General features: G+C 40.4%; 2 protein-coding genes and 2 long non-coding RNA genes across 4 annotated transcripts; 1 reads left to right on the plus strand and 3 right to left on the minus strand.

The window, feature by feature from the left end:
- Positions 1–29,996: 29,996 nt before the first annotated feature.
- On the plus strand, positions 29,997–86,346 carry LOC135206340 (protein YIPF6-like). The gene is made up of 6 exons (XM_064237761.1): positions 29,997–30,123; positions 51,027–51,105; positions 55,567–55,609; positions 79,992–80,117; positions 80,243–80,400; positions 82,825–86,346. Exons 1-6 carry the CDS (start codon positions 30,046–30,048, stop codon positions 82,941–82,943), a joined length of 603 nt encoding a protein of 200 aa, XP_064093831.1. The 5' UTR covers positions 29,997–30,045; the 3' UTR covers positions 82,944–86,346.
- An 11,186-nt stretch (positions 86,347–97,532) lies between these two features.
- Positions 97,533–102,351, minus strand: LOC135206349 (vacuolar protein sorting-associated protein 29). Its single transcript, XM_064237772.1, has 4 exons — positions 102,217–102,351; positions 99,042–99,233; positions 98,389–98,621; positions 97,533–97,937 (listed from the first exon to the last, which is right to left on the minus strand). Exons 1-4 carry the CDS (start codon positions 102,217–102,219, stop codon positions 97,817–97,819), a joined length of 549 nt encoding a protein of 182 aa, XP_064093842.1. The 5' UTR covers positions 102,220–102,351; the 3' UTR covers positions 97,533–97,816.
- A 12,256-nt stretch (positions 102,352–114,607) lies between these two features.
- LOC135206359 (uncharacterized) lies at positions 114,608–115,008 on the minus strand. Its single transcript, XR_010312733.1, has 2 exons — positions 114,878–115,008; positions 114,608–114,840 (listed from the first exon to the last, which is right to left on the minus strand). It is a non-coding gene; the product is annotated as an uncharacterized LOC135206359 (long non-coding RNA).
- A 3,063-nt stretch (positions 115,009–118,071) lies between these two features.
- On the minus strand, positions 118,072–122,967 carry LOC135206788 (uncharacterized). The gene is made up of 2 exons (XR_010312834.1): positions 122,898–122,967; positions 118,072–118,380 (listed from the first exon to the last, which is right to left on the minus strand). It is a non-coding gene; the product is annotated as an uncharacterized LOC135206788 (long non-coding RNA).
- Between the last annotated feature and the right edge of the window lie 18,267 nt (positions 122,968–141,234).

The raw sequence follows: 141,234 nt of genomic DNA on the forward strand, positions 1-141,234 counted from the left end.
GGCAAAAAATGAGAACCCTTCGAAACCATGGCCAAGGAGTTTTGAGGTGAAAAAGTCTTCAAAACTTAATGGGAGACGAAATTGAAAGAACTTTATGCCCGGTTAGAGCTCTTAGGTTCTATCTTAAAAAGAAAGAAGAGTTGAAGGCATGTAAACAAAGTCTATGGTGCGCAGTTCGGGACACGAAAAGACCAATGTCCAAGAATGCGCTAGCGTATTTTATTAGAAGTGTGATTATGGAAGCTCATAGCGATTGTGCAGAGGATTCCTTTAAATTATTACGAGTTAAAGCTCATGAGGTAAGAGCAGTGGCAACATCATTATCATTCCAAAAGAATATGTCCATGAAGGACATTATTAATGCGACCTATTGGAGATGCAACTCGGTATTTGCATCCCACTATCTTAGAGATGTTAAAATTACCTACGACAAGTGCTTCTCTCTAGGTCCTTTTGTGTCTGCGGATACAGTGCTGGGACTGAGGACACATACCGATCCTTAACTTTTATGAAAAGTCTAATACTTCCATACCATACTGGTGGGATGGGCTCTAACTTTCTTACCTGACGGCTAGTTGTTGCACAGGCGGCCATGGCCTTGTTTAGGTAAGGAACTTTGAGTTTGTCTCACAGGATAGGCCTTGGATGGAAAAAACGGTGTCTTTGATTACGGAGATCTCCACTATTTGAGGCAGTTTTTGTGTTACTATTGGTAAAAGTGCTTGGTGTCGCACAGGCGGCCATAGCCCTTGCTAGTGAGGAACTAGAAATGTGCCTTTTAAATGGAGTAGGATTAAAGGCATTGTCTAAATTCGTACATGGACCTCTCCTTTTAAGACAGTATCAGGATTTTCTGCTGACAAGAGTGCTTGGGCTAGCACAGGCGGCTTTTGGTGCTTTTGACAGTATGAGAATGTGCATAGGTCCTTACAAGCGAGTAGTACAAATTGAAATTATATTTGTTTATTTTTATTTTTATTTATTTTTCATAAAGAATTAGGTGTAAATATTGTGATTGAGTTTTTTTGGTTGTTTGCAAGGAGTCCGGGGATGACTTCTTGCAATCTTAGATACAACATTTGGTTAGGTTAAGGTGATCAGTATCGGGATTGTGCTCCTTAGGAAAAAGGTTCTTGTCATATAAGTGGATTGAAACCCTTTGACATAGCCCTTATAGGATCGGCCAAGTAAGTGGATAAGACCCCTTTGGCAGACCTACAAGAACTCTTAGCAATAGATCAATATCTCGCTGAGGCTCTTGAGACTAAGCAGACTCCTGGGCATTAACCATGAAGTCTTCAGTCTAAACAGGTAGGAACCAAGGTTTTATGTTATTAATACCTACAACGATTGTTGTGTTTTCCTGTTAAATCAGTTATTAGCTGTCTTTACCCTCCTCCAATGGTGTGAATCAGCTATGTATATATCTGACAGGTAAGTTGAATGTATAAAAATGATATTGTTATGATACAATAAAGTTTTATACATACTTACCTGGCAGATATATACATAGCTATTGACTCCGTCGCGCCGACAGAATTTCGAATTTCGCGCACACGCTACAGGTAGGTCAGGTGATCCACCGCGCCGCCGCTGGGTGGCGGGAATAGGAACCCATTCCCGTTTTCCATCAGATTTTTTCTACACCATCTGTCTCCTGAGGGGAGGCTGGGTGGGTAGTTTAATTGTATATATCTGCCAGGTAAGTATGTATAAAACTTTATTGTATCATAACAATATCATGTTTACATTTATTTCAGGCATAGGTACAATGATTAAAATTTTAAACATTGTACCTAGTAATATACACTTAAATCAATGAAAAGTGCAATAAAAAAAAATTATCAAATAATTCACTGATCTATTGTCTGCTCACCAGTGCTTTAGGCAGCCAGATGCACAGGGTGTCCAAAAAGTCCCAATATCATTACAAGTTTTGTTCATGAAACTTACCTGTCAGATATATATATAGCTGTATTTTCTGAAGTCCGACAGAATTTTAAAAACTTCCGACACACGCAGTGGTCGGCCAGGTGGTTAGTACCCATTCCCGCCGCTGGGAGGCGGGTATCAGGAACCATTCCCATTTTCTATTCATAATTTTTCTGTCGCTGGTGCTGAAAACACCTGTTTTCAGTACCTCCGTCTTAGGATTTTGGAAACTTCATTGCCGCTAAGTATCCTAATTGTCTTTTGATTTATTTACTTGGATTTGTGGGATTTGTGGCTAGGCATACGCTATCTTAAATTGATTTGAATTTGATTCATTTTTGCATAAAATATCTGAATCTAGTTAGGCTAGTTTCAGACGGGGTTGTCTGCAAAGATAGGGTGTGGCTACCGAAAGCTTCGGTAGATCCGCACTTGGTATGTACGAGGGGTATGGGTCTTGCTTCTTTGTTGAGATTTGTCATGTAAGGAGTGTGAGACTTTGTCTATTCCGTAAGGAAGACGTATGATTTGTATGTACGCAATTAATCAGTAAACATGTCTAATTCCGTAAGGAAGACGTATGATTCGTATGTACGCAATTAATCAGTAACAAAAGTCAGGGTAGTGAACCTGCTAACCTTCCTGTAGACTTTATTTTGCCTAACCCTGTAGTATGGCCTACGGGCTATGAATATGTCTACGAGAGGTGCTCGCTCTCCTTCATTGCTGTGAAGTGCTACTTCTGTAATTGTTACTCCTAACCCTGCAGTGTTGCCTTCGGGCCCTAAGCAGTGTCTGTAGAGGAATTGCCCTTTCTCTGATACTCTTTCGATTCGTATCTTAGAATCGAAAGTGCTTGCTTTAGAGAGTAAAAGTGAAGTGCAGAAGTGCAGTGATACCCCTTGTGTAGTGGAGGGTGCGTCAGATCGGCCTCGTTTCGCCTCTAGGCCGGGACCTCTGCTTGACTCCCAGGACCCGGGGAGGGAGCATGTCGAAAGCCTAAGGAGGGTTACAAGGAACCCCCACCGATCTGGCGTGCCTTCGGCAGTTTTCTGATGAAAATCCCCAGACTGCCAAAGTGCGTGCGCGTGCACGAATCCTGAAAGATTGCTTCTCGTCCTCCGAAGCGTCCTCCCCATGCAGGGGTTGGAGCTTTCGGAAGGACTCGCGCCCTCTAAATAGAAGCTTTATAGAAGAGGACGCTTCACGTCCTCTCTCTCTCTCGTTATGCGTTTCAGTGAGAAGTAAGAAGGCGAACGTCGCCTGAACTCGTGTCCGTCTTTCCACCGAGAAATACGTAAGAGAAGTCATAGTAGCAGGAAGCTTTTGAGAGCGGACGCCCGGGACGCTCGGATGGACTCCAGGCGCGCGCGCGGGTGCACGCCAAGTCCGCGCCAGTGGACGCCAAGTGCGCGCCAGTGGACGCCGAGCGCGCGCCAGTGGACGCCGAGCGCGCTCCAGTGGACGCCGAGCGTGCACCAGCGCACGCCAGGTGTGTCACCTGGCTGAACGTTTCTGTTGAACTCTTCAAGCTCTTGTTTCAGATATGGGCCTAAAGAATGTTTATCTCTACCTCCGGTGATACCTTCTACCTCACCTGCAAAGAATGTGAAGTAGGCAGTGCTTCGGAGGAAGTTTAAAGTGAACAGACAACTTCTTCGAAACCCAGCAAGACATCGGGTTTCGTGAATTCAAGAGGTCTCTGTCAATTAATATTGCTTTTCGCATAGGTGGATGGAGTTAAGGAAAGCTCAAGGGAAGATCTCGTTTGCTCTACCGCAACCTTTGCCATTCTGCCAATAAATTTAAGTTGCCACTACCGCAGTCAAGACTTTGCGATAAGGCAGTTACGGGTTATGTAAGGCTCGATGTCCTGCACTCAGACTCTTCGGCAACGTTCAGTGGGATTCTTGCAAAGGCACTCATCAAAAGGACGCTCTTCAGGAAAGCGCAAGACAGGACTTCCTTTGCCATACTGCCAATAAATTTTAAGCTTTAGCAGGCATTAGTTGTGATACGGGAGAGGAAGCTGGTTGGAGAGTTTCTTCCTCTTCCCAGGATAATTTTGCAAGCTTTTTAGCCCATCTGAAGGGTTTTCAGATGATAGATTTTGTTAGTTTCTAGTCGGGACTACGCTGCCGAATTGAACATCGTCGTTCTACCTGCCGTAAGCCCAGTCTCTTAACAGGATTCTTGCCCCTTCCTCGTTTGAGACGGGAATCGGAAAAAATTAAATGCTTGACTCCCTGGATTACGTTTTGTCAATTCAGTGACTTTCCCCCATTGACAATATACTTTCGTTTTGTCAAGTAAGTGGGTATCCCCTCATTGACAAAATATCTCTTGTCCCGTAAATGGGTTAGTTCTCATTGACAAACATCTCATTAACTTGATATTGCGTAAGCGAATAAGCTCTTATTGACAAGATTCGGAAGAGCTCTCATTCGTCATTCTCAGACTCGTACAAGAAATAGACTTGTAGACTACGTCAATGAACGCTTATGTCCAGTAACATAAGAAGCTTGAGCTGACTGCTTCGATTCTCTTAAGTTTTGTTCATGAAACTTGCCTGTCAGATATGTATGTAGCTGTATTTCCGAATTCAGCTATATATATGTCTGCCAGGTAAGTATGAACAAACTTTATTGTGATATAATTTCATATTTGTTCATGAAACTTACCTGACAGATATATATATAGCTGTATTCTCCGAAGTCCGACAGAATTTCAAAATTCGCGGCACACGCAGTGGGCGGCCAGGTGGTGGTACCCATTCCCGCCGCTGGGAGGCGGATATCAGGAACTATTCCCATTTTCTATTCATATTTTTTCTGTCGCCGGTCGGTAAACAACTGTTTACAGACCTCCGCCTAGGATTTTGAAACTTCATTAGCCGCTTAAGTATCCTAATTATTCTTACGATTATTGACTTGGATTTGTGGCTAGGCATACGCTATCGTAAATTTTTCATTGCATTTGATGTCTGAGGCTAGTTAGCCTAGTTTCAGACTTTGTTGTCTGCACGGGGGATGGTGAAGCTACCGGAACTTTCGGTAGACACTCGCTTAGTGTATATGGCGTTTACATGTTTTCTTTGCATAAGTTCAATGTAATTAGTGTAATGTGTGACTGATTACGGAAGAAGTAGGATTCCATGTACGCATTTTGTTTTGAGCGTGTTAGAATCAGGAGTTTTCCTCCACAGTAAACAGAAGCTAGAAATAATGAACCTTCTAACCTCCTGTAGATTTTATTTTGCCTAACCCTGTGGTATGGCTTACGGGCCTAGAAGAAGTGTCTGCTAGAGGATTACATCAAGTAATCTTAGACTAAAGTGCTCGTTCTCCAATTAGTGTTGTGTTAGTGTAGTGCCCCTTGTGTTGTGGAGGGGGCGTCAGATCGGCCCCATAATGCCTCTAGGCCTGGACCTCTGTCGGACTCCACCCAGGAACTCAGGGAGAGGGCATGTCGAAAGCCGCAAGAGGGTTACGGGGGCTCCCCACCGATCTGGCGTCCCTTCGGCAGAACCTGTTGACGCTTCCCAGGCTGCTAAAGATCGTGCACGCGCACGAATCTTGAAGGATTGCTTCTCGTCCTCCGAGGCGGTCCTCCCCGCGCAAGGGTTGGAGCTCTAGGAAGGACTCGCGCCTCTAAGAAGCTTTAGAGAAGAGGACGCTTCACGTCCTCTCTCTCGTTAGGAGGGAACGTCAGATCGGCCCCATACGCCTCTAGGCCTAGACCTCTGTCGGACTCCCAGAAACCAGGGAGAGGGCATGTCAAAAGCCGAAGGAGGGTTACGGGCTTTTCATGCTGATCTGGCTTCCTTTCGGCAGGTCCTGTTGTAGCTTCCCAGGCTGCCGAAGATCGAGCACGTGCACGAAGCTTCAAGGGTTGTTTCTCGGCCTCCGAGGCATCCTCCCCACACAGGGGGTTGGGGCTCTCGGAAGGACTCGCGCCCCTAAAGAAGCTTTAGAGAAGAGGACGCTTCACGTCCTCTCTCTCGTCACGAGAGGATGAGGAGGAAAGAGACCACATTTACCCTTTTAGAAGAATGCACTGGCTCTTTTTCTAAGGGACATTTAAGGAGGCTCATTCATCTTGCCAGAAGAGTGATTTGAGCCTCCTGCGAGTGAACGCTCATGTATATCATTTATACATTATTAAGGAGGCTCATTCATCTTTCCAGAAGAGTGATTTTGAGCCTCCTGCGAGTGACCGCTCATGTATACTTCATTTATACATTATTAAGGAGGCTCATTCATCTTGCCAGAAGAGTGATTTGAGCCCCCTGAGAGTGAACGCTCATGTATACATCATTTATACATTATTAAAGAGGCATCATTATCTTGCCAGAAGAGTGATTTGAGCCTCCTGCGAGTTGAACGCTCATGTATATGAACGCTCATGTATATATCACTTGTACATTATTAAGGAGGTCATTCATCTTGCCAGAAGAGTGATTTGAGCCCTCCTGCGAGTGAACGCTCATGAAGTTAGAGCTGTTTCAACCTCGCTAGCATTCCAAAAGAATTTGGTAATCAAGGACATTCTTGATTCCACCTTTTGGAGGAGCAACTCAGTATTTCGTCTTTCTCTCCTCATGGCGCTCCGTATACGTTATGTAACGTTCGCTTTACTTCGAAAAGCAAGCTGATAAGTTTGACGGCCGGCAAGCTGCTTTTGCACAGTCAAACAACTTATGTCTCTGGTCGGCATAGAAGGGCAATTTAGAAGTGAGGAAGCTTTTGGAGGTGCTCGACGTCCTATAAGTAGAGACATTCTCCAGGACGCTTCGGCAAGCACCTTACGGAAGACGAAAGCCATACGTCTTCCTTTAGTGTTCACACTCTTCAGGAGCAGCGTGCGGCTCTCCATGGAGACTCGCATGAGGACGTCCCTTAAAAATATTCAACGTCATACGCAAAACGCGGTTCGTCATAACATTGAGATGTTGGCAAGGTCGCTCGCCAGGACGCCTCTTGGCGGGCCTTGCATGCATCAAGGCGCTCAACGAGTTCCTCTCTGAAACGTCGTTCAGAAGACTTGGTGTTCTCTGCTCAGACACGCTCGTAGCTAAGCACGCTCAGCAGTTGAGGACGCTCAGCAGGACGCTTTCCAGGACGCTTTTGTGCATATTCGCCAGGACGCTTCGGTGGAAGCTCGGCAGGACGCTTTGCGAGAGAAAAGACTTGTAGAAGGCGTTTTATTTGCTGTTCAGGACGTTTCTTAGGACGCTTGACGCTTTATAACGCTCGTCAAAGAGGAGTTTTTGCAGGACTCTCCACAGGACATTCCTTTACAGAAATTTTTAAAATGGATTCGGAGTTAGCGGAGAGACATACCCGAATTTTTTCTTCGATCCCTCTTTCCTCTTCATCGATTTCTCTGAGAATCGGGAAGATTATATACTCGGATTCCTGGGTGACTGTCGGTCATGTAAAGGGTTTTCCCCTATTAGCAAAGTGCTAATAGTTTTGTCTAGTAAGGACTTGTTTCCCATTGTCAAGATACTAAACGTTTTGTCATTTAAGTGGGTGGACCCCTCATAAATGGGGTAGTTCTCATTGACATAAATTTAACGTTTTTATCGTTTTAAGCGGATAACTCATTAACAAATTTCGAAGAGCTCTCATTCATTTTCAGAGGCTCATCCGGGGAGTAAGAAAAAGACTTGTAGACTAGATCCAGGAAGTCTTATGTCCAATATCATAAGAACATTGAACGGTCCTTTTCGATCCTCGGTTCTCTCTTGATGATCTCTATTCGAATATTACTCCCTTTTCTTGGCAAAGAGTCAAGGAGTTTCTTTTAAAAGTCTCATTCATTAGAACGTGGACAGTCGTTTTCCTTTCTTTCTCTCTTCCTCGTCGAGGAAAGATGTAGTAGAGAATTCGATGTTCAAATTACTACAATACTTACGTAGTTTATCTTTGCGTCATTTTGCTAACGCATGGGTCAAGTCATATACGCATATAGTATTTAACCTCTGCGGATAGAAGCCGAAAGAACTGTTGTTCTAATGTATTTATTTGACACTCCCTTCAACCTTCCAAGAGTTTTCGGAGTAAGAATAACTATTCAGGTATTGTTTACGACAACACCAACTCAGATTCTGTATTTAGCGAATTTTGTTTCGTTTAAATATGCCTGCTGGAGAGTTTTCCTTTTGCTCGATAATTTCATACCTATCCCTTCGTAAAAGGAGTAAGCTGGCAACTCAGGCAGATAGTGCGAGACGATGAACAAGGCTGCTGTTACTGTGATGTGATCTACGCAGTACCGGCTAGCTCGGTGTCATGCGCGTTGGTTGCGTCTCTCTGCCCTACAATCATGGATTTTAGCCTCGGGTTGAGGAAATTTCTAGTAATCATGAATGAACATGCCTTCCGTTTACTTAGAAAATTTCAACAAGATATTTCTTATACTTGTTCGGTGCGGGTTTACCGCACGGTAACAGAACTCTGTACGAATCTACCGCGGCATAGCACTATAATAATGCTCTCCTGCTTATGCAAAGTGCAGCCTTATTTAGGGAATGGAAGCAGGCTGAGTGAGGGAATGGATGAGTTTGCTGGGGACCATTTCCTCGCTGGAGAAGCTTGTTTTCCCTGAATAAACAGCAATTCAGACCTCTACAATTTTTCCTCGCGAAGAAATTGGAATAACATCAAAGATCTTGTAATAATTCTAATTTTCTCTCAACGGCTTGAGGATCACCTCGGGTGATAGCGAGAGGGTGCCAGACATCCGAAACAGAGGAACAGATGTTCTGGCACATTGTCTGAAAGAATTGGAAGCCAAATTGGTCGGTCTCTCCAGTTCCTCGAAGGGTGAGTTTGGATCGAGTGGCCCAAATCATCTCGGATAATTTCTCAGCTCTTTCATAGCTCAAGAACAGAGAATTGGTTTATGGGCTTAGGCACGGAACGTCAACGGTCCTCAAGAGGTTCGTTAAACTAGTACACGTCCGCGGGTCTTCTCGATCGAAGGCAACAACTACTGACGTCTGAGTAATCCTCACTTAGAAGTATTTCGAAAGTGAGGAGAGACTGAGGGCGTCCTTTCGTTAAGTTTTTCGTAATTTTGAAGACGAAGGAGCTTCCTCTTAAGTTGTTCCCTTATTCATGATCCTAGAGGATAAGCTTTAGTCGCCACATGTTGGCCTCTAAGAGGTGGGATTCACAGAGGTTCAGGTAATTCAGAGAATTGTCCAAAGACCCTTCCCGAGAGAATCGGTGTAATCTAACTTCGTCACTTAGTGAAGTATCTAATATCTCTCCTCTCTGAGTCTGAAGGCGTTCAGACTATCGAGAAGCGATAAGATCTTCAAGATTTAATGGCAGTCTCTTGGCCAAGGCAAAGCAGTGCTGCCTATTTTCAGTGTTCAATTGGAGTGGGCCGTTTTCTGGATAGTGAAGGGAAATGACTGTTCCTCCAACTCGACTCTGTGAATTTCTTTATGGTTCTATCTTTCCGTATGAAGTACGAGATAAGATAGAAGTCCTAACTATTATAGAATATGCAAATAGGTTTGTTGACGGCCTCTAGGCTCAGAGATTCGGTTCTGTCAAACACAAAGCTTCACGATCTTTGAGGTCTGGGGAGATCTTGAAATTCTCTGGATCGCAGGTTCCGGCATGGAACTTAGACGTAGTCTGAGTTTCTGATGCCAAAAGCATTTCGAACCTATCCTTTCTGCGAACTTAATACACGTGACCAGAAAGGCTAACATTCTAACCGCTCTAGCCACGGCAAAGAGGGTTAGTGAGCTTTTAGCTATCATCAGAGGTTTTAGCTTTAAAGGACATAATGCGGTCTGTCCTCTAAGCCTTCCGTTCTTGATAAGAACGAAAACCTGTCTAACCCTTGACCCGAAGGTTTGGAGACCAAGGGTATGGCACAAATTATTGGGCAAAGGCATTAGAGGAGTCCTGTGCCCTGTCGGGTCTCTCAAGTTTTATCTTAATAAACTATAGTAAGTCGAGGTCCAACGACAATCTGCGGTGTTCCGTAAAAGACCAGACTGGTTCATGTCCAAGAACACCCTGGCATTATAGTCAAGGAGTTCTTTTAAGAAGTCTCATTCATTATGTTTGCATAAAGATTTGAGATTTTTTCTTAATATGAATGCTCAAGAGGTGAGGGCGCGGCCTCGGAAGCATTTCAACAGAGCATGACACTCAGTAACATCCTGAGTGCCACGCTTTAGCGAAGCAACTCTGTGTTCGCTTCACACTCCCGACGGGATGTGAAGACGACATTTGAGATCTGTAAGTCGCTAGGACCATACATATCCGTAGATATATTATTTGGGGGCAGCAAGCAACACGAATCCTATCCTATAGAAAAGGGATAGGTGTGCTTTTAACTTTGAAGGGTTGGTCGCTTGAGGCGCGTTCCTTTTCTTTAGCCTAGAAGTTATGGAACTAACTTTAATAGGTTAGGTCAGGTGGTGGTTTTAGCTTCGTTGCCCTCAGAAGTATGGTCATATGGTCTAGTCACATTGTGGTCACGCCCCCGTTGACAGATCATCTAGAGCGCACCAGCATTACAGGTCTCTACCTCGCTGGCAACTCTAGTAACGCAGAAGCAGACTTTAGTGACAGTAATCACGAAGTCGGCTATGCTAACAGGTGAGGAACCAAGATGTATATCATCAACTTAATTTAGTTTCCCAAAAAAATCCTATTCTGTCTCTTTCCCACATCCGAAGGTGGGATTCAGCTATATATATATCTGTCAGGTAAGTTTCATGAACAAAATGTTTATTGTTATAATACAATTAAGTTTGTTCATACTTACCTGGCAGATATATATAATTAAGTGCCCACCCACCTCCCCTCAGGAGACAGTGGCACTGATAAAAATATGAATAGAAAATGGGAATAGTTCCTGATATCCGCCTCCCAGCGGCGGGAATGGGTACCACCACCTGGCCGCCCACTGCGTGGTGCCGCGAATTTTGAAATTCTGTCGGACTTCGGAGAATACAGCTATATATATATCTGCCAGGTAAGTATGAACAAACTTAATTGTATTATAACAATAACATTTTGCCTTGCGTTATTTTACTTCTGGTTGGTTCAAGTCATATACGCTTGCTGTAGTTTACCTCTTCGGATGGCAACCGAGAAGGTCTATTGTCTATTTTAAGGACATTTAATCGTTACTCCCTGCAGCCTTTCAGGAGTTTCCGATTTATCTTTTACCGTTGTATGGTAGTGTTCTGACGACACAAACGCATCTATATATTTAGCGTTTTCTGTTTCGCTTAAATATACCAGCTTGAGAGTCTTTCTGCTCAAGAAATAACGGACCTATTTCTTCGTAGAATAGGTAGCTGGCAACCCAGACATAAAGTTAAGAGACGACGTTCGTAAGCTGCTGGCTGCTGCTGTCACGCTGTGTCTGTCCTCCAGTCCAAACCGAGCCAGTAACAGATCGGGCGCTGTCATGCGCGGTAGGTTACGCTCTCTCTCCTGCGGGATTGACTGACTAACCGTATCTCTGTGCTGGGCGGTTACGTCTCTCCTGCGGGATTGACTGACTAACTGTATCTCTGCCCTACAATCACGGACTTTAGCCTAAGATTGAGGGGATTTCTTACGTGAATGAATAAACGTTGCATTCTTTGTTTTTGCCTTACTATGTTCAACAGAGTTTTATCTCTTAATCCTTTCGGTGCTCGTTACCGCACGGTATAGAACTACGAGGTCTACCGCAACATTGCACTTTTATATGCTCTCCTGCTTAGGCAAAGCGCAGCCTTATTAGGGAAGTAAGCATACTCGGGGAGGGAATGGATGAGCTTGCTGGGGACCATTTCCTTCCTGAAGAAGTTTGTTTGTTTCCCCCCGAATAGACTGCAATTCAGACCACAGTTTTTTCCTACCGGGAAACTGAAATATTATTCAAGATCTAGGAATGATTCTGAACATCTCTCAGTGCGTTTATCACCTGAGGTGATAGAAGAAGGTGCCGGACATCTGGATAGGGTTTTCAGATGTCCTGATCTTAATCTGAAAGAAGTAAAAGCGATTCGGTAGTCCCTCCAGTCCTCGTAACGAGTTTTGGGAACCAGTGGTCCAGATCAACTCTGATATTCCACAGCTCTCTCATATCTTAAGAAGTATCTTCTCTCGGTCCCTGTTCTAGTTTACGAAGAAAAGCCTATTATAACAACAGGCGTAGAATGTAACGATCCTCTAGAGGTTCGTTACAGGATTGCAAAAGTCCGTACGAATCGTCTAGATCGACGGCAGCAACTATTGACTTCCGAGTGGAATCTTTCTTTAGAAGTAAGTTGAGAGTTGTGGAGACTTTAGGGACGCCCTTTCATTCTTCTCTTCGATATGTTGAGACGAAGAGGCTTCTTCTTTTCTGCTCCCTTATTCTCGATCCGGGATCGGTACCATTTAAACGCCATCCTATGATATTTGACGGGGATGGATATTTAGTCTCTTTTCCCCTTTTTTCAGTCGCTTAGGAAATGTAATAAGAGGATTTATGACGTCACAGGGAGCGACAATGACGCTGATCGCCCATGTTGGCCTTCAGGATCCTGGATTCACAGAGGTCACCATACTTCCTAGTTCACTTTCCAAGGACCTTTTCCGAGAGAGTCGGTCTACTCTAACTCGAAAGGTACCTATAACTACCTATATACATCTCCGCTCTGAGTTCTGACTACGTTCAGGCTATCGAGAATGTTGACAGGAATAAGATTACCGTCTTCCATTTCCGTCTGAAGTAATGGGATAAGCTGGCAGTCACAACTATTAAAGAATACGCAAATATGTTTGTTGACGGCATTTGGGCTCAGAGATTTGCGTCTGTCAAACAACAAAGCCCTTCACGATCTTTGAGTTCTGTGGAATCTCGAACCTCGCTCATCATCTACTTTTTGTCTCACCTGTTTTCTCGGAGTCAGACACTCGTGCGAGATCAGGCGACATATAGTAGCCCCTGAGTTTCTTGTTGACGAAGTCGGTTGCGTTTATACACCCCCGATGATCGTGTAACATGAGACCAGGTTGGACTGTCAGGCATTCTTCCTTCGGGACTGAATCGCCTTTTTGCTCCTCGCTCCTTTCTCCTGGCACCAGAAGCTCGAGTCAGAGTTGATTCGCTGACGACGTTGGGTTGCGTTGATACACCCCCAAGGTTTGCTTAGATTGAATCGCCCAGGCAGTCCAGACACTCATCCTTCAGCGAAGAATAGTGCCTTATGGTCTTCAGGGTACAGCCTTGCTGTCCTTGATTCGTCTGACTGGTCAACTGGTCGGTCACCTGACTTTAGTACAGACGGACTGACTGTGCATGTCCAGATCGAAGCTTTCAATATGGAACTTAGACGTAGTCTGAAGTTCTTGATGTCAAAGCATTCGAACCTCTCCTACCTGTTAACTTCTTGCATGTGATCAGGAAGGCCTTCTTCTAACCACCCTAGATACGACAAAGAGGGTTAGTGAGATTTTAAGCCATCGTCACAAGTTTTGGCTTTAGACACAAGGCGGGGTGCTCTCTAACCCTTCCGTTGTGGCCTAAGAATGGTAACCCGTTTTGTCCTTGGGCCAGGAGCTTGAAGCAAGGATGGCACAAGTTAGTGGGCAGGAGCCAGAGAGAGTCCTGTGCCCTGTCGGGTCTCTCAAGTTTTATCTACATAAAACTCAAGAAAGTCGAAGTCATTCGGGCAATCTGCAGTGTTCCGAAAAAGACCAGACTTGCCCATATCGAAGAACAGCCTGGTCTTTAGTGTTAAGGAGTTCTTTCAAAAATGCTCCTTCATTGTGTTTGCACAAAGATTTGAAATCTTTTTATCTGAATGCTTCACGAGGTGAGGGCGCGGCCTCGGAAGCATTTCAACAGAGCATGGCACTCAGCAACATCCTGAGGTACCATGTTTTAGCGAAGCAACTCTGTGTTCACTTCACACTCCTGCGAGATGTGAAGATGGCATATGAGATCTGCTGCTCGCTAGGGCCATACGTGTCTGCAGACACAATCTTGGGGGCAAGAAATACCACTCATCCTATCCTGTAGAAAATGGTAGGAAGAGCTCTTAATTTAGTTGTTGAGTCGCCGACAACGGCGACTTCTTTAACTCTTAAGCCTTAGTTAACACACCTTAACTTTGGCTAGGTTGGTCAGGTGGTGATATATATATATATATATATATTTATTTTACTTCTTAGCCCTCATGGTATGGTCAATATGGTCTAGTCACGTCGTGGTCTCGCCCCTGTTGACAGATCATCTGGAGTGCACCAGCTATATAGGTCTCTACCTCGCTGGCAACTCTAGTAGCACAAGCAGACTTACGTGGCAGTAACCACGAAGCCAGCTATGCTAACAGGTGGAACCAAGATGTAAATCATCTGCATGCATTTGTTTCCCAAATCCTTCTATTCTGTCCCTTCCCCCACCTCCAAAGGTGGGATTCAGCTATATATATCTGACAAGGTAAGTTTCATGAACAAAATGATATTGTTATGATACAATAAAGTTTGTTCATACTTACCTGGCAGATATATATAATCAAGTACCCCACCCACCTCCCACTCAGGGACAGTGGAAATAAAAATTATGAATAGAAAATGGGAATGGTTCCTGATACCCGCCTCCCAGCGGCGGGAATGGGTACTAACCACCTGGCCGACCACTGCGTGTGTCGGAAGTTTTTAAAATTCTGTCGGACTTCAGAAAATACAGCTATATATATATCTGCCAGGTAAGTATGAACAAACTTTATTGTATCATAACAATATCATATTTATTTCTCAGAAACCATATATATAACACAGAGTAAAGCAGCTTTTTGTAGAATGTTCTACATTCAAATTTACATTCAGACCACTTCATTCTACAAAAAACTGCATTACTCTATGTTATATTGTTCCTGCCATGGCTTCGCTGTGAACAAACTTACGTAAGAATTTCAAGTGTATTTTGGAGTGAATTAAGAACAAAATGTGTATCTGTAATTACAATCAAATAAGCACTGTGGAGTTTCAGTTGTGATGGCAGTAAGGGTAAAACCACCAATCACAAGGTAAAAATGCATTCCAGTTAAAACCATGACCCTGGGAATAAAACGTCTCTTACTTTTACTAATATAGGCAACAAAATGTTGTTTTATTGTGCTGATTACAACTGCAATCTTGAGTAAAAGCAATAAACATTACCTATATATGCTAATATTGTTCAAATAAGCACTGGGAAGGATGTGGTCTCGATACCTGACATGAAAGGGACCGAATGCGAGTAGATGTCGCATATTGGATTTAAAAATTGCCTTCAAAACATTTTATGAAGACCTTACATGCTTATTTTAGTTCTTATGGCGCTTTCACATATCACATTATGTTGACGAAACTAAAATCTTTTGAATGCTATGCTTAAAGATGTAATTGTATTGTTGTTTCCCCAATTGAATATCAAGTGAAAAAGGGTCTTCAACGCGAGTAAGATGGATTCAATGCGATTGTTTACCCTAAAGTGCCTCATGTTCGGTTAGGTCTACGGGAGAAGCCTGCTCCCAAGTCATGATTATAGGTTTAAAAGTAACGAGTACTGCCATTAGACTAGCCCAATTTTAGGGCACTGTGACGTAATTCTAGTAGTATTCACCTTTACAGAAACCCTATAGTTCTTGTCAAGTATTAAGCCTACCTATAGGTAATAATTAAGCCTAGTCCACTCTAAATGCTAAATCAAATAATCTATTCTCTTGTAAAGCCTAGCGTATACAGTATTTTGTAGGTTACATACCTATTGCTGACTTTTATGACGGAAACCTATCACTGGCATTCTTATAAAAACAGCTTGCCGAGATTAAACAACTGTATCAGATCAGCCTAATTGTTTTACCTTGTGTAATTTTGTAGTTCATGAGAGATTGACTATCCAGTTGATAACATTAGAATTTTAATAGGCTAGACTATTAAGACAAAATACTCCATCATGAATTAATAAATTCACTTGAGTTCTTTCATCTTGATGCAGGATGGTATGATAAAGATTGGCAACCAACAAATTGTCCACACAAAGCTGCATTCGCCAACAGCCTTGAATGACTTAAAGTTAAAACTACTGCACACCCCAACCCCCATTACCTTCTTGTTGCTTAATGATACTGCTTGCCATAAGATTGAATTTCAAGGAAAATAGTTTAAGCATCAATACTGTAATTACTATTTTTATTTATAAAATTTCTGCACAACCTACACACAGTTGTATTAGTGGAATATAAATGATCATATACCTTACACAGTGGTACCTCAAGATACGAAAGGCTCAACTTACGAAAAACTCGAGATACGAAAGCAAATACGAAGATTTTTGTGGCTCTGCATACGAAAATTGTTGAAGATACGAAAGGTGGTTGCTGTAAAGTCCGAGATTCGCCCGGACCACCGATAATTTTAAAACTCGCGCGCCGCCAACTGAGTGCTAGACTCGCCACCATCCTCCCGCTCTCCCATTGGTTCCTGATGCTAGTCACCGCCATAAGATCCTGCTCTCCTATTGGTCAGCATCTCTCCCATGATCCCATCATGCGTCTACATAGCGATGTGCTTTTTCGGCCACTTCGCGGCTTCATCGGTATCGTAAGCACTCTGAATTCATCCGTTCTATACGATTTCATTTATTAAAGTAAATTCTTTAGTGATTTCGTTGTAGTACTACTTTATTGTGTTGTGTGAGAACTTTACTTCATACATATACGTACTACATAACTTAATTACGTACAGTATATACGTAGTCATGGGTCCCATGAAAGTTGAAGTAGGAAAGAAGAGGATGTTTTCTTTGGAGACGAAGATGGAGATCATTAAAAAATATGAAGCTGGTATGCGATTGAGTGTGATCGCCAAGGAATACGGCCGAAATCCGTCGACAATAGGCACCATCCTTAAGCAGAAGGATGTCATCAAAGCAGCTACACCTTCCAAGGGCGTGACTATTTTGTCCAGCAAGAAGAGCCACGTGCACGATGAGATGGAAAGGCTGCTTCTTGTCTGGATAAAAGACAAAGAAATCGGTGGCAATACAATAATGGAGACGGCATTCTGCCACAAGGCCAGCACTATTTTCGGCGATTTGATTGCCCTGGCCAAAGACGACGGAGGAGAAGGGACATCGACGCCAACCCCAGAGTTCAAGGCTTCTCATGGGTGGTTCGAAAAATTCCGTAAACGGACTGGCATCCATTCGGTGGTGCGGCATGGGGAGGCGGCCAGCTCGGACACGAAAGCGGCCGAAGCCTTTATGAAGACGTTCGACGAGATGACGCTCAACGAAGGCTACAGTTCTCAGCAAGTCTTCAACTGTGATGAGACTGGCCTTTTTTGGCAACCAAAAAAAAAAAAAATGCCCTCGTCGGTAACGTACATGCACGCATGGAAGGAGCAAGCAGCCCCCACCCGGGCATAAGCCTATGAAAGACAGGCTTACACTCGCACTTTGTTCGAACGCCAGTGGGGATTGCAAGGTGAAGTCCCTACTTGTGTATCATTCGGAGACTCCTCGAGCCTTCAAGGCCCACAAAGTGCTTAAGGAGAAGCTTCCAGTGATGTGGAGGGCTAATGCGAAAGCCTGGGTAACGAGACTTTTGTTCACCGAGTGGGTAAATCCGTGTTCCGGCCCGACAGTGAAGAAATTCTTGGAAGAGAAGCGCATCCCTCTAAAATGTCTGCTGGTGTTAGAACAATGGACCCCATGCCTCAACCCTCCCCCCTGGCCTTGAGGAAGATATCCTAGTGGAGTATTCGTTTATCAAGGTTCTTTAACTTCCGCCTAACACCACCCCTCTCCTCCAGCCCATGGACCAGCAAGTGATATCGAACTGCAAGAAGCTGTATACAAAACATCTTTTCAAGAGACGTTTTGACATCACCGATACCACAAACTCACCTTGCGTGAATTTTGGAAGGAGCATTTCGATGTGATATGCATCCGACTCATCGACCAAGCTTGGCAGGAGGTTTCAAGGCAAACCTTGAATTCTTCGTGGAGGAAACTGGCCCGATGCCGTATCCGCCCGAGACTTCGAGGGATTCGACGCGGGCGAAGCTGGTGCTGCAGATTCAGGAACAGTTGACGATCCTGAAACTGTTTCGCAACCAGATCTTGACGAGATCGTTGCACTCGGCAAGTCCATGGGGCTGGTCATCGACGAGGACAACATCAATGACCTCGAGGAGCACCAAGAGGAGCTTACGACGGATGACCTGAAGGAGTTGGAGGCCATGCAACATAACGTTGTTCAAGAAGAGTTCTCTAGCAACGGCGAGGAGGAGGACGACAACGCTATGGCAACGGCAGAAATTAAGGATGCTCTAGCTGCTTTTCATAAGATGTAATCATTCGTAGAAAAGAGACACCCCGAAAAGGCTTACACAGGTCGTATGCTTGCACAGTTCGATGACGTTTGCCTAAGTCGTTTCAGGAACATTGTTAAAAGCAGGCAGAAGCAATCTTCCTTGGATAGTTATTTTTTAAAGAGGCCTTTAGTAGGGGTAAGCAAAAAGGAAGAACGAAGTGATACTACGAAAAAACAAAGTTGAAAGTGGTGAAGAAATTGAAATTTTGTAAAAAGCGAAGTATAAAAAAGTAAAAAAAAAATGTAAAAATAAAAAAAAAAGTTTCATACATTCAACTTACCTGTCAGATATATACATAGCTATCGACTCCGTCGTCCCCGACAGAAATTCGAATTTCGCGGCACACGCTACAGGTAGGTCAGGTGATCTACCTGCCTGCCGCTGGGTGGCAGGACTAGGAACTATCCCCGTTTTCTAATCAGATTCTCTCTGTCGCTGGAAGGTAAACATATGTTTACGTTCCCTCCCGATTTGATTTTCGTGTTTCATCGCCATCGATCTTCTGGGCCGACTTTTACAAGGGAAGTACTGGATCGGTGGTGGTTTGGGCATACGTTTTTAATAACTCTTTAATAACTTTTAATGAATTAAATTAGAAGTTTTCAAAGAATAGAAATATGTAACTATCAAAGTTGTCGGTAGACAATTACATAGTTTGTAAGAAAGGGAAATATACTTATTTATTTCATTGATAAAGTGTAATAAATGTTAGAATTTGTTTGAGGAAAATAAGGTAACTTCCTATTTGAGGAAGTCAGCAAAACATAGAACTAGATATGCTTTCTTTAGAAGCTTTAATAGCCCTCGTTCTGACAAGCAGTTAGAACTATTAACAGTACTAGTAGGGTTGTTTCCTCATCACCTTCTTTCCTCACAGAAAACTACAAATTCATTTGCAATTTGAAGATGAAGGAATGTAGCTCAAGATACGAGCTATTATAAGGTAAGAAGTGATTATAGTGTTCCCCATTGCAATAGAGGGTGCGTCTGATCGGCTCTGTCTCGCTCCCAGGCCTAGACCTCTTCCAAGCTCACAGGCCCAGAGGAGAAGGAATGTCGAAAGCCGTACGGAGGTTATGGAGAATCCCCACCGATCAGGCGTCCCCTCGGCAGGTTCTGTAGAACGTCCCAGACTGCCAGGGATAGCCATTGGAAGGCATCCTAATTCAATGTGTTCCCCTTATTATTATCGTCTTAACGAATAAGGAGAAGAAACATTCAACGGCGTAGGTTAAATGAAAATGCAAGATAATCTCGTCTGGCTATCGGAACCTCAGAAGAGATGGAGAAAAGAAGACATCATTCGATAACAGTTGCGGTAGAGGCATTGCCCTATCCGGGTTCGTCCCCCCGTACGGTTGGACGGGGGGGGGGGACTCTATCCCATGGGGGTTTGAAATAGTTATTTCAATAAATTCCTCATCGGTACATGTATATGAAAATATATCTATTCTGAGAAGAATGAATTAGATTTTAAAGAATATTTGTCAATCGAATGAATTATATGGATCTCGTTTAGTGAGTACACATATATATATAACTTTTAAGCTTCTAGCTCCTTAGAACATGAAGCTCCGGTAACGAGGCTCAATGCACCTAAAGCGTCTGAAACAAGGCGCAAAGCGCCTGAAACGAGGCGCAAAGCACCTGAATGTCCGGAATATAGGCGCAAAGCGCCTGAAGCACTATGAACCAGGATCTTCATCGGGAATGGAAGTCCTTCTCATTCAGAAGAAAGGGAGGGCTATGTCGAAAATGGAAGTATTGTTCGAATTCTAAGCAAGGACAAATGTACAAGAGATCGGAACCTTCTGCACACGAACCTTCCTCACAAGCGGAACCTTCCAGAAGGCGGAAGATTCCAGCTTCAAATAAACCTTCCAGGCGTTAACAGAACTTTCCAGGCGAGGATCGCCTTTCAGATGCTCGGGGCGCCAGGAGTATTCGGAAACGGGATACTCCTGCCAGGCGCCAGGAGTATTCCGAGGACGAGGAGTATTCCGGTCGCGATACTCCTCCCAGGCGCCAGGAGTATTCTAGGCAAGATACTCCTGCTTAGTGCCAGGCACTTTCTCCTACAAGAAGAGCCTGATAACCGCCTAGAATCCTCCAGACGAGAGGTGAAAGACATTCGAGGCTTCTCCTGATAGGGACGGGAGTTGTCGCTCAGGCGGCCGTTGCCCTTGTCAGGATCGTCTTAATGCAATAAAGGCAAAAAAAAAGAGCAAGTTCGGCTTTTTCCAGGCAGGGACTCAAGATGTAGCACAGGCTGCCGTAGCTCTTGTCAGGTTAGAGTCGCTACTACTTAAAGCCCTTCACTTTCGAAAGGAAGCGCTCTCCTCCGGTTGCTCAATCTTGTCCCAACTTAAGGAATGGAAGATAGAGCAGAATTGTGAGAATTAGTTCAGTATTAGTAAGAGGATATTAAAATCATCCTCCTTCTTAAAAATAAGGCAACCAACCATTTACAGGAAGAGGGGCAATCGTTTGAAATTGAACAAGATTCGTACGAGCTCTCATTCGTTGATTAGAGGCTCTTCCAGATAAGAAAGCGTAAAATGCGGACTTATCCTCCAAGATAATAAAAGCTGGAGAGATTCTCTTCGATCCTCGGGTGTCATTTACGATCTCTTTCGACTAATACTCATTCAGGATTATTGACGAAATGAACGAAGAGAGTAAGATGTCCATTCTTTCTCTGCAGGTCGGAAAGGAAAGAGTGTCGTAGTAGGCTTGCTGTATACGACTACTGAATGACAAGTCATATACGCATAACATAGTTGCCTTTCTGGTTCGCTACGGAATTATCTATATCCTTACAGGATTTTCCTAGTAAGGATTTCGCTTATAAGGTTGGTTACGACAATACCTACTCAGCTTCGGTATTTAAACAAAATTTGCCTCATTGAGAGTGTTCTTAGACTCGAGAATAATTTTATTATATCCATTCATTGAAGGGAATAACTGGCAACTCAGAATGAATGCAGCCAGACAGTGAACGAGTCGGCTGTATTGTGGGCCAATCTAGTACCATCCGGTTCTCGGTCTTGAATGGTTTGGGTTACATCTTTCTCTTCCTAAGGATCGAATGCTTCACCGTATATTCCCCCATACAATTAGAGACTCAACTACGAATTGAGCGATTTTTTTAGCAAACATGAATACATCGTATTCGGTTTGCTAAGGATATCTCTCTGCCTCGGCGAGGAAAGAAGGTAGTAGGAAATTCACCTTAAGATACCGATACGGTTAAGCCTTATGCATACACCGTGGTTAATTACAGCGTTCCTACTATCCTTACAAGAGTTGCCTAGATGAATGCTGTTTACCACAATGTGACCGGATTATAAAGGATTTTAATTCGGCAGAGCACGATTTAACATTTATTGGAAAAAGTTTCTCAGACCCTGCGGAAATTATTCACAGATCTCTTCGCAAAGCAGAAGATGAACGAGCTTCGATAGTTGGCTTCCTTTTCCTCGAAAACCAAGAGAAGTAGCAAGATACGTCATCTTTATTGAATAGGGGAATAAACTTTAGTCTTTTTTCCCCTAGTTATATATATTCTTAACACATATTAAAATAAATGGGCGTCAAAGGAAGAAGATGAATGCATCATTTTGGCAATAAAAGGTTGGATTCACAGAAGTCACGTTCTTCTTTCAGCATGTGTCGGAAGGTTTTTCTAAGAGAGTAGAGATTTGATCGGAATCTATTATAAATATTGGACCTGAAAAAACCTATTCACTCTGAGTCTGGCGGCGTGCAGACTGAACAGAAGTAAATATGAATGAGAGGAATTTTCAAGGGAAGCTTGATAATTCCTTTAAATATGTTAAAGACATAGATTTGCTGCAGATCGTGCTGGATAGAAAGGGGAAACTGTCCTCTTCCGATACCTCTGTGAACCACATAATGGTTTTCTTCCCTTTCAGAGGGAAGAATCACCTTGGTAATTTATGCTATCAATGAAGACATTGAAAAGAGATACTCTGTCTAGACAAAGAATATTAGAGATAGTAGAAAATTAAGATCTTCGGGATCTTATACAATACCTCTATACGATAAGAGTAAGAGATCTTATACTTAGAATGGGATCCTAATTTGGGCCTCAGATTCCGTGTTCCGACAAGATGGAACTGCTCCTAATTAAACGTTTCTCTTGGTCCTAAATGATCAAAAGGACAAGTAAAATTTTGGGCTTTAGAATCTGGAATCAAATTCTATGACGACTCGGCAATGGGTTCTGGCCAGCATAGTATGTTTGGCAAGAGAACTAAAGCCTTTTATTCCTGGATCAACGCTTTCAGATACAGGTTTCGTTGTCCGGGTAATGTAGTGACATGGTCATCTACAGAAGAAAAGGTTTTAACGTTTACTGACAGAGTCTTTGGAACGCCAGAAGGGCTCAAACTACTTCCCAAAAGGTTCAGAGAGATACATTCAAGAACTAGAAATCAACCAATTTCAGCTTAGAATCTCTTTAAAAAATTCCAAGCTCCTTCCCTTCCTTCGGGCAAGGATAGGGAAACTTCTGCGACGAGAAAACTCATCAACATGTAGGAGGAGAACTCGTTAGCAACGGAAGTAGGCAATAAGGATCCTCCTCGGAGGAAGACTTGTCTCTTGGACTTTGGAGATTTCCTATGGTCTACTGGATGGAGCTGACTAAATTTTGATGAATGTGCAGGAGCAATTAGCGTATTTGGTAGGAGTACTGTCCTAAAGAGCCGACTCGTAAAAAGGATGACAGACTTCCGATTAAGAGATCCAAATACCGATCTCCTGTCGGGCGCGACGAACCCTACAGGGGAGTTGTCGCACAAGCGGCCATCTCTGGGGGGAGCGATGCGCTAGACAGGCGAGACGTGGGAAGGAAGTAACTCCTGCCAAGCGTCTGGCGCCAACTAGGAGCCAGGCGCCAAGTAGGCGCAAAGAGCCTGACTTTACTGTAGATCGTGCTAAGCCAAGATCTTCATACAAGCAACAGAGCCAAATGGAGAAGAGAGAACTTCTGATAGGAGTATAGCGGCCGCTGAGCGAATATACTTGCCATTCGAAAGGCGCATTCCATGAGCGATACTCCTACCATGCCACAGGAGTATTCGGAACTAGATGCGCCTTCCATAGGTCAGGAGTATTCGGGAAGAGATACTCCTGCCAGGCGCCAGGAGTATTCCGAGGACGAGGATATTCCGGTCGCGATACTCCTCCCAGGCGCCAGGAGTATTCTAGGCAAGATACTCCTGCTTAGTGCCAGGCACTTTCTCCTACAAGAAGAGCCTGATAACCGCCTAGAATCCTCCAGACGAGAGGTGAAAGACATTCGAGGCTTCTCCTGATAGGGCGGGAGATTGTCGCCACCCAGGCGGCCGTTGCCCTTGTCAGGATCGTCTTAATGCAATAAAGGCAAGAGCAAGTTCGGCTTTTTCCAGGCAGGGACTCAAGATGTAGCACAGGCTGCCGTAGCTCTTGTCAGTTAGAGTCGCTACTACTAAAAGCCCTTCACCTTTCGAAAGGAAGCGCTCTCCTCCGGTTGCTCAATCTTGTCCCAACTTAAGGAATGGAAGATAGAGCAGAATTGTGAGAATTAGTTCAGTATTAGTAAGAGGATATTAAAATCATCCTCCTTCTTAAAAAATAAGGCAACCAACCATTTACAGGAAGAGGGGCAATCGTTTGGAAATTGAACAAGATTCGTACGAGCTCTCATTCGTTGATTAGAGGCTCTTCCAGATAAGAAAGGCGTAAAATGCGGACTTATCTCCAAGATAATAAAAGCTGGAGAGATTCTCTTCGATCCTCGGGTGTCATTTACGATCTCTTTCGACTAATACTCATTCAGGATTATTGACGAAATGAAACGAAGAGAGTAAGATGTCCATTCTTTCTCTGCAGGTCGGAAAGGAAAGAGTGTCGTAGTAGGCTTGCTGTATACGACTACTGAATGACAAGTCATATACGCATAACATAGTTGCCTTTCTGGTTCGCTACGGAATTATCTATATCCTTACAGGATTTTCCTAGTAAGGATTTCGCTTATAAGGTTTGTTACGACAATACCTACTCAGAGCTTCGGTATTTAAACAAAATTTGCCTCATTGAGAGTGTTCTTAGACTCGAGAATAATTTTATATCCATTCATTGAAGGGAATAACTGGCAACTCAGAATGAATGCAGCCAGACAGTGAACGAGTCGGCTGTATTGTGGCCAATCTAGTACCATCCGGTTCTCGGTCTTGAATGGTTGGTTACATCTTTCTCTCCTAAGGGGATCGAATGCTTCACCGTATATTCCCCATACAATTAGAGACTCAACTACGAATTGAGCGGATTTTTTAGGCAAACATGAATAACATCGTATTCGGTTTGCTAAGGATATCTCTCTGCCTCGGCGAGGAAAGAAGGTAGTAGGAAATTCACCTTAAGATACCGATACGGTTAAGCCTTATGCATACACCGGGGTAGGGTTAATTACAGCGTTCCTACTATCCTTACAAGAGTTGCCTAGATGAATGCTGTTTACCACAATGTGACCGGATTATAAAGGATTTTAATTCGGCAGAGCACGATTTAACATTTATTGGAAAAAGTTCTCAGACCCTGCGGAAATTATTCACAGATCTCTTCGCAAAGCAGAAGATGAACGAGCTTCTGATAGTTGGCTTCCTTTTCCTCGAAACAAGAGAAAGTAGCAAGATACGTCATCTTTAATTTGAATAGGGGAATAAACTTTAGTCTTTTTTCCCCTAGTTATATATATTCTTAACACATATTAAAATAAATGGGCGTCAAAGGAAGAAGATGAATGCATCATTTTGGCAATAAAAGGCTTGGATTCACAGAAGTCACGTTCTTCTTTCAGCATGTGTCGGAAGGTTTTTCTAAGAGAGTAGAGATTTGATCGGAATCTATTATAAATATTGGACCTGACCTATTCACTCTGAGTCTGGCGGCGTGCAGACTGAACAGAAGTAAATATGAATGAGAGGATTTTTCAAGGGAAGCTTGATAATTCCTTTAAATATGTTAAAGACATAGATTTGCTGCAGATCGTGCTGGATAGAAAGGGGAAACTGTCCTCTTCCGATACCTCTGTGAACCACATAATGGTTTTCTTCCCTTTCAGAGGGAAGAATCACCTTGGTAATTTATGCTATCAATGAAGACATTGAAAAGAGATACTCGGTCTAGACAAAGAATATTAGAGATAGTAGAAAATTAAGATCTTCGGGATCTTATACAATACCTCTATACGATAAGAGTAAAGATCTTATACTTAGAATGGGATCCTAATTTGGGCCTCAGATTCCGTGTTCCGACAAGATGGAACTGCTCCTAATTAAATGTTTCTCTTGGTCCTAAATGATCAAAAGGACAAGTAAAATTTGGGCTTTTAGAATCTGGAATCAAATTCTATGACGACTCGGCAATGGGTTCTGGCCAGCATAGTATGTTTGGCAAGAGAACTAAAGCCTTTTATTCCTGGATCAACGCTTTCAGATACAGGTTTCGTTGTCCGGGTAATGTAGTGACATGGTCATCTACAGAAGAATAGGTTTTAACGTTTACTGACAGAGTCTTTGGAACGCCAGAAGGGCTCAAACTACTTCCCAAAAGGTTCAGAGAGATACATTCAAGAACTAGAAATCAACCAATTTCAGCTTAGAATCTCTTTAAAAAAATTCCAAGCTCCTTCCCTTCCTTCGGGCAAGGATAGGGAAACTTCTGCGACGAGAAAACTCATCAACATGTAGGAGGAGAACTCGTTAGCAACGGAAGTAGGCAATAAGGATCCTCCTCGGAGGAAGACTTGTCTCTTGGACTTTGGAGATTTCCTATGGTCTACTGGATGGAGCTGACTAAATTTTGATGAATGTGCAGGAGCAATTAGCGTATTTGGTAGGAGTACTGTCTAAAGAGCCGACTCGTAAAAAGGATGACAGACTTCCGATTAAGAGATCCAAATACCGATCTCCTGTCGGGCGCGACGAACCTACAGGGGAGTTGTCGCACAAGCGGCCATCTCTGGGGAGCGATGCGCTAGACAGGCGAGACGTGGGAAAAGGAAGTAACTCCTGCCAAGCGTCTGGCGCCAACTAGGAGCCAGGCGCCAAGTAGGCGCAAAGAGCCTGACTTTACTGTAGATCGTGCTAAGCCAAGATCTTCATACAAGCAACAAGAGCCAAATGGAGAAGAGAGAACTTCTGATAGGAGTATAGCGCCCGCTGAGCGCAATATACTTGCCATTCGAAAGGCGCATTCCATGAGCGATACTCCTACCATGCCACAGGAGTATTCGGAACTAGATTGGCACCTTTCCATAGGTCAGGAGTATTCGGGAAGAGATACTCCTGCCAGGCGCCTTGAGTACTCTGAACTCGATACTCCTCCCAGGAGCCAGGAGTATTCTAGACTTTTTACTCCTACCAGGCGCCAGGGGTATTCGAAGCGTGATGTGCCTACCAAGAGCCAGGAGTATTCTGAGCTTAATACTCCTAACAGGCGCCAGGAGTATTCGGAACGCGATACTCCGGCCAAGCACCAGGAGTATTCCGATGAGCACGATACTCCTCCCAGGCGCCAGGGGTATTCGGAACGTGATACTCCTACCAGGCGCCAGGAGTAACCAGGCGCCAGGAGTATTCCGAGCACGATACTCCTCCCAGGCGCCAGGAGTATTCGGAGAGCGATACTCCTGCCAGGCGTCAGGAGTATTCCGAGAACGAGGAGTATTCCGATCGCGATACTCCTCCCAGGCGCCAGGAGTATTCGGAGCGCGATACTCCTGCCAGGCGCCAGGAGTATTCTGAGCTTAATACTCCTAACAGGCGCCAGGAGTATTTGGAGCGAGATGCGCCTTCCAGACGGCAGGAGTATTCGAAGAGTTTTACGACTGTCAGGCACCAGGAGTATTCTAAACAGAATACTCCTCGCGCCAGCCAGGCGCAAGCCAGGCGCTAGGCTTCATCCAGATGAGATCCAGTTCAAAGAAAGTCCTAGTCTTCTTTGAAACAATGGTGATCTCTAAAGCACTTCATAAGTGACTTGATGATACCTTCAAACAGCTGAGAATTTAAAAAGCTCTTGAAGTGCGAGCTTTTGCAAATTCTTATTCTTTTCGTAACAATATGTCAGGAAGACATATTAGCTTTAACATATGAGAGATGCAACTATGTGTTGACTGATCATTACACGAAGGACTTCAAGTTAACTTACGAGAGATTCTTCTCTCTTGGTTTATACGTATCAGCGGATACGTTGCTGGGATAAGGAGCCGACACTGATCCTTTATTAATAAGTTGAATTTATTTTAACTCAATGTTTTTTGTTGGAGGTTTGAAAGGAGTTTTGGGGGATAATCTCTTTCAATTTAGCGCGAACCCTCATGTTAGGAACAGGTGATCGGGATCGGTGTTGCGCTCCTTAGTTATGCCAATAGGCATAGGCATGTTGTCATATAAGCGGATTAGCACCCATTGACAAATGCCAATTAGGCTCGACCGAGTAAGTGGATAAGACCCCATCGGTAGACCCACAAGAACTCTTGGCCACAGATCACTATCTTGCTAAGGCTCTTGAGACGAAGCAGACTCCTATGCAATAGCTAGGAAGTCAACCCTTCGTCTAGAAACACAGAGGAACTAAGGTCTATAAATACCTACAACATATGTTGTTTACCTGTCTAGTCAGTAATTAGCTGTCTCTTGCCCTCCACCAAAGGGTGTCAATCAGCTATGTATATATCTGACAGGTAAGTTGAATGTATGAAAATGACATTGTTATGATACAATAAAGTTTCATACATACTTACCTGGCAGATATATACAATTGAAGACCCACCCAGCCTCCCCGCAGGAGACAGGTGGAAGAGAGAATCTGATTAGAAAACGGGGATAGTTCCTAGTCCTGCCACCCAGCGGCAGGCAGGTAGATCACCTGACCTACCTGTAGCGTGTGCCGCGAAATTCGAATTTCTGTCGGGGACGACGGAGTCGATAGCTATGTATATATCTGCCAGGTAAGTATGTATGAAACTTTATTGTATCATAACAATGTCATACTTAAATTTTTTTTATTTTAAGTCTTTTGTAAAGTTAAGTGTTACAGTTTTGTTAATGTGTTTCGTAAAGTTTAGTTTATGTTTTCCTGACATTTTTTTATGTGTTTTGTAAAGTTAAGTGTACGTACTATAAGAAGTTTTCTGCTGTTTGTCCTCCTCCTCTGTCGCCAGTTTCGGAGATAGCCTCACTCAAAAGGTAAGCTTCCACATTTTACTACATACGTACGTATGTTCGTACAGTATTTCTTGTATACCATGTACACTAATACACTTTATTTACAGGTAAATACATATTAGTACTACTAGTACGTATTAAGTTAGGTATTGAATGGTCCAAATTGTTGTTGTATTTTATTGTATATAGGTCAATTTAGCTTTATTATGAAATTTACTGGGGTGTTTTTGGAGGGCTTGGAACGGATTAGCCATTTTACATGCAAAATGCTGTTCAAGATACGAAAAACTCATGATACGAAGGCCACCTCGGAACGGATTAATTTCCTATCTCGAGGTACCACTGTATATGTAAATGCCAAAAGTCGATCTCAGCAAAGAAAAAGATAACAAGGTGACATGATTGGTGTTAAAATCAAATTAAGGCCAATTTTTATGTTTCTTCAGACAAGCTTTAAAATGTACTTTAATTATAATGTATCAGACTTTTGTAGTTTAGAAATTTGGTCCATGAGTCCTCGTGGCATTATGTATTGTATGAAAATGAGTGAGTGCGCTAGGGTAGTTTGCCTTGGAGTGAACTTGCCCCCAGGTTAATTGTTTATAATTTTGCATCAATGTGCCTAACAATGGATATTTTCTTATTTTATTTTTCCCAGTCCTAGATAAAAAGAGAGGGTTAGAGTCAAAAAAGGTACCCCTAGAATCTTTACCAAAACAAATTATGAAATTAATTGTTCAATAGGCTGATTAAAAACAGCAACCCTGATAAGGAATTAAGCTTAGTAGTCTTTTGTAGTTCAGAGACATATTCACATCCCTCTATAGGCACTACCTAATTTGTTGATGATGAAATTATAAAATAAATAATTTGCATGAAAGCTAGATTTTCGTAGCCCCATATCATGAATGTTTTGTTTGAGAATGAATTGAATCAGCAGTAAAAAGAATTAAGATAATTTAATTGTCAAATCCATCAGCTATCTATCAGGGTGCACAATCCTCATGTTACAATATAAATGAAGGATTCAGTCTATGGCAGCAAACACTTTTGAGTATTAATATGAATTAGATAGTACAGTAGATTGCAGGCAGTCCTCATTTATCGGCAGCGTCAGTTAACTGTGTTCTGGTTTTAGAATGCTTGGCTAACAACGTCATTAACCAGATTTTCGACATTGGTAAGCAGTTTGTTGGTGTCAGTAAGTGCTTTAACAGCACCAATAAGCAATTAATGGCACCAGTAAGTGGTTTATTGATGCTTACAACATTGTAAAGGCTATTCATTTCCATAATTATTGGCGATTTTTGGTTAGCGCCACTCGCCCGGGAACCGAACCCTCGCCAATAGCTGGGGACTGCCTGAGGAGGAATTCTGTACATTTGTTATAGTTTATGATTCATTTGTTGCATTATCAAGTTAACATAAAAAATTTTCCCCAGATTCCTGACTTTGTGGATCCTGGGGGCTATGGGGAGGTTTCAGGAGAGATGGCAGTCCCAGGGACTGTTGGGAAGAGCCAAGCTGATGAATACAACACACTAGATGAGCCTGTCAGAGAAACAATAGTAAGTTTGTTCCAGATGAGTTCGGAAATTTCTTGTAAGTCTGATGTGACAACATTTATCTTTGTTCAGAAGTTTTGAGATTATTTTATGGAACTACTAACTGATACATTATGTTCTCTGATATTGCTGCTGTAATAAAGTTAATTGTGAGTTTTATTAAGGTAACTTACCAAGTAGTTACATAGCTAGTTTCTACATTAATGGTTACTTTAAATTCAAAATTCTCAGTAGCGCTCTATTGTTTTTTGGTGCAAGTGCCCTGCCTACTTCTTGGGAAGAAAAGGTACAACGTAGGTAATGAGCCTAGTTCATTTCTGCCGCCCAACGACCACAGTTGTTTAGGCAGCTTTGTTTGTTGTTAGGCAGGACAGTTCACTGGATGGTTTTGCTGAAAGGATTTGATGAAGTATTCTGTACTATTTGGTAGCCTCAGCCATATTTCTTCTTCAGCTTAGGTAAGCTTAAAGATAATTAACTTTTGGCTTATTGTGTCTGACGCTAGTGTGTCTGGTAGCTGGTATTGCACCAAAGGCTGCTGCAATACCAGATTGATTTCCTCTGAATATGTATGACCTTCATTCAATTTGTTATAATTGCTGAGGGCAAATTTGTTCACCTGACTTGACGTGTATTGAGTGCAAAGACTAGGATGACAGTAAGTAGCAAATTTTAACTCTTTCCTATCCGCATAGTTTTGAGCACTGTCTCTCCCAGAGACCCAAGGTGTCTGGGAGCGCTCGACAGTGCGAAAAAATAATTATTTCGAAAATTCAGCAAAAATATAAATTTTATGCCAATAACATTAATTTTGCTGTCCTTTTTTTTCTAAATGTTAATATTTTATGGTGGAATAGTCAGAATAAGAGTCCCAGCCTTCTAAATATGAAAAATGTGAATTATTAAAAAAAAAAAATCTTTACTTTTTTATTTTTGTACATGCAACTTCCCCGGCAGATATATACTTAGCTATAGTCTCTGACGTCCCGACAGAATTCAAAACTCGCGGCACACGCGACAGGTAGGTCAGGTGACCAGCCCACTCCCGCCGCTGGGTGGCGGGAATAGGAACCATTCCCGTTTTCTAACCAGAATTTTTCTGTCGCCGGTAGCAACAACATCGTTGTTGGTACCTCCTGCATTGGAATTCTTTTCTCGTTGGCCGAGGATTATCTATCTGTCTTTTGGTGATGTACTTTGATCTTTGGTTTTGGCATACGCTTATCGTGGACTGTTTTTTGGATTTGGAATTGGATTCTCTTTAAAAATGTCTGACGTTTGGGCACCTGTATTTAGGGTTTGTTGCGAAAGAGGTATGTAAGGTGAGGCTACCGAAAGCTTCGGTGGATCCTCACACAGTTTGTAAAAAATGTAGGGGGAATGATTGTTCTGAGACTAACACCTGTCTGGAATGTGAGAGCTTAACGGAAGTGGAATGGAAGACCTTGGCTTCTTATGTAAGGAAACTTGAGAAAGATAGGGTTAGGAGGGCTTCCATCAGAAGCTCAAGTAGATCCTGCTCTAATGAACAGGAAGTAGCTCCTAACTTTCATAGTATTTCTCCTGCTCATAGTTTGGCTTCAGCCCTTCCCCCAGTAGCGAACCTGTAGATGCGTCTACGGAAATGGCTTGCAATGAGAGCCTCAATAATCAGCTTGAAAACGCAACTGCAAGCGATGAAGGAGACAGGTAAGCGCAGTGATGTGTGCAGTGATTTGTGCAGTGTCCCCAGTGAAGTGGAGGGGGCGTTCTTGACCGACTCCGCATTTGCGTCCTAGGTCCTAGACCACTTTCAGACTCCCATGACCAAGGGAGGAGGAATGTCGAAAGCCGCAAGGGGGATGTAGAGTATTCCCAACGGTCAGGCGTCCCTTCGGCAGATCCTGTAGCCGCTTCCCAGGCTGCCAAGGATAGCTACTGCAAAAGCGTCCTGAGGAAGTGCTTTTCGGACTCAGACTCTTCGTCTCCCAGAAGGGGATGGAGTTCTTCCGCTAAGTCGCGTCCTCTTAAGAGATCCTGGAAGATGCCAAATAGCGAAGCGTTACGTTCCAGTCCGGAGCCTTTTCCGGATTATTCGCCTGCTCGTAAGAAGAGAGCCATGAGAACTCCTGACTCGTCTCCGGAAGACTTATCACACAAGACAAAGGAAGTCTTGGTAGGACTCCAACAGCAGTTGTCTGCCTTAGTGGGAGTTCTTTCTGAAGGCTCTTCTAGGAAGAAAGACATTTCTCTTCCCATCAAGAGTTCCGTTAGGAGAGATTCAGAGAGTGAAGCGTCCCATGGCGGTTAGCAGACACTCCTCGCCTGAAAGGTTTTCGTCCCCAGCGAGACCTGCTTCAGTCGTATATGACAAAAATCGGAAACGCCCTACGAGCAAGAGTTCTCCCAGGAGTTTGGCTAGAGAAGAGTTTGCCTCCCATAGCAAGCATCAGGAGCCTGATTCGCGAATTTCTCGTGAGAGAATTCGTTCGACTAGAGCTCCGGGAGAGAAGAGAGTCCCTCTCTATTTAGAGCTCCGCTAGAAGAAAGGAGCGCTACGTCGTCCTCGAGACATTTTCCGAAGGACGCAAGAGTTTCGCCGAATAGGCCCCGAAGATTGGACAAGTTTTCTTCTCCTCCTAGGAGGAGTAGGAGAGATTCTAGCTCCTCTCCGGAAAGACGCAAAGGGAAAAGGAGTTATTCGCCTGCTAGACGCAGTCAACAGGACGCAAACGTCTCCCCTCATGGACGACGGGAACAAAGGGTTCTCCTTTCTCCTCGCAGGCGCATTTCGCCTTCTAGGCGTCCTCATCAGGACGCAAATGCCTCTCCTTCTTGGACCAGGCAGCCTCACCAGGACGCAAGCGCCTCGCCTTCTTGGCCTAGGCGCTCTCACCAGGACGCAAACGCGTCTCCTTCTTGGCGCCAGGAACAGGATGTTCTACTTTCGCCTAGCAGGCGTTCTTCGCCTCACAGGCGCCTGATTCAGGACGCAAGCGCCTCTCCTAGCAGACGCAAGGAGCAGATCAGATGCCCGAGTATAGGGAAACTCCAGGACTCGTACAGGAAGGATGATAGGAGTAAGGAAGAAAGGAAAAGACTTCCTTCAAAGGATCGGTCTCCTGTTGAGGAAAAGCCCTCTTCTCCTGCATCACTTTTGGAAGAAGTATCGGGAATTGAAGAGATAGCCAAAGATGCAGGAGTTTCAGACTATAAGAGACTTGCTTCTCTGTTGCTGCAGGTGTTTGGAGACTCACTACGCCAGTCGGATCCCCCTTCGCCAGGATCGTTATTATCCAGTACGAAAATGTCGAAGGCCTCCTCATTCGTTAAGATGACCCCTACTCTTTCTATGAGAAAGTCTCTGAAGAGTCTCGAGAACTGGCTCAGGGCTAAGAAGGAAGCGGGTAAGACAGTATTTTCTTGTCCTCCCTCTAAGTTGACAGGGAAACCAGGGATGTGGTATGATACCAAGGAGCCAATGGGCCTGGGTCTCCCTTCGTCCTCTGATGCGGATTTTTCCGCTCTTGTAGATGCGTCTAGAAGACGCTCTCTACACTCGGCAAAGGCCTCTTGGGGAATGTGTGAGGTGGATCATCTCATCAAGGGCCTCTTCAAGACTCTCGAAGTCTTTAACTTCATGGACTGGGCCTTGGGAGCTTTAGCCAAGAAGTCGCAAGAACCAGACTTCGTTTCCATGGAAGAGTTGGGCAGTGTTTTAACCTGCCTAGACAAGGCGGTTATGGATGGCTCCAATGAAGTGGTTTCATCCCCCCTTTTTGGATCCTGTATTTTGAAGAAGAGGGCAGTGTTTAGCTCCTTCTTAACGAAAATCTGTTTCTCCTCTGCAGAGATCCTCCCTTTTATACGCGCCCCTCTCTAGTCACCTGTTTCCTCAGGACATAGTGCAGGGACATTTCTAAGACGCTTTCAGAAAAGGCCACAAAGGACCTGCTGGCCCAGTCAGCGAAGAGGCTAAAGCCTGCTGTGCCGCTAGCGAAAAAGGAGAAAGTTCCCTTCCAGCAGCCCTTTCGAGGAAGGTCTGCATCAAGAGCTTCTCTTAGAAGTAGACGACCGGAGAAGAGAGGAAGGTCTTCTCGAAGGCCGTTCGTCAAAACCCAGTGAGACGGGGTCCTCCAGATAAAAGTGGGTGCCAGGCTTCTAGATTTTTACGAAAACTTGGGCACAGAAAGGTGCCGATGCCTGGTCCCTATCCATCCTAAAGAAAGGATATTTAATCCCCTTCAGGGAAAAACCTCCCTTAACGACAACTCCAAGGGAGTTAACAGCAAATTACAAGGAATCTGTCAAGAAACAAGCCCTTCTACATCTCGTGGAGCAGATGCTTTACAAGGAAGCCATAGAGGAAGTAAGAGATCTCTCTTCCCAGGGGTTTTACAATCGCCTGTTCTTAGTTCCGAAGAGCTCAGGAGGTTGGAGGCCAGTTCTGGACATGAGCGCCCTGAATGTGTTCGTAGCAAAGAGGAAGTTCACAATGGAGACGACAGCCTCGGTGTTAGCAGCCCTGCGTCCAGGGGACTGGATGGTATCCCTGGACCTGCAGGATGCTTATTTCCACGTACCAATACACCCGTCGTCCAGGAAATACCTCAGATTTATGGCTCAAGGAAGAGTTTTTCAATTTCGGGCCCTATGCTTCGGACTATCAACAGCCCCCAAGTATTCACGGGACTAATGAAAAATGTGGCTCACTGGCTTCACCTCGAAGGGATTCGGATATCCTTGTATCTAGACGACTGGCTGATACGAGCACAGTCGCGAGTCAGATGTCTGGAGGACTTAAAACTGACACTGGAGTTAACACAGTCCTTGGGACTGTTGGTAAACCTCGAGAAATCCCAGATGATTCCCCAGCAGAACATTGTTTATCTGGGATTCGGATGGATTCTCGGGGTTTTCAGGTGTTTCCATCACAGGAAAGACAGAACCGCTGCTTGGAAAAAGTAGCAACCTTCCTAGAGAAAGAACAATGTTCCGCGAGGGAATGGATGAGTCTCTGGGGACCCTTTCCTCGTTGGAACAGTTCATTTCTCTAGGAAGGCTTCACCTAAGGCCGTTACAGTTCTATCTAAGAGAACGTTTGGGATCAGAAATCTCAAAATCTGTCCGATTCCTTCCAGATCACGAAGGAGATAAAGGAGGACCTGCGTTGGTGGATGAATCCGTGCAGGATCAGCGAAGGAGTATCCCTTCACGTTCCGAACCCTCGGCTAGTGTTGTACTCCGACGCCTCAGATGCGGGGTGGGGAGCCACTCTAGGGACGAGAGAAGTGTCAGGCACCTGGAGGGGAGAACAGGTGTCCTGGCACATCAATATGAAAGAATTAGCAGCGATTCACCTGTCCCTCATACACTTCGAGGCTCAGATCGCAGGTTCGGTCCTGCAGATCAATTCGGACAACACAACAGCCCTAGCTTATATCAAGAAGCAAGGAGGGACGCACTCGTTCTCCCTTTACAGGAAAGCAAGGGAACTACTGCTTTGGGCAGAAGAGAGAAGAATCACTCTCCGGACAAGATTCATCCAAGGGGACAAAAATGTACGAGCCGACCTTCTGAGCAGGAGAGACCAAGTACTGCCTACAGAATGGACGTTGCATCAGGAAGTATGCAACAGACTATGGAACCTCTGGGGGAGATCAAATATAGATCTTTTTGCCACCCATTGGAACAACAGGCTGGAAAGTTACTGCTCCCGATCGCCGACCCAAGGGCGATTGCGGTGGACTCCCTTCTCCTCGATTGGCCGGAATAGACGGGTATGCTTTTCCTCCGTTCAAAATATTATCGGAAGTGGTAAGGAAGTTTGCAGCAGCAGAGGGAGCCAAACTGACCCTCATAGCCCCGTTCTGGCCTTCACAAAACTGGTACACAGAGGTACTGGGATGGATGGTAGACTTTCCGAGATCTCTCCCAAACAGGAGCGATCTTCTCAGACAACCCCACTTCGACAGGTATCACAAAAACCTACCCGCTCTCGCTCTGACTGCCTTCAGACTATCGAAGGACTTGTCAGAACGAGAGGCTTTTCTCGAGAAGTTGCGAAAGCTATCGCAAGAGCGAGAAGACCATCTACTATTCGAGTCTACCAGTCGAAGTGGGATGTGTTTCGCAGATGGTGTAGAGCTCAGAAGATATCCTCTTCCAGTACCTCTGTGACAGATATAGCCGATTTCCTCCTGTATTTGAAGGAGAAATGTAATTTAGTAGTCTCTACAATTAAGGGCTATAAGAGTATGCTATCTTCAGTCTTCAGGCATAGAGGCCTTAACATTGGGGAAGACAAAGATTTGCATGACCTGATAAGATCCTTCGAGACGTCAAAGAACAGAGGGATTAGAGCACCTAATTGGAACTTAGATGTGGTCCTAAAGTACTTAATGACCTCAAAATTCGAACCTCCCTGTAAGGCTACGTTCAGAGACCTGACAAGGAAGTCTTTATTCTTGGTCGCGCTGGCTTCAGCGAAAAGAGTAAGCGAGCTACAAGCCTTAGAACATAATGTTGGCCTTAGGAACGACTCGGCGTTCTGTTCCTTCAAACCAATGTTTTTGGCGAAGAATGAGAACCCTTCGAAACCTTGGCCTCGAACATTCGAAGTAAAAGGACTTTCTTCGCTTGTAGGAACAGAGCTAGAAAGGGCTCTGTGGCCCAGTGAGAAGCCTTAAGTTCTACATAGAAAGGAAGAACGAACTACAGGGGAGTAAGGAAAGTTTATGGTGCTCAGTGAGAGATCCCAGAAGGCAGATCTCTAAAAATGCTCAGGCGTGCTTCATCAGAGACGTAATCAAGGAAGCCCATTTACAGTGTAAAGAAGAACAACTGGACCTCCTTAGAGTTAAAGCTACGAGGTAAGAGCAGTCGCTACCTCTTTGGCATTCCACAAGAACTTGTCTATACAGACTCTAGTGGAGTCGACCTTTTGGAGATGCAATTCGGTCTTTGCAGCTCATTACTTGAGAGACATTCAAGTGACGTACGACAAGTGCTTTACTCTAGGAGCGTACGTATCTGCGGATTCGTTGCTGGGACAGGGAGCTGAACCCAATCCTTTTTAGTTTATTAAGTTAGGGTTTTTAATGGTGTTTGGTGCATTTTTTGGTCGATTGAAAGAGGGTGCAGGAGTTGACCCCTTTCAAATCGTAGTGCTAACATGTTAGTGTGGTCAGGTGATCGGGATTGGTCGTTATGCTCCTTGTGTTGTCTTAAATACCTAAAGCTCTATCATGTAAGAGGGTTAGCCCCCGTTGGTATGATACAGGTCAAGGTTCTGCCATGTAAGTGGGTCAGCCCCCATTGGTACGATCCAAGAAAAGGCTCTACCATGTAAGCGGGTAAGCCCCCATTGGTATGATCCGAAAGGGTTATCAGTCGCAGGTCTCATCCTCTCTGTAACTCTGATGGCAAGCAGACTCATAGACAGTATCAATGAAGTCTTCTTCCATATCAGGTAGGAACCAAGGTTGTTTTTTGTTAATATACCTACAACGTATGTTGTTTCCCTGTTTTTATATTCAAAAATAATTAGTATGTAACTGTCTCTTGCCCTCCACCAAGGGTGTCAATCAGCTAAGTATATCTGCCGGGGAAGTTGCATGTACAAAAATGATATTGTTAGTATACAATAAAGTTTTGTACATACTTACCTGGCAGATATATACGATTATTAATGGCCCGCCCAGCCTCCCCTCAGGAGACAGGTGGAAGAGAAAAATTCTGGTTAGAAAACGGGAATGGTTCCCTATTCCCCCACCCAGCGGCGGGAGTGGGCTGGTCACCTGACCTACCTGTCGCGTGTGCCGCGAGTTTTGAATTCTGTCGGGACGTCAGAGACTATAGCTAAGTATATCTGCCGGGTAAGTATGTACAAAACTTTATTGTATACTAACAATATCATATTTTTGTTTTAACCCAAAAACTATGAAAGTCAGGCAAATTAATTATTTTTTATGAGAAAGCCAATAAAATTCTCTAAATATCGACATACAAATCAATGGAAAACGAATAAGTCCAGCCAGTGAAAAAATTTATAGAAAAGAGGGTAAGAAACAGAGCGCTCTGCCCGGAGCATGGTGAGAATTATTGCTAGAAATTTTTATTTTTTGAAGAGCCTTATCTTGGTTATTTTTCATAGAAATTCCTTTGTAAATAAAATGTAGAGGAAACTATGAAGAATAAAAGGAAAGTCAAGAAAAATGGCTTTGGTAATGGCAACTTTTTTATTTTGACGTTATAAGTTGATCGAAATAAAAAGAAATGTAACCGTTGTTAACATCGTTCGTAGCTCAAAAGCGAATGAATTATTTTTTATGAGAAAGCCAACAAAATTCTGTAAATATCGAAAACGAAATGGAAAACGAGTAAGTCCAGCCGGTAACAAAATTGATAGAAAAGAGGGTAAGAAACAGACCGCTCTGTCCGGTGCATGGTGAGAATTATCGCTAGAAAAATGTTTTTTTGAAGAGCCCTATCTCGGTTATTTTTCATAGAAATTCCTTTGAAAATATACGAAAATGTAAAGGAAACATTGAAGAATAAAGGGAAAGTCAAGAAAAATGGCTTTGGATACGGCAACAGTTTCATTTTGACATTATAAGTTGATCGAAACAAAAAAAAATGTTACCGTTGTCAACATTATCGTTCGTAGCTCAAAAGCTATAACAGTTAGGTGAATGAATTATTTGTTATGGGAAAGCCAATAAATTTCTCTCAATATCGACATATAAAACAATGGAAAACAAATATGTCCAGCCGGTGAAAAAATTGATAGAAAAGAGGGTAAGAAACAGAGCGCTCTGCCCGGTGCATGGTGAGAATTATCGCTAGAAAAAATTTTTTTGAAGAGCCCTATCTCGGTTATTTTTTATAGAAATTCCATTGTAAATATACAAAAATGTAGAGGAAACATTGAAGAATAAAGGGAGGGTCAAGAAAAATGGCTTTGGATACGGCAACCGTTTCATCTTGACGTTATAAGTTGATCAAAACGGAAAAAAAGGTTACTTTTGTCAACATTATCGTTCATAGCTCAAAAGCTGTAATAGTTAGGCAAATCTTGGTTATTTTTCATAGAAATTCCTTTGTAAATATACGAAAATGTAGAGGAAACGAAGAATAAGCAGTGTCAAGAAAAATGGCTTTGGATATGGCAACAGTTTCATTTTGACGTTATAAGTTGATCGAAACAAAAAAAAAAGGTTACTTTTGTCAACATTATAGTTCGTAGCTCAAAAGCTATAATAGTTAGGTGAATGAATTATTTTTTATGAGAAAGCCAACAAAATGCTCTAAATATCGACATATAAAACAATGGAAAACGAATAAGTCCAGCCGGTGAAAAAATTGATAGAAAAGAGGGTAAGAAACAGAGCACTCTGCCCGGCGCATGGTGAGAATTATCGCTAGAAAAAATTTTTTTTTGAAGAGCAGTTCCATGGCTTGCTTGGTTGGGGTTAGGTTAATCCTATGAGCCTTCCAAGAAAAGTAATAGTCCATTAGAAGCCTCCTTATCTTGGCATCTTCTGGAGATTCAGAGCCCTGCTGAAACACTAATTGTCTCTTATGGGATGCACTAACGCATTTCCGTTACTTTTACCATAAAAACTTTGCGAATGCATGTTGGAACACTATTGTTCTTGCATGATGTAACCATGTAAACAAACACTTGCATCAACAACAGCACGCACGTGGGTCACTGGGAGGGAAGTGTGGGTGGGATCAGCTGATTTCATTGTGAGAATTTTACTACGCCAGGGATTTGAGCATGCGCAGTATAGGAACTACTTTGCTGACGTATTGATACCTGAGATACACAGTCCAAGGTATCATCTAGCCTATGGAAATCGCTACTTGTCCGAAAAAAAAAAAAAAATGACCCTACCACACGTACGAAAAATTTAGGTAAATTTTACGTATCGCTACGTCAGTCGGATAGGAAGGGGGTAGGGTCATTTTACGTAATACTACGTCAATTGGATATGAAAGAGTTTAATGAACATTGGACAGGTTAGAAAAAGCTAGACATAAAAAGGCGGCTGCTACAGCCGAAGCTAGAGCTTCTAGGTCTTTGACTCCTAAACAACTTCTATGACAGTTTTTTTCTCCTATTCCCAGTTCTCTTATGCTTCTTTCCACATCATTACCTGGCTCCCACCCCCTAAGCCTAGTGCCATTGCAAGTTTGGAAGCTTGCATGGATAAAAACTTTGATGCTTTAGTGGAGACAGTGGCTTAGAAAAGCGTTTCTGTGAAGTTCCTGTTGGACAAAGCTAGCGCTAGTGATTCCAGTGCTTGTGATGTTTTAGTGGAAAGGGTGGCTACTCGTCCCACTGATGCTCCTATACACAGGTCCCTGCTTGACTCCCCAGCACCTGGGAGGAAGCAAACCTCAAGTCCAAAGAAGGTCAGTGGGGTTTACCCACGAGTAGTTGCTCCTTCAGCAGGACCTGTTGCTACATCCCAGGTTACTCTGAATAACTGCTGGAAAGGTGTTCAAGGAGTTTCGTGCTGCTTTTCCTCCAGTGGTTCTGACTCGGACGCGTATCACAGACGCAGCTGGCGCTTCCAAGATGCGGCTAGTCCTTTGAAGAGGCATTTGACAGTTCATTATGTTCCTGGGATCCCTCTTAAATGCCAAAAGGTTCAAGAACCCTCTTGTACCTTCTGGGATCAGATTGCTCTATGGGATCAAAGCTTCCAATGACTGGCAAGTGTCCAAAGAGATCAGTTAGGCCAGTGGATTCTGATCCCACATTGAAGGATAAGCAATTGAATGACGACTTTGTTTTCGGATGGCTCTTCGGGTGAGGGAGAGTACAAGTTGACAGCAGCGCAGCCGGTAGCCCAGGACTCAACTCACACACCCCACTCAACTGCACGGGATCCATCTCTTGTGTTTCAGCGCTTAGACAGCATTATGGAACTTTTAAAGAAACCTTCTCCTGCTCCTGTAGTATCAGAAGATATTCAACCAGCCCCAGCTCTTTCTCCTATTTCTTCAGCTGAGGAAGAAGAATTTGAACCAGAACAACCCTTGTCGGCTTATGCCTCTCTCATGAAGTACTTTCACTTCTGCTACCCTTCATACTTTTTGGTAGCGACACCGCCTTCTCCTGGTTCTGCTTTTATGTTACGTCAACCCTCAGGATCAGTGACGTCAACCCTCAGGATCAGTGAAACATCCGAAGATGGTTCTAAAGATTCTACCAAGAAAGCTTTTTCGGGTATCAGCTCTTGGTTTACCGAGAAGAGAGAATTAAGCAAGGAATTTTTCTGTTCACCACTGTCTCGTCTAAGAGGAGGTATGGTTATTATGCAACTGGAGAAGTGCCTTCCTTGGGAGATTCTGCTTCCTCTCAAGGAGATTTTTCGGTGCTAATTGACCCAGCTCGTAGATCTGCCTTCAACTTGGCTAAAGTATGGTTCTTTTCCACAGAGTTGGACCATTTCTTTAAGGATATTTTCAAAGTTTTGGGAATACAGTACCCAAACTTATGCGATTCGAGTTGCGCGAATTCACGATGTAAACTTTTCATTGGAACCTAACTAATTATCATACGCGAGTTCTTCAAAATAGTGCAAACATTTGGGAATCTTCCAGAAACACTGCAAAACCCTGCAAAAGTGTATGTTTAATTTATTAAACATATTTTTATTAAAAATATATTATTTTTATTTTTGTACATGCATAGATATGATACAAAGGTAATTACAGCACCTACAGTTAGTGCAAATATGTACTTTTACAAGATGCAATACCCATCCCCAAAGTTGCTGTACTTTTCAAAGATGATTGATATCCCTTCAGAAGCTCTAGTTCAATTTAGTATGGAGATTCTGTGTACTATGCTATTTATATTTTTGAAAATATATGCAAAGGCAGTACGTAATTCACAGTGTTTGTCACTATATAAGACATTCATGATCAAAACATAGAGACATAACAGAGTTGTCATTCTGTGAAAATTACTATCTTGACCTGGGAGAAAAGTACTGGTACAATCTGTATGTACTATATTATGTAATTACAGAACATACAGTTGATGTACTTTCAGAAGATGTGATCCCATTCGCACTTTTTAAAGATGATACCCCTCCAGAATTTTACCTCACATGATGTACATTTTGTTCATGAAACTTACCTGTCAGATATATATATAGCTGTATTCTCCGACGTCCGACAGAATTTCAAAACTCCCGGCACACGCAGTGGGCGGCCAGGTGGTTAGTACCCATTCCCGCCGCTGGGAGGCGGATATCAGGAACCATTCCCATTTTCTATTCAGATTTTTCTCTGTCGCCGGTCGGTAAACAACTGTTTACAGACCTCCGCCTAGGATTTTGAAACTTCTTGTGCTAACTTGAGTATTCTGATTGACTTTTGGTTTTGATTTGGCTTGTTGGCTTGGCATACGTGATAGTGGATTTGATTTGGATTTTGGCTTTGACTTTTCTTTGATTACAATGTCTGGATCTAGCTCTGCTAGCTTCAGGGTGTGTAAGGTACAGGAATGTAAGGTGAGGTTGCCGAAAGCTTCGGTAGACCCTCATTCGGTGTGCTCGAAATGTCGAAGTCATGTATGTATGTTGAATGATAGATGCGTCGAGTGTGAGCAATTGACTGAAATTGAATGGAAGGCATATGATTCTTACGTGAGAAAGCTTGAGCGTGATAGAATCAGGAGGTCTTCCTCTAGAAGTGCTTCTGTGAATAGAAGTCAGGGTAGAATTGTATCTCCATTAAATCCTCCTGTAGATGTAATTCAACCTAATCCTGTTGTATTGCCTCCGAACAATCAGGAAGTGTCTGCAGAAGGAAACGTATTATCTACGATTATGGAGTCGATTCGCGCCTTGGAATCGAAAGTGATTGCTCTACAATCAAATGTGAATAATTGCAATAAAAGTGTTAGTGCATCTAGTGTTGTGGAGGGGGCGTCAGATCGGTCCCATAATGCCTCTAGGCCTAGGCCCCTGCCGACTCCCAGGCCTTAGGGAGAGGGCAAGCCGAAAGCCGAAGGAGGGTTACGGGATCTAATGACCGGTCTGACGTCCCTTCGGCAGAAACTGAGGACGAATCTCAGGCTGCCGGTGTTTGTGCACGGGCACGGATACTTAAAGAGTGCTTCTCTTCTTCCGAGACTTCCTCTCCTCGCCGAGGTTGGGACTCTCGGAAGACCTCTCATGGGGAGAGCGGCAGGGGCGCAAGGTGCCGCACAGGCGGCCGTCACCCTTGTCGCCCTCTTAAGAGAGGTTTCAGAGAAGAGGACGCTTCTCGTCCTTCTGATCAGTGCGTAGATTCATCACCTGAAGATTTTGAAGCTTTTCCGTCACAGAAAAGGAACAAGGCTTCATCAGGGGAGGACTCGTTCGAGCATCCAAGTCGCTCTAAGTATGTTCCTGAGTTGAAGGAAAGGGCATCCCCTCGCCCATCTTCCTCGCACAGGATGAGTCCTTCTCCTGATCGAGAACTTTCCCCATCAAGGAAAATGCTTTTGGAAATGCAGAAACAGTTAGCTTCCTATTTTGAGAAAAAGGAGGCAGAACCTAGTCATCGGAGGAAGGATCGGTGACTGCCTGTTAAGAGGACTAGGCAGTCCCCGGCTCCTTCTCCGCGTTTTTCGGCCTTTGAGTCTCCTCCTAGTAGCCGACGCATTAGAGAACGTGATTATGTTCCTCATGAAAGGGCGTCTAGGAGAGACGAATTTGACAGAGACGTGAGTTGCCACACAGGCGGCCGGCATCTTTGTCAAAAGGCCGAGAACGCTCAAGGATCCATGACGGAAGTTCAAGGTTTGCATGATGATAATCAGCTTCAGGACGTTCGGGAAGATTGGTGCCTGGGGGCCTTGGATTTACAATCTAGGAGTCAAGACTTTATTTCGTTGGAAGAGCTTTCAAGTGTACTAGCTTGCATGGATAGAGCAGTAAGGGATGGCTCTGATGAGTTAGCATCTCATTTTGCTACCGGTCTGCTAAAAAAGAGAGCTCTCTATTGCAGTTTTGCGGCGAAAGCAGTTTCTCCCGCTCAGAAGGCGGAATTATTGTTCGCCCCCTTCTCTACTCATCTATTTCCGCAGTCCATGATTAAGGATCTGTCGGTAAACTTGCAAGAGAAAGCAACGAGGGACCTCTTGACTCAATCTTCCAGACGCCCTACTCCTCAGGCTTCTACTTCAACAGCTCCAGCCCCCAAGAAGAAATTTAAGCCCTTTCGTGGAGCGCCTTCCTCTAGAGGTTCTTCGAGAGGAAGGGGGTCCTTTAGAGGCAAGACCTCTTCTATCAAGAAGGGAAAAAATTGACATTTCTGCCCTTCAGGCACCTGTAGGTGCGAGACTCACCTTATTTGCTCAGGCATGGAGGACGATAGGGTCAGACACCTGGTCCCTAGATGTGATCGAGAGAGGATACAAGATCCCTTTCCTCTCTGCGCCTCCTTTGAGCACGAAGCCGATAGACCTGTCGCCCGCATACCAGTCAGAGAAGCAACAGGTTTTACTCGACCTTCTAGACCAAATGTTGGAAAAGAAGGCCGTAGAAGAAGTCCTGATGCTGGATTCCCCAGGCTTCTTCAACAGGTTATTCCTGGTTCCGAAGCAGTCTGGGGGATGGAGACCTGTCCTAGACGTCAGCAGACTGAACCTTTTTGTAAAGAAAGAAAAATTCAGGATGGAAACATCTCAGTCTGTGTTAGGGGCCTTGAGACCAGGGGATTGGATGGTGTCATTGGACCTACAAGACGCTTATTTCCCTGTCCCGATCCATCCTCAATCAAGGAAGTTCCTGAGGTTTGTCTTAAAAGGGCAGGTCTTCCAGTTCAGGGCTCTTTGCTTCGGTCTGAGTACAGCGCCGATGGTTTTTACTTTCCTCATGCGGAAAGTAGCGAAATGGCTTCACCTATCGAAGATAAGAGTCTCGCTTTACCTGGACGACTGGCTAATCAAGTCGTCTTCGGAGTCAAGGTGCCTGGAGGACCTTCAGACGACATTGCAGCTGACGAAGGCCCTGGGCCTTATAGTCAATTACGAGAAGTCCCATCTGATCCCCACGCAGTCCATCGTGTATCTGGGGATTCAGATGGATTCAGCGGCTTTTCAAGCTTTTCCATCAAAGGAACGTCAGCAGAAATGCTTAGAGAAAGTGTCAGCCTTCTTAGGGAAAGAAACATGCTCGGCGAAGGAATGGATGAGTCTGCTGGGAACCATTTCTTCGCTGGAGAAGTTTGTTTCCCTGGGGAGGTTGCACCTCAGGCCACTCCAGTTTTTTATGGCAGAAAACTGCGAAAGAAACAAACAAATTCTAGACTCGACTTTGGTAATCTCAAAAGCGGTCAAGGATCAACTGAAGTGGTGGCAAGATCTGATCAAACTTTCGGAAGGACTGTCCCTCAACCTTTTGAGCCCCGACCTAGTGTTGTTCTCAGACGCCTCCATGGTGGGCTGGGGAGCAACACTAGGCAAGGAGGAAGTGTCAGGCCTCTGGAGAGGGGAACAGAGGTCCTGGCACATAAACTTAAAAGAGTTGGAGGCCATTTGGTTGGCTCTTCAATTCTTCGAAGAACGATTGGTGGGCCGAGTTGTCCAGATCAACTCGGACAACACTACGGCTCTCGCTTACATCAAAAAGCAGGGGGGGACACACACTCGATCACTGTTCATGATAGCAAGAGACATCCTTCTATGGGCGAAAGCTCGAAGCATAGTGATCCTAACAAGGTTCATTTCAGGAATACAAAATGTTCGAGCGGATCTTTTAAGCCGTCAACATCAGATGCTTCCCACAGAATGGACCCTACATCTAGAGGTTTGTCAGGAGCTATGGAAGTTGTGGGGACCCGGCCGCTAGTCGACCTCTTCGCACCTCGAAAACGAAGAGGCTTCCGATTTATTGCTCTCCAGTTCTCGACCCGGAAGCAATAGCGGTAGATGCATCCTATGGGACTGGACGGGGATGGACGTTTACGCCTTTCCCCCGTTCAAAACTCTTAGGAGAGGTAACAAGGAAGTTTGTGGCGTCGCCAGGAGCGAGAATGACTCTGATCGCCCCCTTTTGGCCCTCAAGCGATTGGTTCACGGAGGTCATGTCTCTTTCTGGTAGACTTCCTGAGAACCCTGCCAAGAGAGAGTAGATCTTCTCAAACAGCCCCACTTTGAGAGGTACCACGGAAACCTCTCCGCTCTGAGTCTGACTGCGTTCAGACTATCAAGAAGTTGGCCAGAGCGAGAGGTTTTTCAAGACCAGTGGCAGAGCTATTGCCAATGCGAGAAGAGCTTCCTCTCGAGCAGTTTATCAGTCGAAGTGGGCTGTCTTCAGGAGATGGTGTAGGAAGAAAGGTATTTCCTCCTCCACGACCTCTGTGAACCAAATCGCTGAGTTTCTCCTGCATTTGAGAAATGTGGACAGACTGGCAGTGTCCACAATAAAAAGGATACAAGAGTATGCTGTCAGCTGTCTTCCGTCACAGAGGGTTAGACCTGACAAATGATAAACACCTTCACGATCTTTTGAGATCGTTTGAGACAACTAAAGTACTGCAACTGAAGGTCCCATCATGGAACCTTGATGTAGTTCTAAGGTTCTTGATGTCGGCTCCCTTTGAACCTCTGCATGCTGCCTCGTTGAAAGACACTACTAGAAAGGCGATTTTCCTAACTGCTCTTGCCACGGCAAAAAGGGTTAGTGAAATTCAAGCAATTAGTAAATATGTGGGTTTCAGAGGACACAGTGCAGTGTGCTCCTTGAATCCTAATTTCTTAGCTAAGATGAGAAACCCATCTAACCCCTGGCCCAAAAACCTTTGAAATCAAGGGGTTAGCAGAGTTCATCGGACAAGAGCCAGAGAGAGTCCTGTGCCCTATCAGGGCTCTCAAATTTTATTTGCAAAAGACCAAAGATTGTCGGGGTCCTTCTGAAAATCTATGGTGCTCTGTTAAGAGACCCGACTTTCCTATGTCGAAGAATGCACTGGCATTCTTTTTACGAAGCACCATCAGGGAGGCCCATGCGTCCTGCCCGGATGGTGATCTGAAACTTTTGAAAATAAAAGCCCATGAAGTGAGAGCTGTTGCAACTTCAATGGCATTTCAAAAGAATATGGCACTTAATGATATCATTAGTGCTACTTTTTGGCGAAGCAACTCTGTGTTCGCTTCACATTACTTGCGGGATGTGAAGATGGCATATGAGAACTGCGAGTCGCTAGGACCATACATATCCGCAGAAATGTTGTTGGGGGCAGGGAGCAGCACGAATCCTATCCTATAGAAAAGGGATAGGTGTGCTTTTAATTTTGGTGTTGGTTTATGGTTGAAGGGTTGGTCGCTTGAGGCGCTTTCCCTTTCTTTAGCCTAGAAGTTATGGGACTAACTTCGATAGGTTAGGTCAGGTGGTGGTTTTTAGCTTCGTTGCCCTCACAGTATGGTCAATATGGTCTAGTCACATTGTGGTCACGCTCCCGTTGACAGATCATCTAGAGCGCACCAACTACACAGGTCACTACCGTGTTGGCAACTCTAGTAAAGCAAAAGCAGGCTTCGGTGACAGTAATCAAGAAGTCAGCTATGCTAACAGGTAAGGAACCAAGATGTCAATCATCTGCACTTGAGTTGTTTCCAAAATCCTTCTATTCTGTCCCTTCCCACCTCCAATGGTGGGATTCAGCTATATATATATCTGACAGATAAGTTTCATGAACAAAATGTTATTGTCATGATACAATAAAGTTTGTTCATACTTACCTGGCAGATATATATATATATAGCTGTATTCTCCGACGTCCGACAGAATTTCAAAACTCCCAGCACACGCAGTGGGCGGCCAGGTGGTTAGTACCCATTCCCGCCGCTGGGAGGCAGATATCAGGAACCATTCCCATTTTCTATTCAGATTTTTCATACCACTGTCCCCTGAGGGGAGGTGGGTGGGTACTTTAATTATATATATCTGCCAGGTAAGTATGAACAAACTTTATTGTATCATGACAATAACATATTTCTTTCTCTCTCTCTCTTTCTCATAGTTAGCCCTCACACGAATACATGATTTTAAATTGATTGAATTACATCTTCACCCTCTGCAAACATTATGTATTTACATACATTTTTTCTTTATTTCATTGAATTATGTACCTATCTTCATTATAACAGACTTATGAAGTGTACCTCGTGACGGAAAGAAAACTTCTTTTACTCTGAGGGAAAAAGAAAATGGCATCCCATGAATTAGGAGTAACGTTAGTATACATGCAAAAATGGATACGTATGTACGTAGTAGTTCTGGTAACTGTTTTCACGCCAACCAGTTATTTCTTTTTTAAGGGTAATGTATTAAAGTAACTTTTAAATCAAGTTACAGTAACTTTAATTTCATTTCAAAGTTAGCGTAATACTTGGGGAGCATGATTAGGGTCATATTTAGTGTTCATTTATTAGCATTTTTAGAGACCGTGCCAAACTTACTCGAAACTTTCCCTTACGCAAGGGGGTCTGGAACCTAACCTCGCATAAGATTAGGGTATTACTGTATTTAGTTTCTTGATTGGTCTGTGGGAGCACTTACCAAGAAGATAGAAGACTTTCCCTCACTGCAAGACAAGTTTGCAGCAGAGCAAAAGAGCTAGTAGTGCATTTTTTTACCAGTATTCTCAAAAAGAGAGAGCTGTGGTGTTCGTTCACATCAAAGGGAGTCACATTATCTCAAAGATCATCTCTCCTTTTCTCTACTTTGAATACTAGCAGTCTGTTTCTGCTCACTACTATAGAGAGAGAGTAGCTACAGAGCTTCAAAAGAAAGCAAACCCACACTTTATTAGTCTGACTGGCAAGATATCTGCTTCTTGACCATCATCTGCCAAGTGAGGATCCAGTCCTTTGTATACTTGTAGGCGATTGCACTTTTGGAAAAGATGGAAAGTAAGATCAGTAGAACCATGGGTAAAGACAGTGCTCAGAGAAGGTTATTCAATCCCCTTCAGGAAAAACCCCCCCTTTAACATCTTGTCCAATCGCCTTGAAAGTATATTCAGAAAATTCAGAAAAGTTTTCAGCTCTGTTAAAGGAGGTTTCAGACCTCAAGACACAAGCAATAGTAGTGGTAGAAGACACTTCATCGGTGGGCTTCTACAACAGACTCTTCATCGTTCTCATGTCATCAGGAGGTTGGAGGCCGGTCCTGAACATAAGTGCTCTTAACTTATATGTCCAGACTACGAAGTTCAAGTTGCAGATGAACAAGTCAGCCCTTTCAGCTATTCATCAGGGAGATTGCATGGTAACCATCGATATGAAAAATGCATACTTTCACATTCCAATTCACCCAAAGTCCAGAAAGTACCGGAGATTTGTGTTCCAGGACCAGGTCTTTCAATTTCAGGCACTGTGCTTTGGTCTGAGAACACCCCCCCCCCCCCCCCCCCCCCCCCCCCCCCCCCCCCCCCCCCCCCCCCCCCCAAGTCTCACATGAGTTCTTGCACCTGTATCACAATGGTTTCACTTGATGAGCGTCATGGTATCCTTATGTCTGAACGACTGGCTTCTTGGGTCTCCATCCAAGAAGTGTATGGAGGACATAATGAAAATTCTTCTGTTGGCTCAAGATTTAGGTTTAGTAATAAATACAGGGAGGTCACAATTAGTCCCAACTCTGGGGATGAAGATAGACTCAAGTTTTTTTTGATTTTCCGTCAGACAAGAATTCAGCCCTGCATCCAGAAAGTTCAACATTTCTTTGATCGCCATTTTTGCTCAGCCAATGACTGGATGAGCCTCTTGGCACCCTCTCCTTCATTGAGATGTTCATTCCATTGGGAAGACTATATACAAGACCATTACAGTACTTCCTAAAAGCCAATTAGGACAGAAAGACTCCCAGATTCATATGTTTTCCCATCACTTTGGAGATAAGACAAGACCTTCGATGGTGGTTAGAAGAAGGAAGGTTTCTAGTGCGAAAGACGTTTCTTCAACTGAACCTGAGCCACACATTGTTTTCCGACGCGTCGGATCAGGGTTGGGAGCAAGATTCTGTAAGATTGGGAAGTCATGGGGACTTGGTCCCTAAAAGAGAGGGATCTTCACATAAACGGTCCCTAAAAGAGAGGGATCTTCACATAAACGTCAAGGAGCTAGAAGGCAATTCATTGAGCCCTTTAACACCTTGCACCAGTGACACACAACCTCAGTTGTTGCAGTTCAATCAGACAATGTGTCTGCACTGACCTACATTCACAATCATGGAGGGACTCACTATTTTTCATCTCCTCTGGGCCCAGAGCAACCAGACCCAGATTCTCGTTCGATTTGTTCAGGGCAAGTTGAACATTATAGCCAATGAGTTGAGCCATTACAAACGGGTTCTACCCACGGATTGGTCACTGAATCTACAGGTGTGCACCAACCTGTGGAAATGGTGGGGAAGATTGTTGTTAGACCAGGTTGCAGTCATCGGTGTACTCCTTGACTTCAAAGTTCTCATGTAAGTATGGACAACTCCTGATACTACAGTTGTGTCTACTACAGGTCGAGATAAGCAACGACCGAAGGCAGCATCTTCCTGCTCTAGTGCTCTCGCCAGGTACGGTTACAACAAGCATTCTCAAAATGCTAGCTTTTTGTCTATTTCAATTAATTTTCATTTATAAAGGCTTTGGACTAGTACATGTCCATTAGTCCCACCTCCTGTCAATCTGACAGCATAAACAAACTGAACTCATTAGCTACATTGTACCTATTCTTCCCCGGATGTGGGCATGGCACTTACCTGCACCAAAAAAACAATGGAGTGCTATCACTAATTTTAAATCTAAAGCTGCTGTTAAAGCAGAAATTATAGCTATATAATTACTTGGTAAGTATACATATATAAAATCTAATTTTGTTTATCTACAGGATTTTAATTTTTCTTTATCTGTAGATGAGAGATTTGAGAGCAGTAGGGGCAAAGTTCTACCATGTTTTGTATCCTAAAGAGAAGAAGGCTCTGTTAAAAGAATGTGAGTATTTTATCAGTCACCACTGACTTTTTATGTATTTTGGGCTGGATTACAGGTGGTAGTATAGAAAGGTTGGTCAACAAGATCTGTTCACATTTATATATTAACCCTTAAACGCCTATTGGACGTATTAAATGTCGACGAAAATTGTCTGTTGAGTGCTTAATTGACGTATGATACGTTGACGCAAAAAAGTTTTTTAAAAATTTGCGGAAAAATAGTTATAGTCCTACTTGGCGAAAACTTGTGAATCATGCACCTTGAGGGATGCTTGGAGTTCACGGATCAAGCTGTTGTTTTGTTTACAAGCGTTACCCAGGCGCGCATGTGCGAATTTCTTTCTTCTCGCACTTAAAAGCATCAGCGACACATCTCGGAAATTATTTTGTCACTTTGACGTAATATTTGCACCATTTTACATTAGCTGTTACATAGAGTTTTATATATGAAAATGTGTGCAATTTCAAGTAGAATACAACAAAAAACAACCCATGCTGTAGCTTTTATCAGTTTTGAAATATTTTCATATAAATAATAATAAGTGCCAAAATTTCAACCTGCGGTCAACTTTGACTCGACTGAAATGGTCGAAAAACGCAATTGTAAGCTAAAACTCTTATATTCTAGTTATATTCAATCATTTACCTTCATTTTGCAACAAATTGGAAGTCTCTAGCACAATATTTCAATTTATGGTGAATTTACGAAAAAACTTTTTCCTTCCATCCGTGCGGTAAATCCGAAAAAATCAAAAATTTTTTTATCAGATTGTCGTAATGTTTGCACTATTTTATATTAGCCGTTACATAAAGTTTTGTATTTGAAAATGTGCACAATTTCATGTAGAATACATCAAAAAACAACCCATGGTTGTAGCTTTTATTAGTTTTGAAATATTTTCATATAAATAACGATAAGTACCAAAATATCAACCTTCAGTCAACTTTGACTCGACTGAAATGGTAAAAAAACGCAATTGTAAGCTAAAACTCTTATATTCTAGTAATATTCAATCATTTACCTTCATTTTGCAACAAATTGGAAGTCTCTAGCACAATATTTTGATTTATGGTGAATTTTTTAAATAACTGCCGAAAAAATCAGAAATTCTTTTGTCCGATTGTCGTAATGTTTGCACTGTTTTATATTAGCCGTTACATAAAGTTTTATATATGAAAATGTGCGCAATTTCATGTAGAATACAACCAAAAACAACCCATGTTTGTAGCTTTTATCAGTTTTGAAATATTTTCATGTAAATAACGATAAGTGCCAAAATTTCAACCTTTGGTCAACTTTAACTCTACTGAAATGGTTGAAAAACACAATTGTAAGCTAAAACTCTTACATTCTAGTAATATTCAATCATTTACCTTCATTTTGCAACAAAGTGAAAGTCTATAGCACAATATTTCAATTTATGGTGAATTTTTGAAAAAAAAACTTTTTCCTTACGTCCGCGCGCGCGGTACCTCTGCCGAAAAAATCAGAAATTCTTTCGTCCAATTGTCGTAATTTTTGCACCGTTTTATATTAGCCATTACATAAAGTTTTATATATGAAAATGTTCAAAATTTCATGTAGAATATATCTAAAAACAACCCATGGTTGTAGCTTTTATCAGTTTTGAAATATTTTCATATAAATAACTATAAGTGCCAAAATTTCAACGTTTGGTCAACTTTGACTCGACCGAAATGGTAGAAAAACGCAATTGTAAGCTAAAACTCTTACATTCTAGTAATATTCAATCATTTACCTTTCTTTTGCAACAAATTGGAAGTCTCTAGCACAATATTTTGATTTATGGTGAATTTAAAAAAAAAAACTTTTTCCTTACGTCCTCACGGTAACTCTGCTGAAAAAATCACAAATTCTTTTGTCCGATTGTCGTAATGTTTGCACCGTTTTATATTAGCCGTTACATAAAGTTTTATATAAGAAAATGTGTGCAATTTCATGTAGAATACAACAAAAAATAACTCGTGTTTGTAGCTATTATCAGTTTTGAAATATTTTCATATAGTAAATTAAGATAAATAGAAAAAATTCGACCTTCGGTCAACTTTAACTCGACTGAAATGGTCGAAAACTGTAATTGTAAGCTACAACACTTACAGTCTAGTAATATTCAATCAATTACCTTCATTATGGTGAATTTTTGAAAACAACTTTTTTTACGTTCGCGCGTTACGAATTCATGCATCATGTTGTGATAATATTTTCACTGTGTTGCTTTGATCGTTTTACAGTTTGTTATATACCAAAATCATTGCAATTTAGTGTACAATACAACAAAAAAATAATTAACTCATTAGCTTTAACCGTTATGCTCACAGTGCGATTTGTATACAATTATATATGGATTTTTTTTCTCGCTGTCATATATTCCAATATTTTTATATGATAATGATATTTTTTTTTCATTTCTGATGGTTGCATACTAAACTTCAGGCAATGACAAAAAAAGGAGCCAAAAATTAACTCTTAATCTTGAAAATGAAGCGTGCTGTGATTTAAAAAAAAAAAACTTTTTTTTCTGCTTCGGCGCTCACTCGTGAACGCCGTCGGCATACAGGAGACACTTTCGGAAATACCTGCTCAGCGTTTAAGGGTTAAAAAACCAAAGTGAAGTTAACACAGGCTTAAGTTCTATATACTGCTGACCCTCACTTATTCATGGTTCAGCATTTGTGGCTTCCCCCATTCATGGATTTTTATGTGGAATGTATCTCCAAATTATTTGCAGAAAATTTTTTTGTTTGCGGATTTTTCCTTAGAGCAATAGTATTCACCAATTACTTGTATTTGTTGTGTGAACTATTAAACTATAAATGTTTTTAGAGGGAGTCTCTGGTGTTTTAATTACATATAAAAATAGGCAGTTATAAATGTTTTTAGGTGAGTCTAGTATTTGCGGATTTTAGTTATTCGCTGGCGGTTGTGGTCCCTATCCCCCATGAATAATGCTGGTCGACTGTATGCTCTTCCTCACTTTAATTCTTTTTAAACCTTAATTTAAATACATTATGTACCAGTAAGTGGTATTCTGTACATCACTGGAGGGGAATGACTGGTAGTATATTTATGTGTAAGGCACTGGTTTGCTTTTGTAAAGTAAAATTAATTGTAAGAGATACTGACTTATTATGTTCTATAAACCATTTTCCCTTTAACGGTATGCGGAAAAGCAAATGAAATGATCCCTGTTAGGATAGTACTATTGGGTAACTACTTAATCATGTCCAAGGTAGTCCTGTTACTAACCCTCCTGACTTCATAAGGTCATCCAGTATAAGTTTTAAGTTAAACACTTATCACAGTAGTATCTGACTTTGCATTGTGCAGTTTGCCCAGTTAGCAGGAACCTTTACTCTAGGAGGGCAAGTTGGGTGAGAGTTGATTGAGGGGCTCACCTGGAAGTGCCATTAAGTACATTGAACAATGGTCTGTATTAGGTGAAGTGATGAGTAAGAAATGAAAGTGAATTGACCTTTGGATAGGAAATAAGTTTCCTTATGTCAGTAACTGTAGACTTAGAATGAGAAGCAAGGGAATTGGTTTATTATGCCTGCTGATAATGCAGATCAAGCTTATTACTGCATGATAAGATTTGATGTTATGTACCATGTGGATGATTATGGCATGTAGATGTGGAAGTTTCCAAAAGTGGACTGGTATTCAAAGATTGGGAGGGGAGAGAAGATGCAATCATATAGGTAATTCACCTGCGTGGTGCCCTATTTTTGGGCATAGATAATTAATTACCCAACTATTTTCTCAGCTTTTAACAGTGAGACAAATTGAAAAAGTATTAAGGTACTTGTGAGTTATTAAGTTTTTAACGAGGAACCTTAGCAGCCATTAATTCATATTATCCTGATTTGTTTGGAAGACATACAAAGAATGGCTGTGCTTGTGTCATCTGTTTCCCTGATGGTGCCTTCTCAAGTTGTTCACAAGGGACTTCATGAGGTTGCTGAAAACAATGGTATAGTTGCACTTGGGGGATGTACTTTAGTAGGCATTGATTATCAGACAAAATTCTAAAGTTCTTTCATGTGTGGAGAATTCGTGTATGACTGACTCCACTGGGAAAATATTAGACCAGTGAAGATTATCTTAACAAAAGAACAATGGCCACCCTTGTTTGTATGAAGCATATGTATTGTATTTACAGGATTATAGAAAAGTTTGAATGCAGTAAATGTTCTAAACTCCAACTTCATCCATTTTATAAGTTAAAGTAGTTAATTTAAAAATACCAACACATTTAAGTTCTTTGATGCATGTAAATCTTATATGATTTTGTTTTTACTTTTTTAGATATTGATATTGCAGTCTTTATTCTATTATTTCTGTATGAATCAGTGCAAAGTGGATGATGGTTGATTTAGTTGTCCCCTATGTTGAGTTTTTGTTTCCATAAATTTTACATGTATTTGGTTTTTTTGCTTTCAGGGGACCTGTGGGGACCACTTATATTGTGTACATTTCTTGCTATGTAAGTATGTTTTTTGTCTTAGTTGTTGTTTAGGCGGATTTTTTTTATATTTATATTGTGTACTTTGTAAAATAGGCTTTAGAATAATCAGTAGTGCAGAATTGCTTTGTACTTCAGCTATAAACTGTGTAACATTCATTTTCAAGGAATCTTGATTCATATTAAGAACTGGAGACACGTTGTAATTGTGCAAAACAGATATGTATGTGACTTTTGTAATGTGAATATTTATTTGTTGATACTTCCATTATATTACAGTGGAACCTCGGTTTTCGTACATAAGCCATTCCAGTTCCTTCCACGAAAACCGAAACGTACAAAAACCAAAACAATAAGTCCCATAAGGAATAATATGAATACAATTAATGCATTCCAGATCCCCAAAAATGTTAACAAAAAATACATTTTCATACATTCAACTTCCCTGTCAGATATATACTTAGCTTTAGACTCCGTCGTCCCCGACAGAAATTCAAATTTCGCGGCACACACTACAGGTAGGTCAGGTGATCCCGCCGCCTGCCGCTGGGTGGCAGGAATAGGAAACTATTACCCGTTTTTAAGGCCAGATTTTTTCTCTGTCGCGGTACTAGTAACATCGTTGCTAGTTCCTCCTGACTTGAATTTCGAATTTCAGTACGCCGTTGATCTTTTGGACTGCTATTTGGTGACGTATTGGATCTTTGGTTTGGCATACGCTATTGTGGACTGTTTTTTGGATTTGGCTTTGGAATTTCTCATAATGTCTGACGTGTCGATTTCGTTCAGAGTGTGTGTGAATGAGAATTGTTTTGTGAGACTGCCGAAAGCTTCGGTGGATCCTCACACCACTTGTAAAAATTGTAGAGGGAATGTATGCTCTCAATTGAATACATGTGATGAGTGCAAGAATTTGAATGAGGAGGAATGGAAGTTGCTTAATTCCTACCTAAGAAAGTTGGAGAGAGATAGGGCTAGAAAAGCCTCTTCCAAGAGTGTAAGTAGGTCGGTCTCTAACGAGCCAGTTAGCGGACTATTGCCTATTGATAACCCTATTGTTTCCTCCCATACAGCTTTACCTTCCCGATTATCAGAATCGGCAAGCTCAACATCTGAAATTGCGAGTCTGAAAGCTTCGCTTAAGCATATGGAACAAAAAATTAAAGAACTGGAAGGTAAGTGCAGTGAAAGTGTTCCCAGTGAAGTGGAGGGTGCGTCTGATCGGCTCTGTCTCGCTCCCAGGCCTAGACCTCTTTCAAGCTCCCAAGACCAGTGGAGAAGAAATGTCGAAAGCCGCAGGGAGGTTTCAGAGAATCCCCACCCCACCGGTCAGGCGTCCCCTCGGCAGATCCTGTAGTTACGTCCCGGGCTGCCAAGGATAGTCGTTGGAAAGACGTCCTGAAATAGTGTTTTCATACAATCAACTTACCTGTCAGATATATACATAGCTAAGACTCCGTCGTCCCCGACAGAAATTCAAATTTCGCGCCACTCGCTACAGGTAGGTCAGGTGATCTACCGGCCTGCCCTGGGCGGCAGGACTAGGAACCATCCCCGTTTTCTATCATATTTTCTCTGTCGCCGGTGGTATCAACATTGTTGCTATTACCTCCTGACTTAGATTCATATTTCATCCTTTGATCATCGTTTCTTTCTCGGCTTTTTGGTGACGTATCTGGATCGTGTTTTGGCATTCGCTACTGTGGACTGTTTTTGGAATAACTCTTTTGGATTTTTCTCAGTATGTCTGATTCAAATGTGAGTGTGAGAATGTGTGTGAATGTAGGCTGCAGGGTGAGGATACCGAAAGCTTCGGTTGATCCTCACACTGTATGCCGTAAATGTAGGGGTTTCAGTGTTCTGCTATATACTTGTAAGGAATGCGAGGGATTAAATGCAGAAGAGTGAAGACTTTGACTTCTTATTTGAAGAAGTTAGAGAGGGATAGGGTTAGACGTCTGAAAGGTGTGGAGTTCAAGGCCTATTGAGCCTTTCACACGGGATAATTCTAATCCTACTGATGTGATTCTCCCTATGTATCTCATTCTCAGAGTGCTTTTTCGGATTCGGCCTCAGGAAATCGCCAATCTGAAAGCTACAATTAGAGACATGAAGTCCAAGATGGCTGACTTCAAAGGTTCAAAGGTAAGTGCTCAGTGAAGTGAGTTCTAAACCCAGTGTTCCCCCTGTGTGTGGGAGGGGGCGTTTGATCGTTCCTGCGACGCTCCCAGGCCTAGACCTCTTCCAAGCTCCCATGCCCAGGAGAAGGAAAGTCGAAAGCCTTAAGGAGGTCGTGGGGAATCCCCAACGGTCAGACGTCCCTTCAGCTAGCTCTGCTTCATGGCAGGCGGCTCAAGGGCGCTATAGAAAAAGCGTCCTTCGTGAGTGTTTCTCGTCCTCTCCCTCTCCCTCACCTAAACGAGGGTGGAAAAGGAGTCGAGCTTGTCGAGACCGCTGAAGCGTCATATGAAGGAACTTGATATAGATTCTAGCCCAGAGCGCTTCTCAGATGACGCTCCTTCTTCTATTAAGAAAGCGAAGGTGGCGTCAGCGTCACCTGACGTGTACGCAGAAGTACCCTTTCCTTCTTCTCCCCCGAGTGATGACGAAAGGCGTCATGCACTGGACGTGAAGCGTCAAGGAAGATAATTATGGCAGTTCAAGAGCAACTGTCCTCTCTAGTGGGAGTTTTAGCGCCACGCCGGAAGGACGTGACGCTTCCAATTAAGAAGTCTGTCCTCTCTCACCTGCTCAACGAGAAGCGTCATGCAGACGTTGAAGCTGCTAAAAACGTCTTTCAGAAGCTTCGAGTTCTAGAGCGAGATCGGTGGCTTACGAAAGTTTTGTAACGCCAGAGAGACGTAAGACGTCTTTTGGACGTGAAGCGTCATTGAAATCGGATCATAGACGTGACGCTCCGACCAATATTGTGACGCCAAGTAGGACGCCTTTGGAGAGCGGAGCGTCTTCCAGGCGCGAAGCGTCATCAAGACGTCAGCAAGAGACGTCAACCAGGACACTTGGCGAACGGGAAGCGTCATACAAGCGGGAAGCGTCTTCTAATTTTCAAGAGAAGCCTGAGCTTGTGACGCCTTCCAAGACTATTAAAGCGGGAAAGAGGAAAGATTATCATTCCCTTAGCCCTCTCCTATTAGGAGTTTGTCTCCTCCAGAAGAGGAACGTACGGAAAGGAAGCGGAGACTAATGTAGATCCCGAGTTGGATGAAAACTCGGATGATGAATATCATGGAAGAGAGGGTCTGTCTAACTATAAGGTTTTGACTACCCTGCTTCTTGAGGAGTATGGAGACGAGTTGACTCCTGCCGCTCCTCCTTCTCCGCGCTCGCTCTTTTCTAGTGCTAAGACGAAGAAACCTTCGTCTTTTCTCAAAATGAAGCCCACCATTTCGATGAAGAGGGCCTTACAATCCTTAAACTCATGGATGAAGTCTAAAAAAGACTTAGTGAGAACAGTCTTCTGCATGCCTCCAGCAAGATTAGCTGGGAAAAGAGGCATTTGGTATCAGACGGGAGAGAATATGGGTATTGCTCTCCCTTCTACAACGGAAGCAGATTTTCGACCTTAGTTGACGCTTCACGTCGACAAAGTCTCAATTCGGCACGTATTACGTGGGGAATTTCGGAACTGGATCATCTCCTCAAGGGACTCTTTCATGTATTGGAAGTCTTCAACTTCTTAGATTGGTCCCTTGGGGTGATGTCCAAGAAAGCCCATGATTCGGAAGGAATCGAACCTGAAGCCCTATTATGCATATTGTCTTGTATTGACAAAGCGGTACAAGATGGATCTTTTGAAATCTCCTCATTGTTTGGAGCAGGTCTTCTAAAGAAAAGGATGTATATGGCGCCTTCTTAACAAAGGCAGTCTCTCATGCTCAGAGGGCAGCTCTACTGTATTCGCCTCTATCTGACTTTTTGTTCCCTTCTCAGTTAGTAAAGGACATTGCGCATTCGTTAACTGAGAAGGCGACTCAGGATCTTCTGACGCAGTCAGCAAGAAAGAAGAAACCTGTTTCTGCATCGGACAAGAAAGGAACTAGTACATCTGTGCAGCCCTTTCGAGGTGGTCCGACCTCCAGACCTCCCACAAGAAGGAAGGCTCGGAGAAGAGAGGTAGGTCTGCCTTTCGTCCCTTTAAAAAGGGAAAATGAAGATTCTCTCCTCCAAACACCAGTAGGTGCCAGGCCTCCTGGAATTGTGGAAGCCTGGGACACTGATTAAACGCAGACGCGTCTTCATTGGCGATCTTAAGGAAGGGATATTGTATCCCTTTCCTGAACACTCCTCCCCTAACGTCAATACCAGGGGACTATCAGCCAGTACAAGGATCCTGTGCTGAGGGATACTCTTCGATCGATGGTGGAACATATGTGGGACAAGAGAGCGATAGAACTAGTACGGATCAAAACTCCCCGGGTTTTACAATCGCCTTTTTCTGGTTGCGAAAGCCTCGGGAGGCTGGAGACCAGTACTGGACGTCAGCTCTCTGAACAAATTTGTTCAGAAGGAGAAGTTCTCCATGGAGACTTCTGCTTCAGTCCTAGCATCATTACGACAAGGAGATTGGATGGTGTCTCTAGATCTCCAGGACGCCTACTTTCACGTCCCGATCCACCCTTCATCGAAGAAGTACCTCCGTTTCATGACGGGGGGAAGGATCTTCAGTTCAGAGCCTTGTGTTTCGGCCTGTCCACAGCTCCTCAGGTCTTCACAAGCCTGATGAAGAATGTGGCGAGGTTTCTTCACCTCAAAGGAGTAAAAGTCTCTCTGTATCTGGACGACTGGCTCATCAGGGCCAGATCAGAGAGACAGTGCTTGGAGGACCTAAAGTTAACTCTAGATTTGATCAAAGCGTTGGGATTGCTCGTGAACCTCGAGAAGTCTCAGCTGACCCCCAGACAGGACCTAGTATATCTGGGGATTCGGATGGATTCTCGGGGTTTTCGAGTATTTCCTTCGCAAGAGAGAATCGCAAAAGGTTTGCGGATAGTCTCTCTCTTCTTAGGGAAGCAACATACATCGGCGAGGGAATGGTTGAGCCTTCTAGGGACGCTTTCCTCTCTAGAACAGTTCTTCCCACTAGGAAGACTTCATTTATGTCCGCTTCAATTCTTCCTCAAGAAGTCTTGGAGCTGGAAACCGGACAACTTTCGGACGTTTTTCCCATTCCAGTGGAGATAAAGTCGCACCTAGAGTGGTGGTTGCCCCCTCTGGAAGAGAACAAAGGGATCTCTCTAAAAACACAGAACCCAACCCAGACCTAGTGTTACTACTCCGACGCGTCGGAGAAAGGTTGGGGAGCGACATTAGGCTCAGAAGAGGTGTCAGGCACCTGGGAACCAGCAAGGTGACTTGGCACATAAACTGCAAAGAAACTCTTCGCCGTACATCTGGCTTTGAAGAGCCTAGAACCTCTGGTGTCAAACAAAGTAGTGCAAGTAACGTGGACAACACCACCGCACTTGCCTACATTCGGAAACAGGGAGGGACGCACTCCTCGTTCCTTTACGAACTGACGAGAGACCTATTGCTTTGGACGTCTCACAGGAACATCTCCCTGCTGACAAGGTTCGTACAGGGAGTAAGAATGTGAGGGCGACAGACTCAGCAGGAGGAACCAGGTCCTTCATACAGAATGGACACTACACGAGGAAGTGTGTCTCGATCTCTGGTCTCTGTGGGGGACTCCTCATGTGGATCTCTTCGCAACATTCATTTCCAAAAGGCTCCCAGTTTTTTGCTCGGTCGTGGAAGATCCAAGAGCACTTATGGTAGACGCCTTCCTGCTAAATTGGTCTCGAGTAGACGTATATGCTTTTCCCCCATTCAAAATCCTGGGGTTAGTATTAAAAAAGAAAAAAGTTTGTGGCGTCAAAGGAGACGAGGATGACGTTAATAGCCCCCTTTTGGCCGCCCAGGAATGGTTCACGGAGGTGGTAGAGTGGATCGTAGACTTTCCAAGATCCCTACCAAGAAGGACGGATCTTCTCAGACAACCACACTTCAAGAGGTACCATCAAACCTCCCGCTCTCGCTCTGACTGCCTTTCGTCGACTATCGAAAGACTTGTCAGAGCGAGATGGCTTTTCTCGCGAAGTGGCAAGCGCGATCGCGAGAGCACGCAGAACCTCCACTACGAAAGTATACAATCGAAGTGGGAGGTATTTAGAAGGTGGTGTAGATCCAAGAAGTTGTCCTCCTCCACTACCTCTATAGCGGAAATTGCTGATTTCCTGCTATTCCTGAGTGAAAAATCTCATCTAGCCGTATCCACAATAAAGGGATACAGAAGTATGCTCTCGGCTGTATTCAGGAATAGAGGATTAGATCTGGCAGATAATAAAGATCTCCACGATCTCATAAGGTCTTTTGAGACTTCGAAGTCTAAGGAACCAGTACCTCCGAACTGGAACCTAGACGTAGTCCTCAAGTTTCTGTCATCGGGAAAAGATTCGAACCTCCTCATCTGGCATCGTTTAGAGACATAACCAGAAAATGCCTATTCCTATTATCTTTAGCTACGGCAAAGAGAATTAGTGAATTACATGCTCTGCAGGATAAAGTAGGATTCAAGGGAGACTCGGCTATTTGCTCGTTTAAGACCCTGTTTTTAGCGAAAAAACGAGAATCCCACGAATCCCTGGGCCTAAGTCATTCGAAGTCAAAGGAATGTCGAGTCTCGTAGGCAGAGAAGCAGAGAGGTCTCTATGCCCTGTTAGAGCTCTGAAGTTCTACCTTCAGAGAAAGCATCAGATGGGAGGCTCTAGACAAGGTCTTTGGTGCGCGGTAAAGGACCCCACAAGACTGATGTCCAAGAATGCGCTGGCATTCTTTGTAAGAAACGTCATTACAGACGCTCATAAGGTCTGTCCTGACGAACAGTTACAACTGTTGAGAGTAAAAGCTCATGAAGTAAGAGCTGTAGCGACGTCTCTCTCGTTTCATAAGAATATGTCGCTTAAAAACAAAAACATCATAGATACGACATTTTGGAGATGCAACTCAGTATTTGCATCTCATTACTTGAAAGACGTTCGTGTGACATATGAGAAGTGTTTTTCTCTAGGTCCTTTCGTATCGGCGGATACGATTCTGGGTACGGGAGCCGACACCAATCCTTAATGTATATACTTTTCTTCTTTTTGGATATGGTCTGGAGTCTCTTCGAACAATGGAGGACTTGGTTTAGCACGGGCGGCCGTCTATGTTGTTCAGTAAGAGACTCTTGTCATGTCCAATTAGATGAGTATAATTTTTTTTGAAAATATGTATGTGTGCGTAGTGGTTTTTGAGTTACGGTTTTTGTTTGTGACCAGTTCGGGGATAACTCGGAGCAATCCTTAGTTTCTAACAAAAATATTGTTAGGATCAGGTGGTCGGGATTGGTTTGTGTGCTCCTTCATAAGGTGTATTGTCATATAAGTGGAATCAGCACCCATTGACAAAGTCCTTTTAGGCTCTGCCGAGTAAGCGGATAAGACCCCTTCGGCAGACCCACAAGAACTCTTGGCCATAGATCATATATCTCCGCTAAAGTTTCTTGAGGTGATGCAGACTACTGGGTCAAACAACCCCACGAAGTCTACCACCTATCATGGTAGGAAACCAAGGTTTTATTTATACCTACAACATATGTTGTTTACCTGTCTATTCCATATAGAAGCTGTCTCTTACCCTCCACCGAAGGGTGCCAATCAGCTATGTATATATCTGACAGGTAAGTTGATTGTATGAAAATGATATTGTTATGTTACAATAAAGTTTCATACATACTTACCTGGCAGATATATACAATTAAAAGCCCACCCAGCCTCCCCGCAGGAGACAGGTGGAAGAGAGAAAATATGATAGAAAACGGGGATGGTTCCTAGTCCTGCCGCCCAGGGCAGGCCGGTAGATCACCTGACCTACCTGTAGCGAGTGGCGCGAAATTTGAATTTCTGTCGGGGACGACGGAGTCTTAGCTATGTATATATCTGCCAGGTAAGTATGTATGAAACTTTATTGTAACATAACAATATCATTTTTCTTCGTCTGATTCCTCATCTAAAAAAGGATGGAGTTCAGATAGATTGTCAAGACCTTCGAAGAGATCTTGGAAGTCTCCTTCATTGGACTCAAGCCCTGAAGAATTTCCGGAAGAATATCCTCCGGAAAAGAGGAAGAAGAAGGTATATTCAGAAGCTCCTTCTCCTGCATCGGGAATTGGGAAAAGGAGAGACGTAGCTACGAAGATGTTAGAGGATATGCAGAAACCAGGATATCTTCGCTAGTAGGAGTTCTTAAGTCTGATCCGCCTAGAAGGAAGGATGATTGTTTCTCCCAATCAAAAAGATCCCGTCCTTTAGAACTATCTGAGAGCTCGGACGAGGCGCCTGCCAGAAGCCTGGCGCCAGCCAGACGTCAGGCTACTGTCAAGCGCAAAACGCCGTCAAGGCGACATGATATATATAGGGAACTTCATTCTAGAAAGAAAGCACATGAGATGTCCGAATCGAGGAGTAAAATTGGAACTCCCAAAATCGGACGAAATCCTGAAATGAGGCGCAAAGAGCCTGAAGCGCCTGAAGGGAGGCACAAAGTAACTGAAGATCCTGGAACTCTTTTGGCGAGGCGAAAAGAGTCTGGAGCGCCTGAAATGAGGCGTAAAGCTCCTCAAGTAATAGAAATGAGGTGCAACGCGCCTGAAAAGCCTGAAGTGGCTAAAAGGAAATATTTAACTCCTGGAGAGCCTAGAGCGCCTGAAATGAAACATAGAGCGCCTGGAGAGCCTAGAACGCCTCAAACGGAAAAAGCAAAGCGCTAGAGCCAGCCGAGGCGCCTGAAAGAAGAAGCAAAGCGCCTAAAGAGCCTGAGGCCCTGAAACGAGGCGCAAAGCGCCTGAAGAGCCTGAAGCGTCCGAATGGGGGCGCAAGGCGCCTGGAAAGCCTGAAGCGGCTGAAACAAGACGTAAAGCGTCTAGAGCGCCTGAAAGCAGGCGCAAGGATTTGTACAATCCAGAATACAATTTGGATGAGTTATCGGAGTTTGAAGCGGACTTGGAGGCTCCTCTTTGGGATTTTTCTCAAGATCAATTTTCCCCTGACAGGGTCTCTAGGTGTCGCACAAGTGATCGTAGCCCCTGTCGGGAAGGAATTGATCATGAAAAAAGGGAACGACATTTAAGGACTTCTCCTGGTAGGGACAAAAGTTGTCGCACAGGCGACCGTCGTCCTTGTCAGGAGGGCCTTAAGGTAAAAGAACATCGGCCTTCTCCTGGCAGGGACTCAAGATGTCGCACAAGCGACCGTAGCCCTTGTCAGGTTGCAGCCGGTGTTGCTACAAGCCCTGTGCATTCCCGAGAGAGGAGTCCTCCGGTCGCACACTCTTCTCCGAATAAAACTCAACCGGAATTGGAGGATATTTCGGACTCTGAAGAAAACAAGGGGGCAGGTCTTTCTGATTATAAGATATTAGCAGCCCTCTTGTTAAAAGAATTTGGAGAGTCTCTGAGTCCTGCTGCCCCTCCTTCTCCTCGGTCTTTATTTTCGAGTACGAAGGTTGCGAAGTCTTCCTCTTTCTTGAAGATGCAACCGACCATTTCAATGAAGAGGGGTTTGCAGTCGGTCGGAAATTGGCTTAAAACCAAGGACGAGGCGGGGAAGACTGTGTTTCATACAATGAACTTACCTGTCAGATATATACTTAGCTAAGACTCCGTCGTCCCCGACAGAAATTCAAATTTTGCGCCACTCGCTACCGGTAGGTCAGGTGATCTACCTGCCTGCCCTGGGCGGCAGGACTAGGAACCATTCCCGTTTTCTATCATATTTTCTCTGTCGCCGGTGGTATCAACATTGTTGTTACTACCTCCTGACTGGAATTCGCTTTTCAAGACTTTTTTTGATCATCTATATTGGATTTCTTGGTGACGTACTGGATCATTGTTTTGGCATTCGCTACTGTGGACTCGATTTGGACTTGCTTTTGATTTTTCTGATAGAATGTCTGATTCAAGTGTTAGTGTGAGAGTGTGTGTGAATGTAGGCTGCAAGGTGAGGATACCGAAGGCTTCGGTTGATCCTCACACTGTATGTCGTAAATGTAGTTCTCCTGCTTCTTCTATTGAAGAGGACGCTGGTGTGGCTTCCAAGAGGATATTGCTAGCAGTACAAGAGCAGTTAGCCTCTTTAGTTGGAGTTCTTTCGAGGGATCCCCCTCGCAAGAAGGACGCTAGACTTCTTATTAAGAAGTCTCGTCTTCTTTCGCCTGCCAGACGTGAAGCGTCCTCCAGGCATGAAGAGCCTTACAAGCGTGGGACGTCTTCCAGGCGCGAAGATTCTTGCAAGCGTCAGGAGCTATCCAAGCGAGTTGCTCTAGATAGGGATACGCTCAGGCGCGGGCGCCAGCCAGGCGCGAGGCGCCAGCCAGGCGCGAGGCGCCAGCGCGAGGAATCAGCCAAGAGCGAGGCGCCACCAGGCGCGGGCGAGGCCGCCAGCCAGGCGCGAGATTCAGCCAAGCGCGAGCCGCCAGCCAGGCGCGAGGAGTCAGCTATGCGTGAGGCGCCAGACAAGCGCGAGGCGTCAGCCAGGCGCAAGATGCCAGCCAAGCAACAAGCTCTAGCCAAGCGAGAAGCGCCAGCCAAGCGCGAAGAGCTTTCCAGGCGTGAGAAGTCAAGCAGACGCGAGACTACTTGTAGACTTGAGAGAGAGTCTATTCACTCTATGAGTTCCTCTCCTAGTAGGAGTTTGTCACCAGTAGAGAGAGAACTTGATGAAGATCCTCTCGTTTTTCAGGCCGATTCTCCGCACGGTGTGGAAGGAGATTCGGAAGACGAAGTTAGCGGTAGAGAAGGATTCTCTAACTATAGAGTTCTGACGGACCTTCTTTTGCAGGAGTATGGAGATTCGTTGACTCCTGCGGCTCCTCCTTCGCCTCGATCACTGTTTTCGAGTGCGATCGTACCGAAGTCTTCGTCGGTGTTGAAGATGAGACCTACGATCTCTATGAAGAGAGCTCTACAGTCTCTGGACAAATGGATGTTGTCGAAGAAGGATCTGGGCAGAACCACCTTCTGTATGCCTCCAGCCATACTTTCTGGTTAAAGAGGTTTCTGGTACCAAACTGGGGAGAACATGGGCCTTTCTCTCCCAGCGGCAGCTGAAGCGGACTTTTCAACCTTGGTTGATTCATCGCGGAGACACGCGTTGAATGGAGCTCGTGTGACTTGGGCGATTTCTGAGACTGATCATCTCCTCAAGGGCCTCTTCCATATTTTGGAAGTGTTTAATTTCCTAGACTGGTCCCTTGGGGTGATGTCTAAGAAGGCTCATGACTCGGAAGGTCTAGACCCCGAAGTCATTCTGAGTATTCTTTCTTGTATTGATAAGGCAGTACAAGACGGATCGGGAGAAATCTCCTCTCTTTTTGGAGCGGTACTCCTTAAGAAGAGGAGTATTTTTAGTGCCTTCTTAACCAAGGCGGTTTCTCCCTCACAGAGAGCAGCCCCCCCTGTTTTGCTCCCATGTCAGACTTCTTGTTTCCTTCTCAGCTTTTAGTGAAGGACATTTCTCGCTCACTCAGACTGAGAAGGCGACACAGGATTCTCTCCGCAAACTGCAAGGAAGAAGAGACCCTAGTTGCGGTTGACAAGAAAGGACGATTCTACGGTTCAGCCCTTTCTTCGAGGAGGCCCTGCCCTCCAGAGCTCCCTCTAAGAGAAGAGGTCCTGAGAGGAGAGGTAAAGCTTCTTCCCGTCCCTTTAAGAAAGGGAAGTGAGACAGACAACCTCCAAACACCAGTGGGTGCCAGACTTCTCGAATTTGCAGACGCCTGGTCATTCATAAACTCGGACGCCTCTTCGATGTCCATAATCAGGAAGGGATATCTTATCCCCTTCCAGGACAGTCCTCCCCTAACGACTATTCCGCGGGAAAGGAACATGTCAAGCCAGATACAGGGACACCTGTACTGAGGGATACTCTTCGTCTGATGGTGAATCAAATGTGGGACAAACGAGCTATAGAATTAGTTCTGGAGCAAAACTCTCCAGGGTTTTACAATCGGCTTTTTCTGGTTGCGAAAGCCTCGGGGGGCTGGAGACCAGTACTAGATGTCAGCGCTCTGAACAAGTTCGTTCTAAAGGAGAAGTTCTCTATGGAGACTTCGGCCTCAGTCCTTGCGGCTTTACGTCAAGGAGATTGGATGGTGTCGCTGGATCTCCAGGACGCTTATTTTCATGTCCCGATTCACCCTTCGTCGAAGAAGTACCTCCGTTTCATGACGGGGGGAAGAATGTGGCGAGGTTTCTTCACCTCAAAGGCGTCAACATCTCTCTATATCTGGACGATTGGCTCATCAGGGCCAGAACAGAGAGACAGTGTTTGGAGGACCTTTCTTTGACCCTAGACCTGATAAAGGCGTTGGGACTACTCGTGAACCTCGAGAAGTCACAACTGATTCCCAGACAGAACTTGGTCTATCTGGGGATTCAGATGGATTCTCGGGGTTTTCGAGTATTTCCTTCGCAAGAGAGAATCGTGAGAGGCTTGGAAAAAGTCTCTCTCTCTTCTTAGGGAAAGAACGGGACTTCGGCGAGGGAATGGTTAAGCCTTCTAGGCACCCTTTCCTCGCTCGAACAGTTCTTTCCTCTAGGAAGACTGCATCTTCGTCCTCTTCAGTTTTTCCTAAGGAGATCATGGAATTGGAAGACGGGACTTCTCTCCGACAGTTTTCTCCTTCCAATGGAGATGAAACCACACCTGCAATGGTGGTTGTCCCCTCTAAAAGAGAACAAGGGAATTTCTCTGGAAGTTCCGAACCCAAGCCAAGTGTTGTATTCAGACGCATCGGAGAAGGGTTGGGGAGCAACACTAGGACCGAGAGAAGTAGCAGTTCACTTGGCTCTAAAGTTCTTCGAACCTTTTGTGACAAACAGTGTGGTCCAAGTGAATGTGGACAACACTACCGCCCTGTCCTACATTCGGAAGCAAGGAGGAACACACTCCTTGTTTCTATACGAGATAGCAAGAGATCTGCTACTTTGGACCTCACAGAGGAACATCTCCCTCCTGACAAGATTTGTTCAGGGTACGAGAAACGTCAGGGCGGACAGACTAAGCAGGAGAAGCCAGGTCCTTCACACAGAATGGACCTTCATTCAGAGGTGTGTCAGAGTCTTTGGGATCTTTGGGGCACTCCTCACGTAGATCTGTTCGCCACATTCCTTTCCAAAAGGCTGGAAGTCTTTTGCTCAGTGGTGGAAGACCCAAGAGCTCTCGTGGTCGACGCCTTCCTTCCTGCTAGACTGGTCTCATGTAGACGTGTACGCTTTTTCCCCCTTTCAAAATCCAAAATCTGGGGGCAAGTGTTGAGAAAGTTTGTAGCGTCCAAACGGGACAAGGATGACCCTGATAGCCCCGTTTTGGCCAGCACAAGATTGGTTTGCAGAGGTGCTGGAGTGGACAGTAGACTTCCCAAGATCCCTTCCAAGAAGGATGGATCTTCTCAGACAGCCACACTTCGAGAGGTTTCATCAAAACCTCCCCGCTCTCGCGCTGCTACTGCCTTTCGACTATCGAAAGACTTGTCAGAGCGAGGGGTTTTTTCTCGCCGAAGCTGCAAGCGCTATCGCTAGAGCCCGCAGAGCTTCCACTAGACTAGTCTATCAGTCGAAGTGGGAGGTATTTAGAAGGTGGTGGAAGTCTAAGAAGTTGTCCTCCTCCAGTACCTCTATAACCGCAAATCGCTCTGATTTCCTTTTGTTCCCTGAGAGAGGTCTCTCACGTATCTGTATCGACTATCAAAGGATACAGGAGCATGCTTTCGGCAGTCTTCAGAAACAGAGGCCTAGAGGTTGCTGATAATAAAGATCTGCACGACTTGATTAGATCGTTTGAAACGACAAAATCTAAGGAACTAACTCCTCCCAGCTGGAACCTGGATGTAGTTCTCAAGTTCCTTTCGTCTGACAGATTCGAGCCTCCTCATTTAGCTTCGTTCAGGGATGTAACGAGGAAATGCTTGTTTCTCCTATCTTTGGCGACAGCCAAAAGAGTTGGTGAACTTCATGCCCTTGAAGATGAAGTCTGCTTTAACAGAGACTCGGCCTTCTGCTCCGTTTAGAATCTTTTTCTAGCGAAAAAAATGAAAAACCCCTCGAATCCCTGGCCCAAGAGATTCGAGATTAAAGGCTTATCGAGTCTAGTAGGTGAGAGAAACAGAAAAGGTCTCTTTGCCCTGTAAGAGCCTTGAAGTTCTACTTACAAAGGAAGAAACAAATGGAAGGCTCTAGACAAAGTCTTTGGTGTTCGATTAAGGACCCCACAAGAATCATGTCTAAGAACGCATTAGCTTTCTTCATAAGGAGCGTCATTACAGATGCTCACAAGTTCTGTCCTGACGACTCTGTTTTCCGCCCCACTTTTTAAGAGTAAAAGCTCATGAAGTTAGAGCAGTGGCGACGTCTCTCTTTTCAGAAGAATATGTCGCTAAAGAAAATCATTGATACGACATATTGGAGGTGCAATTCGGTATTTGCATCTCACTATCTTAAAGACGTTCGCGTGACCTACGAGAAATGTTTTTCTCTGGGGCCTTTCGTATCGGCGGATACGATACTGGGTACGGGAGCAAACACCAATCCTTAACTTTGTACATACCTTCTACTAGATATGTTCTGGATTTCTGCTGACAAAGAGGGCTCGGTGCTGCACTGGCGGCCAGTCACTGTTGTTCAGTAAGGAACTCTTGTGATATCTTTTAGAGGAGTATTAAAAAATTTTTTTTGAGGAATTTTTTGTATGAATGCGTTTTAGTTTCGAGTTATGGGTTGTTGTAATGAGTTCGGGGATAACTCAGAACAATTCTATATACTAACATGGTGGTTAGGATCAGGTGGTCGGGATTGGTTGTGCTCCTTCATAAGGTGTGTTGTCATAGAAGTGGTCCAGTACCCATTGACAAAGTCCTTTCAGGCTCTGCCGAGTAAGCGGTTCATATACCCATCGACAGACCCACAAGAACTCTAGCCATAGATCACATATCTCGCTAAAAGTCTTGGAGGTGATGCAGACTACCGGGCTACAGCCACGAAGTCTACCACCTATCAGGTAGGAACCAAGGTTTTTCTTTTATACCTACAACATATGTTGTTTACCTGTCTATTCCATATTAGCTGTCTCTTACCCTCCACCAAAGGGTGCCAATCAGCTAAGTATATATTCTGACAGGTAAGTTCATTGTATGAAAAATGATTATTGTTATAATACAATAAAGTTTCATACATACTTACCTGGCAGATATATACGATTAATGGCCCACCCAGCCTCCCCGCAGGAGACAGGTGGAAGAGAGAAAATATGATAGAAAACGGGAATGGTTCCTAGTCCTGCCGCCCAGGGCAGGCAGGTAGATCACCTGACCTACCGGTAGCGAGTGGCGCGAAATTTGAATTTCTGTCGGGGACGACGGAGTCTTAGCTAAGTATATATCTGCCAGGTAAGTATGTATGAAACTTTATTGTATTATAACAATATCATTTTACCTGTCCCCCTTCCAGGCTATCAGGGAAGAGAGGGATTTGGTATAGCACAGGAGAATCTATGGGACTTTCTCTTCCCTCATCTGCTGAGGCGGACTTCTCGACCTTGGTGGATTCGGCAAGGAGGCATGCACTTCCATCGGCCAAAACAAGCTGGACAATGTCTGAAATGGACCATCTCCTAAAGGGAATATTCCATGTCTTGGAAGTTTTTAACTTCCTAGATTGGTCCCTTGGGGCTTTGGCCAACAAGACGCAAGACCCTCAGTTTTTGGAACCAGAAGTCTTGCATAGTGTTTTGGCATGCATGGACAAGGCAGTGCAGGACGGATCGGCTGAAGTGGCATCCTTGTTCGGGACAGGAGTATTAAAGAAGAGGGCTGTCTTCGGTTCATTTCTTACCAAAGCAGTCTCTCCAGTACAGAGGGCTTCTCTTTTATACGCCCCTCTGTCTAAACAGCTGTTTCCTTCTCAGTTGGTAAAGGACATTTCCCATACGCTTACTGAGAAGGCAACACAGGATTTGCTGGTACATTCTGCTAAGAAGCCTAGACCAGCTGCTTCTGTCTCGAAGAGGGAGCCAAGACCTGCCCAACAGCCCTTTCGAGGTAGAGCTTTTAGCCGAGCCCCAAGGAAGAGAGGAGAGAGAGAAAAGAAGATCTTCCATTAGAGTTCCAAAGAAGAACGCAAAATGAGATTCCAGTCCTCCAATCACCAGTAGGGGCCAGACTTCTGGGATTCTCGGAAGCATGGGCTTCAATGAAAGCAGAGTCTTGGTCTCTACAAGTGCTGGGGAAAGGATACCACATCCCCTTCAAGAACAGACCTCCATACTCGAGGGAGCTGTCAGCGAGATACAAAGACCCTGTAAAGAGAGAGATCCTTCTTGGGTTGGTGCAGCAAATGTTGGAGAAGGAGGCCATCGAGGTAGTACAGGATCCGCACTCCCGAGGTTTTTACAATCGCCTATTTTTGGTGCCGAAAGCCTCGGGGGGGTGGAGGCCGGTCCTGGACGTGAGTGCATTGAATCGCTTCGTGGAGAAGACAAAGTTCTCCATGGAGACATCCAACTCGGTTCTCTCTGCTCTCCGTCCAGGAGATTGGATGGTCTCCCTCGACCTGCAAGATGCATACTTTCACATCCCCTTGCATCATTCGTCGAAGAAATATCTTCGATTCATGATGCAGGAAGGATTTATCAGTTCAGGGCTTTGTGTTTCGGCCTCTCGACGGCTCCTCAGGTGTTTACAGCGTTGATGAGAAACGTAGCAAGATGGCTACATCTGAAGGGGGTGAGGATATCTCTTTACCTAGACGATTGGCTTATAAGAGCGCAGACAAGACAAAAGTGCTTGGAGGACTTGGAGATAGCTCTCAATTGACCAGATCTCTCGGATTGCTCGTAAACCTCGAGAAGTCTCACACAATCCCCAGTCAGACTATCGTCTATCTGGGGATTCGGATGGATTCTCGGGGTTTTCGAGCGTATCCATCCCAGGAAAGAATCTCGAAAAGGTTGGAAAAAATCTCGGTCTTCCTAGAGAAAGAACGAAGCTCAGCGAGGGAATGGCTCAGTCTTCTGGGCACTCTTTCCTCGCTGGAGCAGTTCATCTCTCTAGGGAGACTGAATCTGAGACCCTTGCAGTTCCATCTCAGAAGGAGTTGGAACAGAAGAAAAGGAGATCTTTTGGATACCTTTCCTATAGGAGAGAGTATCAAAAACCACTTACGATGGTGGTTAGAACTGAGAAGAAACGAAGGAGTGTCCTTGGCCCTTCAGAACCCTCACTTAGTGTTATTCTCAGACGCTTCGGACACGGGGTGGGGAGCAACACTCGGGACGAAGGAAGTGTCAGGCAGTTGGACAGAAGAACAGAAGGCCTGGCACATTAATGCAAAGAAACTCTTAGCAGTGCACTTAGCACTGCAGTTTTTCGAGAACGAAGTCAGAGGCGTGGTGGTCCAAGTCAACTCGGACAACACCACGGCTCTGGCTTATATAAGAAAACAAGGGGGGACACACTCTTTCTCCCTTTACCAACTAGCAAGGGATCTGTTGATATGGGCAGAAGAAAGAGGGATTCGACTCCTGACGAGGTTTGTTCAAGGAGGGAAGAATATAAGAGCAGACAGATTGAGCAGGAAAAACCAGGTCCTTCCAACAGAGTGGACCCTTCATTCACAAGTCTGCCAACAACTATGGTCTCTTTGGGGGAAGCCTTAAGTGGACCTGTTCGCAACATTCCTATCCAGGAGGATGGAGAACTTTTGCTCGTTGGGGGACGATCCCAGAGCCCTATCCATAGATGCCATGCTCATGGATTGGAAGGGCATAGACGCTTATGTGTTTCCCCCATTCAAGATGCTGGGGGAAGTAATGAGAAAGTTCGTGTCCTCGGAGGGAATGAGGATGATATTGATCGCTCCTTATTAGCCTGCAAGAGAATGGTTCACAGAGGTACAGGAATGGATAGTGGACTTCCCCAGATCTCTTCCCGAAAGGACAGATCTGCTCAAACAACCCCACTTCGAGAGGTATCACAAAAATATCCACGCTCTCGCTCTGACTGCCTTTCGACTATCGAAAGACTGGTCAGAGCGAGAGGCTTTTCTCGCAAAGCGGCAAAAGCAATTGCTGGAGCAAGAAGGTCCTCAACCATGCGGATATACCAATCGAAGTGGGAAGTTTTCCGTAGAGGTGTAAGGCGAAGAAGCTGTCCTCCTCCGATACCTCTGTGACCGAAATTGCTGATTTTCTTTTGTTTTTACGAGAAGAATCTCATCTGGCAGTGTCAACCATTAAAGGTTATAAGAGCATGTTATCAGCTGTGTTCAGGAATAGGGGCCTGAACATAGAGAATAACAAAGATCTGCATGATTTAATTAGATCATTTGAAACTACAAAATTAAGAACTTCTCTCACCCCTAGTTGGAATCTGGATGTGGTTCTCAAATATCTTTTGTCGGAGAGATTTGAACCTCCCGATAAAGCTACTTTCCGGGACTTGACTAGAAAATGCATTTTCTTAATAGCTCTCGCTACTGCGAAAAGAGTGAGTGAGCTGCAAGCGCTTGACTCTAGAGTGGGTTTTAAGAAGGATTCAGCTGTACTGTCCTTTAAACCTTTATTTCTAGCTAAAAATGAAAACCCCTCGAGACCTTGGCCTAGGACTTTTGAAGTAAAAGGCCTTTCTCAATTAGTTGGGAATGAAATGGAAAGAACTTTATATCCTGTGAGAACTTTGAAGTTTTACCTGCAGAAGAAGAAGCAGTTGCAGGGTTGCAATCAAAGTTTATGGTGTGCAGTTAAAGACCCTAGAAGAGCTATGTCAAAGAATGCCTTAGCATTTTTGTTAGGAACATCATAACTGAAGCCCACATGAGCTGTGATAGTGAGGCATATAAGACCTTAAGGGTAAAAGCACACGAAGTACGTGCAGTCGCTACATCATTGTCGTTCAACAAGAACATGTCAATGAAGAACATCTTAGCGGCCACGTATTGGAGATGTAACTCAGTGTTCGCCTCACATTACTTGAAAGATGTGAGAGTGACATATGAGAAATGCTTCTCTCTAGGGCCCTATGTATCAGCGGATACAGTGCTGGGGAAAGGAGAGAAGACTGATCTTTAATATTAATTTTTGTCCTTATATTTTATATTGTGATTTAAAAATTATTGGAGTTGAGTTTTTTAGGTTGTTTGAAAGGTGTTTGGGGATAACGCCTTTCAATCATATTTACTAATCCACGGTTAGGATCGGGTGATCGGGATCAGTATTTTACTCCTTTATATGCCAAGAGGCATAGGTATATTGTCATGTAAGTGAATAAGACTCCAGTGACAATTGCCATTAAGTTCTGTTGAGTAAGTGGATAAGACCCCATTGACAGTCCTTTTCAAAAGTTCTCAGCCATAGGGCACACCCTCGCTGAAGCTTTTGAGGCGAAGCAGACTTCTCAGCACAAGCTAAGAAATCTTCCGCCTAAACAGGTAGGAACTAGGGTATTATTAATTAACTTGTATTACCTACAACATATGTTGTTTACCTATTAGGTCAGTAATTAGCTGTCTCTTGCCCTCTGCCAAAGGTCGGGATCGCCAATCAGCTAAGTATATATCTGACAGGGGAAGTTGAATGTATGAAAATGATATTGGTTATTGTACAATAAAGTTTCATACATACTTACCTGGCAGATATATACGATCGTATGGCCCACCCAACCTCCCCTCAGGAGACAGGTGGAAGAGAAAAATCTGGCTTAAAACGGTAATAGTTCCTATTCCTGCCACCCAGCGGCAGGCGGCGGGATCACCTGACCTACCTGTAGTGTGTGCTGCGAAATTTGAATTTCTGTCGGGGACGACGGAGTCTATAGCTAAGTATATATCTGCCAGGTAAGTATGTATGAAACTTTATTGTACGATAACAATATCATTTTAAAGGGAATGAACAGTTTTACATGCAGAAAGCAGTGAGAAATAAATAGAAATGACTAATGAAATGAATAAATGAGGGAGGAGGAGAGGTTATTGTTTGGAAGGAGAATCACCCTCCAGAAGGACTTCAGGTATCAAGGACCTATTGGGGTGACTTCTCTTCATTTTTTTACTGGCACTATTTGAGGTTCTTCCCCACTTTGGTTTTTGTTTTACTGGCACTAGGACCAACTTGAGAGTTACTGGACCCGTGTCACACAACAAAACTGTCCAGAGATATGTTTCTGGCATTTCTTTAAAATTTGCCTAAAGTAAATACAGCATTTTCATTAAACATGTTAGCGACACAGATTAAAACTTCTTTGTTGGGTTGATAATTCACATAATTTTTTTCATATTTCCACTTTGCAAACATGTCCTTAATCCCTGAAGTACTATGCATACTATGTATGCCCATTTGTTTTCTGAGTTTTTCAAACCAGCCTCTGCTGGCCTTAAATTGACTAACAGCAATGCATTTTGTAGGCATTTTCTCACTGAGATCAGCATGCAACTTCCTCCAACATTTTGCTAAGAGTTCTTTCTTAAATTCTAGTGTTTCTCACCTTTTTTTACAGAACTTTCTTAGGCCCCTTGATGGCTTAGTTAGCAGTTGCACTTGAATAAAAAAAGTACAAAGACAACGAACACAAAAGCAGAATAGGTCATGAAAGAAGATGGAATGCTTTATTTGGGTGCTCGATACAGGGCCCGGTCATGTGCTGGGCCCCGGATGGAGCATTTCTGAGTGTATGAAAACAAAGGAAACATACGATAACCAAGACAAAATTTCATAGGAAAACATCTATGAAAACTGAAACAAAGCAAAGAGAGGCACACAAAAACCAAGTTTTACTGTACATTTGATAACTTTAGAAGAAATTTCTTGTTAAATGATACATCAGTTTCCCACCACTAAATTGGGTAATTCCACTTGTAAAATGATGGTCATTTTGGTGTGTTTTTTCTTTCACAATGTATTGAACAAGTTATTAATAAGCTCTCTATTTACCAGATAATGTAGTAAGGCTTTGTGGTATTTCAGTCTTAAATTGGTATGAATAACATCCTGCTAACCACCCCATAACCTCTTGAAAGATATTATTCACACAGTCAGTGCATGCATGATTTCTTTTCCCCATTGATATCTTCTTGGAGTTTATTATCCCATGCCTTACATGATAGTTTTTATTCTCTGCTATACTCATATTTTGAATTTTTCCTTACTAGCTGGTGCTCTATAGGACACAGGCTTTTCTGGTTATGTTCTTAGTTCTCACCACCACTGTGTCAAAAATGATGTCCAGTAAGATTAACGATGCTTATTCTATAAGCATCGTTAATCTTTTTGTTTACTGATGTAGTAGCCATCATATTATGTTTTTAATATCTTCCTGAAACAGTCTTGGGACATTTTTCAGATATTTAAATGTATTGTATTCAGTGTATTTTTCCGAAATCATCTATTAAATTGAGCACTTTGATAATCATCAGACACTGAGGATTGAGCATTCAGTCAATCTTCACTGTACAGTATTTGCAACTACTCAGACTTGGTATTTATAGTAGTCAGTTTGTTTTCTAATCCTCCCGGGCTCTTCCTTTAGTGTTTTACATTATCTCTCCTGACCTCATGATTCACACCAGCCTTACAAAATGTAAGGTAGTTTGTGTGTTTTTTACAGCAGAGCTACAGTACATTGTTCTTTGATTTGCGATTTGCTGCTCATTTGCTACCATAGATCATTTCTGTCTTGACCATACCTTAAGGTGATATTAATCTGTCAACTATAGCTTTATCTTATCATGATTCCCACGAATTAGGATTCTGACAGCTTGCTTACATTTCAATACATAATGCCAAGTATTCCTAGCCTGGAGTTTTATCAGAAATTTAGTACAGTACTTGGAATCTTGTTTTCTGTATTCTCAACATTCTGCAAATATTAATCTTCTGTTGTATCAGTATACTTATAAGGTCTTTCTTTGATGCCTCTCTTCAGGGTAAAAGCTTTTTAATTTTTTGTTATAGTTACATTATCAACATTAGCAACTTTTATGTGCAGCATCACCACTCTCCCCCTAGTTTTAAATTCATGACTATTATGTGCTCTGTAATTTTGCTGTTAGTGACCTGAATTCCTCACAAAGCCTCAAGTACGTACATACTTTTTTCAACTCTGCTCATTATTTGTGGGCTTAGCAATCTGAAGATTCATTTCAATACTCTTCTTCCTCCTCTTGACTGCATCAACATATGACTGCATCAACATATGAAGAATTCTATGTATCTGCACAGACCTCTCCTATCTTACTCTTGACGTCTTTCACATCATCCACCTTTGCAGAAGTACGATTTAACCATCTGCACTGGTATTAGCCCCAGTTTCATACCTGCAGTAAAAATGAAAAAATTGTGAGACTTTATAACTAAACTTTACAATGGATTACATTTGCTAATAACAAAATTATATCCAACTCTATACAAATAACTTCCACTGTATGTAGATATCAAATACTGTTACCATTACATTGCATATACTTATTACAACCACACATGTATATTGTTAATTTAGAGAATTATGTTTACCTTATCATTTACTTTGCATTTATCCTTTTACCATTTGCACTCTACTTATTGTAAGACCACTTGTTTCATTATGCATCGTGGCAATATTGCTATTATATGTGGCAACACTGTTATTATTTCTCATCATTTATATGAAGCATTAACCATTATATGAAGCATTAATCAGTTCCTGTCCTGTGGTCACTGAGGCATTAAGCATGGAACTTCCTTCTGTCTTCACATTGCTGTAGCTGTCATTATATGGAATTTTAAGAACCCACAGTTTAATTTCTACACCCTTTGTTCCATTCATTACATGGACGTATCTGGCATGGTTACAAGCCACAGTAACACACTGTAACAAAATTTCTTTGAGAAATCTTTCTTCACCAAGTTGCAGCTTCTATATTACCCGTAATTCTGAAAATGCAAGTTGATGGTGATGAGTTATCTTTATTTTTTCATTTTGTTGCTAACGTCCAAGAAACTACGCTGAATAATTTGAACTTGGTAGCACACAAGACTTATCTTAAAGAATTTTGGAGCTGTCCAAGGGTCCCCTTGGCCAAGGAAGACCTGAAATTCTAGGTTACATCAGCTTAGGATGCATCCCTCAGTTTCATTTTATGGTTTACAGTGTTATAGGTCAGGTTAGGGTAGGGAGTCCCTTCCCACTCCATCTGGTAGACCATAAAACTGTAAGCTAGGGTGAGATGTGTCTTATGATTGGCTTTGCCACATTTTTTTGCTTTATTTTTACTACATACTTGTTAAATCTTTTTATATTGATCACATTTTTGCTTACAGCTTAACTTTTGACAGATTCATTTTACTATTCAAGTTGCATTTTACTATTCAAGGTGCAGTATATTCATTTTTATCCTTTCCCAACTCAAAACCTTTTTCCGCTATGATCCCTCCCTTACCAGTTGTTGTACATTCTGGACGGTGTATATACTATGTTGATTGTTTGTAAGTTGGATATTGTACTCTTCATGCCTATTAAGTAGAGTATGATATAAAATCAATACAACTCCTTAGGTTTTTCATTCTAAAACACATTACAGTGTAAATACAATACCGTATGTACTTAACAATACTGTATGTATAGAATAGGCGTGCAAAACAAATTTAAAATTGCTTGTACGTAGTATCTTTGCATGTTTGTAAGTTGAATATCCATGAGTAGGGTGGAGTTTGTAGCGGTAAGGGCAATGTAAAAATAATGGTCAACAACACATCAACAGCAAGATAAAATGTTGTTAAAATGAAGAGTTCATATCTTCTTAATTTTATAATGTATTTGAGAAGAAATTTGTACCCCACATGAATTAGAAGTCTTCAGTTCGTTAGCTAGCTTGCTTAAGAATTGTAATGTCAGCCCCTTCCTCAAATAGTGACTTGATAAAATAAAGATTTTTGTCCATTTTGTCTATGCGTACTACCTAAATGTTAATGTGTATTTTACAAATTCATGTACCAGAATAAATTGTCCTTTTTTTATAACTGGACAACAACAAAAAAGTTAGCAGATGCAAGAGATGTAAATATAACCACAGAGACTAATATTTAAATTTAAGAAAAATTTAAAGTGTTCAGTTGTGTTTCAAGTCATCAAATTGAACTTACGTGCTATGTCTTGAAAAAAAGTTATAATTTTAGTCTTGTATTGGTTTGAGTAAAACTTTTGTCATACAAGTATTTTAGATGTAATGCATTTTCATTTCTTATATTCATAAATGCTTTTGTAATAGTATATGATACTTATTTTTCTCATTTCTCATTAACTTTAAATATATTTTAATTATTGACAGGATGGTCCAAGGTTCAGAAGATGCAGATAAACATGATGGCGGTCCTGAATTTGCACAAGTTTTTGTCATTGTTTGGTTAGGTGCCGCAGTTGTTACAATGAATACAAAGCTCTTGGGTGGCACTATGTAAGTTTTTGGCCTTTTTGGTTAAGTAATATAGCATACTTGTGAGTTATAATTACGGTATTCTCTGAAATAACATTATCATATTTTTGCATGACATATTACTGAATCTTACTTTTTTCTTCCAGATCATTTTTCCAGTCTGTATGTGTGTTAGGGTATTGTCTGCTGCCTTCCTGCTTTGCTCTCATCTTGTGTCGTCTAATTCTTATTGCAAATCAGAATAAGCTTCTCTTTGCCCTGAGATTCATCATTACTTGCATAGGCTTTGTATGGGCAACATTTGGTAAGTTCATATCTGTAATGCACCTTTCATTTTGTTATAAAATTGAATTTGTTTTGTATATGCTAGAGTGGCTCATGCCTAGTAATTGTAAAGTATTGCTACATATAAATTGTTATGCCAAAATGGCTATGTTTTAAAAACTATTAGTGGTTAAAATTCATAAAAGGTAGGACCTTGTATGTGTGAATGTTGCTTTTGTGTGTCCTGCTCTAATGCTAAAGACTTCCGTAGTTTTTTAACGTCTCCTAAGAGTACTTTTTACAGTGCATTTCTAAGTAGATTGTACTGACAAATAACTAAGATGTACTAATTGAAAATATGTTATGAATAGTGTCAGAGAATATTAGGATTTTGTGAAATTTATTTAAGTGTTATTTTAAAAAGATGTTCTGCGAAACGTTTGAGAAAATTGCAGGTTTATTAAATTTATAATTATAATTTAGTGTTCATGCAATGACACTATTGTGCATATGCACTAATGCTAGTTAGACATACTTATTTGAGTGTTAATTACTAGCAAGGGAAATTAATTTTGGGTAAGATCCCCCCATTTACTTTCGGCCTCAGTTCCAACATTAAAACGTTGTGTCATACTGAATAGAATAGAAATAGAATTTAAGTCATTAAGTTCTGAAACATATGTTGACAGTAAAAAGGTTTGAAAGGTGTAGCAGGATGAAAACCTTGCAGTTTTACTCTGAATCAATTGTTAGGAGAGGGTGGAAAGTAAGATGGAAGAAAGAGAATGTGAAAGTAGATATGTACAGTAAAGGAAATGAAAGGGGTTGCTGCTAGGGGCTGAAGGGATGCTACAAAGAACCTTCAGTAATGCCTACAGTGCACCACGTATGGTGCAGTGACAGTACTAACCCCCATGGGGATTTTATCACGTTTGTTGGGCTTATAGGTACCTCACAATTGTAAGTACATGGAATATGCAAGAAAATACAATACCTCTGAGAATACTGACAGAATTAAACTGCATATGTCTTAGATCTAAATTGAGTTCCTGGTACTATATATCAACTCTGTTAATTATAGAAGGTTCAGAATAATCTTTGAAGAACCCACGAGTCTACCACCTCCTAAATTAGCTATTCTGTTTATATGGTACATAATATTTAGGAACACATACTAAAGCTTAAATAATTTTTTTCTTAGATGCATATCATCCATCCTTTTTCAAGAGTTACTAGTTCATGGTCCATAAAGAGTCAAGATATGATGGTATTGGACAAATTCACTGGATTTGCTGTCTACAAGCCAAAAATGTTCAATTTCTGTATTCCAGTTTTTATTAGTAATTCACATGTAGCCCCATAAAGGGAAAATCTGACAGCAATTTACTGTTTATGAATCCTGTGCCTAGTTGATGTTTGCTGTTGTGACTGTCTTACTTTTTCAACCTGCCTGATTATCCAATGAAATGAAATACTTAATCCTGTAACTAGAGTGTGATGGCAATTTTTTCTAAAAATAAAAAAAAATTGGTTTTGTTACTAGAAGAGAAAATGTAGAAAACTATTTATTGTAGTTGTGATAATGATTTTGTTATTTATGAACATCGGTATTTGGAAGACAAAAACAAGAAATGATGTAAACCTGAATTTAGTATGGTGTAATGATATAAATACACAAAAAGGAAATGTAATCATAATCTGGACTTTAGGCCAGGAGGCCTTCTGTATACAGACCATATTTATATTTAAATGGAATTTTGTGATGTAAATTTCATTTCGGGCATGACTATGAGAGGTGTTTAAAGATCACCATTCAGTTTCACTTATAGAAAAGATTAGACTTTTTTCTAGAGTGAGTAATTGTGAGTGATAAGTTAAGTAATTGTAGGAATAATGAAGTATGAATTTCCTTCAGTGTTTATTACAAAATAAATGAAACAAAAAAGGATTAGAACAAATTCATGGATAATCTTAACGAAATATATACGTACATTTTTCCATATTAGAAAAAGTTTGTACTAGTTGACTTTAATTTAATTTAGGGCTTCAGGGAAAGAAGAAGGTTATGAAATATTTAAAGATCTTAGGAGAATAGGAATTAGTATTGTGCAAGTACTGTTTGGAGGTTGATAGAAGTTAAATGTATTTGTGCTCCCCACAAATTTCGGGAAAAATTTTATGTAGTAATTACAAGTGGCAAAGATTAATTTTCGTGTTTATGATACGACTATCATTCTCATTGTAGTGCTGACAGTAGTAATTGGAATGACAGATGATTATATCAGATACTGAAAAAATACAATCACTACTGTTTTTTTTATTTGGGAACTTGCAGACGTGCTTTTGACTCTTAAGACATACAAGGTTTGTGAAAAATTATTCATAGTAGAAAGCCATGTCCAAGGTATTCATGGAAGGCAAAGTCAAAATATTACTGATTTTTTTTTCCTATTTTTTCTTTCAGCGGCAATGGTGTTCCTTGGAGATAGTCAACCAAGTTCAAGGAAGGCCTTAGCAGTGTATCCCATATTTCTCTTCTATTTTGTAATATCATGGCTTGTCATCTCTCATACAAATGTTTGAAGCTTACCTTCTTTACATCTTAAAAGTAGAGTTGTTTTGCTAAAATTATAATTGTAAATTACAGGGAAAGTTAGATAGCTTTTAATTGGACTATTTTCAGGGTTTGAAAATGTAATTTTCCAAGATTCCTCTGAATAAGCAGTTGTCTTTACCAGCACTGGTATGGCTTATACATCTACAGAATGCAGTTGAGTGGATTTTTTGTTCCCGGTGGTTAATGTAAGTGGAAAATTTATTGTATGAGTAAAAATTAGTTTGAATTATGGGGAATTTTTTTTATTCAGGTGGTCAGTAAACATTTAACAGTACATATATTAGAACTACGTTTTATAAGTCTTATTATGGAATTAACATTTTGGTGGCTTTGTGAGCTAGCTCTACATTACTTGAGAGTTAAATGCTGGACTCATTTGAGAATAACAATAGAATACAAGATTGCAATAGTTTCTCAAGCATATTCAAAACAAACTTGTTGAACAGAATCTTTATTAAAAACAGTTTGAAACTTTTTTTCCCTACATGTTACCTTTGCTTAAAATTATGTTTAGTGTTCAAGTTTATTGGTGAAAAATTGCAGTGGAATGTATTACCCAGCTAGCATTACTGTTTAAATGTATTTAGCAAGGAGTTGTTTCTCCTTGAAGAATGCTTTTCTATTTATCATGAGATGTGGCTATACTGTGTACTGAGGCTCAGAACATAGACTCACGTCTAATTAATTTATATGATTGTTGTTGTACATTAACATTTAAAATAAGTGTATCAAAGAATGCTATATTTTGTACAGAAAGATTTTCTTTGACATTTCTAATCTTAATGTATTTTTCAATATGAGCTTAGAATACATAAGTATAAATACAGTGTATACCTTTACCCATTTTGAAGAAAAGTTTTTTCCTTTTCCAAGATTTTGACTATTTGGCCTACCAGCTGAAATAAGACAAACATCTTTGGTGTTATTTGCCAACAGGAAACCATTTTCTGTATGTTAGTTTTATGGAATGGTAATGCGCAAATCCCTGAAACTGTTGGAGATGGAATGGGTATCTTGCGGTTCATTGCTGCTTTTGCTGCATATTTAGTTAATTTACAATTTCAAGATGATTGACATTTAGCAGTCATTAACATCAAAGAACATCCCAAAAACTGTAACTAGTTTTCTTTCCAGCCAAAGGTCCTAAGCAATCATTCTATAGTTTACAATTTTCCATGATTTTGACTTGTGAGGCAGTGATTTCCAAGAGATTTTACCAGTAATGTACTATTCTGGGTATTTTTCAAATTGGAGAACGTAAGCAACTTAGAAGACTAAAGCTTGTAATTTTATGTCAACTTCAACAGTTTGTTGTAAATATTTAGTATGCTTAACTCCCTCTTACTATGCCAAGAAAGTAATTGTGTTTTGTTTTTCCAAGATACCAGCATTTTCAGTAATTGTACTGGTAATTTTAAACAAAAAAATTTTAAACATAATTGAGAAGTTATTTGTTTTGAAAGTCAATCATTGTTATGGAAAAAATTTTAAAATTGCAAGATTATGTGGATTTTTACTTGTAACTTGAAGTACCTTGATCTAAACTTTAAGTTTTATAAAAATTATCCATTCCTATTTGTAGTAATGTCATTTCATCATTTTTAAATTTCATTATTATTTTGGAAAAGTTGGAATTGGGAGTAGGTTGTTGTTGGCATATTATACTGTACAGGGATGTAATTAATTCTTTACTTTTGTTAATAGGTGCATTATTTATTTTTTTGATTCATGCAAATCACTTAATGTTTCTTTTACGTATTCAGGCCTTTGGATACAAATAGTACTTGTCAGGCCATGTATGTTGATACTGGTCTGTACGTAATCATGTGACAGAACCACTAAGTATAGAATGTAGATTTTTTTTAAATTGGTCTATGGTTTTCTTTAGGTGCACTTTATACTTTTGAATTGTTTTGTGTAGTCACTCATAGTGGTACTTGATTACAATATTTGAGACAGTCTTTGGATTTCTGTTTAGTATTTTTGCTGTTATATATATTTATCTAGGGTGGCGTTTTAGTCTTCATTAGTAGATATTTATTCTTCCTTATCAAAAGGTGCTCTTATTTTCGTAATTTATTATGCTAACCAAAGCTGATGTCTTGAGTGCCATTTTTTTTTACTTATCTTTCCACAACTTACCTTTCCGCATTGATAAGAATATTTCAAGTATATTTTTTTGTGGAAGTGGTAAGTACTGTTACTTCCATTATCACTGATATACCTCCCTCACTTTTACAACTTTATTTTTCCATCTTTTATGCAATATTAAGTTTTCTTTTGAGGTTTGATGGGTTTGATTTTTTCTATTGATTTATTTGTTTGTTTCTTTAAGAGAGCTCTGTTAGTCATCTTGATTTCTGCAGCTTCATTTCCCCTCTTTAGTGTAAGCTGATAATATCTCCTTGAGATTTTCTTCCTTTACTTTCAGAGCTCGGTAAGAATGTAGATCATGGTGAATGGTATTTGAATAGTTTGTTTGTATCCATGCGTTATTTTGAGTGTCTTTGTGTAAAGCGTGAGTGTTACAATAATCTTGACTTGTTTATATTAATTCATGACCCCCTCTTGTAAAATGGTTGGCACTGGTTGACATTTTTCCACTGGCATAGAACAGTGTACCTGTTCATATAATGACTCTTAATATAGATTTAGCTTAGGTTTTATATTTCTGATGAACTTTGATGAATTTTTTAGGTCTCTCATTTTGTACCTTCTGTTTTCTTGTCAAATATATGCTTATTTTTTGCTTGCCTCATGATAGTATTTATGGTTAGTTTATTTTTACTGCCCATTGAAATGGGAGAATTAGTTTGTTAGCTTGGTCTATAATGAGCAGCTTTTGAAATCTGACAGACAGTAATGCTAGTTTTGAAGTCGTGATTCACCCTTTCCTTCATATTTTTCATATTAAGTTTAGAGTAGATTTTTTAAGGGACTATGTGTAGTGTCCCTCCCCTTTTTTTCTTTCTTTACTATTTTGAAGAAAATTGGATAACTGATTAAACTTTTGTTTTACTAGAAAAATAGCTTAGTTTGATAGTCAAACAGTTTCATTCAGATACTATTTACTGTATGTTGTTTTTGTACAAAATATCAAACATCATTTCATCAATGTAATTGCTAAACTGCATAAAAATTTGTTGTTTTCTATTAATTCTATTTCTGGAAGTTGTTTTTTATTATTAAAGATTCATATCGTAGCTCAAGCAGAAAGGTTTCGAAACATAGAATAACAGTACAGTATTTGGATTTCAGGTTAGTTGGTATGCCTTTCTATTATGAACACCAACATAGATTCTCTCTCTCTCTCTCTCTCTCTCTCTCTCTCTCTCTCTCTCTCTCTCTCTCTCTCTCTCTCTCTCTCTCTCTCAGATGTGATCACCTTTTGTTTTATTATTTTAAAAAAATAGAATGAGCCCTTTTGAAAATATCCTTTATTTTTTAATTCATTGGTTTTTCTTGTTTATTATTACCCACTGTTGTCTTTTTTTTTTCTGGGTACCTAATTGTATTGAGTTCCTGTTTATGATTTATAAGTTTAATATTTTCAAGCAACCAAAAATTGAGCTAACATACATTCCAGACAAGTAGTAATTTGATTGAAGTTTGGTGATGTTTTATTGGTTTCAAAGTTGAACAAATTATTTTAGACAAGGACAAGGTTATAATTTTGAAAGTTTTCATGATAATCGGATGCTGTTCGTATGCTGTATAGTTGAAAATGAAATGCAGTTACTGTACTTTTTTTATTAAACTATTCATTTTTCTGCAAGGTTTAGTGCTGCTGTCATTTGAACAGACATTGATATGCTATAATTTTCATTGTTTTTATGTTGGTCTAATCTATAATGCACAGTGCTGGTGATTTGCTTCAACAGTATGCAAGTAATTGTTTGGAATTTAATTACTTTTTTAAACCTCACAAATTCCTTTTAATTTGCATATGTCCATACAGTACTTGAAAAAAGAACGCCAGGAAATCAATGAGTGCCAAAGGAGTATTACCATATAATGTTTGGTTGAAAAGTAATTAGCAGAAAATACATACCTTTAATGGAATTAATTTTCTTTTGGGTTTCTGGATAGAATATCATTCCCCCTGGGTATTCTTACATAATCCCTCATATGTGTATTTGTTTGATATTTTATAAGTACTATATGGTCTTGTTAAAAATTATATTTTCAAGCACAGCATTTATAGTACAGTACGGATACTGTTTATTTTAAGTATCCAGTTCTATTATATTTCCAGAATATAGGCAAGAGCACTGAATAAAATGCTTAGATTTTTTGCGCTGCCTTGTGTGAGAAAAGTTATTATTGGTTAGCCTCAAGTTACCTAATTTGCAATTTAATTTTCTGTACATATGAAGGTAGAAGTTATTTGAGTTGCTACTGAGAGATATTTTGTTTTAATGTAATGAAGAAGTTTATTACTTAAGACACAAGTGATGCTTTTTTTTAATGTGGTAGCACATTTTTCATAATAAATAATAAAAGAAAATTGCTCTTTAATTTGTTTACCTGCTGATAATCCATGTTTTTTCCATGAGGCTAATCCAAGAGGTGAAGCTAATTAAACAAAACGTTTTCTACAAGTTGAACCTTCCACCATCAGGAGGAAACCCCAAACTCTGTTATCAGACATCATTCCTCCTAAGCTCTGTTTACCAAACACCAAGCAGTTCAACTTGTTCTATCTCGTTTCCAGTGTTTCTCCATTTTTTACACCATATCACTATTGCTGTTTAACCAAAATTGTGCTCTCTCACATTTCATCTGTTTATAATATTGGAAGATTTTGTTCAACTTTGCAGTAAAATTGTTCACATAGGAACAAACCTAGGTCGTAACATGAGAATAAATTTGCAGTAAAATTGTTCACATAGGAACAAACCTAGGTCGTAACATGAGCATAAATTTGTCATTTTAGGCAAGAGAGTTCAGGGAAGTTTAATGTAATACTGAGTATTGCCAGTGTTTTGCTTCTTGAAGGTATTATAGGCCATTTGGTATATGTACTGCCACTTTGGACCAACTTTTGTGTTGTAATGCCATTTCAATTAGCATTTAGTATAGTACATCATCAAGCATTTTTACATCTACTTTTCCTTTCTTCAAGTTGAATGTGGAATGAATTCTATCAACACACTGCTCTCCTTATCTCTCTGCCTGAGCTCCAATTGGATCTAGGTCTTCATCCATCCCATATTTCCATGATTTTACAAGCTTTTCTGGAGGTCTTTGCCTTGCTTCTATATCTACTTCTCTGACTTACTGTACGTGATTCCTCCTCATTGTATGTTCAAACAACCTTGATCATTGAGATCCCACTGTAATCAAGCCTGAAGCTTAGCATTAGTTACCAATTTCATTATCTGTGCCTGTCATATGCTACAAAAGAGCAGTGGGGACCATATGTACTTGTATGTTTGTTCTCTCTACCCGTGGAACATTTTAAGTTACCAGGAATTTGTCTACACCTTAATTGTTCCTACACAATATACAAACCCTCAGTCCTTTACATAAGGAATTCCTTTCTGCGTAGCTGGAATTACGGCTGTTAAATTCTTGAACTAGGTGGTTAGGCAGTAACTACCGTCTGGTAGGTGGGTAGGCCCACCTGCCCGGATGTAAACACTCCACTTTGCTTTCGGCCATCTACGGATGAAGACGTGTTTTTGTGAGCTCTTGCTGACTAGCCGTTAATCATTTTCCCGGTGGGATTTTTTATTTTGTAATAAATATGTATATACTGTATTTGATATTAATAATTAATTGAATTTAATCATTAATATTCAAACCCACTTTTTGCGATAGCCTTGATAGCCACATTTCTACTTTGTGTTTAGGGTCAGCCGGTGATCGCTCTCATGGTGATTGCTCAGTTCCCAGGGTTGAAGTGACAGTCCTGTGGGACCATGCATGCAGAGACTGGTAGGGGCTCCCCCATTCGGTCCTCTTGAGAGGTTCCGGCCTCGATGAGGACTTGAACACGTCAGAGGACAGTATCGCCTCTCTCCAGTCAGGTGCACATTCAACCCCACCCAGATGACTCACGTTCGTTTGACCAACTGATCTCGGTGGCAGCAAACGTTTTGCCTGCCGTACAAGTTTCATAACCTTCCTCAGAAAAGCGTTTTCTCCAGACAATAATGCTTTCCTAGACTCGCGTTTCTGCCATCACTGCAGGTTGATGGCTGCTCATGACTCTCTTCTCCTGCTAGTTCTGCTAGCAAGGCAAGCGAGAGCATCCAGTCTTCCTCCCCTATTCCCTCTACTTCCTATGGCTATGCCGGGAGGGGCGAGGTGAATAGGAGGGATCCTGCAGTGTGCTCTCTGTAGGATTCAGCGTCAGGGGACTACATTCACGGAGGGACCTTAGGGTCCTACCGGTCGTACGTCCACATCGTTGAGGAAGGATCTAATGTCAAAACTGGAGACTATGTCTCCATGGCTTTTTCTGTCCTGAACGGATTTCAATTTGCAGTCCCCTATGGGTTCTTGCGGTTTGGGAGTCTCGATTGTATATTCTATTGAATTGTACTCTCATTCCAGTCTTAAATGCTCGCATTTAGGACTGGTTTTTATGCACGTTCCTCGATTCCTATGGGAGTTGAGGAGGTGCCCCACCCTGATGATTGTTTGACGAAATAAGGGGGCCTCGCCCAGCGCTTAAAATTCTTTGAAATTTCTAGCACTCTCCAAGTGTTTTGGTCTTCTACGATCTGCAAACACTTGGGTGAGACGAGAATTCCTGATAATTGTTACTATGACAACTGGGAATCTCATTGAATGCTCAAATTCCTTGGAATTTCTGGCATTCTGAGAGTGTTATGGTTTTCTGTAATTTCCAAACTCGGGCGAGACAGACATTCCCGGTAATTGTTATTACGAAAATCGGGAGTCTCACTAAGCCATTAAATTCCTTGGAATTTCTAGTGTTCGTAGGGTGATTTGGTTTTCTAAGATTTCCAAACACTCTGGCAACGGGTATTCCTGATGATTATTACAATACAGGCAGTCCCCGGGTTACGACGGGGGTTCCGTTCTTGAGACGCGTTGTAAGCCGGAACATCATCAAAAATCCTAAGAAAACCTTACTTTTAATGCTTTGGGTGCATTAAAACCTATGTAAACTGCATTCTTATTGCATTTTTCATCAAAAAAACCTTCAAATATTGATTATTTTGCATTTTTGGTGTCATATTTCTTCTGCCAGATCAGCGTTGTAGGCGTCGTAACCCTGGAACATGGGTCGTAACCCTGGAAATAATTTCTGATGAATATAATTGAAAAGTGCCTTAACCTCGGAACGTCGTAAGCCGAACCCGTCGTAACCCGGGGACTGCCAATTGGGCGTCAAGCAGAGTGCCTGGATCCCTTGGTTCCTTTGGCTCTTGCCGAATGCTCAGCTTCATCATATTGCTGAGTACCAGGGTGAGAAAAGGCTCGCCCGATTATTGCCATACAAGAATCAGGTTTTTCTCGCAGAGCGTGGGAATTCTTACAAATTCTAACGCTCGCCAAGCACTCAGTATTACGAGTGCTTGGATGGTGAGACGAGTCTTTACCAGTACAGATGAGTCTGCTCCTCAGTCTGGTTTGGAGTTATGTAGAGCTTGGAACTGCATGCAACACCTGGGTGAATGGTCAAGTTTCCGTCCTTGTGTATTGGACCTTAGGGTCCGAACACGTAGGACAGCAGACTCAGAATCCCTCTTGTTCTTCTCGGGGCTTCGACCTCAAAGAACAGTTAGTTAGGAAGAGGTGATAGTTCTTCGTTGACGATTACCACTCATTAGGTAGTGGTGATCTGCTCAGCTCGCTCAGTTCGGCTTGACCAGACAGCTCGATCTGCCGATCTGAGTGCTAAGCTCTAACGAATGAAAACTCTGATCTTGATCAGTGCGGTTCCTTGCCATGACATAGCACCCTCCCTTCCCATGTTGCAGTGAGTTTTTCAAGGGGTCATCGTCTTTCGTCTTCGTCATCTGACGCCTCCTAACCTCCCTCTTCAAAGGTTTCCACGTCCTAAGAAGAGGAAGGTATTCTCCACCCCTTAAGAAGTCTCGATTCGAGACTTCTAAGGGTCTGCACCCTTTCCATGGAGAGGAAGTAATTGGCTGTCTCTTCAGCTCACCGACTCCTTCCGGAGCGGGAACCTGGATGCTATCCACAAATTTGGTGTCTCAGGAGCCCCAGGAGTTCGAACCCAGGTTTGTTCTCCTGTCTCTGGTTCCAAGGGTGGTGCTCATTGAACCGGGGCTGCGTCGGTTATACTCGTGTACGAGTGTGTCCGAGTGTACAACCCCCAAGGGGGGTCGTACATCCACAGTCAGTGATAGGTAGTCTTCTCTATCACGATAGTGGCGCAGGACAAGAGAAGGGGCCAAGCCGCGTTGGTGGCTTGGACCCACCTGTGAAAGCCAGGAATGGCTATCCTTCAGGGCCAATATTGATGTCGCTGTCCCTTGGGACAAGGCATCTGAAGGAGATAGGAGGAGGTCTTCTGTGTAGTCCTCTTCATGAGATTTGATCACGGAGAAGATAGATGTGTAGCAAGATGTGCCAAGTTCTTGCCAGCTTTTACTGCATTTAACTCTGGTCAACTTTTGCTTGCTTCGTTTAACAGAGTGAGAACATCACAAGTTCAGGGAAGATCGGGCAAGAACAGTCAATCCTCCTTTCTTTTTTTCCTTCTACTTCCTGGTTATACCGGAATGAATAAGGAAATAAGAGGAATTCTGTGGAGTCTACTCCTCGGAATTCGAACCCAAGAGAATATGTTTTTGGTTCAATCTTAGGATCTTATCGAACATAAATCAATCTGTCCAGGATGGATAGCACCGAGACGTTTGAACGCTTCTCCAGTGCTACTGTTTTGGGAACAACCAGTTTGGCTTGAACTAGTCTTCTTCGGTATCCTGTCATCACTGTAGAGGTCTCCCTTCGGGAAAATAATAATAATAATATCCTTTATTTCAGCTCAGGGCCATATACATGGAATATACAAAATACAGACAGTAACATACACAATCTAGATACATGATAAAAAAATGAATAATCGGCACTTATCCACAAAAAAGCTGAGGTAGCATAAAAGATAGTAATCATAATACTGGTAATAACAGTAAAAATATTGGTGAGAAAAAAAATGCATTGAGAGTTATAACAGTTAGTGCACAGATTATATAACTTGAATTTCAACTAGAGACTTTAGGTGGTTACAGTAGTCAGGTCCAGAGGGCTAAATACAAAAATTGAATGTAAAAAAACTAACTTTATAGTAATCATAGTAATACGTAATGAAAAAGTAAAATATCAGCAGTAAATATAATAATGACAAAATCTGCAGATGACATCTTGCTAATACAGAGATTAAGTCCTTTAGGGACAAAGTCCTCATTTTCCCATCTTTCCCACAATTTAGATCTTGCTTCACTCCTTAGGATGCTTTGTATGAGCGAGTTGCTGCTGTTTCTCACTCGGGTTACCAGACTGGACATTGTTCGCCTTACAATGATTTTTAAATTGTCCAGGTGGTTTTCTATGAACACCTGTGTGGCGGAGTGGTAGTGAGGAGTGCATCCTGCCTATGTGAACTCTCGAGAGAGACAAAGTTTCCAGCCCTGTGATTGGCTTATCAACAGCCAATCAGGAGCCTCGTAAGTTACTGGCCTAGACATCAGATGCACGGTTGATGCTAGTCTACTATAGTAGGTTTAGAGGTTTGAGCTTATATTCTTGCTGGCAGCAGTGTGAAGGATTTGTTTACCAAGAGCTTGATATTAAAATGTTCTTCTGGGTTTGATATTACCTGGGAATAGTTTTAGAGTATGAAGCACACTATCAAAGAGGGAATATGGTAAGCAAGTGATTTCTTCTTAGTGCTTGGCTTTTGAGGTCCAAGAGTGTGAACTCTGTGGTCTAGTTAAAATATTAATAATAATTTCAGTTTCAGTGTAGCAAATTTTTAATGCTTGGTGTCTTGTCTTCCTTTGTTCATCACGCAGTTTCATTGATGTTGACATGTGACTTCTGACAGTCACAATTTGTGCTCGTGAAAGTCACATCTCTTAATTTGTCGTTAATGGGAGTCACATCTCAAGATTTATCTTTATGAAGTGCCATCAAAATGAGACAAATCTTCAGTGTTCCATGGTAGACAAGGTCAGGATCATCATTCCTTGGATATAGATTATTTTGCAGTTTTTATTTTTTTCCACAAGAGATATTCTTATGAAGGCAATGATTTTCTTCTTAGTTAGTCTGATGGAGAGCGATGCCATTTCCACACCAAGAGAAAAATAATAAGATCTGGAACACTCGACAGGCACTCTCCTTCATCACTAATTAGGAAGGAGAGACAGATCTTGGATGACTTTGCATACCAGAAATATCTCAGATTGGTCCAAGTTTCTGGTTTCCTTTAATGAGGTGCAGGTGTGGATCAAGAAACTTATTGCTGTGCCACCCAAGAAAGCACACTAGTGATGGATACAGCTATGGCGTGACCTAGACAGACAAAACATGAGATTTGCTGTGAGCACAATCTCATCCGAGATCAGGAACAAACCAATTTAAACCATTTGGAGGCAATGGCTACAGGACTAAACAAGTTCCAATGAAGGCTAGTGACCTTGAAGAATTCTCGCATGAAGAATACAATATTTCTACATGAAGAATTACCCTTTACAAGGGTTAGTGCTGTCAGTACACTGTAGGCATTACAGCAGCAACCTCTTTCATTCCTTTAACTTTACCTCAATTCATATTGTGTCTTCCATCTTGCTATCCAACCTTTGTTAACAATTGTTTTATACTGCAACTGTGAGATTTTCCTTCTGTTACACTTGTCAAACCTTTCCATTCGCTATTTTCCTTTCAGTATTGAATGACCTCATAGGTCCCAGTGCTTTGTTTTGGCCTAAATTCTATATTAATATCCTTTATTTCAGCTCAGGGCCATATACATGGAATATACAAAATACAGACAGTAACATACACAATCTAGATACATGAGACATGATAAAAGAAATTAGTAAATGGCCCTATCCGCACAATAGCCGAGGTAGTATAAAAGATAGTAATCAGAATACTGGTAATAACATAATATTGGAGAGAAAAATGCATTGAGAGTATAATAGTTAGTCCACCGATTATAAAACATAAATTTCAGCTAGAGACCTTAGGTGGTTACAGTGGTCAGGTCCAGAGGGCTAAATACAAAAATTGAATGTAGAAAAACTTGAACTTGATAGTATTCACAGTAATAATGAGAAAGTAAAATATAAGCAATAAGTATAATAATAATGACAGATTCTGCAGATGACACCTTGCCAATACAGAGATTAAGTCCTTTAGGGAACAAAGGCCTCATTTTCCCCATCTTTCCCACAATTTAGAACTACTACTTGCTTCACTCCTTAGGATGCTTTGTATGAGCAAATTGCTGCTGTTTCTCACTCGGGTTATCAGACTGGACACTGTTCACCTTACAATGATTTTTAAGTTGTCCAGATGGTTTTTTAGGAACATCTGTGTCGCAGAGTAGTAGTGAGGAGTGTTTGTGAGGCGTCTCAAAATGTCATTGTGCACAACAGTGCTACGCCTCGTGGTCTCTCGGGTATAGTTCGTCCAGAGGGAACACCCATAAATACTATAGCAATACGAGCAGAAGAGCAGCAGTTTCATGTCTCTGTGACAGAACGCAAACCTCATTGCGATCATGTTGCCAGTTGTACATAGTTTACAACGCCCCTGTTCAATGTCTGCCGTTTCTTTTAGGTCGTCCACAATGTGACCCAAACATGGAAATTCGTACACGAATTCCAGCCGATGATTTCCGAGGAAAATTTGTGGTTCTGTAATATGCTTAAGCGATCTTGGGAGCAGCGACATGCACTGGGTCTTGGTTTCATTGTACAGGATACCAAATTCCTCTGCATATTGGCGGCAAGTGTCGATGAGTCGTTGGAGACCTTGCACTGATAGGGAAATCAGAACCATATCGTTGGCATAACAGAGATTGTGGATATAGTTGTTTCATTACCAGTGCATCTGATTGGGAGCGAGTGCAGTTTGACATTTAAGGTATCTGTGTACGTATTAAACAGGTATGGGGAGCGAATGCCTCCTTGCCGAAGCCCGTTTAGGGAGCCGAAGGTATACGATAATACGTTACCTCTGACACAGAATTGCTGTGTGGAGAACCAGCATTATAAAATGCAAATTAAATATAGAGGTGTGCCTCTTTTATGCAGCTTCAGGAAGAGCTTAAGGTAGTTTACTCTGTCAAATGCTTTTCTCACATCCACAAAATATAGGAAAACAGGAGAGGCTGATGATAGGTAATGGTTCAGCAATTCTTTCAGTATGTAGATCCAGGTGCTGATTGAGTGGTTTGCTTTAACGACACGAACTGGTTGTCAGTGGTGTGTAGGAAGGGGAGAAGTCTCACTAGAAGAACCGACTACAGTATCTTCGACGCGATCATTGTGATTGCAATTGGCCGGTAATTGCTAGGGTCAGCTGCATCCTTTAGCTTGTTTTTGATTAATGGTATCAAGTGAGCTAATAGTAGGGAGTCTGGAAGAAATTGGTGAATTAAGCACGCATTGAATGGGGCAGCTGGCAAAATGCAAATTATCGGATGGCAGAATTTGAAAGCCTCTGCGGGAAGACCATCACAACTGGGCGATTCATTATTAGTAGGCCTTTTATGGCATCGCTAATGTTATCTGGCATAATACGATCTGCAAAATGAAATTGAATGTTATCCGTAAGGAGGTTATCTACATCCCTTCGGGAGTCTTGCTCGTTTATGCAATTCAGGATATTGTTGAAGTGATCACCCTACATACTTGCGATAGCCTCGTGACCGACTGCTTCCCCTACTCTCTGTGATAGCTTTTTAGCTTTGGGATTTAAGGACTGGATATCTTTCCAAAGACGAGGATAATCACCGGATTCTAAGTTTCTAGACATTACATCGGCTCTTAGTTGTTTTTCATTTAATCTACAGTTTAAGAGCGAGTTTGAACTGCCCTCTTGCCTGTCTCATTAGTAATACAGGTGGTCCTTCCCTCGGGCTACCATTTTGCCTCCACAGTAAAAACATTTCTCATGAGTATGTATACAGATCTTTAACCAAGTCATTCCATCCAGGTATATTACGAGAATTACCTTGACGAAATCTAAAGGCAGTCCTGCCTGAAGCAACCATAGCGGAGATTATGTTCGAATAGACCTCATTTACATCCCTCCTGTGGTGGTCGTTTCTACAATTTGTGTTAGCACAAAGTAAGGCGTCTACCAGTTGACCTATTGACCGCAACCTGGTTTCCGTGGTCGCTGGTTTTCTGTTCAATTCAACACATCAAGAATTAACCAAAGCCAATGACAACAAGGCTAAAGAACTTCCCAGTGGTAACTCAATTTATGCCTTTTTCAGTGAAGAGACAGCACAATCAAATTGTCTGCCACTCAGAGTACCTTCTGAGATTTCTCCAATTAAGGAGGTAGTGCTTCTATATCAAGGAGTAACCAGAGCATTCTTAGCAGTGGATGTCCTTTGTGGATGTTTTCATTCCATAAAAGTAGTTTCACCTGGCAGGATCACTAATGATGTTTCAGAGGCCAAGAGACTCATGCTTCCAATATGAAAGGTAAGATACCCTCCAACAACAGTTGGTTAAACCCTAGCCTGCAATGTAGTGCATTAGAAAATACAGGCAGCCCCCATTAATGGGAGCACAGGTTAACGGCTATCCAGTTTTACAGCGCTTGTCTAGCGACGCTGTTAACTGGACTTTCTGCGCCGATCTTTGGTTAGTAGTGCCGATCACTAGTTAACAGCAGCACCGATCTCTTGTTAACGGCGCTGATATCTGGTTAACAGCACTGTTAAGCAGGTTTTTAGTGCTGTTATTGTTGATTTTCGGTTAGCGGCATCGGCCAGGAACAGAACCCTTGCCGTTAACCAGGGGCTGCCTTAGACAATTTTCTCTAGTGTTAAGAACCAGCAAGACTGCAACATACAAAAATGGTTCATACAGTATATGAAATCACAAACATGAAAAATATGTATTGCAGGATAATAAAAAAATCATATGGTCAATAAAATCATACAAACAAAGCATATATTTATTACAAGATTAAGATTACAACAATATAATATTTCACATTGAAAAAATTCAAGGCAAGATTCATAACATAGCTATATAATAACTACCATACAATGGAATGGCTTATTTATGAAATACTTCAGTATGTGGTTTAAACTGAAATTTAAACTTACAGCTTAGTTCCAAATAAAGGTTTCATTCACACTAATTTTAATGATTTACATTTTTGTAAATTAACATTACCTGATGAAATGAAAGCTTGAAAAGCAATTTAAATACCTACAAAATATTATGGCAAAAGTAAAAGCCCAAGATCTATCTATGATCTAAATAATGTACAATAACAAAATTCAAAAGTATGCGCGTAATAATACTTTGAAGCATAAAATATCTAGCAATAACTGGGACCAGCCTTGTTGCTGGAATAATTTCATACAAATAAAATGCAGTATTTACAACAAACTTCAATACTATAAAATGATATGATAAATGAATTCTTAGTTGCTGTCAAGTGAAACTGAATTACATTTCTAAGGGTCACCTTTGGAGGAAACTGAATAAATGCTAAGTCTACATACCTTATAAAACATGTAACATTTTTTATAGCATAAATATACATATGTAAAGTATAAACATACATTACATTCACAAGCCATAATCTTGCCTCGCATGACACAAGGTGGCGACTAAATGACGATGGCTACCGTTCAATTGGCTTTCTTATACTCTATCCTCTCTACCTTTACTTCATCCCCCACCAATTGATAAACGTACGTGACGACTGTTGAGCTCTGGATATCCATCAAAACAAAGGATGGTGTGATCTCTCTGTTGGGAAAAAAAAAATTACAGTATTTATAGAGCACGAACCAGTGCTATTGTAGTAGTTTTTTTTTTTTTTTTTTTTTATGGGGGGTGTACAAAAAAGTACATTCAGCTTTGCAGGTGAAAAAATTTCTGGAAAACAAAGTTGATGATGTAAGTACAAAACTTTGCTGATAATTTAGCATTTAAATTTCATAAATATCTAACTTTATTGTTGTAACTGTAGACATTATTTGTGGCCATCTTCCAAGAGCTCTATTTCAAATATGAACAAGAAATTTACCTTCATCATGGTTTGTGCAATTAAACCACAAAATGTTGCCCAAGGTCTGAGATGATGTTAAGCACATTATGGTAAGCAAAATACTGTTGTGCTGGCCTCATAATTTTTCAAACGTTTAGCAAACTAGAGCATACCCAAAAATTTTACTAATCATCTCTACAAATTACTTACCCATCTAGGGCACTGTAAGATCCAGTAGCTGAGCCAGGATTAATGAAGAAGCGCCCTTCTGCTTCAAATGCCTCAAATTTATGGGTGTGACCCGAAATAAGGATGTCTGCATCTAACTGTCGAGCGATGAGAGACAAGGATGCTGGGTCACCCCAAGGAACCACTTGATGACCATGACACAATCCAATCCTAAACTGCCCCACAGTTACTACTTTTTGTTCTGGATAACTGGTCTGTAAAGACAATTAATTGTGTTATCGCAAAGTTCCCAATATAAAAGAAAAAATAGAAATGGAAACATGTTATCCATAAAGAAAAATGTTTAAATGAGACATACTCTCAGTACAAAAGCAAGTTAAAGTAGGTGAATTTTTATTATGGGATCTGACAAAATGTGCACTGAGGATACCACAGACATAAAGAAACTTATACAGTATTCAAAAGGCAAAGGCCTGATATCTGCATATGAAATAAATGACATACTACATGTAGTACTTGAACGTATACAAAATAATTAATCTACGATTCTACTTACATTTCATATCCATAATTTTACTTTACAAAATTTACTTATATCAGGAGTATTTTAATTTGACATCACAAAATTTACTCATATCAGGAGTAAAACAAGATAATATAGCATTGTACTGCACCTCATCAAAATCACCACGGACGACGTGAACATCTGAGGCAAGGGTTTTGAGGTAGTCATAGCTCTCCTTGGTGCAAAGGTTCCCTGTGCAGAGAATGTGCTGAATTCGTCCAGGAACTAATAACTTCTTGAATTTAGGTGGCAATGAGCTGACCCTATGCGGGATATGCAAGTCTCCCAAGACCAAAACAAGCTGTAAAAAAGTATATCAGAAATAGCCCATACCACAATAGTTTAAGGAGTTGGCCAATTAAAAAAAAATAATAAGCATTGCATGAATGGACATAAATATACTGTATATGTATACTGTTTAAAAAATTACAAAACTTATAACACACAAGTAATTAAAGATGATTACTGATATTTTGACAAAAATCCTAACCAGTCACTGATTTTGTATTCATTATATTTAAGTACGTATTTCAATGTCTACTGTTTATATGTATAGTATTTATTCATATAAAAATTTGCATCCCTTAAGACAGAAGAAAACCTGCTACCTGTTACAACTGTTAGGTAACACATTTCTAAAATGCTCTTTAGTAATAGGTTTTTAAGAGGGTAGAGAAGCAGTTATGCTAGCAACCCGACAAGTTTTGTGGCCTAACATAAAGTCATAAGAGGTCAAAACTAGTTTTCCAAAAAAAATTTGCATAAAACCCAAAAAGATCACTTCTTACTTAATCAATGAAAATGAGTATCAAAACCCATAAACAAGGACATATACTGCAATTAACCCAAAACTATGGCAAAAACAACCAAGTATTTTGTAAAATAAAAAAAAAAATAAAAAAAAGCTATACTACTAACTTTTTTTTTACCATGCCTGTTTGCTAACAAACTGAAGTCTGTTTAACAGGTCATAATGACCTAGTCCTCCTGTAGTGTTCCTTCAGCCCCTAGCTGCAACCCCTTTAATTCCTTCTGCTGTACCTCTGCTCATGTTCTCTTTCTTCCATCTTAATTTTCACCCTCTCCCAACAATTGTTTCGTAGTGCAACTGAAACGTTTTCCTCGTGTTACATCTTTCAAAACTCCTTTATTTTCAATGTTCCATTCAGCGCTGGATGACATCCTAGCACCTGACCCTTGGCCTAAATTTAATATTCCAATCCATTCTATTCAATTTCATTGGGTAAAATTGAAGACTACTATTGTTCCCCTCTGGATCAGTACTTGCTAGTTTAGTGCAAAATGGGTGCCTTTAGTACCTGCCCCTTGGGATGAATGAAAAAACACTATGTTACCTTTTGTTGCTCAATCTAAACCAAAGTTTTTTAACCTGAGGGTCACAATCCCCAGAGGGGTTGCCAGCATTTTTTCAGGGGTTTGCATGATTGTTCTTAAGCAAGGTTATGGTTCAACTTTTTTCAACCGCTGGTGCATGAAGCAACACCTGATCATCAAGTCAAAAGTCTATCATTTAACTTACTTAACTGAAATAGTTATAATAACATCTTTTTAATGCAAGTAACAAATTGATTACAGTGCAGTGATATTTTTCTACTTGGACATTACATATGAATAATAGAAAAAAAGAAGTTACCATACGTCCAGGTTCAGCCGGGACTCACCCCAGATTTGAGGCCTTGTCCTGGGCATCCTGGCCAGTCAGAAATATGTCCCAGAATGTTCAGGCCAAGTAGTCAGTTACCCAACAATGTTCCAATGTTCAATGGGAACGTGTGTATAAGGCAAATTAACAGCAAAAAAATCGTGTTTGCAGATAGACTTTGGACTCATCAGAGCAAAAGGGCCTAACAGATTTGGAAGCAGAAATGAATAGCTAAAAAATCATTTTTTTCAGATAAACTTATGACCTATCAGAGGAAAAAATGTCTAACAGATCTGGAAGAGGAATAAATAGACGTGTAGATAGGTTTGGGACCCATCATGGTGAAAATAGACTCCTTTTGTACCGTCTTTGGTTGATGAAATATGGTAATCCTACATATTGTTGAATCAAAAATTCTTAAAGGCAGACATTGGTCATATTGAGTTGCTCATAAGGAGTCGAGGTATGAAAAAGGTTGAAAACCAGTGATCTAAACTATTCCAAGTGTGTACTGGTAAAAATAATTTACCTCAATGCATTTCAGATTGGTGATAAACCACATTCTAACTTATGTAATGGAGGTAAAAATGCATATATACGACCTAAACTGACTGGTTAGGTTAGGTTCTGCTGGTCTACTAATTATCCTTCTAACATTAGTGTTCTTAACCATTGCTGCCTATTCCTTTTCTTCTTCCTGTTCCTCCCAAAGGAGAGAATCCCCATGGGAGGGTAGTGCACCAACAGGGTGAACTGTAGGCATTAGGTACTAAAGGTTCTTTGCTGTGTGTCTTTGGCCCCTAACTGCAACCCCATTCATTCCTTTTAGTGCATCTCCGTTCATATAATCTTTCTTGCATCTTGCTATCCACCTTCTCTAGACAATTGTTTCATAGTAGTACAACTGCAAGGTTTTCCTCATGTTAGAGCTACACCTTTCAAACTTACCCACTAGGTACTCTCAATATCCTTCCCAGCGATAAGTGACCTCATAGGTCCCTGTGCTTGGCCTTTGGCCTAAGTTATATATTCCATTCCATTCCAAAGGAGCAAATAGTATATCAAGTAAGCGGTCAGGGATACTGTAGGCCTTATAAGCTTTACTACCGGAATATGACCTAGCTAAGCACACTTACTAGGTAACTACCTTAACCTAACCTAAACTCAGACCCTGTTCCCAAAAGCATTTGTGACCCTTTACTCTGCATTTTACTACCACTCCCATACACTGTAGCTAGCTTAAAATTCTAGGTATATAAGACTAGCTACATAAGGGCTATTCCATAGGCCTAGGCTATCTAGCCAAAATAACTTATCCATAGGCCTCCGCTTCCATCATTGTGAACACTCTCTACTTACTACATAGTTTCCCCAAACATTCTGGTCACTAATGAGCAACCTGAATATACATTTAGCTACTTAACCCGAGATCATCCTTTGGGCTAAACGGTTTTATATGCTACTGTTTAGTTAAAGCCTGGGCCACTTCCGTCAGCCTAGCTAGGTATTTAGACCATAGCAGGGGTGGCCTATGCTAAGTTATACGATAAATATTTAAGGCTAAAGGCTTTATGTAAGGTACATACACTATTAATTGCGTTAAGGCTTCCTAAAAACTTACCATTATGGAGGTACGGTGTCAAGAGTATAATGGAAGGGGAGTATCGTCCCAATCAAGTGACTGACAATAACAATAACCGGGGTTATGGGGGGTGGGTCTTTCCCCTTTTGGGGGGGTCTCGTATGTTAGTGGAAGCAGGGGGTGGATTTCGTCGCGCTCTGCGAAATAAATAGGTATCGCTGCTTTTCAATTCACAGAAGTGTTTATTCTCGTTTCCAATTATCTCCATTTCTAATATGGTAATACGCAGATAAAAATGTGATTGAAAACGGATGACTGCCGTCAGTGAAGATGGCTGATATATGCCACAAAGGTTGGTTGAAAGAAATGCAACACAAGTTCTAAGTTTTGAATGCCAGTGATAAGTGAATATAAATGAGAAAACTAGAATACTGGAAAGTTAGATAACAAGGGTGTTCACTTAAAAAATAAAGTGGAACATGCATGGAATGTAGGTACAAAGCCAAGTGAATCAATAGTATGGATAAACATTTCCCATTGGCGTCTTACCCTGACAGTGATGTACATAAACCTTAGTATACAATGGCGAATATGCCGATTCTAGTGAAATTTTCTCATCATCAGAGGTGGATTTTACCAAATAAAATTTATAATAGAGGTAATGAGTATATTTATGATATTAAATTCAGCATGAACACGCACAGAGGTAGGTAGCAACACTTCGGAAACGTTTTTCTACTGGATCCTTACGTATTTTTCACAGATGGAATTAAGATGTCGAAGATGAAAGCTCAGATTTTAATGTAATGAATATAGATAATGTTCAGATGGTGAATTTGCGAACATGCTCTGATCTGGTGTTCCAAAACATATTATTACAGCAAATCATGATCAACGATTCAAGGAGCGAGTTTTAGTTTTTATGATACTTTTTAGAAATTATAACTAATTTCAAGAAAAAAATGTGCTGTAGACTTTCATTCGACGTGAATTAGCTGTACATTTCTGAGAAAATTTAATTCCCAGTCAAAATTAACCAATGCATAAAATTTTTTGTTGTTACCCAGACAAAAGGTAACAGAGCTAGTATCATTTTCTTTCAATTAACAAGAATAGTAAAAGTTTTACCGGGGTAACTTGAGTAAAATATTTCTGTTGCTCAAGCTATAAAAGATTTATACATATTCTGGAGCGTGCATTTTCCAAAATTTCCAAAAATAAGGAAATTTCATCAGTTTTAGTCTGCTTTTTTAAAAATCAAAATTTAAATACTTGAATACTGCGTAATAAGTGTACAGATCAACGTGTTCCTAAGATTGGAAGGTTCTCTGATGTGGTGGCAATTACCTATGTGTCGTCATTTCCCTTGTCAAATCTGTTTTCTGTAAGAAGTAAATATGTTATTGTATGAAAAAAGTTTTGCGTTTTAGAAACATTATTCATTTGTGACATTATAGATCTCCAGGAAATCAAAACACGGATTGTTGAAAATAAAATTTTAAGTCTCAAATCACCTTGACAGATGGTGCCACTTGTTTCACAAAGATAACTGACCTGGAGGAGTGTTTGACTTCCTCTTTTCGTCTTCCTTGTTTATTAAGAATAAACAAGGTGCGAACTTTGAGATCACTTCAATTCCCTCCCATTTGACCGTAGACCATTAAAGTGCTTGCTTTTCAAGGGAGAAACTTTTGTAAGTAAATTTTCGTGTTGTAACTTGTTAATTGTATGGCCTTTGAAATATGCAAAGCTGGGGGAATTTAGTGCAGCTATAATCTGTAATATCTACTTCCTGGTATACAGGAATTTGATTGTCGGTTACTTTAAGTCCAAGAAATTTCAAGAAAACTTTAATTCGATTTCTTCACGTTTTTGTTGGTTTGTTTATAAATCTGATTTTTTTGAGTGTTCGTGGTTCCCGTGTCTTTAAAAGAATAATTGTCTGTTGGAGTTATCTATTTCTGCTTGGCGTGTGGGCTTTGTTTGTAGGGATTGAATCTGACAAATACCTCGGGCGATATTGTCGCTCTGAATATGAACAGGCTGTTAGTGACCCATCCAAAGTTTTTGATACTTCATACATAAGATTTTAAATTTACGAAGTCTGATGCCCTCAATGTGGTTTACAAATAAGATCCAGAGTACTCATTACAAAGTTGAGTGTAGACAGTCGACCAATAACAGTTTGACCCAAGCTGGAACATTTTGGTTCCCGAATAAGAAAGTAATTTTTTCATTAGCATGTTGGATCATTCGGGCAGAACTGGCCCATAGCTATTTAACGCAATGTAGCATTTAATTTCCATGTTTTCTGGGTAGCCTAATTGATCCCGTTACCAAGAAAAATTATAACAGATTTTATAACAGGTTTAATTTCCTGTTGTGTACAGGATGCTCTTGAATACCAGCCATATACCTTACATTGACCATTTTCAATTTTTGTCTTAAGTCTGTTCCCACTGTTTCCTCGGGTTGTCTCAAGCTTATAGATATATTTGCGTGGCAGATGTGAAATATACTTTATTTTTACTATGGACTGTGCGATAAAGTCGTACCTTGAAATACTTTAAAAGCCACCAACTCGGTAAAAGGAATAAATGAATGAAAACTGAAACAAAAAATGGTTGACAAACTTCAATATAATTTTATATTTGCAACGGATGGCTGTCAAAAACACTTGGTTTTAAGTTCTATAAAGATTAATCACTAAACTGCAAAGTTAACTATTTTCAAAATCCTTTGCCTATTGAGGTCAATTTTCGACTTGAAAATAGTCCCGATTCTTGGAACTACGGATTAAATATGTCAAGGTGTAATAGTTAGACTTCATGGTTAAGGACGATAATTAATACTAAAATATTAGTTTATCTTGCACTAATAAAAGCTACGAACACTTCTGTAAACTGTCAAATTCGAGAGGTAGGTTTCCACAACGGTATTTTCAGTTTCGTGAAACCACATGGGCTGTTAATACTGGTAAGAACCTAAATTGGTGTAAGGAAGGTTAACTTTGTTTTATGAGTTACCGACCTGTATACCGGTTGGATTATTTAGCCACGTAGAATTAAGGATTACCAGTTCTTGATTTGTCCTGAAATATTGCTTTAAATTCTGCCTTATAAATATTACTTGCTATTCATTCCTTAATTACATCATAATTGGAGATTCATTTAGATTCTTGTTTTATGCAACCCCATCCCTAAAATATCGTAATTTTTTTTTTTTCAATTTGTAAGTGATTAAAAAATTTGGCATTGGCATTTTTCTACCCTTAAGTGTTAATTCCAAAGTTTGTTATAAGTTATTTTGATGTTTGAAGATGTGCCTTTGGGAAGGAGCTGATTTACCACGTAATGAGTTTCATTCACTTCCATCAATTTCCTTAGCCTTGTTCTCCGGCCTCCAGATTTATACTGCTATTTTTTCCCATATTCCCGCCTGGTCTAATTGCGAGAAATTTTAAGCTGAATTAGCCAATCGGATTAGCTTCGGCGGATTGTAATGTTTATTAGATCTTAGGTTGTGGGGTGATCACTAAATTCCTTGTACTAGTTATTTATGGCAATAATGGAAGAATGGAATTATTTGAACCGATGTTTGGGGTTGTGCGCCCGGGTGTCAACTGTGTATCTTCGTGTCGAAAATTATTGGTTGAAATTTCTCCCCACGATATAGTCGGAGAATTTGTCCAGGGCTCTTGCATTATTTCTTGTAGTACCCAGTGTCACTTGCGAATTTTTTATTCAAAGGAAACTCGGTGGCAGACTATAGCTTGGTGGATATGTGTAAGGTTTGCAATCTTTATTTGTTCAGTTTCAAACTTTGATATAAGTATGGTGAAAAATTAGTTATGGGTTAATAAACGCAAGAGCCCTGGAGAAAGTTTAAAGCTTTTTTACTAGTTTTTCGAGAAATAAAAACCTTGAGGGTTCAGATAGTTTCAATAAATGTTTAGATTAAAGTTTGGAAATAGTTGCTGCAAGGCTAGAAAGTTAGATAAGGATAACCAGTGTTAGGGGCTTAAAGTTTTACATTTTTTAGGGGTTCACTAGAATTTAAATACTCCAACTAATTTTAAACTCTTAGTCCGATTTTAAGATCGTAAGTAAATCAAGAATTGCGTAAGATACCGTGGGTCAGAGCCGTACTCTGCCGTGGGTATGTGAATATTTTCGGCATGCAGATACTTTCAATTATTTATCTGTAGAATCAATGGGATATTTGAAATTATATAATCAGTAAGGCCGCGTCTCTTATCACGTAATAATAAAACTGAAAACTGAGGAAAATTCTACGGCGAGTTTCGTATATCTTGAAAGCATGGCCATATAAATATGAACTGGCGACAAAGGTCCCAGTCCTCCTTTAACCGTAGTGCACCACGAGGCAGGATTTTGCTTGTCAGCTTCAAGCATATTGGTTAAATTTAATTTTTAGGAAGATGGGTTAATTTACAACGTCATCTTCGTTATAAAGAGCAATAGCCATCACGAGATTTTAGTTCTGTAGAGTTTGGGGCTACTTTTCACTTTTAAGTAAATAGCCAGAATACTTGTGGTTGAAGTAGTTCAATGCATTCATAGTGCAAAGTAGTAATGCATTAGTTTCTTATGAATTATTAGTCATCCTTACTGAATTGTTCATTTTTCTTTCCAATAGATCTGATAGGGCAGAGTAAGCTCAATTCTTATTCAGTGTTGCCCATGTCAAGTAAGGTAAGAACGTAGGTTACGAAAACTTTGCTCATTTAATTGTAAAGTTAAAGCAGGAAAGTTTAGTTACCAAAGATTGATCGGGAAAATAACTTCGCTCTTCTGGTAACTTGCTATCTCGTAGAAATTTTTTGTAGTTCATTTAGTATGTGTACTTGTGGATCATGCATTATGAACGAGTTTTTGTGGAAAGTTTTACTTGGTTGTGTACGAACTGTAGCTTAACCAAAAATGGGAAACAGTAGTGTTAAAGTTGCACAAATTAAACGGGGGGAAATTCTAATTAAGGTAGAGATTCCTAAAAATACTTTCCTTTGAAAGTTAATCGAAATGCAATTAATAAAAACGAAGTGTACTAGCTATGAAACCTCTGCATAACAGATCAAATATCAAATGTAGCAAAAATGGCAATCGCCTAAGGTACAAAATGGAGATTGTAATTGTGACTATTCCGTGAAACTCAGTCGACCATTTTTGTTGTTAATTGGGTTGAAGGCCATGGTTGAAGCGGCCAGATTAGTCAATACCAACCAGAAAGTCATGCCAATCCTCATTGAGTTTTATTGGGTGCCCATGCGACGAAAAAATTGTCATAAAGAAATACACCACTGAAATATTATATGGTTAAATTTGTGTACGAAATGTTCGTGAGAATCTGCAAAAAAGAGCTCTAGCAAACGCTGTATGTGGCAGAGACCAACTTCGCCCGGCACCAGTGTAGTTTAGTTTGAACAGAATTACATAAGTTTTCTTCGCCTTTATGAAGTTATAGGAAAGTATTTTATTTTTCTACTAGTGCTAATTCTGAAATTCAAGGATCTGATTCAACCCATATCATAATGTCATAATGGGTATGTCTTGATTAAAAGATAAGTTTGGCAGGTAAATCTGTGAGAAATCAAGTAGGTGAAGTGGAAGCTTGCAACTCAATACCAACCCTCCAGTTGTATGGAATACCTGGTTAGACAGCCGTGGTAGAAGGGGATAGGGGAGGTATGTGGAGTTAATTAAAAAGTAATGGGATTTAATTTTTTCCTAAGCTCCAAAAAACGCTTGTGAAATTTACTCATGCGTTAGATAAGATTTTGGGAATTATTGGGTTTATAGATGGTTTCTCGTAACTAATAGCCGGAAATTTGTTCAAGCCACAAAGAGTTTTGGAATATACCTAGCAATCTTACCTAGATTTGAAATTATACGTAGTCAGTATAGAAATTTTAGCTGGAATTTATTCCCCAAATATTAGTTTATACTTGTTCTTAGAAACTAGTTTTTTTTGTAAGTAAAATAAACCATTGAAAGTGCTATTGAGAAGAAAACTTGTTACCCATAGGAACCTACGTAGATAAGGTCAAATCTAATGAGATTGATCTAGCAATAGTATGCTATAAAAAATATTTTTAATTTTTAATTTTTGGAAAGAATTCTACTCAAGTGGAGACTGCTAATAGTTTTTAAATTTTTGGAAGGAATGTTACTTAACTGGTAACTGCAACTATAGTTAATGATCACTTCGTACTTTGTGGTGCATCAAAAAATAAAAATAAAGGAATAAATAAAAAATCCTTGAATAAGCTGTTCCCCGATTTCACGACTTTAGACATTAGTTTGTCAAATTATTATACTTTCACCAGTATATTACTTTAAGGTTTTAAATATGACTCAAACATTTTTGGTTAATTTTCACTTTTTAATACCAGCCACGCTTCCATGATAGCAGTGTAATTAAGCTGGTATCACACTAGTCATTTCTTGCTCGTGGTTTTGGCCAGCATCCAGCCGATGCTCGCGAGCAAAAGTGTTGTATCGTCACACTAGGAACTCGTGGTTTCGAGGAGCCGTAGGAAAAAGTAAACAAAACTGATCAGCTGATATCATCATGGCGCCCAGAAATTGTCGGACTGTTGCAAGATGCGCTGCAGTGGTTTATTTCTCGGAAACTTACGTGAATGCAAGAGTAACAAAAAACGTTTGTGGGTTCAAGAGTGGCTCAGGAGAGTACGTCTTATCAGCAGCAGCCATCTTGTTTGTTTACACTATGCTGTGGCTCGCGGCTCGTGCTGGCTGCTTCCCGTCCTGCTGGGAAGCTAGAATCTCGAGCTAAAAGCTCCCGGTTTTTCATTCTCGGCAGCAACGGCTCGCTGCTCGAGAAAAAAATGCCTAGTGTGAGGCCGCTTTAAGGCCCCGTCCACACGGCCGAGCTTTGCTCGACGAACTTTGTTCGACGTGACGTCAAAAGCGGAGAAACTGCGGCAAATTTCGGACATTTCTCGCTGTTTCTACGCTTCTGACGTCACATCGGACAAAGTTCGTCGACCAAAGCTTGACCGTGTGGACAGACAAAAGACGGCAAATATTTAGTTAACCATACATTTGCGATAGCTTTTTGCATGCTGTCCGTATGAAGCATATCAATTAGACTTTAAAAAAGCAGAGCAAAAACTCCGATATCAAGAGCTGGTATTAAAGGTTTTATGATAGTTAATTTGGAACTCGCAACAAGACCTGCTGCTGGGCTTAAAGTATGTCTGGAAGTTTTTAAATACTATAGTGGAATGTTTGTGCTTTGTCCAGCTTTTGAATTAAAGAATAGCTAAACTGATCAGGTCAAGATGAGCGAACCCACTATTTTTCAAGACAATATTATACCACTTTTATTTATACACATACATACATGCATATTGTATATATATAATTATGTATGTATAATATTATATATGTTTGTATAATATATAAATCAGTGGTATAATAGTCTTGAACAGTGGGTTCGCTAATCTTGACATGATCCCACCATTCTGATAATGATATTCAATTTCACTTGGCACAATAAACTGGAAGTTTTTAAATTTGTTTTTGCTGCTTTTAAGCTGAAAAGTAAGATTTGTTTCTTTATTGGTAATTAGACTGGTTCTTTAACTGGATAATTTTCAGGTCCGTAAAACACAGGGAATGTACTTTGCACACTATGAACAGTGGTCTTGAATAAAATTGTAGGTTTTCCAAAAAGGCTGGATGCTGGAAAATGTCTTTAAAGTTAACCACAGATAGATTAGTACAGCAAGTAACTGAAATGAAAGACTGATTAACAAACTTAACCTAGCAGTGCTTAGATTGCCTTACTAATATAAGTTTTCTCGAAGTTAACAGTAATTTATCCCCTCATTGTGCATGGCTATATGGCTGCAAGAAGTGCTTGGGATTGTTACTGAAGTATTTAGCGTAGGATCTATAGATATACGTATTGTGCACGTTTTGGTGAAGGTTTTGAGTTATGGATATATTGGACATTAATATATATGTATGCCTGGGGCTATTTTAAAGGTTGACTTTGGATGGCTGGAACTACGCAACTGGTTAGTGAATCTTGTTTTAAACTAGGACAGATGTTATTCTAATATGAGGTGGCTTGGTTGGCTACTAATAAACTTTAGCAGCTGACATTAGAGGTTAGGTTAGGTTAGTACTGTCTTAAAAGAAATTAAGAAAATTCAAGCTGTGGGGTTGTGTAATCTAATACACAATTGATTGCGGTCATGGTCTTAGTTTTGTCAAATCTATAGTAGTAAGATTGAAAAGCCTTTGGAAGCTTGGTATTCTGAAATTCCACCAGAGGAAGCATAATTGGTAGTCAGAGCTGGGCACTAAGTACTTTTAATGTACTTAAGTACTAAGTACTAACTACTCAAGCAAAAAGTACTTAAGTACTAAGTACATTTTCTAAAAGTACTTAAGTACTAAGTACATTTTCTAAAAGTACTTAAGTACTAATACATTTAAAGGTACTAAAAGTACTTTAAGTACATTTTCTAAAGAAGTACTTAAGTATTTTCTAAAAGTACTTAAGTACTAAGTAAATAAAGTTCTTAAGTACATTTGTATCTATTGTATCACTAAATAATAATTGTTCAACCAAGTGGTATTTACTGAAGTTACCTTTCCAGTTTCCTGCAATTATGAATTTAATACAGTTGTAAAAATAGTAAAGTGGTAAAAATAGTAAATAAATAAAATGAACTGACAGGTTACATTCATTTAATGCTGAAGATTATAGATGGCACATTTCGAACAATAAAACTAAACCAAAATAAACTTAAAAGTTACTTTTTCATAAATGGCACCTTTTCTCACAAAAGACTTGAAGACTTATAGCTACTAATTGAATACAGATTTGTTCAATATTACTAGTATCACAAAAATATGAGTACTAAATTCTTTCACAACACAAAATACTATTTATTGTATCACTAATTAATAATTGTTCAACCAAGTGGTACTTATTGAATAGTTACCTTTCCAAATTATGAATTTAATACAGTTTGCAATGGAAATTTATGTTAGTGGAAGATAACTCAGGTGCAAAATTTATTATTGGCTCTTATTAACATAAGTCGCTCAAATGTTTTGTCAGCCAATGAGGACCTCTTGGGTGTGAGGGTCATTCCAGCCACAGAAAAAAAGCCTCTCAACTGGAGCAGACGATGGTATAGTTGTATTGTATCTTAAAAATAAAGATTTCACTAAGGGATATTTGTTGAGGCTTTGAAGATTCTTATTTTTATCCTTAAGAAATTCGAGGATCTGCATATCAACTGACATGTGACCAGAAGGTTGACTAGCAGTTCCCTTTTCCTTAAAACCAAAATAATTCTCTTCTGATCCATGTAAAAAAAAATCATAGAACTAAATAAATAACAATTTTATAAAATATTTTATGCAAAGTACTTAAGTACTTTGTACTTAAGTACAATAAAAAGGTACTTAAGTACTGTACTTAAGTACTCATTTCTAAAAGTACTTGAAGTACATTTTTAAAGTACACAAATGTACTTAAGTACTTTTGTACTTAAGTACTGCCCAGCTCTGTTGGTAGTAAACTAAGGTTTAAGATTTTAGCATAACATATGGGTAGACTAGGTGATTGTGATGAAATTGTCATTTTATCGGTGAAAGCTCATTAAATATCATATTCTTACAGGAAAATGCATCCACCACAGGAATCTCAAATGGGACTAGAACAGCTCACAAGATATTGTCACAGCTTTCAACGATGATAATCCTGCATCGTCCACAGCCAGGAGACGATTGGTACCATAAGGCACGTAGTGTGTGTTGAAAAATTTGTCTACTGGTATCTAGATCGTCTTGGAGGAAATATGAAATACCTAGAATTTTAGGCAAGACGTAAAGTTCAAGACAGAATCGGTCTTTAGTCCTAAATGCCGCTTTTCGTTAATCACTTAGAATTGCCTATTTATGGCATGCCGTAAGGCCTGTCCACACGATCGGGCCCGATCGGCGGACTTCCCCTCAAACGGGCACACTTGACAGGCAAACCGTCAAATTGCCCGATGGGTCTTGTAGCAAAATCACCATGGTGGTGCCCGATGGCTTGAGCTTCGACCCTGGCAGACGTACTTTAACCATATACATTTCTTTTACTGAGCCATTCTTTGCACCATATTTTCTTCTTTTTCTTCTTTTTCATCACACACAAAGCAATTATCATGCTACACAATATCTTTTTTTGCGGTAGGCACCATGTTTATCGTACCGCACTGAACACACTACTGGCATCGTCGGGCACGCCCACCTCTCCATCGCCTCACCTGTGTGGACAACATTCACGTGTAAGCCCGCCAGAATTTGCCCGTCAACCCCGGAGCACGCCGATCATGCCCGCTCGTGTGGACAGGCCTTGAGACTATGATTCCGTCTGAAGTTACTTATTTTAGCAACTGGGGAAATTCATTTGGATATGAAGATGAACTGGGTTTTTAAAAGCTTTTAACTGTGTAGGTTTAGATATGTTACTACGCCTGAAACTATTAGTAACTCTCTCCCATTCTTTGAATTGTAATGTAGGTCAGCACATTATTGCAAGAATAGCTTAATTATTCATGAGTTGATTATACAGAATTTCATTATTGAAATGGAAAAATCGTACGGTGAATTGTCATAAGTTGGATAATTTTAATGAAATTAAATTTATGCATGTTACTCCAGATATTTCCAGTTAGTATTGATTAAACCTTTTGAACTGAGCATTTAGCAGAGATAACTGTAAGAGCCAAGTTAAAAAATTGACAAATTTTAAACATACAATTTACATATGCTAGATTTTAGCACATCAGTTTGCAAAAGTGATTGTCTAGTCCTAGTATAAAAAAAAAAAAATATCAAGGTAAAGAATTAGCTGATTTTTAGTGTTTGTCCCATAATTACTACCTGCTGGGCATAGCTGATTGATTACCCTGTGGGATGAGGTAAATGGTGGCTATCCTAACACACAACTTTATGGTCTTACCATTTGGCTATAGCTAAGTAAATGGTTTAATTTAAAGCTGTATAACGATTTTGTATGTGCTTGAAACAAACAAATTGGAGAGACTATTTTAGGAGCAAATTTAGCTAAATTATTTTAAGAGAAACTCTGGTCCTTTACATAAGTAATAAAGGGCTGGTGAGGAATTTAACATTAATTTTTCAAGGTTATTAGTAGAGGGGTTAACTAATTATTTGATTGGAATAACTATTAAAATTGCAATGTGGAATTTTTTGGGGGGTTTGCAGAACACTATTTTGCATTCATCGAGATTTTGAATTATTTGTAGAGTTGTATTTTTTTTACTTGTACCTAGAGTTCTGGTTTAAAGGAATTTTCAACCATTGATAACATGTTAGGGTTAAAAGATTAAAATTAAGCGGGCTTTAAAAAAAAAAATTTTTGAAGGTTTTTGTTTTTTTGTTGCATAATGCATTTGAAATGACGTCTTCTATCGGAATTATTTTCAGGACTGCAGAGTTACTTAGGTAGAATCAGAAGTTCACTATAGTAGTCTACTAAAATCTAAAAAAAATTAAAAAAATCCCCTGGAGGAAAATGTAGGTTGCAATTTTGCATACTATTTATTCTCGTTGCAGTTATATTATAGGTCTCTAACATGAATTAGGGTTAGAAGTACTTATTTCAAGCATAGAAAAGGCATGTAATTGTTTAAGTTGTTGTTCATGAGTGTCATTAAATTGTCTAAATCTGAGTTTTTTTTTCTCATTTTGCCGAGGTTTAGGAGTGGAATTTATTGGACTCTTGTAATGCGTAAATGCTAAAAATATTGTGAGTGGGTAGTATTTTGATTGTATTTTACCTGTTAATTTGTTAAAATTTAATTAGATTAATGAACGGCAGAAATGTAAGGTTACTAGCATTTTAATTTTACTTTGATCATTTACGGGCTTTAGGCGTATAGCCCAATTTATTAATCATTTAACCTACCTATTATCAAAATGTTAGTTCTGTTTTAGCGTCCAGTCAACACTACCGATTGTAGTAAGGGTAGTTAGGATTTCATGGAGAAGTAAAGTTGTTTTTATAATGTGAAGAATGGGAACTTTATTTTTAGTTCTAAGAGGTGTAAAATGGTCAAAACCAAGAATTTAAAATTTTTTAAAATGGTCAAAGCCAAGAATTATTTAAAATTGTGATTTTTAAATTCTTTAGGTACACTATAGAGTTGTGGAAAAGATATTCTATCGGTTCTTTTTGATTGTATAACGTTAGATGTAAACGAGGAGGAGGAAGACAGAAAAACAATTACTACCTATTAGGTGACTCCTAGTTAGTTTTTAACCATTTTAATTAAAACTTAGTTTTCCAGGTAGGTTAACAGATGCAACAGGATTAGAAGGACTTCTTTTCTTTAAAGGACTGCAGAGGGTAGTTTTTGATCTGAAAGTTCATTCTTTAAGGAAGTGACTGAAGTTAAGGCGATTTTGAAGGTCTGGTACTGTTGGCCCTCTCCTGGTGGACATGGGAGAAGACTTCAACCAGCTGCTGGCTGCCATGGTGGAGAGGAGAGAAGAGAATATCAACTGCCAGCGTATCCTCCGTGGCGGAGGGGAGAGAAGAGAGTACCCGCATACCCTCCGTGGCGGAGGAGAGAGAAGAGACTACCTGCATACCCTCCGTAGCGGAGGAGGGAAGAGACTACCAGCATACCCTCCGTAGCGGAGGAGAGAAGAAACTACCAGCATACCCTCCGTAGTGGAGGAGAGAGAAGAGACTATCAGCATACCCTCCGTGGCGAGGAGAGAGAAGATTGACAAAGTTCTGGGCTCCCTTTCTGGAACAGAGAAGAACTGAATCATCTAGTTGGATCGGGGAGTAAATGCCATAATGCTACCGGTGGTGTGACCATCTTCCCAGAAAGGGTTAAGTAAACTAAACTTACTGCCGGCAAAGACTTAATTAGCGTGTGTATAAAGAAAGGAAGAAAATGTTATTTATATTTTCAACATATAGACCGATGTCCTGGTTACAACCGAACTAATTAATGTTTCGGTAAATTTTAGTTGCATTCCACTTACTCTTCTGTTTATTTTGCTTTCTTGTTACTTCAATTAACTGCATGCTGTTTCCATCTCGTAATCGTCACCTGCTGCTTATTCACTGCAGCTAAATGAAATTAAATTTATATTACGTTGTTTTCACTAAACTGTCCGCTTTTCTTTGATTTAGCCTACTACTGTTGGTTTCTCTCTCCGATTCAGCCTACTACTGTTGGTTTCTCTCTCCGATTCAGCCTACTACTGTTGGTTTCTCTCTCTCTCCGATTCAGCCTACTACTGTTGGTTTCTCTCTCTCTCTCCGGATTCCAGCCTACTACTTGTGGGTCTCTCTCTCTCTCTTTCCGATGCAGCCTACTACGTGGTTTCTCTCCTCTCTCTCCGATTCAGCCTACTACTGTTGGTTTCTCTCTCTCTCTCTCCGATTCAGCCTACTACTGTTGGTTTCTCTCTCTCTCTCCGATTCAGCCTACTACTGTTGGTTTCTCTCTCTCCTCTCCGATTCAGCCTACTACTGTTGGTTTCTCTCTCTCTCTCGATTCAGCCTACTACTGTTGGTTTCTCTCTCTCCGATTCAGCCTACTACTGTTGGTTTCTCTCTCTCCGATTCAGCCTACTACTGTTGGTTACTTTTGCTTAACTTAAATTCCATTAGCGTCAGCTGAACTCCTCATGCTTCCACTCAACTATCCTCGTCTGTTTGTTTCAACCCATGTTGGTTGCCTCAGCTGAACTTCAGGTTTCATTCACGTCAGCTGAATATCCCATACTGGCATTCTCGTAGTTACCTGCTGTTTCCACTAGACTAACTTTTTCCTCTTGCTGTTACTTCAGAAGAACTTAATGGTTCCATTCTCTATTTTCTGTTATCCTAATATTTTCGCTTATGTAGACTTTCTACTTTTCTTTTTTTTCCACTTCTCTTAATCATCTGTTGTGGCTTCGACTATATTTTCAACTACAATACTGGTAGTGAATTAACGAGCTTTCTTCCTCCCGAATTTCTTCCTCCCGAATTAACGAGCTATCTTCCTCCTGAATTAACGATTTTCTTCCTCCTAAGTGCTATTTTACAGCTGAATATGTTCTCCCAGTTTTATTTGACACTCCACAGTCTTCAGTCCCCACTTAATTCTATTTTTCGCCGTGGATTTCACAGACAACTGCCACAAACCCATATCATACCTGGAAATAAATTAATTTTTGTACCTCCCAATAGCTGCCAGCAATAAATTTTTCTAACATTAGAATAAATTTCCTTCTAACAAACCCCGTTATCACCAAATTTCAGAATTTACTCATTACCTTTCCTTTAGTTAAAGGGCAAATAAATCGTTCCTCAATCTAAAATACTAGTAGAGTTTCTTTGTCCAGTAAATTAATAGATACTAGGTAAAACTGTTCTATTTCCATAAATAAATGACAATGTCAGAACATCAATTCGTTAAAACAAAACTTGTTTTAACGAATAATTCGTTAAAACAAGTCAATGTCTGGAAAAAATCACAATGTAAATAAAATCTTAGTACATAATTCCATGTCATGCTCTAATAATATTCTGAAAACTATATTATATCAAAGTGCGAACATCATGCTAACTCACTCGCCTGCTGACCAACAACTTAATTTTACAAACATCTTATATGACCCTGTTTTAAATGAAAATTACTAGATGCACTATGCAAACACCTGGTTTGACCCATAGTGATTTCACTAGAGATTAAAGCACCAAGTGTATTTAAGTAGATGCGCATTAATTTAAACTTAACTGTCAATAAAGTACCATCATTATCCTGCATTATACCCTTCAATAACCAAACTAAAATATGGTTCATTTAAATTCTGAGGGCAAGTAAGCCTGCATTACACCCTTCAATAACCAAGCTGAAGTATGGTTCGTTTAAATTCTTTAGCAATGTCAATGTCATTATCCTGCATTATACCTTTCAATGACCAAGCTAAATAATTTTCGTTTAAATTCTGAAGGAAATTCATTAATCATTCTTAGTCTTCACCTCAAGTAAAACTTATCCTTTAGAAATAGATAATCCTGAAAACCATAAATGTTAAAAATTTCTAGTAAGAGAGCATCTTAGTTCAAACTAAACATTTAAAGTCTACTTGAACCTCAAGAATTTAAGGCCTTAATCCAGGCCTTAAATTTTTGAGGTGCACAACTCTCATGCATCCACACCTTAAATTTCTTGAGTTGCACAGCAAATAGTTATGGATTCATTCCTTAAATCCTTTAAGTGCACTGCAACTCATTGTGATTAATCAGATTAAACTTGACGCATTACGAGACCTGTAATAATCGAACTGACAAATTGAACTGCTAAAATTGATTACTTAAATCTGGAAAATGTCAGCGCTGTCATATTCTGATCCTTTCAAAATTTAATTATTACCTCTTAAATCAAGATAACTGAAATTTCACTTGGTGTAGGCCTAGTTACTATAAAAAATACCCAAGTTTCATTAGTTACAGTTTCAAGGATAAGTTATAACAGTTATACTCTAATTTTAAAATTCAATGACTACCCCTTAAATCAAGATATCTAAAACGTAACCTGGAGTAGGCCTAATTACTATCCAAAATACCCAAGTTACATGAAAGTTATAATTTCAATTATAAGTTAAAAGAAAGCTTAAATCTCCATAAAAAATTTGGGCTCTTGACCTCTGACCAATGAACATAGTAAACAGCATTCTAGCTAAATGACTAACCAAGGAAAACCAACCCAAGAATAAATCCTTTCGTCAGCCCGTAAATTCTACAATTTCTCCTCTCGGTAACATGAAAGTTCTAATCTTAAGGGACTAATGAAAAATAACAAAACTAATAGAATTACATATGGTATTAAAGCTATAGGCAATAAATAATCCTACATTGCCAACAATGACTGCTTCATTAAAGTGTACAAAGCAAATTATCTTTCAACAAGACACTTTCTGTAATGCAAATCCTGCCATATCGGATTACATTTCCTCTTGTCCTTTGGATGTCATACTCCAAACTCATTGGCTGCCAAACATAGTCTTCACTGCCAAACTTCTTCATTGTTCGGAAAACAAGAGTTCGAATGATGTTTACATCAAGGTTCCTGCACTGCAACATTCACAATTAAGCACTGGACATTAAGCACACCTGAAAAGAACAAACTTTGGTATCCGTGTACTAGAGAGTCATTCAAACTAATCGGATCTATGTTGAAAAATTCCAAAACCTATATTGATCAACATTGCCAGTATTCCAATAAACTTAATCGGCATAATTATTTAAATGTTACTGTACGGTAAGATTACACTTCACTATCTAAAGCTCCTAACTTAAATATTGAAGTGCAGTTGAATATATGATGCAATATTTAATTGTAACCAACCTTAAGCAACTATCAAAACTGCATTGAATTTTTCGGCGTCAGTGTGTATCCCGATTTTTCCTTTAACCATTCTTTAACCCGAGAACCAACCTATGCGCGCACATTCCATAGCAGAAAACTTTATAAGGAAGGGCTCTTAAGTAGAATATACAATGATGTCAAGATCAAAGAACGAAAAATTACAACACAAGTCCACCAAATGGAGAAAAAGCGTGACAATGGGTACCCAACTAAACTTCGAAATCAGACACTTAAAATTACCAGCATGCCTACCTGTTATTGCAAGTTATTCTAACCATTCCTGAAAACTACACCAGTCGTAAAATGCAGATATTCTAACTTATATCCTCAATTTTATTCATGTCCTAGTCACTCTTAGTACCAACGACAACACTCAAATGCGCAATAAAACCATACCTAGTATCAACTACACCAGTCTTAAATGTACAAGGTCCTAACTTTAATCCTCAAGTCTACGTGCTAATCCTCAAGTCTAATTCACATGGTAAAATCATTCCTGGTATCAAACAAGTCTAAAATACAGAAATTCTAACTATAATCCTCAGTTCTAATTCATGTGCTAAAATCATTCCTAGTTTCGACTACGCCAGTCTTAAATGGACGAGGTTCTTACTTTTGTTCTTGAGGATAAATCACTCCTAGTGCCAACTAAACCAGCCTCAAATGCACGAAATTCTAACTAGCATCCTCAAGTCAATTCATGCATTCAAATCATTCCTAATGTCTTTTACACTAGTGTTAACTGCACGAGATTAACTTTAATCCTCAGGTTAATTCATGTGATAAAACCATAACTATACCCTGTTTTTTTCCATCTGTCCATCTGCCTGTGGTGTTTTTGCATGGTAACACTGCATCCCGGGCTTTAGACAGTTACATTCAGCTTACATTCAACGATTATAACAATATCCTATTTTGAATATTAACGGTGTAATTCGCAAACAGTAAATTATGAAAACACTTCAGTTGCAAATGTACACCCAGATATCCTTTTATTTACCTAAAACTTACACATAGCGTAACTATCTAAAGCCCAGGACGCAGTGTTACCATACAAAAACACCACAGGCGGATGGACAGATGAAAAAAAACAGAGTATAGTATGAACTGCACCAGCCTTGGATGCACGAGGTCTAACTTTAGTCAAGTTAAGTCACGGGCCAAACTCTTCCTCAATATCAGAGCTAGTTTTAAATGCACTAGATTCTAACTTTAATCTTCAAGCCTAATTAATGGGCTCAAATTATTCCTGGTAACAAAATCTTAAATGGAGATATTTTAACAATCCTCAAGTCTGTGCTAAAATCATTCCTAAGTGTCAACTCACTGGCTTAAGCTTAAATGCACGAGATTCATTCTTAAGTTAATTCTAACTTTAATCCTCATGGCCAATTCACGTGCTAAAATTATTTCTAATATAAAGTCTTGAACGCACGAAATTCTAACTTTAATCCTGGAATAATGCATGTGCTAAAATCTTTCCTAATAAATGTAAGTGTCTTATTTTAATAATGTAAATTAGGAGTTTAAAAAGTCCTAATATCACCATACCAGTCTTAAATAAAAGATTCTAACAGTAATCCTCAGGTATATTTCATGTAGGTACTAAAAGTATTCCTAATATCTCTACATCAGTCTTTAATTCACGATTCTTCAACTTTAATCACCTAGTTGTGTTAAAATTATCTGGTGTCGGCTACAGCAGTCTTGAAGCAAGCAATTCTAACAGTAATTTTTGTGCTAAAATTTTTAGTTATCAACTGCAAAAGTCTTGCGTGTGATTCGGACTAAAGTATCGACTACACCAGTCATGAGGCAAGAGAACTTTGCTCATGCGCTAAAGTCATTCCTAGTATGGATTACACCACTCTTAAAGGCATAAGATAACTACTACACCAATCTTCAATGTATTACAAGATTTTAACTTTAATTAAAGTTTAATTCCTGCTTTAAAATCATAACTAATAACTATACAGGCCTCAAATGTACGAAGGTTCTAACTAATTTCCAGGTTTATTTCATGTGCTAAAATTACTAGTATTACTATACCATTCAGATGCACTAGGACTATCTTGTGCCTCTGGTCCTCAAATACTAATTCGTATGCTATAATCTATACTACATATAAAGAAGACGGCCGGGTGAAGATATTCTTCTAACATTTTGGCTAAATTTAGGTAAGAATGTACATGGTGCAGTATGAGAGAGATAATTTTGAGAAATTTGACTACATGAAACTTTTCCGTCATCTGCTTTGTTTTGCACTTTCATCAAGTGGCTGGTACTAAACATGGCGCCATGTTTAGTACCAGTCCTTCGGGGACTGGTAAAAGCAAACCAAAGACTAAAGTTCTCGTCTCGTTAGGTTTCTCAAATTACCTCACCTGCACTTTATTACTGCATAAACACCCTTTCCTAAATTCCGTAATAAAAGATTTATATTAATGAATTACTTTCCTGCGGCAGTCTCCTTTACATTTACCGTTCATGTATCAACTACAAAGTCTTAAATGAGATTTCACAATCTTATATCAATAATTCAAGACTGAAATCAATGAGATTCAAACAATGTTAGTCCTAAGGTCTAATACAAGCACCAAAATAATTTAGTATCACTATACCAGTCTTAAATGCACGAGATTCTAATTTAGTCCTATGTAATAAAAGTGCTAAAATCATCCATAGTATCACTATACCAGTCTTAAATGCACGAGATTCGAACTTTTTAGTCCTATGGCCTAATACATGTGCTAAAGTCATTCCTAGCACCACTATTACCAGTCTTTTATGCAAGTGGTTCTAACTTAAAAGTCCTCAGGTCTATTACATGTGCTAAAATCATTCCTAGCATCAATATACTAGTCTTAAATGAACGAGATTCTAACTTAATAGTCCTAAGGTATAATGCATGTGCTAAAATCCTTCCTAGTATCACTATACCAGTCTTAAGTGCACGAGATTCCAACTTTATATTAGTCCTAAGGTCCAATACATGTGCTAAAGTCATTCCTAGTATCCCTATATCAGTCTTTAATGCACGAGATTCCAACTTAATAATCCTAAGGTGTAATACATGTGCTAAATTCATTCTTCGTAACCCTATACTAGTCTTCAATGAACTAGATTTTAACTTTATGCAGTCAGAATAAATCGTCAAAATAATTTCCGTTAGCCACATCAGTCGTAAATGCGCGAGTTCTAACTTAAAAATTAATGCACGGGCAAAAATAATTATAATTGCACCTTTACGAAAACCACGTTTATCTGCCAAATATATTCACGTGCATCTGCTAGCAGAGTCCTAAAAAGCAAAATAAACAATGAAACTGGGTTGAATATCTTCCGTTACAGTTTTGTGAAATATTCAAGCCAGGACTTAGGAGATTCTTAAATACATATGTGGTTACCAGCGCTTGCCTTTAAATCTACGTAGCTTCCTTTAAAATGGTTACCCTTCTAATTGGTCCTAGCCTGTAAAAATTTCAGGTGGCAATTTAATTAACCAATTACATTTAATTGTTCTGGGCACTTGGAGGGTTACGAGCGATTTTAGCCCAACATTTTACTCGGCAGCCACTTTCTGCTAATTGCGGTAGTTAATATGAATACTGTAGTAGAGAAATCGCCAAAAACATTCGCCCAAAATTACAGTATTGCCAAACTCACAGAAATAACCGCTCCATGAGAATTTTTTCCAATGGCAAATTAGGTACAGAAAAATCACGCAGCATAGCTCGACTAAATCTTCAAGCATTGCAAACGTTTACCACAACTTATTAAAAAAAAAAAAAAACCGCAGACTACTCAGAAGCCGTGAAACAACCCAAAGTCGACAACCTGATATAACAAATTCGAATCGACAAAGTACACTCACTAAAATTGTACATAATTTTACGCTTGCATGACTTCCGCAAAATATAATACGACCTTTTGTAAAGAAAGAAAGAAAGAAAAAAAAAAAAAAAAGTCCTAAGTATATGTTAGGGGGGGGGGGGGGGGGAGGGGGGGGCGTGGGGAAGTTAAATATAAGTCGGCACTAACGGAAATTCAATGAACTTTTATAACGGAGTACTACGAAAAATGTCTGGTAAATTACATGGGATGACAAAAAATAGAAGCACAGAGGGAAGCCACATACTGCTCTAAGCTTTTGACCACATTCGGAATTACAATACTGTCAAAGTAATAAAACACCAAACATTCAATGAATACGTCCTTCCAACCCTCACTGAACGCTATGGTTTGTAAAAAAATTGCTTACCAGAACATTTCTTTGCACCTTCACGCAGATTGGAAAGAAGTTGGTATAAACCCTTAAGAATTGATTTACCACTTGGGCAGAACTTTGAAAATCAAGGAAACAAGATTCACTTCTTCTACTGTCCTTGCCAGACAAGTGGTGCCATCTACAATTAGTTTCCATGACTATCTTTTTTCTTTTTTTTATTTATGTATTAATATGCAATGTAAATGTGATTGTATGCTAAAGGACATTTTTACATTTTTTATCCCATATATATATATATATATATTAATATATATATATATATTATATATATCTATATATATAATTAAAGGCCCTCGTAATCACAGCACAATTCGATGCACTGAAAAATCTGTGTAAAGTGAGTCATTACAAAAATTTGGTCACACAAATATATATATATTAATAATAATATTATATATTATATATATATAGATATATATATATATATATATATATATATATATTTGTGTGACCAAATTTTCGTATTGACTCACTACACACACATTTTTCAGTGCATCGAATTGTGCTGCAATTACGAGGGCCTTTAATTATACTACATATTTTCAATGCCATTTGAAGTGATTAATATCTGTGACTTCCAAACTAATTAAAGAACAGAAACAGCTATTCCAGGGATAAATCAGTCTTAGAAATATAGGAATGAGAAGTAAAAATGAGATATTGATTAAGAGAAATGGGGTGGGATACGTAGGTACTATAGTAGATTCACATCAACCGTGCATCTGATGTCTAGGCCAGTCCATTACGACGCTCCTGATTGGCTGTTGATTAACCAGTCACAGGGCTGGAAACTCTCAGTCTCTCAAGAGATTTCACATATATAGGTAGGATGTATGTTCCACCTCTCCTGAGGGATACTTTTGAAAGACGTATCCCCCAGGAGAAGTGGAACATACATCCTGCCTATGTGAACTCTCTTGAGAGACTGAGGGTTTCCAGCCCTGTGATTGGCTAATCAACAGGCAATCAGGAGCGTCGTAAGGAACTGGCCTAGATATCAGATGCACGGTTGATTTGAATCTACTATACCTACTTTTTAAATTTGATATAGTATATATTTTAATATCCTTGTGTCGTAAAGTATTTTTTTTTTTTGCGTTAACTTGATCTGACATTCATTTGTAATTTTTCTGAAATGCTAATCTTTCAATATACTTTTCATAAGATCGTTGTGCAGAACAGCAGATAAGTAGCAAGTAAAAAAAAAGAAAAAAAAAGAAAAAAAAAACAACTAATGAAATATTATTCCTACAGTTACCGACAATATGAATTCGATTTCTAATATATTTTAATATACATACACAAATGTGTCTGTATGTTACATTAAAAAAAAAAATTGACAGTGGCTCAATAAACAGTAAACAGCTAATTATAAGCCCAATGGATACGACAACGAAAAATAAAAGAAAACGAGCCCGCGTAGTATTTATAGAAAATGTATTAAAAACTTTAGCGTATACTAATGCATAATAAATATTCTTGTTTCCACTTCAACCACATTCAACTCTAGCCTGTTGATGGGAAAATAAGCACAAGATTCACTAGGATGAGGATGAACATTCTAATTCCTTTTAATGCATAGATCACCCTTTCTTAATAAAGCAGTGAGAGGTTCCCGAGATTAGGATGCCTGTTACCCGTGTCTTTCGACATAGTATGTCATAGATAATATCCTCAATAAATCGGAATATCCTTTGACATTACTGTTAAATAATATCCTCTTGTTCATCTGAGAAATAGAAATAGTGTGATCAGTAATCAGTGCTGAAGACCATACGCGTATCCTTTCCATTAATTTCCTGTTATTTTGAGTGGGTAGGAAGTCTTCATTTAACTACATCCTAAATGGAAACGTCGTAAGTGGAAAAAGTCATACATCTTAATTATTGATTATAAAGCCATTGCTATCACATCTCATACTACACAGTGAACTAAAGACAGGAGTTACTTTCTGTAAATAAATTCCCTGAGGTAAAAGTTATACCCGAGGTATAATGAACTAGATAGCTTAATTAAATCCTTCCACTTAAATTAGCACCAGTCCCTGCACATCAGATATACCAGCGAAGTTTGCCTGCCTTGTTCTGTTGAAGTTGCGCGGTGATCTTGACTTTTGTTCACTTTGATATGATATACGTATAGCCCTCCACAAGGATATTTCCCTTTCTGGCGGGCCCTTGTACGTTTTCAAAATTAGATGGTTATATTTTATTATAAATGCATTTTGTGTTTTCTCGTCAGTATCATAGCTCATGCAGAATAGTCTTTATAATTTTGAAAAAAAATTTGCTTTCTTCTTGTATGATCTTCACTTCATTTAACATAATTCTGATATATATATATATATATATATATATATATATATATATATATATATATATATTATCAGATAAACTAAAGGTAGTATTCACCTACGTTTTGCATTTCTCTAATAGCGTTTTAACCTTTTGAAGTAGAAAACGATTAACAGTTCGACCCAGCAATTGATTTAACGTGGATAGTTATACGCTTACATTTGTTGAGTTAGATGAAAATGTTACCTGTGGCTTTGTAAATTTCATGTACTGTAAATTTTGTTACTAGTCAGGTGCATCATCTGCGTTGGTTTCCCAGTGTTTTAAATATTAATAGGTTCTTCCCAAATTAGGGTAATATTGTACTATGTGAAAGTGTCATTGTCTTCGGTTAGGGTCGAAAATAGTAGGGGGACTAGCTGAGATAGAAAATTGCATTATATATTTTTTTGTAATTGTATTTAGATTTTACCAGTTGGATGTAGATATATAATATACTTTCATGTAAAGGATTGTTTATAATTTGTAATACTAGTAAATACTTTGACATCACTGCAGCTGGCTGTTTTGTCATTAGGGTGAAATGAATAGGACTTTAATTGCTAGTTAAAACTAATGTAAGCCTTCCAAATATCGTGTAAGGCAGCATATAATAACCGAGATCCAATCAAAATTGTACACAATCTTCCCTCAGTTTTGCGTACTTAAAGATAATTGCCTAAGGAAATTGCTTAAACAGGAAAATACTCTTTACCCACGGATGTACTTTATTCTCGGCAATCAGCAATTCTAAATACACACTGAATTAGCAAATTTAAATCCTTGAAAGTTAGATTATCCTCTCTTGACTGCTAACATATATAAACCATGCATGATACTGAAAATGGCGAGTTCAGTGAACAGAGATGATGGAGGTTCTAACAGTTTTTACTAATCACAGGTAAATCTCTGGTCGATCGTCGAGATCTCTGAAGAAAATTCTCAACTGAATTATACATTCTGTGGGCCGCTGTCTTGTGTGAATGGCCACTGAAATTATTTGGCCCTTAACCATTACAAGAGATTTAGATTAGCCGTCAGTTAATAATGCAACGTAGTTTTAACGACCATTTATTCGATAAAGAATTTTTGGGGCAATTTCACGAATTTTGTCTTTAGTGCCCAAATAAGGATAGTGTCAATTGCACTGAATGATAGTTACTTGTCTTTGGTATTGTCTTTTATTATGGGTTAGTTTTCTAGTGTTTTCAAGTCTGCTCCACTTTCGAAGTTATTACGCTTGTAGCAGAAAGTATTGAATGCTTTTGGCACCTAAAAACAGACATCTAAAAATAAATACAAATACATTGGTTACAAGTATGGTAGTCTAACAAGCTTGCATGCATAAAACACTTGCGAATATGATCGCCCAGGTAACGGGAATTAAGTAAATATTTTTATTGAAGCTCATGCCAAATAAAGTATAATGTAATGGTAGGGAGGAATTTTATCGTAGATCCCCGAGGTTTTCGTATGAAATCGTATCAGTGCCCCAAAAGTCCACCTGAAAATAAACGTCAGGGGAATGTGAATTTGGAGATTATGAGGAACTGAGCTCGCATACATTGATGAGAAGAGAGAAAAGTTGTCAAATGCTTAAGGTTCAAGCATGTCCTGTCATTTGCCTTTGCTTTACCTTAATGATTTATTAAGTAGGAAAATTGGTGTATGGAGAAATAATAAAATGAGGGATTTATATGAAGACTTCACTTTTTGAGAAGGGATACTGTTTCAATTCAGAAATAGGCAGATGAATAACAGAAGGAAAATGTTAAGAATGAACGTGAATAAGTACCACTTTATTTGCTAAGAGTTTCATGATTAATTTAATTTGCAGCAGAAAAAAAGCATTGGTAGCTTTCTGATAGAAAGGTAGTCGACTAGAGAGGCTCGAGTTGACAGAGATGACTGATCAATGTTAATTAATCTGGAAATTAATCATGGGAGTGACTGTCCATGAAGTCAGAAAAGTTGGAAATAAATCTGTAATGAAAGCCATTGCAATCATGATGTAGACGTGACAAGATAGCAGCAGCAAATGAAGTTGAAAATGGACGGGCGTTGTAGTTAAGTCAAAATAGGTGAAGGTAAGATAAACCAGATTCAAACAGTAATAGTAATATGTGTACGCTGGGAAATGAAAGTGTGATAGGGGAAAGTTTTGTGATGAGTACATGTAACCTGATTACATGTCAAAAAAGTAGTTGAAGTTTACGTGGATTAAGGACGGACCACAACAAATTTGAATGGAAGAGTTGAGCTCGTGTAATGAATCCAGTTGAGATGCTCTTGGACAGTAGCCGAGACAGATAGCTACTGGGTCTGGAGAATGAAAGATGAGTCTCGTAAGATGTGTGAACTTTCTCCTAACATTTGGATCACATAAAAACTTGATGGGTTTATATCACATTTTGTAATGTAGTTTAGGTAGTACATAGAAAATACCATGTAAGGAACGAATCGGAGAAATTAGACAGTCGCACTCGTCAGGCAGTAGCTACACTCAGTTACAACACCCAATACCAACATGATCGTCACCAACAAAAAGCAATCACAAACGTGGCCATCTCCAATACCATAGCCAAAGATACCACTAAATTTAAGGTACGTACTGTCAAAACATGATAATTCTCAGTAGCCAAGTAATTTTACGCAACAATTTTTCTCCCCCAAAAAGGAACAAAAAAACTTTCGGTCAGTTCTGAGTCAAGATATTTAGCTTTATGGTGCTAGTTATAATTTATCTACATTCACCTACACAACGCCCATCATATATAAACTTTCATAAACACCTCACCTTTTGCCATAAACACCTGTGTCGGCAACATTATTTGTCATCAGCGATAGCTCCTTGCTAGCTCTGTAACTTGATTTCTACCGTCACCAACAAACACCACAAATGTCTCACTGTCAAGGGCACAGTACAGTCATCGCATAATGGAGGATTTTCACGGGACATCAAGAACCCATGAATGAGTCTTGTATGTCCAATCCTCAATCTGCACAACATAGTTTCCTTTCTCCTGGGCTTATAGGGATATGACCAAGGAGACACTGATGACGTGATTCAGCCCATTTTTTTATTAGTTAAAATGGATATCCTCCCACTGGGACTGCCAACATTATCTTATTCTCTGACCTACCAGAGGGTATAAATCCCGATATGGCAGTAGGTCTCTTGTGGGTTCTCGGGAGCTGACTGCCGACTTTGCAAGTTGGTCAGCTTTCTCATTCCCAACCATCCCAACATGGGAAGGCACCCAACAGAACTTTACTTCTTTCCCTCTTCTTTTCAGTAAAAGCAGCCATTCCAATATATCTAAAATCAGAGGGTTTAAAGAGTTCAAAGATTCCAGTGACTGAAGAACACTTCTTGAGTCACAATATATATATAAAAATTATTTTCATTCTGAATTAAAATTTCCTTTAAAGCCTTTAAAATTGCACATAGTTCTGCTGTAAAAATTGATAGTAAACGGTTTGAAAGATGTAACAGGAGGAAACCTCGCAAGTTGCATTATGAACTAAGTGATAGGAGAGGGTGGAAAGTAAGATGAAGAAAGAGAATATGAAAGGAGGTACAGTAAAGGGAACGAGTGGTTGCAGCTAGGTGCACGCTGCAAAGGACCTCAAGTAATGCCTACAGTGCACCGCATGAGGTGATTATATGGTTTTACACCATTGTTTTCTGACGTGCAACCTTCTTTTACCTAAAATTGCTCTCGGTTTACGTACACTATATTCCGTTGCCATGTCTTGACTCCTATCGCTTTGTAATTTAGTTGCCAGTTTGGATTCATATGATTTTTCCTTTGAAACTTCCGATTTTTTTTTTTTTTTTTTTTTTTTTTTTGTCAGTAGAGCATTCGGGTGTCTTCCTCACTGGATGGCGCTAGAGTAGGTCATTCTATACTTCTAAGATTTTTTGTATTTTGGTTTTACTTCCCAATGCTCGTGTTTTCTTTAATGTTTTTATTTCTCAAATTTGGTACTAGTAATTGATGCATCTGCGTACTATTACCTATTATGTTTTTCCGGGTTTTATTCCATTCAGCTTTGACGACCAGTGTTTTTTCTAAGTTTTCTGATGTGCTTTTAATTTTTTTTCTATTCAGCATGGTTTTTCGTTCATTTTCGTTGGCCAATGTTGGGTATTTGTAGGTCTTTAAGTGTGAATATTTTTTTTATCCCTTGTATTTATTAGTTATAATTTTTGTCTCGTTTTCTAGAAATATGGAACTGCAGCACATCATTCATTCTTGAAGGCCTTCCAAACGCCCTTCAACTTCTTGTAAGTTTTATAATTTTCCTTAAATTTTGAGTGCAGAGTAATTAAAACAGATTTTTGTGCTGCTTTAGACTTGGTAAATCACAAAGTACTTATTTATGAGTGGGTGGATATGTTTTGGGACTACTCCAAGTTTTCCTTACTGGTAGGCAGCAGCAAATTCATGTGGAAGGGATCTTTAGTGAACCAAGACCTTATCGTGTTTGGAGTTCAACAGGACAGTTTTCTTGGTCCAATGTTATTTTTAGTGTACATATACTGAAAAACAAGGTTGTTCAGTATGCCGATGACGCTACAACTTTTCGGTGTAGTAGTCTCCACTTTGAGAAATGAAGCTGCCCCCAGCCTCAATCGGAGAAAGGTGTAGTCGGTGGGGTATAAGGCTGAGCTCTAACAAAACTTAAACACTTTTCCCACTCCATCCTCCCTTTCAGATGGATGGAACTTCTAATGAAAGTTTCAGCAAGTGCCGCACAAAAGTTAAGTATTGTACGTAAGGTCTCGCATATTTATAATTGATAAAATCAGTGCAACCTGTTTTAGGGCATAAGAATTTCTTTACTGGAATACTGTTCTCCGGTGTGGATGTCTTGCTTCTGCCAGAGATTTCCGACTCTTATATAGTGGTAGGTTGGTTTCCTATAGCAGCAGTTATGATTTCGACCATTGACCGATGCTCTCTTGTTTGCCACTTTTTCATAAGTTGTATTTCAACAGCGATCTTTCACATTCACAATTGATCCCTGATCCTTTTATCTGCCGAGAGATTCGCTGAACAGCAATGCCAATACGCAATAAATATGCCACGCTCTCGAACTTCTGTTCCAGAAGTCCTATTACTCACACCTTTGGACCGTGGAACAGCCTCCCTGAGGATGTCGTGCAATTGGAAGTTCAGAAGTTCAAGCGAAAATGTAATGCATTACTACCCTACTACAATTCTTCTTGCATTTTGATACATTTTTATAAATTTCTTTTAATAATGGTTTCTCTTCTTTCTGTGTTTCACTTGTTCCTCTTTCTTCCTAATGAACAACATATTATTTGGAAGCTTGAATTTAAAGTCAATATCCCCTGTTGGCTTATTCCAAGTGAATAGGTTTCATCTACTGAATAATAATATATCTTGTTCTTCACTGTCATTATTTTCTCTTGGGGTATTGTCATTATACCCAAAAGCACACTAAAATGTCCTAAATATGAACTGTGAGTATTAGACAAGAAATTGCTTTTGAAGGTAAAAGCAGCATTCAATCGTGAAAAAATCTGAAAGCCTACTACATCGTACACAAGCTTTGTGTTTTTTTACGCTAAATGTAATCTACCATGAGAAATTCTCTGCTCATGGTTGTAGCTTTAACCCAAACTCAATCTAGAATGTGGTTCACCAAAAAAATTGCTATGAAATTAGTCTTGGATGTTGCTGCATTATAATTAATTTGACAAAAAGCTATATGAACCGATATCGATAATACGAGCAATTCTAGCCACCATGACTTCTTCATTAGTGCTGTTTATGCTTAGCTTACCTACTTGATCAAAACTTTTATTTGAAATCCTGTACATGCAAAGGTTGTTTGTATACATTGTCTCAACGAATAATACTTATATTTTGTCTTAAAAAATAATTTACTTTTTTCTCGAAGATGAGTATAGTTTCATTTTGTCTAAAAGTTTAGTGAGCAGTTTTCCCTATTATATTGGCCTGAAAATGACTTAATGGTTCACTTAAATGCAGAATGAGAGTTATCTTCATTTCCTAAGGCTAGTCTGATTACCAGGTTTCCTGCTTCACATACAGCATGCTCAAAATTTCTAGTTAGTGAGGTTTCCTTTGAGCAGCATGTCACTCATAAGTTTTACTAATGAGTTTATTGCGTTATCTAAAAGTAAAATAAAATTTAAACATTTTCCTTTGCGAATTCTTTTGCAATATTAAATATCAAATTCTGTTTTGGGTTAAGGCTTCTTATCCACGATTTATCAGTTTGGTATCAATCGAGCCGTAAATACTACCGTCTTTGACTGCAACATTGCAATTTGGCTTTTCTATTGTCTTGAATCAAAAGAGATGTTGGCTCACACACGCTAGACTTATATTTTCATTGCGGCAAACTAAGCTGTAAGATTTTTTAATGTGGTTTTAATCGTTGCTGCTTTGATCCACTGTCAAAATTAAAAACTTTTGCCTTAGGAGTGTCTTGTCACTTCATTAATAAGGGCTGTAAAGCCCAGTAGGTATCTTGTCACTACATTAATAAGGGCTGAAAGCAAAATTTAATAGCTTTAGAGTTTATAATTCTTTTGTACTAATGTTTGGATTGTAATTCATGAAACTTTATTAAGGTTCTTTCAAATGCTCTTCACGTACCTACATAAAGCTCATTTGCTATCTAAGTAATCACTATGTTGCTGTCAAATATTTAAAAATGTTGAAATCATTTGTGGGATCCGGGCTATTTTTTTAATAGCGCAGACTTGAAGATTTGTATTGGATGAAACCTCAATTACTGCATAGTCAAAGACTAATGATTTTTCCGAGTAGGTCTCATATAAACAGTGTGTTATATTTGAGCAATTTCTTATCCAAACATTTCCAGTCATGATACCAAGGCAAGTGAAGGATAATCTCAGGAGTCCACAAAGGACCCTGTATGGACTACGTTACTGATCTAACGTGCAGGCATTGAAAATGAACAAATCAATGCTGCCACTCTATACTCCGAATTAAATTAATCCTAAGCAGGTTATCGACTTTCAAAAGATTAATTGCTACTTAATTCTGAAACAAATTTTGTATTGGCATGGAGTATTAAAGAAAACAGTAAATGGTTTTTAAAGCAAAACTGTTACTAAAGTTATGAATTTAAATATGTACATGAAGTGACCAGTACATAAGCCTATGTTTGTACCATATGGTGTATAAAGTATCAAGTGTATGTGCATTTTACATACAGTAGTGTACATTTAAACTTGACTAAATTGGTGCATAAGCTTTTTAATTCTGTCATGTATATAAAATGTACATCTTTCGTGCATTTTTACATATGCAGTCTTGAGTAAATTTTCGATAAACGTCCAATTTATAAATGACAAAGGTAAAAGTAGTTTTAAGTAAATATTTAAACTGAAATGGGGGTCATGCACAGTCCTTGGCACTTTGTTCTATTCAAAATAAAATGATAAATTGCAGTTTGGAAAACTGAAGATTGATGACGATTCAGCCACTCTCCTTTCAGAATGTCATTAAGAGCATATTTTCCAGCCTTGGGTCAATCCATAGTATGATTTAAGTGACTGGATAGTGAAAACTTTATGAGGGACAATGATTACTGAAATTTAACCAACCTTTCAAGATAAATAGAGGAAGGTGGGTTTTAGCCTTAGTGTGATAACAGAGTAAATTTACTGCAATCCAAATCCTCCATGTTAGTTTCTTCATCAATGTACCAAAAGCCATCCTTATTGATCCTATTAAGCCCTTACTTAAATTTACTGGGGTAAAATAGTGCAATGGTTGTCAGCAGAACATCCCACTCGCTCAATGTTTTTGTTGGAAACTGCTGGCCCATTACACTCCAGTAAATATTTCAATAAAGGCTTAATGGGATGAATCAGGATGGTTTTTATCACGCTGGTGATAGGAATCTAACCATGTAAATTTGATTAAATGAAATTTGCTCAATATGATCATACAAAATGACCTTGAGGCTAAAAAAAGTTTCTTCCTATGGTTATCTTGAAAGGATGGCGTGACAAATGTTCAGTACTGAATCACTAACTTTAGCCTGACATTACATACTGAGTAAAGGTCCTCCTGGCTTCAACTGTATTATGACTTGAAAATTATTTTACCTTTGTCTATTTTGTCAATGCCCAATTTTGATGAAGTGATTTTAATAATCAATATTTTTATGTATTTGACGTGTGACCAACTTGCAGTCGACACATAACAAAAACAACAAGGTGGATTGAGAAGGAGAAACTCAATTCACACAGGAGGGCTTTCAAGTTTCCACACAAGAAGAAGAAAAACAAAGTCGATTGAAGACGAGAAACACAATTAACACTTAATGAAAGATCTTTCAAGTGTCCACACAAAAAGAACAACAGCAACTAAGTGGATTGAAGAAGAGAAAATTAATTCACACTGAAGGAGGGAACTTGAAGTTTCCATACAGAAGATAAAACAACAAAGTGGATTGACGAGGCGAAACTCGATTCACACTGAAGGAGGGATTTTTCAAGTTTCCACACAGAAGAAAAATAACACAGTGGATTGGAGAAGAGAAACTCAATTCACACTGAAGGAGGAATCTTTCAAGTTTCCACACAGAAGAGGAGAAACGACATGGGATTAAAGAAGAGAAACTCAATTCACACCGAAAGTGGGACCTTTCAAGTTTCCACATAAAAAAAGAAAAATAACAAAGTATAATGAAGAGAAACTCGATTCTGAAGGAGGGATCCTTCAAGTTTTAATACAGAAGAGAAAGCTAATTTAGCTTACACTAACTTCCAGATTTTGGATCACTGATTAGGCATTGGATAAAGCTCAAAGCCTGTATCAGTAAAAAAGAACAAGGGTCTTCTAAAAATCAAAATACAAAATATACAACACACACTGGGAAGGATTAGACTGCAAGATACTATAGCTGTCATACATGCAAGACAAATTTCATTGATCACTGTTTATGCATATCCATCACTATGGGAACAGGTCCACATGACAAGCAACTATACTACACTCTCAGCAAGCAAGACATAGTATACATACAGAACTATATTTCCTTCAGGAGACACATAAAGCTGCATAGGGCATTATTGCTAGAACATTAGCACTTAGTACCTACAACCTAATACTAGTAAACTGTTGCCCTTTTTTGCTCTTTCACAGGTCATAATAGACAAAATGAAGAAAGATTCATCAGAAAGCCAGGAAATGGCACAATCCACACTGATTAAAAAAAAGCACATCAGAATTACCATCCTGAGATTTCGAGAACGCATTACTCTGTTCAGAACTTGACGGGTCAGGCAAAACGGAGGGAAGGGGTATACCTCGAGATTGTCCCAAGGATGCTGTTAGGCGTCCTCTGCTAGAGCAAGAGGATCCGGGACCACTGAACAGTAACCCTCCAGCTACATGTTGAAGCGAGTGGCGAAGAGGTCTAGCATAGGCCTTCCACAAACGTGAAAAAGCCTATCTGCCACGTCCTGATCCAGTGACCACTCCATGCCCAGGATTTGGTTCTGATGACTCAGCTTGTCGGCCACCACATTCCTCTTGCCTGGTGAATGGAGCTGACGAGACACCAGACCCCCTTGTTTGTTCACATAGGCGACCACCATGGTATTGTCTGACATCAGCACAACAGAACAACCCTCTACCTTATCCCGGAACTCCTACAGACCTAGGAAAACCGTGTAGAGAAGTCGGCGATGCACTCTTCTCACTCGCAGAAGATGTCGCCACAAAGTCTGCAATTCTCCAACGTTTGACTTGAGGGTGAGGAGACGAAGATGAAGTAGCAAGAAGAGATTGGGGTGGGGGGGAGCTTCCTCCCTCTATGACGTTTCTTGTTACAAGCGGGTGGGGAAGATTCATTCCTTCTATGCCTCTTCTTGCCAGAGAGAGCATACTACCTCTCTCGAAAAACAGAGTCCAGCCACTCGAACATAGCTTGAAACAACGTCTCTCATGGCTCAACGAGAGGAAGAGATGACACGATAACAACAGGAAGAAGACACCCCACCACAACTGACGTCATAGGCTGAGAGGATGCTCGGAGTGACATCACAACATCTCGAATGGCAGCACTGGTCGATGGTCTCACAGGCAGAGCTATAAAGGGTGACCCAGCAAGCGTCGACGTTGATACAGGCATCCTCCTAGGAGGCAGCACACGAGATCCAAAGTAATGTAGGCCTGGAGAAGGGGGGACTGCCAATGGGGCAGGCAGGGGGCTACGAGCCACCAAGAAATGCGAGAGAAGGCCATCCAAGGAGGGAGAACTATATAGGGGGGAATCCCATAGGCCTAGAGACGCACCCAAACAACCGCCATCTAGTTTGATTCTGAATCTGAAATAGTATAAGAAACAGAAGGCGTAGCCACCTCCCTCCCCAGAAGGATATTAAATCCTGTGAGAGAGGGGCTGCATTAAACATAATCTCATCCTGTGCAACTCCTGATATACTTCCAATGACGTATCTATGGAAGAAAAAGAAGGAGACAGGGGTATGAACGAAGCAGAGGGGAATACTTCTGGAAGAGGGGATGCTGAAATGTCCAAACGAGGAGGCAAAAAACCTTCCCAAGAAGGACTAGTAGAAACTCTATGATGCTCCCTCTTCTTGTAAAATGCCCTCCACAGCGACTTACGCCAGAAACAACACTCCAGGCAAGGATTAGTAATTGTACAAAAATTAGAATGGCACCAACTGCATGTCGTATCGGGATCTGTAATGGAAGCAGCCAAAAACCTGGAGCACGGAAAACCCCGATTTCCCGGGTACATATGTTGAAGAGGCCTTGAAGACTCAGAGGACTCCATGATAACAAATCACACACACAAACACACTGAAAAGAAATCACAGGCAAACAAAGGAACAGGCTTGGAGGAGAGTGAAAGTGACTGCTCTCCAAGGCGGCCAAAGAAAGACTGTTGCCTTGTAGCAGGATCACAAGCTCAAAAAACAAGTGGGCAAAAACCCCCCAACATAAATTTAACCAATCCAGCTCCCAAACTCACCCTCAATCACACTTTCCTCTTCATATTATGGAATACATACAGGACAATTGACTTACCTACACACAGAACTAAAAACACACACATGTACTAACCCCATCTCCGATACTCAGGGCTATGCTATGCTGTCCGAGGTCGCTGAGACACCAACAACCGCCGCAAACCAACACACAACCAACAACAAAGAACTATAACAACATAACTCAACAACAACCAAGAACCACAACCACACAACACAACAACAACATGACAAACAACCAAGGACCATAACCCCACAACTCAACAACAACAACCCCACAACTCAACAACACAACAAACAAACCAGGCCTACAACCATAACAACAACCAAAGACTACAGCCACAATAACACCAATAAACCAAAACAGCTCACCAACAACTCCACTCCACAACAACAAACCAACAACCTGACACCCAACGACTCACAACATTAAGAAACCACAACGGCTCCCCAACAACAACAACAACCCTCAACTACAACAACTCACAACTCAACAGAAACTCATAAGCTCAACAACCTCCCAACACACAAGCACAACAACCTTCAAACACACAGCACAAACAACTCTTATAACTCCCTGAAAACACAACACAACTGACCAACAATACTGCCAAGACTGCTGCCCAAATGTCTGTCCTTCACGATTTCTCATTACAGACTGACTCCCGGCCATTGACTCGCCACCTCGCTAACCGACAACCATCTACCCCCTCTGACAAACAAGCAATTCACTCGCTAACCTCCTACCCACCACTCATGCGCGCTCTTTCTCTTTCTTGACAGCTCGCTTCCTCTTACACTCCAGAAAAACACACAACCCCAACACGAAATATGACACACCAACAAACAACCCAACGCCACTTGCATTCACCGCTCTCTCTCTCTCTCAATCGCCAAGGACGTTGTCAAATGGAACTCCCATAACTCCTCCATTTTACCAACTCCATTACATTTGACAACGCCTCCTTACACTCACAACACCCTCACTAAATAGCCTTCCGCAACACCCATGGATGCTAGGATGCAGGCCACCCTCGATCTCGTTTGAGGGCCTTCATACACACTCTAAGTTACACCGCCATCCACTTCTCCCAGACCACTTCCTGTCAGACTTACATTATCTCCCTCTCTACTGTCTTCCAAAATCCCATTCACTATCTCATCTACCCCCTCCAACTCTTGTCTTAATATCTCTCATAACTCTACCACCTATTCATTCACCTCATTTACACTCCTGCCAAATTCCTGAAGAGACTCATTCATGCTGCCAACCACGTCCTTACTATTTGATTCCCTTCCTGCCAAAATCTCACTAAACCCTGACAATTAAAACCCACACACACTATAAGTATCATTCCTTCCCTCAAAGTCATCCGTATTACACGCCTTATCCACCATTTTTACCCTAACACTAACCCCTCTATAATGCAGTTCATGTTTCTCTCTTTCATTCCCTTTCTTTACCCTCTTCCGCTTTCTTTCATACTCAGCTAACACTAATTACCGATCTCCCAAACCCATTTGTTCACTGACACTTGGCTCATGTTTATTCACTTTCAACCACTCACTCATCCACACACTAGAGGACCCACCCAACTGAACCCCCTAAATCCTAGTTTCCCGAATTCCCTGCCTGACTCATCCTCTTTCGCCTATACACACTCACTACATGACCTTCCATTCCACATTAAACACATTCCACATGCTGTTATTTACACATCCTAGCATAATGCCCGTTCTTCCCACAGTTGCCGTGAACCACGTTCACATGGGTACCCTGACATCCACTAGCTATGTGCCCTACCTGTCCACACCTGTAACATTAAATATCCCTATCTTTCTTACACTATCTTGCCCACACCCTATCTTGCCCACACCCGAAGCAAGCACCTAACGCCAGCCGACATTCATTCTTCTTGTGTATTGGCTTACCACATCTGTAACACTGCTACTCTCGTTCACGACTAACTGATCCTACTCTTCCAACGCTTGCACTCCGATCTCTCTTAGGGCTAACCATACTTATGTTACTTGCTCTAACGCTCCTATCAACTTGCCTTGGCCCTCCTAAAACTGCCTTCCTATAACTCTTAAACTCTGGTATACCCTCAGCTACTTCAGTCCTAACACTAACACTTCTACTCTCTTTCACACACCTATCTAGCTTAAAATCCTCCACTATTTCTAAAATGTCATTCCACATAAAACTTTCAATCCTCCATAGCATTTTCTTCTTACGTTTCAGATTTATAAACTCGTACACAGCCTTTCGTACTTCCAGCTCACTCTCGCTCTCACTTTTGCTACTTCCATTCTGACCTTTCTTACCCTCTTCCGAATACAACGAATCTACTTCCATAATAACATCCATGATCTTGATTACACTCTTCTTACCCTTCTTCTTTCTACCTACCTGTTTCCACTCACTGCTATCTAAATCACTCTCAGCCTGCACCTTAGCCTCAACTCTTCATCTGCCCTCTTATACCCTCCACATCAGTCTTACTAGTCTTTCCCTTAGCACTTTTCTTACCCTCACCTTCCTTCTTACCTTTCTGCTCTGATTTCTCCCTATCCTGCGTCTTCTTCTTCCCCTCACTTGCCACAACTTTATCACTTTCATCACTCATACTCTCATCCACCTGTTCATTCACTTTCTTAATCGCTCCTAGCCCATCACAAGACCCGGTAGGCCTACCTCCTACTGCTCCCTCTCCCATGACTCCCTTCGTCATCTCCTGCACTGCATTCATCATTACTCCGAATTTTTCGTCCATTTTCTCAACCATTCTCTCTTCTGCTCCTTTCACCTCTTCTTTCATTTCCACTTTCACACTTCTTAGCATTCCTCTCATTTCCTCTAACATGCTCTTCAGCTCCTCACACTCTACCCTTAACCTCTCATTCTCCACTTCCAATCTTGCCTTAGCTTCCCTCGCCAACCGCAACTCCTCCTTCAGCCTCTCCATCTCCTTCAACCCTTCCATCCTCACTTTCTCCACCAATTACACAACTCACCACCCTAGTCGTCCTGCAGCTACCGCACCAGCAGTCCCTGTTCGGGCACCAAAAATTTTATTTGGTGGGATCACAAGCTCAAAAAAACAAGCGAGCAAACCAACGCCCCCCCCCCCCCATAAATTTAACTAGCCCTCAGCCACACATTCCTCTTCACACTACGGAATACACACAGGACAATTGACTTACCTACATACAGAACAAAAAACTTAGACACATGTACTCACCTAACCTAACCTAGGTTAGCAAAAGAAAATCCAAAAACTGCTGCTGCTAACAACTGTCATCAGCTGGCAGAAATAAGCTGAGCTGGTTCCTCTCTTACCCCAAAAGTGGGCAGGGTCAGTTGCCTAGCTAAATAAACAAGCGCTACCGCGAATTTCCAAAATTCTAGCTGCCAACGAGTGAAACTTATAGGTATGAAATTATTTGGTAAGTTGCATATATATAAAATCTTAGTTTAGCTGTTACTTCATCAGGAGTCATAATTTTACTTAGTACATTTGAGCCAAGCTCCTTATTGAATCTGAATTATGCAACAGCTGATGAAGTTGAAATTGAGACTCAGAATTTTAAAGTCCTTATGTTCCAGATTATCTACAGTCCTTTAACATTTGAAATACGTACCCTAAAGAAAATAAGATCAGCTTAGTAAATAAACTCTCCATCATTATTAGGCAAAAACAATTTCAGCACACCAGTCTTAAGCTAAAATGATCTTCTGATTAAATTATGTATAAAGCTGGTTTAGATATCAGTTTCATTACATGTTAAATTAACTGAAAGTTTTCTAAGGACAAAATGCTTCCAATAACCATCACATACCAAGAACTGACAATCACCATACTAAGTACTAATATCTTCATTAAGAAAAGAAATGCACAACACCATACCTGTCATGGGTTACTTTGGGATTCTTTTTGATCACTTTAGCACCTCTGGCAGCAGGACAGCAGGGACAGCTCACTGGGTCACAGCAATTCAGATCTTCACAAGGTCAGCCCCTAGGGGTGGCGACACTTGATCTTTTATTTTTCCAGCTTTATAACAAATACTACACCTGGAAGCGAACTGCACTTTTTACATTCTTCACAACAGCAGTGTCAAACATTAAAATTAAATTTCTTTTGCACAAAAGCCTGCTATGGTGGTTTGTCCTGAAGTGCTAATGTAAAGTTTCTATACTCTCATTCCCTTTAGTAACCTAAACAAAACTGCTACTGTTGTTAAAACATTAAGCAAAATAATCTCAAATTATTTTTTGTAATGGCCAATCTTCATGGGCCGTTGTCAAATGTCTAATAACTTTGTACCTTTCAAACATCCAATTAAAATACCAATCAGCCCTATACTGTACTCTCTACCTTCTATTCCTTTATAACATACATTCAAATAAAAACTATCACTTTGGTCTTAACCTTTCACAGTACTGACATCCTTAATTACAAACTTCTAACATTCCTAATCAGATGCTGAACATCATTCATACTCTCTAGATATCTATTTCCCTGTAACCTAATGCTTTACTTTCAAACTACATAAATCTTTCAATAAAAATACAAACTTATTGACTTAAGATAGAAAAAGAGCTTAACTTACTTTTGCTTACCAACTATATATTCATGAAAACGCATGTCACAAAAGTTATTCGCAATGTGGAATATAAATTCAATACCACTATCTAGTATGAAGTGAAAAATCTTAACCTGAAACAAATTTACTCTTGTAGTATTTCATTAAAACAAAACTGCTATTATAAAGCTTCTCCTGATATGAAGTGAAAATGCTTTAATAAAATAATTTTACTCTTACACTTTATTAAAACTAAATTTTTATCGTAATAAAAGTCAAACAAAGATTCTCCATTAAAACCTAATACCCCAACATACTGCAGTAACCA

The sequence above is a fragment of the Macrobrachium nipponense genome, chromosome 11 (assembly GCF_015104395.2).
Source record: "Macrobrachium nipponense isolate FS-2020 chromosome 11, ASM1510439v2, whole genome shotgun sequence".
NCBI lineage: Eukaryota > Metazoa > Arthropoda > Malacostraca > Decapoda > Palaemonidae > Macrobrachium > Macrobrachium nipponense.

Excerpts from the sequence above, each read along its gene's own strand:
- LOC135206340 (XM_064237761.1), top strand. The coding sequence starts at position 30,046 with ATGGCAGTCCCAGGGACTGTTGGGAAGAGCCAAGCTGATGAATACAAC. Across the intron at positions 30,124-51,026 it reads AGCCTGTCAGAGAAACAATA|ATGAGAGATTTGAGAGCAGT; the intron begins GTAAGTTTGTTC and ends CTTTATCTGTAG. Across the intron at positions 51,106-55,566 it reads GAAGGCTCTGTTAAAAGAAT|GGGACCTGTGGGGACCACTT; the intron begins GTGAGTATTTTA and ends TTTTGCTTTCAG.
- LOC135206349 (XM_064237772.1), bottom strand. Across the intron at positions 98,622-99,041 it reads TCCGTGGTGATTTTGATGAG|ACCAGTTATCCAGAACAAAA; the intron begins GTGCAGTACAAT and ends TTGTCTTTACAG. Across the intron at positions 97,938-98,388 it reads TCTTACAGTGCCCTAGATGG|AGAGATCACACCATCCTTTG; the intron begins GTAAGTAATTTG and ends TTTTCCCAACAG.